Here is a 144,179-nt window from a genome sequence, read left to right as displayed (position 1 = left end):
ACTTTTCATTAGAAAACCGTAACTGGAAATAAAATGGTCAGATCGATCAACTCCACCCATCTTTGAAGTATAATCAATAATCACATTTGGTTTCTTTATTTCTTCCCTTTCCTTTCTGTTTCTCCTTTCTATAAGTGACACTGAGTTATTGGCTTTTGCAGAAAGCGTGAGAACTGTTCATTTATCTTGCCATGCCAGAACCATCATTTTGTTGTTGCGGAGGCATTTTATTTCATGCTTCCTTAGACACAGAGCTCCTTTCATGATTGCAGCTGGAAGGTTTTTGCGATTGGCCTGAATCGTTCCTGTGAGATGCCTGTTCTGTTTCAACAGCTCATCAGCTAATGCAACACTTGTATAAAAATGGCCAGTGTACAAATGATACCCTGATTGCCCTGTAGCATTTCTGATATTAGCTAGCAGGTGAAGAACTATTCTCTCAGAAAAATTCAAGTGTGGACAAATCAATGATTCAGTTATTACAGCGCCAAAATACGGTATCAAACTGCAGATATAACCATTTGATGAATCCAAAATTAGATAAACTCTGAGTCCCCATTTTGTTGGTTTTTGAGAATTGTACATTTTGAATAATACACGACCATTGAATGATACTGTAGATTCATCAGCAGCTAAATACTGATATGGTCGATAAATTTCGAGAAACATGCCAGACAAGTAATTCAGTACATTTTTCACTTTATTTAGACATGACTGAACCTGACTGTTGACATGTGTAGATGTGTAGCACTTGTTGGATTAGAAACATGAAGTGCCCAGAAAATTTGCATAAATCGTCGGTGACTAAAACAGTCTGTAAAGAAGTTGGATGATTGTAACCATTCTCTTTAAAAAAAGTCCTGCAAGTTCTTACACTTTTATAATGCCATATTCAGTAGCACACCATGGAAGTGTTTCATTTCTTCCATGGTAACATTTCTCCAGTCCCACCATGCAGAATGTTGTGGAAGTGGTGTCACTTTACGTATTTTTGATGTAGCATACCTATTCGTTTAATCTGTTATTTGTTGAAATAGGTTATCTGTAAAAATTAATTGAAAGAATCTGATGGGCAATGATGAAACAGCACATTGTCACTGTTTTCTTCGTTATTGTCACTCGAATTGTTTTGAAATGAATCACTGTCATAATCAAAATCGCTTTCACTCTCGTTTTCACTTAGAGACTGCTCTAAAAGATCTAAAATCTCTTCCTCAGAAAGGACTGTACGTGAAGAACTAGCCATTTCGAGCGCGTGGACTTGAACGTAATAATTACAAACTTTGACTTAACACAGCTGCTACTGTTCGACACCGAGTTAACACTAGTTCTCCTAGATGGCAGCACACTGCAGCAATAATGCCTAGTAGACTCAAAATACATCTGAGAGCTTCAAAAAGTTGTGTCGAATGAGGCTCAACATCAGAGCGGAAAACAAATTTCGCGATGTCGAGTGGCACTCGACATTGGAGTGGAAAGGGTTAGCAGAATGGGTGTAGGTAGTATTGGTGTGCTCTTCTCCACATTGAGAGCTGTCAGCTGTTCCATGTCAAAAAGTTGCTTCCTTAGAGACTCATCATCCATGATGACTCTGTCATAGAAAGCAGGAGTTGTGAAAATATGCTGATAACCTTACCAGAGCCTTAATTGACAGAAAGTATCCTGCCTAGCCCATCCATAAATAGACGGGTGCCTTCTCCTTCTCTGATACTACTAAACCTGTGAACCCCAGCCAACAACTGTCACTCCTCTAATCACCTGGTATCACCCTGGACTTGAAACGCTCACCCACATCCTTCACCAGGCCTCCTGTTACCTCTCATCATGCTCTGATATGAGTGATATCTTACAGAAAATCCTACCCACATCATCAGAAGCAGTGTTCTGCTACCAACCAAACCTACAAAATATCCCTGTCCTTTCCTGCACCACCCCTGCTCCCATTCCTGCACCCCATGTGTCATTTCCTTGTGGCCAGGCCTGTCCCATACACCTACCCACCACCTCTTACCACAGTCACCAACTGAAGTATCTCAATGGTTAGCACACAGTACTCAGATTGTGGAGGACAATGGTTCAAATCCCCATTCAGCAATCCAGATGTAGATTTCCTGTGATTTCCATAAATTACTCCAGGCAAATGCTGAGATGGTTCCTTTGGAGAGGGTATGGCCAATTTCATTCCTCAGCTTTCTTTTTTGTAATCTGAGCTTGGGCTCCATCTGCAATGATCACAGTGTCAATAGGATGATAAAATCTAGCCTTCATTCCTTCCTTCATTCCTTTCCTACCACAGTCCAATCATAGGCATTTTCTACTCAGTAAGTCTGCCTCCATAGCATAGCGGTAGCGTTACCACCTACCAAGCAGGGGCCCGGATTTGATTCAAAGCAGGGGACTGGGTGTTGTGTATCCTTCATCATCATTGACTCGCAAGTCATTGATGTGGTGTCACCTAAAAAGGACTTGCAATACAATGGCCAAACTCCCCCGAATGTGGCCTCCCGGCCAACAATGCCAAATGATGATCATCATCATAATCTACTCAGCAAAACATAGGGCCACACGTGAAAGCAGCAATGTTATATATCAGCTATGCTGTAATTAGTCCTTACCATTCAATGTGGGTATGACAAGCAAGCAACTGTCAACCTGCATGAATGGCCATCAACAAACTGGAGACTTGACCATCTAGCTGCCAAACATGCTGTGACACCACAACACAAAGGACTTCAATGGCTGCTTCACTATGTGGGCCATTTGGATCTCCCTTCCAGCATAATTTTCTCTGAATGTTATAGGTGGAAATTCCCTCTCCAGCATATACTGCACCCTCACATTCCCCTGACCTAAATCTCCCCCCTAATTCTCTCTCTCTCTCTCTCTCTCTCTCTCTCTCTCTCTCTCTCTCTCTCTGCCTCCTGCCTCCTCCAGCCTCCTGCCTCCTACCTCCTCCTGCACCCTGCTTCCTGCCTCCTACCCCTTTCTCTCTTTGTCTCCCAATTCATCTCCAACTTCCCCTTCTTTCTCCCTCCCTCCCTTTTACTCCCTCTCCATCACTATATACCTCTTATATGTTCTACTCTGTGAACTCCTTTTGTCTTGTCAAGCAGCTACTAATTCACCTGTCAAAAGAACTCTCTCACTCTATTCATCCCACTACCCCCTCTTTGTCCTGTGCATCGCATCCTTCTCTACTCTTCTCATCTCCATGAGCTCAGACAACTGCACTCAATAATCGATAATCAGTCCTGCCAAATGGCCATGGGAGTGTGCATTTGGGTGTCTGTATTGTTGTGGTTGTGAATGTGTGTACCTTTACTATAAAAACAGCAATAAATCAAAAGCTAGTCCGATTACTGTTTCCTGTTATGAGTTTCTATACTCCACACATCAGTACATTATAGATGACTGGTTGCCTTTCCATTATTTTACATGCTGCTCTATCCAGGAATTTCTATTGTTATATTATTAGTAGTATGACTATAATAGAGGAAAACATTCCACATGGGAAAAATATACCTAAAAACAAAGATGATCTAACTTACCAAACGAAAGCGTTGCTATGTTGATAGACACACAAACACACACACAAAATTCAAGCTTTCGAAACCCACGAATGCTTCATCAGGAAAGAGGGAAGGAGAGGGAAAGACAAAAGGATGTGGGTTTTAAGGGAGAGGGTAAGGAGTCATTCCAGTCCCAGGAGCGGAAAGACTTACCTTAGGGGAAAAAAAGGACAGGTATACACACGCACACACACACACACACACACACACACACACACACACACACACACACACACACACACACATATCCATCCGCACATATATGTATATATATTAATTATGTGCAGATGGATATGTGTGTGCGTGAGTGTATACCTGTCCTTTTTTTCCCCCTAAGGTAAGTCTTTCCGCTCCTGGGATTGGGATGACTCCTTACCCTCTCCCTTAAAACCCACATCCTTTCATCTTTCCCTCTCCTTCCCTCTTTCCTGATGAAACAACCGTGTGTTGCGAAACTTGAATTTTGTGTGTGAGTTTGTGTGCCTATCAACATACCAATGCTTTCGTTTGGTAAGTTACATCATCTTTGTTTTTAGATATATATTATTAGTAGTATACACACAAGTTGGCTGCACAGAAAATTCATCAATGAAGAAGGAGTTGGCTCTTCAACTGGACTTCATAATTAGATAAACTTTTTGTGGCTCCAGGAAAGTCACTTTAAATGTGTGTTCCTGAACAATGGATACCTTTCTTGACCAAAGTAAGTGACTTTAAAGATTTATGTGGATTTTTTTCAGTTCTAGTACTGACGAACTGAGCTGCTGGTTTGTAAAAGAAGTATTTTATTTGTGATACATTTTATTTAGCAATAAATATATTGTAAAATAGTAGATGGTAACTCCTAGTTCCTAGTGTGGTTTGGTCAGTTACTCCAAAAATTCATCCTACATTAAACTGATGAATGAAAGTGAAGAATTCTGGAGTTTTTATTTGTATATCACCTTGTCTGACAACATATGCATTGCAAATAAATATTTTTCAAGGGATGCGCCAGTTCTGTGTTGTGCTCCTTCCAATTGAAACTGTTGAGACATAGTTGTGATTGCTGAGGGCTATCTCTGAAAAACTGAAGTGTAGAATACCTTTGTTTTTTGAACTTATGCTTTCTTTGCTGTGTGTTTGCCCCCCCTCCCCCCTCCCCCAGTGCATAGGATGTTCCATTTAGTGGGTATCATCTGTTCTGGCATAACCACAATTACTGGAATGAAGATGTGAAATGAAAGACCAGAGAAGGCAGTGAAGAACTGGCAGCCAATGGTGTGCGGAATCAGACCATGCTGCACCAGGTGCGCCCCCAATGACTGCTGCTTATGAACACAGCTCCTGCTACCTTCAGCCACACATGATTGGCGCGAGTCTGCAACATGATTAGTGCTACACTGTCAGTATCAAGTGTTTCCTTGGACTGTGTGTATAGCAAGAAGTGTTCTGTTTTCACATCACCTCTCACTAGCAACATTTGCTGCAAAGGAAGTTAAGTACTGTCAGTTTGCTTTCTGGAAATAAAACTACTAATGTTATTTGTTTGAAATTGTTGTATAGCATTCTGAGAACACTGCATCCCGTGGGCACCCTATTAGCAACGAGTGGGCAAGACCGCACAACTGGCGATTAGTCTTCTCACTAAACTACATGCCTGCAGTCTATGGACTTGTGTTCTTTTTGATGTGCAGGCACCTTAATTCTCTCTTGTCTTTACTTTGCAGCGGCACTCTCTTTGTTTTACCTATTTTATGTCGTTTTTGCTGATCAATGTTTCCACATGGGCACTGCAGAACGTTTCTTTGATTTTGTCATAATTTTTGCCTTGTATATTTTTTACATTTGTGTCTTCCACAACATCACATAGCACAATTCAGGTGTTGTCTTTGATTTTTTGCCTAGAAGGTTTACCTGAAGTAATAGTGTCAGACAATCAGCCTCAGTTCACTTCACATGAGTTTCAAACATCCTTTGAATGCAATGGCATACTGGATCTAACTAGTGCACCATTCCATCCACAGTCAAACAGTGAAGCAGAACATTTTGTCAGAACATTCAAGCAGCAGATGGCCAAACTTCACTCTGCGCATACCAGGAATCAAGCCTTGCAACTGTTTTTTACCTCATATCATTCGCACCCATGAGATGGACCACTGCCAGCAGAATTGCTTCACAGCTGCCGCCATCGCACACTGCTCCACCTGATACGTGCTCCTTAGCATCTGATGATACTGGAAGGTCACAAGTATCACTTCATGCCACATGATATTGTCTTTTACAAAGTTTTTAGTGGCAGCAGACAGTGGGTGTGAGGTGAGATCGTCTGTCGAAGAGGCACTTGCATGTATCATGTTTCAGGTCCGGATGGTTTGCAGTGCTGCAATCAAACTCAACTTTGCCTCTGTCATGTATGTGATGATCTTTCAGTCTCTTTTTCCTGAGATTCACAGGTCCAGATGAAAGTACAGATGCAGCAGCTGCTGGAGGGTATCATCATGACACTGTAGGACAAGCAGATGGAGACAGAACCTTTGCCTCCTCCACCTCCTCTCATCCTACCCATGGAGCTGGACCTGCCTGCACTGCAGCAGTTGCTGCCATGTTCATCTGGTTCATGGCAGTAGGAGGTGGACATGTACCCTTCTGATCATTTTCTGGGGGATGTTTTCGCTAGAGCGCAGGCCAGATGGCGGGGTATGGCCGGAAGCTGGTCGTCCCCTGCAGCCACAGCTTCCTGCCCCTCAGAGAGTCCATCCTCCTGCATAACCACAAATGCTGGAATGAAGATGTGGAACAAAAGACCAGAGAAGGTATTGAAGAATCAGTGACCAACGGTGCACAGAATCAGACCGTGCCATGCCAGGCACACCCCCTACAACACTTGCATAAGAACGCAGCTCCTGCTAGTCTTGGCTGCACATGATCAGCACAAGTCTCGAATGTGTTTAGTGCAATGCTGTCAGTATCAAGTGTTTCCTTGGACTCCGTGCATAGCAAGAACTGTTCTGCTTTCACATGGCCTCTCTTTAGTGACATTAGCTGTAAAGAATGTTAAGTACTGTCAGTTTGCTTTCTATAAATAAAACTACTAATGTTATTTATTTGAAATTATTGTATAGCATTCTCAGAATGCTGCATCCCGGAGGCACCCTATTAGCGATGAGTGGGCAAGACCCACATCTTCTTTCTTGTGTGACATGTATTCAGTTGTGATTTAATACAGTGTGTGCCTTTAAGGTCACTCTTGCTTTATTATGGATGAAGTGGTGAGCTCCAAGAAGGTAATGAACAATCAAGAATGCATTAAACACGAGGATACACAGCTGGATACTTGGTATGATGCCTTGTTAGAAGAGTCATTGTGCAATTTGGAGGAAGTGACTTCCATTCCTCCAATAGCAACAAATGCTGGATAAGTACTCCACATAACGGAGATGTTGGGTCACAGGCAGGCACAACAACAAGACTACTAAATAAGTTAAGTGTTTGGCCAAAGGGCCATCTTCTGAATTAGACAACATACACAGACATATATTCATACAAACACAACTCATACAAGTAACAAGACAACTGTCTCTGGCTGCCAAGGCCAGACTGCACATAACAGAGCAGGCAGGGATGGGGGACAGTAACGTGCTACTTCTGGGAGCATACGGGGATGAGGTGGGGAAAGGGTAAGGCAGCTAGGTGCAGTAGGGAGGTTGGATGGAGGGTGGCAGGTGGGGGGGCGGGGGGGGGCGGGGGTGGGGGGGAGCAGAAAATGGAGAGAAGTAGAAAGACTGTGTGTGCATTAGTGGAGTAGGAGGCTGTGTAGCGCTGGAGTGAAGGGAAAGAAGTAGGTGTGTGAAGGACAGTGACTACCTAAGGTTGAGGTCAGGGGCTTACATGAACATTGGATATATTGTAAGGAGAGTTCCCATCTGCACAGTTCAAAATAGCTAGTGTTGTAGGGAAAGATCCAGATGGCACAGGCTGTGAAGCAGCCATTGAAATGAAGAACACTATTTGGGCAGTGTGCTCAGCAACTGAGTGGTCCAGCTGTTTCTTGGTCACAGTTTGTCTGTGGACATTCATGCGAAAACTCTGCTGGTTGTTTGTCACGCCCATGTAGAACGCAGCACAATGATTGCAGCTTAGTTCGTAGGCCACATGACTAATTTCACACATAGCCCTGCTTTCGATGGGATTGGTGATACTTGTGACCGAACTGGAATAGGTGGTGGTGGGAGGATGTTTGAGAGATGTATGAGACAGATCTTGCATCTCTGTCTATTACAGGGATGAAGCAAGGGGCTGGAAGTAGGGGTTGAGAAGGGATGGACAAGGATATTGAGTAGGTTCACTGGGTGGCAGAATACCACTGTGTCAGAAGGGGTGGGAAGGATAGTGGGTAGGACATGGCACAACAAGACATAGTGGAAACTCTGCCAGAGAATGTAATTCACTTGTTCCAGTTGTGGGTCATACTGAGTCATGAGAGGAGTGTTCCTCTGTGTCCAGACGGTGGGACTTTGGGAGATGGTGGGTGTCTGGAGAGATAATGCATGGGAGATATCTTTCTGTACAAATCTGGGAAGGTAATTACAGTCTGCGAAGGCCTCAGCAAGACCCTTGGTGTATTTTGAGAGGGACTGCTCATCGCTACAGATGTGACTGCTGTAGGTGGCTAGGCTGTATGAAATGGGCTTCGTGGTATGAAATAGGCAGCAGCTGTTGAAGTGGAGGTATTGCTGGTGGTTGGTAGATTGGATGTGGATGAAAGTATTGATGTAGCCATCTTTGAGGTGGAGGTCAACATCGGAGAAGGTGGCTTGATGGGTTGAGCAGGAACCAGGTGAAGTGATTGGGTAAAAGGTATTGAGGGTCTGGAGAAATGTGGATAGTGTGTCCTCAATCTTGTTCCAGCCTACAAAGATGTCATCAATAAATTTGAGCCAGGTGATGGTATGGGATTCTGGGTGGTTAGGAAGGATTCCTCTAGCTGGTCCATGAATAGGTTGGCATACTATGGTGCCACGTGGTTGCCCATTGTCATATCCTGGATTAATTTGTAGGAGACGTAATTGTGGGTGAGGATGTAGATTGTCATGGTGATCAGGAAAGAAATTATAGGGTTGGAATCTATCAAGCATTTAGAAAGGTAATGTTCAATAGCATCAAGGCCAGGGGCAGTGTAAATGGAGGTGGAATCTGTAGTGATGAGTAGGACAACATGTGGTAAAGATACAGGAAATGGAGGAAATGGTTGATGTCTTTTATGCAGAAAGGTAGGATGTGGTTAACAAGCTAAAGATGCTGATCTACAAGAGCAGAGATTCTCTCAGTGGGGGCACACTAACACTGGTTAGAATGGGACATCCTGGGTGGTTGGGTTTATGGACTTTAGTAAACATGTAGAAAATAGGAGTGCAGGGAGTGGTAGGGGTGAGGAGAGAGACAGACTGCAGGCAGAGGTTCTGGAATGAGTCAAAGGATTTGAGGAGAGATTGGATATCTGCTGGATTTCTGGAATGGGATCACTGTGGTTGGGTTTGTAGGTGGACAAATTTGACACCTGACAAGAGTCTTACCACCAGGTAATCCTTGTGGTTCAGAATAACAATAGTGGAGGCTTAGTCAGCATGTAGGATTATGAAGTCAGGATCAGTTTTTAGGTGGTGGATCATAGTTCTTTCTGTAGATGTAAGGTTAGCTTGCATATTGAGGGATTTGGGAAATGAAGCATGTTTTGAGGTTAAGAAATTCTGTAAAGTAAACAGAGGGTGATTTGGGAGCAGTGTGGGTGGATCACAGTTAGGTGGAGGGGAGAAGTCAAGCAGGGTTCAATATTGGTTGTGGCCTAAGTATTTTTGGCCAGGCTGGTGGTGAAAAAGTCCTTCTGAAACAAATACCAGGAGAAGGAGGCTTTAATAAGTCAAGCATGATTTAATTTGGGAATGGGGCACAATGTAAGGCCTTTGGAAAAGACTGATACTTCTGTGGCACTAAGGCTTCTGGAAGAAAGGTTCTCAACTGACTGTTTTTTGGGTCTGCTTTGGTTCTGAATTCTGTATTTTGGTGGAAGGGAGTTTTTGAGGGTGGGGTAAATGAAGTAGGTCTGTGAGTCATGGTTTGTTGGCTGTCAGGGGCTTTGGGGAAGGTTTGGAGGTTGTTGTAGAGGCGGTGGATAGTGGTAGTCCAAGGTGGGAGTAGGAGGAGAACGAATTGGAGAGTTTTAGTTCTTTGAGAGAGAGAGAGAGAGAGAGAGAGAGAGAGAGAGAGAGAGAGAGAGAGAGAGAGAGAGGTTTTTTTGTTTTCAATAGTCCCTAGAGGGCAAGAGTTTCAAAGTGTGAGTTGGGATTTAGGAATTTGAGACTGCAAAGAGGAGAATTTTACAGACGGGTAGGAGGTATTATTAGGAGGTATGGGCCTGATTGATGTGCTTTTGCAGGACTATGTTGGTGATGGTTAAGGGCTGGACGAATCTGAACAGATGGAGGTCGTTGTGAAATGAGGATTAACTTGATGTTAAGGCCATTTTGGGGGGATTCCATGAGCCAAACAACAATGCAGAAACAGTATGTAGGACTGGTTGTGTCTAGGGATAAAGGAAAGTTTATCCTTATCCCTACCCAACCCCTGCTCCCAACCCCTTGGCTCATGGCACATATCCCCATATAGGCCTAGATTCAATACCTGTCTCATACTTCCTCCCACCACCACCTTCTCCACGCTGGTCACAAGCTCCATCTGTCCCATCAAAGGCAGTCATGTGATAAACAAGCTAATCTGGAAACGTTGTGCTGCATTTTGTGTGGGATGACAACCAAAAACTGTCCACATGAATGGCCACCAACAAACTGTGGCCAAGAAACAACTGCGCATGCTACCCAATGCAACATTCTTCATGTTGATGACTGCTTTACAGGCTGTGCCATCTCAGTCTTTCCTACCAACACCAGCTTTTCTGAACTACACAGATGGGAACTGCAATATATCCTATGTTCCTGTAACCCTCTTGGCTGCAACATTCGTAGTCACTGTCCTTCACCAACCTATCACCTTTCTGGTCCCACTCCAGCACTATTCAGTCTTCTGTTCCACCAATGCGTCCACAGAATTTTTACTTCTCTCCTCTTCTGCTGCCCCCCCCCCCCCTCCCAACTTCTGTCTAGCCCCCTGACTTCACCTAGCTGCCTTATCCTTTCCCCACATTATCCCTGTATGCTCCCACAAGCCGCACTTTACTGGCCCCCACCCCTACCCTGCCATCCCTCCCCTCCCTTCCCCAGCGTCCTCCTTTCTCCAACCACCCAGATTGCTTCTTTTATGCTCTGTTGCTTACAGTCTGGTCTCTGTAACCATAGACAGTGATCATGTGTGTATGATTTCTGTTTGGAATGAATGTTTGTGTGTGTGTGTGTGCTGTGTGTGTGTGTGTGTGTGTGTGTGTGTGTGTGTGTGTGTGTATGTATGTGTGTGTGTGTGCGTGCGTGTTTGTAAGTTGACTAACTTAGGAGAAGGCCTTTTGGCTGAAAGCTTACTTCTCTAGCAGTCTTTTGTTATGCCCGTCTGTGATTCAATGTCTCTATTATATGATGAGAAGCAATCAATCTTTTTTGATAAACTTATTTAATTGGATAGATAAAAAATCTGATAGCCAAGCAGTGGCAGAATACACACATAAAGACAGTTGTAATTGACAAGCTTTCAGAGCCGGTGGCTCCTTTTCAGACAGAAGGGTTGAAGGGGAAGGAAGAAGGATGAAGGAAAAGGACCATAGAGAGCTAGGAAAAGGGATAGATTTTGGGAAACTCTCCCAGAACTGTGGGTCAAGGGAGACTTACCGTATGGGATGAGAAAGAAAGACTGAGTGTTGGGGACTGCATCAGACAAGATTTGAAAACCTGAGAGCTTAAAGGTGGAAGACAGGGTAATATGCAGACAGAGATTACTGCTTAAACGTCATGCATGAGTTAATAAGAGTTAAATGCTAAGTGCATTGTACATAAGAGAGGTGGGAGGGGGGTGGTGAAAAATAGATGGGAATGTGATGTAGAAGGTCAAACAGCGTTTATATAATGGCATTTACATATTTGAAATTGTGAATTATTTCTAGTTACTTATCTGTGTTGTCAGACATAAAAAATAATTATATATGAAAATAAATTAGTGCATTATAATTTTGATGTCAATGTCACAATTAATTGGAAACATTATTTGTTATAGGGTTTAAATTTTTTTTAAAATCATGTATAAATTGTACAATTTGATCACCACTATTTACATTTGTGGAAGTATCAACACTGTCAAGGCATATAGATAGTGAGAGATAGTAATCAGTTGGAACTGTTCTTTAGTAAGAGCAGAATGACTGGTGTGGTACTTGGATCCACAGCTACATGACACGTCATTTTACAGGCAGCTTCCTTTGATAGTATATGTTTTGCCAGTTACAGGGCTATTATAGGTAGTGGTAGAAGGGTGCACATGGCAAGCCTTGCTATGAGGATGTTCACAGGCGTAGGAGCCACAGGATATGTGTGATGAAGCAAGCTGGGATAATTTTTGCTTCCCCACTTGTTTTGCCATTTGCTGCTTTAAAATTCGTTTTTTCACTTTTAACTAATTGCCATTAACATGGGTGAATATAATATGTATTTTTGTAAAAGAGAAAGATTGGCACTCAGTTTTAAGGAATATAACACCAGATCTAATTTTGTGCTTAATTTTATGTATGTAATTGATTTTCAGATTTATTTCAACTATTCCCAGTTAGTTTCTTTTGTTATAGGGTGAAATCAGTTATTGTTTCTTAACTTAAATTCTATTCTTGATGTATAAACAAATATAAATTCTATAATAATTATAAACATTTGGAAGACGAAACTCTAGCATTCTTTAAGTATTTATTTGGCTCTATTTGCAAACATGTTAGCAAAGTCAGCCCTTAATTAATTCCAAAGTAATTAACAGTTTTGTCAAAAGTACTGTTTGCGTAACTATATTTGTTAATTTCATGATTTAAACAAATAAATCAGCCAAACTCTTGTAGCGGAAGAAACTGTTAAAAGGAACCAATATTTTGATGTATTCAGTTAATTTAATGAAGTAAGTTTTAATTGTAATTTGTATAAATTTCACTTTGAGCAATGTGTAGTTTCAGTGCCTATTATTGTGAGGATATATAAGGGCCTGATTTTTGGTCACAAGACAGTAAGTCCACAGTCGAGTTTCATATGAGGAACTTGTGTTGGTTAGAATGACAACAACGCATCAACTTAACAGTGAAATAAGTGTTAAACTAATAGGCCTTGTGTTAAAGCAATGGCAGTGTCTGTTCCATACATACCTGATTATTCTGAGAGAACTGTGAATTATATGGTTATGTTTTTATTGCTCGTTGATGTTCAGCAGGAAACTCTTGTAGCAGTATGTGGATGTTTGCCTGTAAACTATTAATGAGGCTTATGGGCATGCAGCTTTACTGTACGATTACATGATGATGGCGTCCTCTTGGGTAAAATATTCCGGAGGTAAAATAGTCCCCCATTCGGATCTCCGGGAGGGGACTACTCAAGAGGATGTCGTTATCAGCAGAAAGAAAACTGGCGTTCTACGGATCGGAGCGTGGAATGTCAGATCCCTTAATCGGGCAGGTAGGTTAGAAAATTTAAAAAGGGAAATGGATAGGTTGAAGTTAGATATAGTGGGAATTAGTGAAGTTCGGTGCCAGGAGGAACAAGACTTCTGGTCAGGTGACTACAGGGTTATAAACACAAAATCAAATACGGGTAATGCAGGAGTAGGTTTAATAATGAATAGGAAAATAGGAATGCGGGTAAGCTACTACAAACAGCATAGTGAACGCATTATTGTGGCCAAGATAGATACGAAGCCCACACCTACTACAGTAGTACAAGTTTATATGCCAACTAGCTCTGCAGATGACGAAGAAATTGAAGAAATGTATGATGAAATAAAAGAAATTATTCAGATTGTGAAGGGAGACAAAAATTTAATAGTCATGGGTGACTGGAATTCGAGTGTAGGAAAAGGGAGAGAAGGAAACATAGTAGGTGAATATGGATTGGGGGACAGAAATGAAAGAGGAAGCCGCCTGGTAGAATTTTGCACAGAGCACAACATAATCATAGCTAACACTTGGTTTAAGAATCATGAAAGAAGGTTGTATACATGGAAGAACCCTGGAGATACTAAAAGGTATCAGATAGATTATATAATGGTAAGACAGAGATTTAGGAACCAGGTTTTAAATTGTAAGACATTTCCAGGGGCAGATGTGGACTCTGACCACAATCTATTGGTTATGACCTGTAGATTAAAACTGAAGAAACTGCAAAAAGGTGGGAATTTAAGAAGATGGGACCTGGATAAACTAAAAGAACCAGAGGTTGTACAGAGATTCAGGGTGAGCATAAGGGAGCAATTGACAGGAATGGGGGAAATAAATACAGTAGAAGAAGAATGGGTAGCTTTGAGGGATGAAGTAGTGAAGGCAGCAGAGGATCAAGTAGGTAAAAAGACGAGGGCTAGTAGAAATCCTTGGGTAACAGAAGAAATATTGAATTTAATTGATGAAAGGAGAAAATATAAAAATGCAGTAAGTGAAACAGGCAAAAAGGAATACAAACGTCTCAAAAATGAGATCGACAGGAAGTGCAAAATGGCTAAGCAGGGATGGCTAGAGGACAAATGTAAGGATGTAGAGGCCTATCTCACTAGGGGTAAGATAGATACCGCCTACAGGAAAATTAAAGAGACCTTTGGAGATAAGAGAACGACTTGTATGAATATCAAGAGCTCAGATGGAAACCCAGTTCTAAGCAAAGAAGGGAAAGCAGAAAGGTGGAAGGAGTATATAGAGGGTCTATACAAGGGCGATGTACTTGAGGACAATATTATGGAAATGGAAGAGGATGTAGATGAAGATGAAATGGGAGATATGATACTGCGTGAAGAGTTTGACAGAGCACTGAAAGACCTGAGTCGAAACAAGGCCCCCGGAGTAGACAATATTCCATTGGAACTACTGACGGCCGTGGGAGAGCCAGTCCTGACAAAACTCTACCATCTGGTGAGCAAGATGTATGAAACAGGCGAAATACCCTCAGACTTCAAGAAGAATATAATAATTCCAATCCCAAAGAAAGCAGGTGTTGACAGATGTGAAAATTACCGAACTATCAGCTTAATAAGTCACAGCTGCAAAATACTAACACGAATTCTTTACAGACGAATGGAAAAACTAGTAGAAGCCAACCTCGGGGAAGATCAGTTTGGATTCCGTAGAAACACTGGAACACGTGAGGCAATACTGACCTTACGACTTATCTTAGAAGAAAGATTAAGGAAAGGCAAACCTACGTTTCTAGCATTTGTAGACTTAGAGAAAGCTTTTGACAATGTTTACTGGAATACTCTCTTTCAAATTCTAAAGGTGGCAGGGGTAAAATACAGGGAGCGAAAGGCTATTTACAATTTGTACAGAAACCAGATGGCAGTTATAAGAGTCGAGGGACATGAAAGGGAAGCAGTGGTTGGGAAGGGAGTAAGACAGAGTTGTAGCCTCTCCCCGATGTTGTTCAATCTGTATATTGAGCAAGCAGTAAAGGAAACAAAAGAAAAATTCGGAGTAGGTATTAAAATTCATGGAGAAGAAATAAAAACTTTGAGGTTCGCCGATGACATTGTAATTCTGTCAGAGACAGCAAAGGACTTGGAAGAGCAGTTGAATGGAATGGACAGTGTCTTGAAAGGAGGATATAAGATGAACATCAACAAAAGCAAAACAAGGATAATGGAATGTAGTCTAATTAAGTCGGGTGATGCTGAGGGAATTAGATTAGGAAATGAGGCACTTAAAGTAGTAAAGGAGTTTTGCTATTTGGGGAGCAAAATAACTGATGATGGTCGAAGTAGAGAGGATATAAAATGTAGGCTGGCAATGGCAAGGAAAGCGTTTCTGAAGAAGAGAAATTTGTTAACATCCAGTATTGATTTAAGTGTCAGGAAGTCATTTCTGAAAGTATTTGTATGGAGTGTAGCCATGTATGGAAGTGAAACATGGACGATAAATAGTTTGGACAAGAAGAGAATAGAAGCTTTTGAAATGTGGTGCTACAGAAGAATGCTGAAGATTAGATGGGTAGATCACATAACTAATGAGGAAGTATTGAATAGGATTGGGGAGAAGAGAAGCTTGTGGCACAACTTGACCAGAAGAAGGGATCAGTTGGTAGGACATGTTCTGAGGCATCAAGGGATCACCAATTTAGTATTGGAGGGCAGCGTGGAGGGTAAAAATCGTAGAGGGAGACCAAGAGATGAATACACTAAGCAGATTCAGAAGGATGTAGGTTGCAGTAGGTACTGGGAGATGAAAAAGCTTGCACAGGATAGAGTAGCATGGAGAGCTGCATCAAACCAGTCTCAGGACTGAAGACCACAACAACAACAACATGGGAAGTTAGAACAATAGTGCACTGGCCATATTAAATGTGTATATGGGGGGTTGTGAGAGGTGAAAGCAAACTGCTGTGAAATGCAACTGTGCCTCTTTTGGCTACATCATTTAAAGTAGTCCATGTTTGACCTCCACAACCCATTTTTCAACTAATATAGCAACACAGTACATCAACACTAAGGACTACAAATGAAGAAACAAAGTAGGAAAACCGTTACATAGGGAGATGGGTGCGGGAAGGAGCATAGGGTCTGACAAGAATATTGCAGAGATACGGAGGGTGACAGAAAGCTATTCTAGACACAATGGATCTCATTTCAGGCCATGATTTTAGGAACTCATGGCCCTGTCGAAGTAGCTGATTAACACATTCCATACCAGGATAATACTGAGTGGCCAACGGTCTGCTCTGAAGCTATATTTTAGAGGGATCAGCAGTACCAGGATTCGATGTGATGGCCCAGGAAATCTGCTTTTTAACTAGGCTGCTGGGGTAATTATGTAAAGACTGAGGTGAGAATTGTGGTGTATCACTGTGAAGAGTCTGCATCTGAACAAATATATTTGCCTCAGTTGCCAAGGCTGTATGGGAGGGACTGTTTGACATGGGAAGCATGGCAACTGTCAAAATGTAAGTACTGTTATTTGCTGGCAGGTTTAATGTGGACAGAAGCATGCAGCTGGCCTCCAGTGAGGATGAGATCAATATCAAGGAAAGTGGCTGGGATTCGGAATAGGACCATATGAAATTTAATTGGGAGAAGGTACTCAGAAATTCCAGGAATTTTAGCAGGCCAGACTCACCATGAGTCCATATGGTAAAGATGTCATCAATGTATCTAAACATAAGTTGGGGCTGAAGACTTATACATCCCAGGAACCCCTCTCCCAAGTGACCCTTGAAAAGGTTGGTATAGGAAGGAGCCATCCCGGTTCCCATGATCTTACCCCTGATCTGTTTGTATGTCTGCCCCTCAAAGGTGAAGTAGTTGTTGGTAAGTATAAAGTTGATTAAAGTGAGTAGAAAGGATGTCATAGGTTTGGAATCAGTAGCCATTGATTGAGAAAATGTTCAGCAGCAGACAGACCATGTACATGGAGGATGTTGGTATAGAGGGAGGTGGCATCAATATTGACACGCAAGCTGTGTGGTGGGAGTGGGATGGGCATGGATTTCAGATGATCCAGGAAATGGTTGGTATCTTTGATGTGGGAGGGGAGTTTTTGTACTGTGGGTTGCAAGTGTTTGTCAACTAAGGCAGATATATGTTTGGTGGGTGCCTTGAAACCAGCAACTACAGGGCAGCCAGGATGACTGGGTTTGTGGATCTTAGGAAGAAGGTAAAAGGTGAGGGTGTGTGGTTTGGGTGGGGTTAGAAGTTCTATGGACTGCAGTGTTAGTCTTTCTGGTCAAGTACTACAGTGGTAGATTCTTTGTCTGCTGGGAGGATAATGATGGAATCATCAGCTTTTAGTGAGTGTAGACCCTTGAGTTCTGCGGAGGACGGCTTAGGATCTTGTTGTAGAGACCTGAGGAGACGTTTTGAAGCAATGCTGGATCTGAGGAATTCTTGAAAGGCTTGGAAAGGATGATTTTGAGATGGTGGTGGTGGATCAAGTCAGGATTGTGGTATGAACTGTTCAAGGCAGGGTTCAATGTTAGGTCTGGTGTTGGAAAGGTTTTGGGATTGGGCAGCAAAGTGATATTGCCAATGGATATTACCTGAGAAGGAAAGTAGGTCCTTCACCAAAGCAGCATGGTAAAATGCAGGTTTAGGGCTGAAAGTGAGGCCCTTAGGTATACAGACAATTCAGGAGTGGAGAGGTTAAGGACACTGTACTTTTGTGACTGGTTCTTGGGATTATGGGTTGTTCTTGGTCTGGGAGGCAGTGGTGAAGGCTGTGGGATGTCAAGGAGGTTGGCCAAGCTCAGTTTGTAGGAGAGGAGTGGTTGCAGATGATGTGGCTAGTTAGGGAGCTGCAGAGGGACAGGAAGGGAAACACCATTGTTCAGGTACTTTAGGAGAAGGTTGGATAGCTTTTTGAGGTGAAGTCAGGCATGTTGCTGCAGTTTGAAGCTGGCTTCAAGGAAACATGAGTGGCAGATAACTGCTGGATTTTGTAGAAGGACAGAAGTCTGATAGAGTGGAAATTTGCTGACGAGGCATATAGCTCAGAGATTAGCCAAGTAGGAGCAAGAGATTGCTGTTGCAGTTTCAAATACAGCAATCTCTTGCTCTTACCTGGCTAATCTATCCTACCAATAAGCTGAAGTATGCCGTCACTTTACCCACAACTGGCTACTAGGTACTTGCCTAGGTAAGTCTTTCCGCTCCCGGGATTGGAATGACTCCTTACCCTCTCCCATAAAACCCACATCCTTTCGTCTTTCCCTCTCCTTCCCTCTTTCCTGATGAAGCAACCGTTTGTTGCGAAAGCTTGAATTTTGTGTGTATGTTTGTGTTTGTTTGTGTGTCTATCGACCGGCCAGCGCTTTTGTTTGGTAAGTCTCATCATCTTTGTTTTTAGATATAAATGTTATACACACACACACACACACACACACACACACACACTCACTCACTGGTCATACTGGACTCTTAGAGTCCATTACCGCAGCAACGTATTTTCGCCATCTGTCCCTGTCTTGGGATATTTCCTTTGATTCACCTTTAATACCTAGACTCCTCAAACCAGCCTTCACATTGTCCTCCCATCTATGCCTCGGTCTCCCCACAGGACCTTTTCCCTCTAAATGCCCTACCAGTACACTGCGCGCTGCCCTGCCCTCATTCATTCGAGCTACGTGACCCGCCCATTGCAGCCTACATGATTTAATAATACTGATTAAGTCAGGGCTTGAATAGAGTTCATGAACGTCTTCGTTATGCAGTTTTTGCCACTCTCCACTAATGTCATCCCTTTTTGCTCCGAAAATTTTCCTCAAAATTTTGTTTTCAAATACTCGAAATGGCTTTTCATTTTGCATAGTGAGAGACCAAGTCTCACACTCATACAGCATAACTGGTAGAATAATAGTTTTGTATATTCTAATCTTTAAATTCCTAGACAATATCCGTGATGAAAGTAATCTACTCAGTGAGAAGTAGCACACATTTCCCATAACATACTTCTTTGGTATTTCAAGTTCCAAAAGAATTTTGTACAATTTTGATTGCAATGCTGAATCATATGCTTTTGTAAAATCTATGAAAAGATTATCAGCTGGTTTACTGTATTCCCATTTCTTTTCCAAAATTTGATGCAGGGTGAATATTTGGTCTATAGTTGATCTGTTCCTCCAAAAGCCAGCTTGGTAATCCCCCACAATTTCATATGCATATGGAGTAAGTCTGCTTAGCAGAATATTCGAGAAAATTTTGGAACATACTGGTAACAGCGATATCCCTTTATAATCACTGCAATCCATTTTGTCGGCCTTCTTAAAAATTGGGATCAGAATCGACTCCTGCCACTCTTCAGGTATCATTTCTGAGTTCCATACTTTAGTTATCACTTTGTGAACTACTTCCATCAATTTCTGTCCCCCATTTTTAACTAATTCTGCAGTTATGCAATCTGAAACTGGTGTTTATGGTTTTTCAATTTGTCGATTGCATCTCTTACTTCCTTTAACGTTGGCTCAGGTATCTAGGGTTCTGCTGTATGTATTTCGTACGCCTGCTCATTTCCTGCTTCCCGGTGTACATTTAATAGATGCTCAAAATACGCCCTCCATTTACTTAATATAGCACTGGGGTCTGTCAGTATTCCCCCGGCATCCCCTTAAGTGCATTTGTCCTAGCCTTGAACCCCTTCCTATACCCATTTATGTCTAGGTGAAGTTCCCTAATGTTTTTTGTTTTACTGTTTGTTTCCATTTTTTAAAATTTGATTGTTCAAATAGTCTCTCTTCTTTGCCCGTAGCCTACGACCAACTTCCCTTCTCAAGTTCAAGAACTCCTCTCATTTTCTGACTCCCATTCTATCCCAATCTAGTCACATTTTTCTCCTTTCCTCTACCAATTTCTTGCATTCCTTATCAAACCACAGTTTCCTCCTGTTCTTCCTAATTGTACATATTGTGACCTTTGCTGCCTCTTTGATATTATTCCTCACAGTGATCCATTGTTTATTTACATCCTCGTCTTGATCTTCATATGTCCTGAGAGCATCTAACATATTTGAAATTTCTATCATATACCTTCTTCTAAAGTTTTCATCATTCAGCTTGTCAGTGTTGAACCTAACAAGTTCTGCATTGTGACACTTTGATGTTGTTGTAGATAGCCGTTGGTGAACTTTGACAACTACAAGAAAATGATCAGAATCACAGTCTGCTCCACTGAAAGTCCTAACATTTTCTATACTAGTGTGCCATCTTCAATCTACAAGAACATGATCAATTTGGTTTCGGGTGTGTCCATCTGGAGAGACCCAAGTTGCTTTATGAATGTCCTTCCTTTTGAAATATGTGCTCCCAACAATCATGTCTTTTGAAACAACAAAGTTAACCACCCTTGTGCCATTATCATTCGAAATGTTATGCAAACTTTCTTTCCTAGTTGTAGGCCGGAATGCTTCCTCCTTCCCTATCTTCACATTAAAATCACCTGTGATTAATTTTGTATCGTACGAGGAGAACTCATCCCACAGTTGATCTAGTTCTTCACAAAAGTTGTCTTTAACAACCTCTTCAGTGCCCTCAATTGGTGCATGTATGTTAATTACTACTAGTCTATTCCACCTGCTGGACAACACTATAACTGATAGTCGGTCACTAATGAACCTTATATCTCTGATTATGTGAAGCACTTTTCTCTGTACTGCCTTGTTGGCTGAAGGCTCACTTTCTGACAGTCTTTTGTTGTGCCTAACTGTGATTCAGCATCTCCACTATATGGTGAGTTGCAAATATCCTTTTCATAACTTTGTTATAAAACAGTTTTCCAGACTACTGAACATGGAGAGAGGAAGGAAAGTTTTGAAATGGTCTGTTTAGCTCTTAAAGTATCATCCTCCTTCCAGGCAAGCCTTTGTACTAGAGTGAAGAATTTTGATCCTTTGTTTACCCTGTTCAGAACCTCAAAATTGGTACTCCCAGCACTTGCCACAACACTACAAAGATATATAAAATTTTTCACATTCTTAATTTTCTTCCCTTCCAAACATAGGATACAAGTGAGTACTCAGTTCATTTGTACTGCCACTGTCTTGTTCTTACCAACAGTTAACCCAAACCCTTTGATCCAATTTCTCTGTACTGTCATGTTGGTTTTATCCCACATGGCAATATCGTTCTCAAACAAGAAAATTTATGTCTTCTTTTCCACTTTTTATGTTCTTTGTTATGGTATACATGAGTGAGAGAAGATTTGTTATGGTATACATGAGTGAGAGAAGAGTAATGGTGAAAGGGGACTTCACTGTTGCCCATTTCTCTTTGTTCTAAGCCATTTTGACTTTATGTGTACTATTTGTACAATTCTCTCATAACTATCATACAACGTAAGAATTTTTGTAATTAGATAGTTGAGAACTTTCCATGTTTCCAGGCAGTCTCATATTTTATGCCTTGACACGCTGTGTATGCCTTCTCTAAATCTATAAACACTATTATCAGGTCTTCTCATCTCTTCCAATATTTTTTCATTTTTTTGTCAGAGTGCAAAAATATAGTCAAATATTCCTCTTTTAGTTCTAAATCTACTCTGTTCTTCTAAGATAATTCTCAACAACAGCTCAAAAATCTATTCAAGATCTTTAGGCTGTGTGGCGATAAGGTGATTCCTCTATAGTTTGTACATCTATTCCCGTTACCTTCTTAAATTTTGGTGTTATAATTCCATTATTTCAGTCACTGGGTACCTCATTTTCTTCCCATATTACTCCCATAATTCCATGCAACTAAGGTGTTTCATTGATCCCCAAATCTCTTATCGCATCTACAGTTAACTGATCATCTCCAGGAGACTTAGAGCAATTTCTGTTTCTGTGCAGGTATTTGGTGATTTATCTTCCTTGAGTATATCAGTGACTTGGGGTTCATTGTCATTACTCATCCATTAAACAATTTTTCAAGTAAATCTTCATCTCTGTTGTTGTTTCTTTCACGATTCTGATCACTGTTTTCTATTTCTATTACCCTTATCTCTTCTCTTTCTGATTTCATACTTTTCAGTAAGCCATAAGGTATTTTTTGATTTCTCCTACTGTCTACTTTTTTCTGAGTGAAAGCATCCCATCCTTCTCTTTTTCTTCAGTCATGCCCCTTTTAACATGGAGTATCTTATCTCTGAATTCCTTCTTAAGTCTCAATATTTGTATTTCATTCTGTGGCACAAAGCCATTTATTTGACTTTGTTTGTCTATATCTCCTTTTTCTCTTTGCCATAATTTGGTTCTTACAACGTTTTTACTATTTTGTTCAACCAATTTGTTTCTTTTTCATTAATTTCCCTTTTTTGGCCACATATTGTGCTAGCACATCTGAATATTGACGCTTTTAATAAATTCCATTCTTCTTCGAAATTTTGTCTCATTTTTTTGTCACTTTTTGCCCCGTGAAATTCTAAAAGCTCTCCAATTTTCATCATCTTTCAACCACCACTCCTTTCTTACGGGCCTTATCCTTGTTAAAGTTGTATATTTCACCACACAATTTACATGTGGTATTAGAAGCCCGAGGTCAGTGTCCAAACATTCACTTTCTGAAGAATGTATTCTTTATGAAAAAGCAAACAATGGAAACTCCAGGTTCAAATTCAAAAATGTAAGGGAAAGATACATTGCTACTTACTGTGAAGCCGACACACTAAGTTGGAGATAGGCACAACTTTTCACACAAGCAAGCATGCCACATCACTTCAACCTCCAGCAGCTTGGTCCAGAATGCATTCCGGTATGAGCTGCCGGAGATGGCAGTGATGTGTGCTTGAGGTGTGCTTGCCTATGTGAATTCATGGGTATGTGTTTCTCTTTCTTTTCCTGGTGAAGGTTGTGGCCAAAACCTAATGTGTAAGTGTTTTAGTTGTGCCTGTCTGCAACTTAATGTGTCATCTTTACAGTAAGTAGCAATCAGTCTTTCCTTACATTGTTGATTGCCTTGTGAAAAGTTTATTTCTCAGGAAAAAATGATATAACATGCCCTAAGATATTTAGGTACTTTACCAGCAAGAGCAGAATTAATGGTAATTAATTTGACTTGGTTTGCTATAATTAACTACAGTTCTACACACTTATGATACTTCGGCAACTACTTTTAATTATGTCAGCAAAAATTATCTATCGCTGCATTATTACTGCTATACAATCTTGTGTTATTTGGCAAGTAATTCGACTTGTTTAGCTGTAATAAATTAACTATAGTTCTACACAATTATGCTAATCATGACAATGCATTTTACTTAAATTAGCAAAAACTATCTATGGCTACATTATTAGTGTTCTATGCACTTGCGTTATTTTGCTCAGTGGTGTTTGTGGTGCTTCTTTTGCACATTCCCTCTTCCTCATCACAGTAACTGTGTGCAGCATCCTAAGAAAAGTGTAAACATCGGATTTTTAATACAATATTAAAAAATCCTGCTTTCAAGATTAACAATATAAAAGTAAAAGTTAAGTCTGAGGCACAAGACCACAACCAGGCATTGGTATGATTATAGGCAGAGTACAGATTTTTGTTGCTGCGACTCTATGGAGGGGGAAGTGGTGATCCCATTGGTCAGCCACTTTTTACCCTAGGGAGGTCCCTAGTACCCATTTGACAAAAGGCTGTGTGGACTTGGAACTTTCCTAGAAGGATTTAAGTGAAGCAATATCACCAACCCTGTCTAGGATTGAACCCAAGACTTTCAAGTCAGGAGTCTAGTGCTCTACCTACTAGGCCATCATGGCCAAAAAGATTAACTATACACTATACTTAAATATATGTCTCATGACACTGCAACAAAATAATAAGAAAACATTTTAATGATTCATTAACATATTTCAGTATAAATTCTTTCACTAATATTATCTCTGATGGATACAAATATTTTTCCAGTATGTTTTGCCTGTATACTGAAACAAAATTTTCAATTCTTGATTGATGAATTATGCCTTTTAAAAGAGTTTTACTGTCAATAAATGTTCTACTAACCTACAGTTCAATAGATCCTGAGTGTCTCAGGAGGAATGGTCAGTATTCAGAGATATAACAGGAATGCCCATCTGAAGCAAAAACCTTCACTGGACATTTAGCCTATTCTGAATGATCCCAGAGATAGAACACATTTAATGTACATTTGTTTCTAGGCAAGTGGTGCACACTTATGTGTCATACCCACATAAACCTTGATATTTTACTCTAGCCCAATATACCTCATTGCCTTCAACTTCTTTGTTTACAATGGCTTCCTGTCATTAAACTCACCCTTTGAATATGTACTTGTCTGTGGTGTGTTGTGAGTGGTGTAATGTGTGGGATTTGGAGTGTATCAGCAAGAAGTGTCAGTTAACTGTGTTTATACAAGCACTGGTTGAAATGCCATCACCTACACTAATAAATATGTGCAAATATCATGTAGGTGTACAGTTTCAGTGATGTTGATGCACCTACTACTGTTAAATTCCTGTTCGTAGAGTACTCATCTAAGTTTTCAGCTCATTGCATGAACCAGGTATTCATCCAAGTCCCTGTTCTTCCTCTGAACATGTAGTACAATAGCTTGTGGGGAACAGCAACACATTGTTTATATGGTGCAAAGTCCAACTACCAGTACATGGTGACTTTCGGAATTTATTAATGTCCCATAAACATGTATATTTTGAACATTGCATGCAAAAACTTGTACCCATTTCATATATACACTCCTGGAAATTGAAATAAGAATGCCGTGAATTCATTGTCCCAGGAAGGGGAAACTTTATTGACACATTCCTGGGGTCAGATACATCACATGATCACACTGACAGAACCACAGGCACATAGACACAGGCAACAGAGCATGCACAATGTCGGCACTAGTACAGTGTATATCCACCTTTCGCGGCAATGCAGGCTGCTATTCTCCCATGAAGACGATCGTAGAGATGCTGGATGTAGTCCTGTGGAACGGCTTGCCATGCCATTTCCACCTGGCGCCTCGGTTGGACCAGCGTTCGTGCTGGACGTGCAGACCGCGTGAGACGACGCTTCATCCAGTCCCAAACGTGCTCAATGGGGGACAGATCCGGAGATCTTGCTGGCCAGGGTAGTTGACTTACACCTTCTAGAGCACGTTGGGTGGCACGGGATACATGCAGACGTGCATTGTCCTGTTGGAACAGCAAGTTCCCTTGCCGGTCTAGGAATGGTAGAACGATGGGTTCGATGACGGTTTGGATGTACCGTGCACTATTCAGTGACCCCTCGATGATCACCAGTGGTGTACGGCCAGTGTAGGAGATCGCTCCACACACCATGATGCCGGGTGTTGGCCCTGTGTGCCTCGGTCGTATGCAGTCCTGATTGTGGCGCTCACCTGCACGGCGCCAAACACGCATACGACCATCATTGGCACCAAGGCAGAAGCGACTCTCATTGCTGAAGACGACACATCTCCATTCGTCCCTCCATTCACGCCTGTCGCGACACCACTGGAGATGGGCTGCACGATGTTGGGCTGTGAGCGGAAGACGGCCTAACGGTGTGCGGGACCGTAGCCCAGCTTCATGGAGACGGTTGTGAATGGTCCTCGCCGATACCCCAGGAGCAACAGTGTCCCTAATTTGCTGGGAAGTGGCGGTGCGGTCCCCTACGGCACTGCGTAGGATCCTACGGTCTTGGCGTGCATCCGTGCGTCGCTGCGGTCCGGTCCCAGGTCGACGGGCACGTGCACCTTCCGCCGACCACTGGCGACAACATCGATGTACTGTGGAGACCTCACGCCCCACGTGTTGAGCAATTCGGCGGTACGTCCACCCGGCCTCCTGCATGCCCACTATACGCCCTCACTCAAAGTCCGTCAACTGCACATACGGTTCACGTCCACGCTGTCGCGGCATGCTACCAGTGTTAAAGACTGCGATGGAGCTCCGTATGCCACGGCAAACTGGCTGACACTGACGGCGGCAGTGCACAAATGCTGCGCAGCTAGCGCCATTCGACGGCCAACACCGCGGTTCCTGGTGTGTCCGCTGTGCCGTGCGTGTGATCATTGCTTGTACAGCCCTCTCGCAGTGTCCGGAGCAAGTATGGTGGGTCTGACACACCGGTGTCAATGTTTCTTTTTTCCATTTCCAGGAGTGTAGTTTATCCACAATCTTCATATTGGTGACAATGCCACATGACTTCAATTTTGTCACTGGTTCAATGACTCTTACCATTTGCTTCTGTTAACACTATTCACTGATGAAGCCCCTTTTACATGGCATGCAATTGACAACACATGTAATAATCTTTTTATAATCAATGCTTGGTCCAGCATGTTGGTAACATATTGATAGTCCCAGTCATTTTAGACGAGCAAATAACAGGATAGATTTACTACCATTTTTTGGAAAATTTGTTTGTTGAATACCTTGTTGAACACCTTTGACCACATGAACTGCAACGTAATTCCAACATGACAGAGCCCCTGCACATTTACCTGATGTGTGAGGAAACATCTCAACTGCACTTAGCCTAATTTCTTGATTGGTTATAGTAGTACAATTAAATAGCCACCAAGATCTCCACACCTCACACTATTAGACTATTATTAATAGTCTGAGTTGCACAGACAAAAGCTGATATGCAAGATGAACTGCTTGGACACATCATAGATGCTGTTGCCCTTGTTAGAGAATGTGCAGAAGTGCTCAGATAAGCAACACAACATGTTCTCCCGAGAGTGCACAAATGCACGGGAGTTGACAGTGAGATATTCAAACATTTATTGTGAACTGCACAACAGCTGTAATATGATATGTATGATAATGCTTAGAGATGAATATGTTAAAAATGTATTTCTCAGTTCATTCTTTGTAAAATGCATGTTATAACATTTACTAACTACTGCCCATGTGTAAATTTGATAATGTGTTGAATAACACAGAAAATAAAATAACAATGTACATTAAATGTGTTCTAACTCAGCAAGCATTCAGAATAAGAAATATGTCCATTCGAAGTTTTAGCTTCAAAATATTTCACAAATAAAAAGTTAAAGTACAGAAAGTTAACAATGGTGTAATAAAAATAAGGAAAGGTTAGATTGCTCTCACCAAATAGAGGGTGCAGTGAGTCACAGACAGGCACAATGAAAAAGACTGCTGAAATATTAAAGGTTTCAGACTAAGTCCTTCTTCTGCAGTAAAAAAATAAAAATAAAAATACACATTCACACACACACACACACACACACACACACACACACACACACACACACACACACACACACACACATGCCTGCTGTCATAGAGTGCTAGAGCCTGACTGTCTGTGATGGAACAGCAACCAATTAATGGGTGGTGCATGTAAGGAGATGACATGACGCAGTCAGGGGGGGAGGGATAGCAGGGTACAAATGGGGAATATGCTAGTGGTACCTGGCAGTGTGTTCACAGACTTGGTGTTGGCAGGATAAGGCTGTTAGCAGCAATGTTAGAAGGCTATGCTAGGGAGGAGGCAGGGAGGAGGAGGGAGAGGACAGAAGTTGAGAAAGTGAAAAGATTGTAGCTGTGTGGGGGGGTTTACAGGAATGGAGGACATGGAAAACCTATCCTGCCAAATTATTTACAAGTCCTTTTCCCTCCTCTCCTCTCTCTCCAACATATCCTTTGTTCCCACAACCTCCATGGCCTAAACCTTCACTAGTTCCTGTTCCTGTCTCCCACCTACCTATCCCCTTCCTGGCTCCCATTCAGATACTTCACATGTGATCTATCCTGCCAATGCTGCCACAATCGTTTCCCTCTTTTTACTTCTCTCTCTCTCTCTCTCTCTCTCTCTCTCTCCTTCTCCCTCCCTCCCCAGCACAGCTTTCTGACACTACTCCTCAGTGCTCATAACAGCCTCCATATCCTGTCACTCCACCAAGTCCATGCATGCTCCACAAGGCAGCATAAGCATCTTCCCCCATTCACCCATTCATACCCTGTTATCCCTCCCCTTCCCCAACCTCATGGTTCCTCCTTACCCCACCACTCATCCTGGATTGCTGATCTGTTAGACACAGTCAGGCTCTAGCATCCTGAGGTAGTGGCCACATGAGTGTGAGTTGTGTAAATGTGTGTGTATTTTCTACTGCAGAAGAAGGTCCCTGTCTGAAAGCTTTAATATCTTCCCAGTTTTTTTTTGTGATGCCTGTCTGATAGTCAATGACTGCTTTATAAGTTGAGTAGTAATTTATCCATTCTTTATTCTTGTTACGAATAAAAGTTTGGTAGCTTCACTAATTTTTCTTGTAAAACTGGATGAGGAAGCCTTTAGTGTCATAACAAGGTAATTAAAATACTGAAATACAGTGTACATTGTTAAAGAAACCTCAGCTTTATTATAAAGAAATTTCACATAAAAAAATGATAATTACATGTGATGGTGGGAAAATGATAAGTTTTATTGTTTCTAAAGTATTTGCAAACTTATGGTACAATTTATCACACAACTCTGAAAACTTAAATATGTCAGCATTTCCATATATGAAATTGTGAATTATTTCAAGTTACTTGTCTGAGTTGTCAGACATAATCAAAATAATTATATATGAAAATAAATTAGTGCACCATAAACTTGATGTCAATGTTACAATTAATTGGAAACATTATTTGCTATAAGCTTTAAGTCTTATGATAAGCAGATATAAATTTTTTAAAAATAATGTATAAATTGTACAATTTGGTCCCCACTATCTTAATTTCTGGAAGTATCAACACTGTCAAGGCACATACATAGTGAGAGATTGTAATCAGTTCACACTGTCCTGTGGTAAGAGCAGAATGACTGGTGTGGTAATTGGATCCTTCTGTCAAACATCACACTCACCTTCTGATGTAACCAAAAAATTAAGAAATAGAGAGTGATAGAGAGAGAGAGAGAGAGAGCGAGAGAGAGAGAGAGATACCAAGTAGAACAATTGCTTAATACCAATGAGTCACACAACTGGAAATGTTTAACTGATGCAAACACCTGAGTGTAACACTTTGTGGGGATATAAAATGAAATGATCACATAGGCTCAGTTGTGGGTAAAGCATGTGGTAAACTTCAGTTAAATGGTAGAACAGTGAGGAAATACAATCAGCACACACTGGAGACTGTCAACAAATCATTTGTGTGACCCATCTCAGAATATTGCTCAAGGGTGTGGGACCAATACCAAATAGAACTAATAGCAGGTATTGAATGTATACAATGAAGGGCAGCACCAATGGTCATAAGTTTGTTTGATCTGTGAGAGAGTGACACAGAGATGCTGAAGAAACTGAACTAGCAGACTGTTGAAGATGTAGATGGATGTAAGCTATCCTGAGAAAGCCTGATCGTAAGAACCAGCTTTAGATTATGATTCTAGGAATACACTACAACTCTGTACATATTGCTCCAGCAGGGATTGTGGGGACAAGATACGATTAATTATAGCACACATGGAAGCATTTAAACAATCGTTCTTCCTGTGTTTCGTATGTGAATGGAATGGAGAAAAACCCAATAACTGGTACAGTTGGACTTCTACCATACACTTCAGAGTGTTTTGCAGAATATGGATGCAGATTTAGCAAGTAACTACGATGTAGTCTTTTACAGTTCAGTCTGTGAATAAAATATTCTTTGATCTTTGAAGCCAGTAAAAAACTTTTTATTTCACTACTAATTGATGCTTGTAACAACTAGACATTCAACAAAAAGAAGAAACAACTGAGTGAGCTTTGACAATACCACTGTTACTTTTGAAACTAAGTCACCACTGTAATAAAATTTTACTTCTCATTAGAACATCACCGATGCATAAAATATGTTTCTCTATCAGTAGTATGCTCTTATGAAATTTATGCTTTGGGCTGAAAGTTGAACAGGGAGTTACAATCTAGGGGCTCTGATCAGCATTGTACATGCATTTTATAAGTACAGTACTTCTTTGGTTGTACAACCTTTCAGATTATCATTGACACAAAATTACTCAAAAGCATGTGAAATAAAATGTATTTTAAAGAGATAAATTTCATCAGAAAACAACTGAAGATACATTATTTGGACTTAATGTTGGGACTGCATTATGTGCCTGCTGATAATATTTTTAAAATGTAAGTACTAATTTTTTTAATCTTTGTGTGTATCATGAGAAGTGTATATTTAAAAAATTGGCATGTGCCAGCAGGTGGACCTTCAAACTTTTTTTCTCCATCAAAACAACTGTAGATGTTAAAACTGAATCAGATTTTGTGAGAGTGGAAGGTGCAGAAGGGGAAGGGTAAAGAGTCTGGATTAGATCAAAGTATGGACAGTTCAGGATCAGGAGCAAATTTTTTACTAGAACAAATCTTCTTCTTCTTCCTGAGATGTTTCTTCATTTGCAGGTTGTTCACAAAAGCCTCTTCCTATTCTCTTTTTTCCCATACTCTAGTGTTAAGTGTTTCTTCTCACTGTACTCCTGTCAGATTCACCTGATCTCTCCATCTTGATCCTCCAATTGACTTCCTTCCAGTTTTTGTTCATTTAAGAGCTCCTCTTGGGAGTTTTTCTTTTCATGTGTCTGAACCATTTCAGTCTATTTCTCTCTTTGGTTTCTTTTGGGATATTGATCTGAGGCATGTTTCATGTTGTTTCAGTTCTTATCCTGCCCCTTCTCATCCTACTCAGGATTCCTTGTAGAAAGATCATATCTGTCACTTGTATATTACTCAGAGTTTTCTTTATGCAGATACAACATTCTGATCTGTTGGTAAAAACTGGTAAATAATTTTATTTGAATATCATGATTTTTGGCAAGTGTTTTTGAATATGTGATTATGTCTGATGAAACAATAACAAAATTTTGAGCACTGTTCTGTCCTCTCCGAAACTTCTACCTTCATGTTCACTTTCTTATTTAGCTTAATTCCTAGATACTTGAAAGCATCTACTTCTTTTAATAATTTTTCTATTACAACTTACAACCTTCATTTTTCATTTTCCATGCTGATATTTATTTACATCAGTTTGTTTAAGCTTATTTCTGTGGCTGCTTCTTCAGTTACCCTCTACCGGGTATTTAGTCATTCTTCCAGTTTTTACTAATTCATTTCTCTTTTCATCACATCTGCATAACTATGATTTTCATATCATAGCTGTAGACCTTTGGCGTATTTTCCTTATGATCTCCATGACTATTATGCAGAGCACTATGAGAACACACTTCCTTGTTGAACCACTGTCTGTTCTAAACCATTATGATTTTTAACCACCTAATATAACACAATTCAAATATTTGACATACATGTTTCTGATTCTGAGCTGCATTACTTTTGAAAATTCAATTCTATTCAGACTTTGCCATATCTCTTTGCTTCTAACAGTGTTGTAAGCCTTTTGTATGTTCATCAGTGCAATTATGTCTTTCACATATTCCCATTTCTTTTCAGCTACCTGTCTAGCTGTAAATATGGTATCTGCTGTTGATCTTCCAGACCAGAATCCTCCTTTTCTTCATTTGTGATTCTATCTTGTCCCTGGTTTTCTGCAAAATACTCTTTTTGTGAGTCTTCATGCAGTGGTACAGTAATGCTGTTCCTCTGTAGTTCTCACATAGCACCTTGTTACCCTTATACTATCCGAAAATTACCTCGAGCAATTAAACAGAGAACCGACTCGTGGAGATAACATCTTGGACCTACTGATAACAAACAGACCTGAACTTTTCGACTCTGTAAGCGCAGAACAGGGAATCAGTGATCATAAGGCCATTGCCTTAATAGGAATATAAAAAAAGGGAGGAAGGTTTATCTGTTTAGCAAGAGTAATAGAAGGCAGATTTCAGACTACCTAACAGATCAAAATGAAAATTTCTGTTCCGACACTGACAATGTTGAATGTTAATGGAAAAAGTTCAAGGCAATCGTAAAATGCGTTTTAGACAGGTACGTGCCGAGTAAAACTGTGAGGGACGGGAAAAACCCACCGTGGTTCAACAACAAAGTTAGGAAACTACTGCGAATGCAAAGAGAGCTTCACTGCAAACTTAAACACAGCCAAAACCTCTCAGACAAACAGAAGCTAAACTATGTCAAAGTTAGCGTAAGGAGGGCTATGAGTGAAGCGTTCAGTGAATTCGAAAGTAAAATTCTATATACCGACTTACGTCTTACGTTAAATCAGTAAGTAGCTCGAAACAGCATATCTAGACACTCCGGGATGATGATGGCATTGAAACAGAGGATGACACGCATAAAGCTGAAATACTAAACACCTTTTTCTAAAGCTGTTTCACAGAGGAAGACCGCACTGCAGTTCCTTCTCTAAATCCTCGCACAAACGAAAAAATGGCTGACATCGAAATGGAATAGAAAAGCAACTGGAATCACTCAACAGAGGAAGGTCCACTGGGCCTGACGGCATACCAATTCGATTCTCCACAGAGTACGCAAAAGAACTTGCCCCCCTTCTAACAGCCATGTACCGCTAGTCTCTAGAGGAACAGAAGGTTCCAAATGATTGGAAAAGACCACAGGTAGTCCCAGTCTTCAAGAAGGGTTGTCGAGCAGATGCGTAAAATTATAGACCTATATCTCTGACGTCGATCTGTTGTAGAATTTTAGAATGTGTTTTTTGCTCACGTATCATGTCGTTTCTGGAAACCCAGAATCTACTCTGTAGGAATCAACATGGATTTTGGAAACAGCGATTGTGTGAGACCCAACTCGCTTTACTTGTTCATGAGACCCAGAAAATACACTCCTGGAAATTGAAATAAGAACACCGTGAATTCATTGTCCCAGGAAGGGGAAACTTTATTAACACATTCCTGGGGTCAGATACATCACATGATCACACTGACAGAACCACAGGCACATAGACACAGGCAACAGAGCATGCACAATGTCGGCCCTAGTACAGTGTATATCCACCTTTCGCAGCAATGCAGGCTGCTATTCTCCCATGGAGATGATCGTAGAGATGCTGGATGTAGTCCTGTGGAACGGCTTGCCATGCCATTTCCACCTGGCGCCTCAGTTGGACCAGCGTTCGTGCTGGACGTGCAGACCGCGTGAGACGACGCTTCATCCAGTCCCAAACATGCTCAATGGGGGACAGATCCGGAGATCTTGCTGGCCAGGGTAGTTGACTTACACCTTCTAGAGCACGTTGGGTGGCACGGGATACATGCGGACGTGCATTGTCCTGTTGGAACAGCAAGTTCCCTTGCCGGTCTAGGAATGGTAGAACGATGGGTTCGATGACGGTTTGGATGTACCGTGCACTATTCAGTGTCCCCTCGACGATCACCAGTGGTGTACGGCCAGTGTAGGAGATCGCTCCCCACACCATGATGCCGGGTGTTGGCCCTGTGTGCCTCGGTCGTATGCGGTCCTGATTGTGGCGCTCACCTGCACGGCGCCAAACACGCATACGACCATCATTGGCACCAAGGCAGAAGCGACTCTCATCGCTGAAGACGACACGTCTCCATTCGTCCCTCCATTCACGCCTGTCGCGACACCACTGGAGGCGGGCTGCACGATGTTGGGGCGTGAGCGGAAGATGGCCTAACGGTGTGCGGGACCGTAGCCCAGCTTCATGGAGACGGTTGCGAATGGTCCTCGCCGATACCCCAGGAGCAACAGTGTCCCTAATTTGCTGGGAAGTGGTGGTGTGGTCCCCTACGGCACTGCGTAGGATCCTGCGGTCTTGGCGTGCATCCGTGCGTCGCTGCGGTCCGGTCCCAGGTCGACGGGCACGTGCACCTTCCGCCGACCACTGGCGACAACATCAATGTACTGTGGAGACCTCACGCCCTACGTGTTGAGCAATTCGGCAGTACGTCCACCCGGCCTCCCGCATGCCCACTATACGCCCTCGCTCAAAGTCCGTTAACTGCACATACAGTTCACGTCCACGCTGTCGCAGCATGCTACCAGTGTTAGAGACTGCGATGGAGCTCCGTATGCCACGGCAAACTGGCTGACACTGACGGCGGCGGTGCACAAATGCTGCGCAGCTAGCGCCATTCGATGGCCAACACCGCGGTTCCTGGTGTGTCCGCTGTGCCGTGCGTGTGATCATTGCTTGTACAGCCCTCTCGCAGTGTCCGGAGCAAGTATGGTGGGTCCGACACACCGGTGTCAATGTGTTCTTTTTTCCATTTCCAGGAGTGTATTAGATACAGGCTCCCAGGTAGATGCTATTTTCCTTGACTTCCTGAAGGCGTTCGATATAGTTCTGCACTGTCGCCTGATAAACAAAGTAAGAACCTATGGAATATCAGACCAGCTGTGTGGCTGGACTGAAGAGTTTTTAGCAAACAGAACACAGCATGTTGTTCTCAATGGAGAGACGTCTACAGACGTTAAAGTAACCTCTGGCATACCACAGGGGAGTGTTATGGGACCATTGCTTTTCACAGTATATATAAATGACCTAGTACATAGTGTCGGAAGTTCCGTGCGGCTTTTCACGGATGATGCTGTAGTATACAGAGAAGTTTCAGCATTAGAAAACTGTAGCGAAATGCAGGAAGATCTGCAGCGGATAGGCACTTGGTGCAGGGTGTGGCAACTGACCCTCAACATAGACAAATGTAATGTATTGCAAATACATAGAAAGAAGGATCCTTTATTGTATGATTATATGATAGCGGAACAAACACTGGTAGCAGTTACGTCTGTAAAATATGTGGGAGTATGCGTGCGGAACGATTTGAAGTGGAATGATCATATAAAATTAATTGTTGGTAAGGCGGGTGCCAGGTTGAGATTCATTGCGAGAGTCCTTAGAAAATGTAGTCCATCAACAAAGGAGGTGGCTTACAAAACACTCGTTTGACCTATACTTGAGTATTGCTCATCAGTGTGGGATCCATACCAGATCGGGTTGACGGAGGAGATAGAGAAGATCCAAATAAGAGCGGTGCATTTCGTCGCAGGGTTATTTGGTAACTGTGATAGCATTACAGAGATGTTTAGCAAACTCAAGTGGCAGACTCTGCAAGAGAGGCGCTCTGCATCATGGTGTAGCTTGCTCACCAGGTTTCGAGAGGGTGCGTTTCTGGATGAGGTATCGAATATATTGCTTACCCCTACTTATACCTCTCAAGGAGATCACAAATGTAAAATTAGATAGATTCAAGTGTGGACGGAGGCTTTCCAACAGTCGTTCTTCCCGCAAACCATACACGACTGGAACAGAAAAGGGAGGTAATGACAGTGTCACGTAAAGTGCCCTCCACTACACACTGTTGGAGTATAAATGTAAATGTAGATGTAGATGTAGATACATAAAGGGGGCTTGTATGTGAATACCTGTTAAAAAATTCTCTCTAGTTTTCTGAACAAGAAAAATTTACTTCCAGCAAAATGAATGACAGAAAGTACCAAAATCAGAGGAATTTAAAAGTGGCTGCATGCACCACAATGTCCCCATGGCACACAGTCAGCTCTGTTAAAAATAAAGTTTTGCTCTCATTATTTTTGCTTTAGCCTCTTAAGTTGGCTATCCTGCAAAAGCTTTACAGTTGCTTATCTTTCTTTTATACAGAGAGTTTAGTCGTTGTTTGCTGCTGTTTTTATTCAAATATTTTGTTTACAGCAAAGTAACTGTATGTGCATGAGTTTCTTATTGTGTGCATGAATTTCTTATTGCACTTGAAAGCAATCGGAAGAATTAAGAAGTTTGGTGTTAAACAACGGAAATTTTATGGATATTGGTTCACCGAACGGATTAACTCTACTAATATGAAATACAACGTGATACAACACTTGAATAAGCTTCAACTACTCCAAGTGATTAGAAGCAAAAACTGCAATATTTGGACAATGGGCATGACAGTATTAAGCACACATGGTTAGCCGTGCAGTCTAGAGCACTGCTTTCTGGGCGGGAAGGCCTATCAGTTCCCGGCATGAATCCACCCAGTGGATTAGTGTCAAGGTCCAGTGTGCCGGCCAGTCTGTGGATGGCTTTTAAGACAGTTTTCCATTTACCTTGGCAAATGCGGGCTGGTTTCCCTTATTCTGCCTCACACTATATCTGCAATTGCTGCGCAAACACTTTCTCCACATATGCATACATCATAATTGCTCTACTGCGCAAACATTATGGCTACACTTGTCAGGTGTGAGATATTCCCAGGGGGTTCCACGGGGGCTGAACTGCACATAACCTTGGGTTCGGTGTGTGTGGCAGGAGTGTGGTGAGTGGACTGCCGTAGCCTGTTGTGGGGCTGTGAACCACTGAGGTCTATGATGGGGATGAGGCCTCTCTGTTGTTTCTAGGTCCCCAGTTCCATACAATACAATACAATGGCAATATTAATGCTGATAATATAGAGATGCCAACTATTGATTCAGGTTGTGTTATTGTTGAACTCTCTGCTCTGTCTGAACTAATAAATTAAGCTTTGCAGTGTAAGGAATGTGGCAATAGTGGTGTGAAGGTAGTTGAGGAGGTAAGTGCTAGAAGAGGTTGTGCATCAAAATTAAGAATTGCTTTTAATTTTTGTGATTTAAGCGAATGTGGTTATCCTTGTGGTGTAACTAAACAAAGAGTGTATAGCACCAATGACAAACTTGCTTATGCTATGACGTGTGTAGGCAAAGGGTACAGAAGTGCACAAATTTCCTGTGCCCTTATGGACTTACCTCCCCCTACTAGGTTTGACAGGTGCAATAAAAATTATTCTACAGACTTTAGAAGAAGTAGCAAATGATAGTATGAAAAATGCTGTTCAGGAAAGCGCAGACATGAATGACAGCACTACATGTCTGTCTGCAGCCCTGGATGCACCCTGGCAGTGAAGAGGCCATAGTTCCCTATATGGTGTAGTGACTGCTCTCTCCTTGGACAATGGTAAAGTCATTGATGTGGAGTGTGTTACCAAGTACTGTCATGGCTGTGCTAGTGGGACTGAAAATCACAAATTTTTGATTCATTTTACTGGTTATAGTGGAGGAATGGAATCTGAAGGTGTTGTGAAGAATTTCACAGATCAGTGGAGAAATATGGTGTGATGTATACATCTTACCTAGGAGATGGGAGACTCAAAAGAGTACCAAAAAGTTTGTGAATCCAAACCTTATGCTGACACAATAATTGAAAAATGGAATGTGTTGAACATGTCCAGAATACAAGATTGAGGAACTTGAAGTGGAATTTGAAGAGAAAGAAATCGGCTATTGGTAAGTGCATTAGTGGACATGGTTGGCTTAAGGACGAAGGAATAGACAGGTTTCAGTGTTATTATGGTCAAGCTAGAAGACAAAATAAAAATGACCTTGAGGGAATGAAAAAGGCTGTATGGGCTACCTTCTTTGATAAATCCTCCTCAGATGACAACCCATGTCATGCACTGTGTCGACCTGGCAGTGATTCATAGTTTGGCTACCAGAGGGCTGTTACTCAAGGTGAGACCTACAACCATAAACATTCCTTACCATTTGCTGTAATGGAAGTTATAAAACTTACATATAGGGATCTTAGTGGCACAAGGTTATTAGAGAAATGTTTACGTGTTATGACTCAAAATCCAAATGAAAGTTTCAGAAAGTGTATATAAGAATGGATACCAAAAACTCTTCTAGTTGGACTAAATACTTCAAAAATAGATTCACACTTAAAATGTTTTGTACCACAATTTATAACATCACCATCTTTTCAATAGTCTGCTTTAAAGATATTAGTGTAAAGAACTTACAGGAAAAAAATAAACCTTCAAGTTGGATTTTAAGTAATGTGTACCTATGATGTACATAAATAATTTGCATGGTTTATTTCACTTGCAACAAAAAAAAAAAAAAATACAATTAAAACAAGTGTGAGAACTAAAGCTGTGGTTCATGCATAAAAATATTCCCAAAAGATGTCTTAAAAGATGGTAAGCATTATATGGGCTTACAAATCTTATTCCTTGAGTTACACTATTTAGAATACTGACAATTTTTTCAAGATTTCCCCTGGTATTCATGGACCGGTCCCCTTAAGACCTCTCACCCTCTGTCGCATAAATGACAAATCCACAAGAGAAGACAGCATACCTAGGTAATATATATGTCATTTTCATCCAAGGAAAACAATTTGACATGGTTAGATAGTGCATTTCTGATCACAATGGACCACTGGCTCAGACAAACTCTTATCTGTAAAATAATTCAAACATGTATGGAATATAAAATTATAAGCTAATTAATGACTCAAATGTAAAAAAAAGTCAATAATGCAGTGTAACAGAAGTGGAGGGAGATATGGAAGTGTTCAGCTCATCACAGGAAGGGAAAGCAACGAAGTTAAGGACAACAGTTAGAATAACTTATAAGAATTTTTAGCCCATAAACAGTGAAGCAGATGAATTAGAGGCAGTACCACATGATTATAAGCAGATGGAGGTTTAAATTTGAAGCATTATGTAAATGTAATCAGTTTTTCCAGAAAAATGCATAAAGGTGGCAGGGCTTTGATTTTCTATAACTATGAATCAACTGAAGCAATCCAATATGTTGATAAGCAAGACATGAAGCTACAGCAGTGAAAGTAATAATTGCATGGAAAAGGTGTTCTGTATTAGGCTGTACCAGTCAGGAAATGATGAAATAAAAAATTATTTGGACAGTTAGAAGTTACGATCCAAGATCTTTCAAATCTGTTTATTTAACAATTAGTGTTGTTTTTCAGATACACACAACAAAAAAAGGCAGCATTATGACACTACTTGACTTGCTGGATATTTTACAGCCTAATGCTAAAAGCTGATAATCCTAGCACAGTAACAGAGCATAGTGAAACTACTCTTGACTGCATAATAACAAATATACCTTTTATGCTATTGCAACATCTGGTTACTACACTTAACATTACTAGAAAATTTTGCTGTCATGATAGACATTCATGATGTGGGAACAGAAAAGGTACATTAAGTCACAAAATACAATTCTGTTGAAAAATATGTTAATGGCAGAAATGTGAGATGTAGTGTACACAAATAGTGATGTAAATACCAAATGGTACCAGTCTTTACTTTATTTAGTTGTTATTATAGTGTTACATGTTCTGTCAACAATATGTTAATACACAAGTTCTAAAAGTACTAGGTGATTGGAGAGGTAAGCCTCCCAAGAAATGAATTTAAAATGTGTGATGTCCTTTCTAAGTTAAAAGAGATTGTGGTGTATAATACTTTGTACAAAATAAAAAGAAAGAGCATTGTATTTACAGCAGAGAAACAAAGCCTTTATTGCTTAAGAAGTTATAGACAAAGAAGTGAATTTCTCAAAAAACTTATTTATGATTCTTCATAAATCTAGAGAGAAAAAAGTGAAAGAATGGACAGAGGACATCTGCCTGCTGAAAGATGGTGAAAGTGATACCAGTCCTGTAGCAGCAGTGAACACATTGTACAGACATTTTGTAACTGTATCATATGAATTGATAAGCAAAAAAAAAAACAGATGAAATACTAGACAATGCCAAAACTTCCACGTACAAAGCATACCATTGCACACAGGAGTTGCACACCTAATAATGCAATCAACACTCAAAGAAATGCAGGAAGTTTATTAAAATCCTTACACATCTGTTGGATGCTGCAACAGACAACTGTCTTTTCCAGATGCACTAAGCCAAATGAAGGAAAATCAGTATTTAAGAAACAGAACAGAGATGAATTAGAAACCTACAGTCTAATGTCACTGATTTCAACTTTTCCAAAAAATGATGAGATGATAATATAGAATAGAATTATAAGTTTTATAACAAAATTTAAAAGACTACACTTGTCACAAGATGGTTTCAGAAATTGGAAGTCAATAATAATGCCATCAACAGATGTAGCTGAACATGTTCTGAACACACTTGACAGGAAATGGAAAAGACATGTGGGCCTTTGTGGACCTGTCTAAGGTATCTAACTCCATCAAGAAGTTAATGGAGAACTTTTTCTATCCTACTCTGTATAAGCAGAAACACAGTTTATGACACTTTGCACTGATGGTAACATTGAGACCAGTGGAACAAAACAGACAGTTTTGGAGATGAATGACAGCAGAAATTATGAGGCAAACTACAACCAACACAGGTCCAGAGTGCAGCCACATCATCTAAAGCATATACACCCATTCAGGGAAAAAAACCAATCACAGATGTGTGTCAGGAAAGAGCAAGACTCCACTATTCAGTGACACATACCTAAAGCTTCAGTGACTAGTGAGAGACTAGGTGCAATCACCAGGCTGTCCTATATTAGTACACACTCACCGCTTCACATGCTTACCATGGCAGCTACAGGCTGTGACTGTCATCTGGAGCCTGAGTACCTCTGACATGTTCTCTCTATTGATACTTGGGTTAGATGGGGAATCCAAATCACCCTTGGATACTAAATAAATTGTATAAGTATGGAATTTGAGGGAAATGGTATGACATAATATAATGCTTATTATCACTAGGAAACAGTACACAGAAATAAGTCATACTAATGGCAAAAATATAATCAATTATGGATCTGAACTATAAACTGTCTAACACAGAGCACCACAGGTTTCTATACTCAGGCCAATACTGTTTATTTTCTATGTAAATGATTTCCCAGACAATATAAATCAGAAACTTACATTGCATGACAATGACATGGTTCATGTTTCCACAACACATTTATTGAGTTCATATTTTGAGGAGGTGGGGGAGACAAAATTGCCATTTTTGATCAGTTTCAAGACTTTGGGAAGTATACTAGCTGGCATGTTAAAAAGAAAATTTGAAACTCAGAAAAAATGCTGTGATGTATATAGCATAAATATCACACAGACATTCCTGTGGACAAGTTTTTATACAACATAATATTTTGAAAGTGAACTCATTGTATACATATCACAATATTGTGGCAGTGAGAATGACAAATCACCTTCTTAATTAAGACATACTTGGCCATGTAGCAAGGGGAAAGGAATATTATTGTGCAAGACAGCAAAATTTCAAACTGGCAATGAGTGCTCCAAGTGAAGTAGATGAAAGGTTTTTCAACGAGCTGTCTAACACAATTAAAGAAACAAAATAAATTAAAATATTTAAAAATAGCTTAAAAATGTATCTCACAGAGAAAATATATATACTAAGAGTCATTATGTAAAATGAAACTAAATTCCAGATGTTAATTTATACAAGAAAATAACCTTTTACATGCCTGTAAAATTTTACTGTTTCTTTAATTGTACATTAATTTTCTATTCATTGCACCTAAGGGTAAATGTACTGTAAACTGGGGTGAATAGGGACAGAATTTCAGGTTTTTAAATAATAAATCCAGAAATACAATCTGAATATGAGTTTTTAATCATTAAAGTGGAAGATGGTATAGTCATTCAACCTCAAAACTAGGTATATTTGGTATTGCCTAATATTATTTGTAGTAATTAGCAATTATAAAGCGTCCTTATTTACCCCTTGGTAGGGGTCAATAGGGACAGTGATAAATATAACTCACAGAACCCTATTGCAAGAGGCACAGGGGTCTAAAGGGACACAAAAATGGCTTTTAAAAATACAAATCAACCTTTAATAGTTTGGAATATTAAAACATCATTTAAACATATGTTTGCCTTGTCTTATTAATGGTTCTTTCATGACTTGAATCACTTGAATAGAATCAAATTCAGATACATCTTCTACAACTGGGAAAACATAAACACTATTGTCTTTGGAGTTTATCTCAAAAATAATGCCACATATGTTTTTCCTTCAAGCAAAACTTCAGTAATTCTACCAACAAAATATTTTGGAGCCCCCTTTACGCTCTCAATTTTCACTTTCACCCAATCCCTAATGTGTAACACCCTATCAGTAGACAGTTCTTCCGGTTTCTGAGTAGATGTGGAGTCTTCTCTCTCTTCATAACTGTGATCACTGTCGTCACCATCACTATCTTTTGATTCAATCACTGACTTTGACAAGTCATGTGCATGAACACTCCTGCCGGGTGGTACATTCAGTTTCCTTTTTATACCCAGTTTTGGCAAATAATCATGAGGCCACCTTTGATGCTTTAAGAATTCAACCAGGCTGTTGTTAACAGTACCAGTACTGCCTTCTCCACTTTCTTCAGCTGGCAACATTCCAAGAATTTGGTCTTCATTGAAAGGATAAATGCCATCTTCTTGAAACATGAACAAATGTTTCTTTCCATGGTTGGTGATAACACATTAAGGGTTTCTTTCAAAATTCAAGGAAACTACTTCTTATCAATTCCTAAACACTTGTTGTTAGTTCTGCTTTTCCAATTTTCCAGAACCTTTCGCCAAGACTGTTTCAATGGCCTAAATATTGCAACATCTAGAAGTTGTGTAAGATGAGTTGAGTTTGGTGGTAAGAAAACACACTCAGTGTCATGTTTTTTGCACGAATCAATGACTGCTGCAGACAGATGAGAGCTAAAGTTGTCACCAATAATGACTTTTCTTCCCCCAAAACAACAAAAATAAGGTATCACTATAGACTTAAACCAATCTAAGAAACAGCTCCCATCCATCCAGCCTGATTTACATCTGTCAAACCTTGCCCCAGCAGGACCACCTTCACTCCACAGATCGTATAGGTGTTTAGCTTTATATATCACATAAGGTGGCAATAGTGTGCCATTGCCTGAAGCAGCAAACATCATGCTTACATTGGATTTTGTTTGATTCATAACCCCGTCAGGATATTTGCAGCCTCTTTTGTACAGAAGTTTTTCCTTCCAGGGTTGCCTGCTAAGTTTGCCTCATCATAATTTAATATTTGCCCTGGGGGGAACACCATTAAGAGTTATTTTCAACGCTTCAAAATAACGAACAATATCCTGTGAGGTAACTTTAGCCCTGCATTGGGATATATTTTGACATATTCTTGCAGAAATAACTTTGTATCTCTCGATAAAAGATTGTGGCCAATCTGGACCAAGAAGATTGTTTTTAAATTGCTTTATTATTCTTCCTTCTCTGTCCAAATAGTACTTCACAAAACATCATATGTCAAACATGCTTAGTGGATATCCCCATCTTCCACAAGTAACAACACTTTCCACAATCTTCACTTCAGTTGGCACACGTCCTCCCTTCTTATTTCTGTTTTCAATTACCTGCTTAGATATTTTGCTGTACCTTTGCAATGCAGATTTCGCAATTTTAAAATTTTCTGAAGGTTTTCAGAGTGACATCCCTTTCCTTGTAACTCATAGATAATAAGGCTCATGCTAGACTTCATTATTTTCTACAAACAGAAGGACTTGGAGAGGCTAAGTACCTCTGTAAAGTGGCCCCGTAACAGAACATTCTTAGTTGAGGCAGGTAACTTTTCAAAACCAAGCTATGTTAATGGCTTCTATAGCCCTTTCCAGGTCCTCTTGTGTAACGTGTTTGTGGTGTGGTGATGACCTCTAAGATCACGCTGATATTTCCTAAACATGCTGTCCCTATTCACCCCTAAAAGTTAAAAAAAGTTACAGCATAAGAGAAAATATATTACAGTTTCTACAAAAACATGATTGTATCATAAATCTCTGAGCATGTCTCTTGTGTATAGTGATAATATTTACAGGGAAACTTTTTAAAAGCTTCCTCAAAAGTATGTAGCATATACAGCTGAAGTTTTACTGGGGGCGGGGAAAAAAAAAAAGGAAGCAAGAAAACAGATGACGGGTTTGAACAAGGCTGCCAACTTCTGAAATAAGTCAAATATGAGGGCTATCCACAAAGTACATTACGTTTCGTTTGTGTCCGTTAGGGGTGGGGCTAGTGTGGCCATCTTGGTGTCATGGCATTCCGCCGCTCAGTCGGCATCCTGCTGTGCTAGTGAGAGGTTCGTGCTGTACTCTGTTGAGTTACTGTGACAGTTTGAAATGTCAGCGTTAATTGAAAATGACGTGAAGTGTGAAGTGCGTGCTGTAAAAAGGTTTCTGACTGCAAAAAACTGTACACCGATAGAAATCTATTGGCAGCTTTGTGAAGTGTATGGGAACAACATAATCACTGAAGGTGGAGTGCATCAATGGGTCATAAAATTTAAAAATGGCCGAATTAACGTTCATGACAAAGAGCGAAGTGGAAGACCCCGCATAGTGACTGCCGAACTTCTCGAAAAAGTTGATGCCGCGGTCCGTGAAAACTGTAATTTCACAATAACGGAACTCTCTATGAGTTTTCCACAAATTTCACGAAGTTTGTTGCACGAAATCATTACCGAAAAGCTTGGTTACCACAAGTTTTGTGCAAGATGGATACCAAAAATCTTGACAGAGATTCACGAAAATCAGCGAATGGCTGCAGTGTTAATGTTTTTGGATGCTTACGAGAAAGATGACGACTCATTACTCGATCGCATCGTTACTGGTGATGAAACATGGGTTAAACATGTGAACTGCAAGACAAAATTGCAGCCAATGCAGTGGGGGCACACAAATTCCCCCAAAAACTCAAGAAATGCATGCAGACAATGTCGGCAAGGAAGGTGATGGCGACTGTCTTTTGGGACAGAAAAGGTGTGATTTTTGTGGATTTCCTGGAAAGAGACACTACAATAAACTCTCAAAGGTATTGCCAAACTCTGCACAACCTCAGAAGAGCAATACAAAACTAGCGCAGGGGAAAGTTGGGCTCAAAGATCTTGCTGATTCACGACAACGCCCGGGCCCACATGGCAAATGCCACTCGTGAAGTTCTCGAATGTTTTAAGTGGGAGCTGTTTCCTCATCCGCCGTACAGTCCCGACCTGGCACCGAGCAACTTCCACTTATTCCCAGCAATGAAGAAGTGGTTGGCTATGCAGCGTTTTGATGACAACGCACAGCTTCAAGAAGAAGTAACCATGTGGTTGAACGTGCAGGTGGACGAATGTTACGACGAAGGAATTCCCAAGCTCATCCATCGCTACGATAAGTGCCTTGATTTAAATGGAAACTATGTAGAAAAGTAGTATTTAAGTGTGGCATCCGTCTGTATATAATAAAAAAATTTTCCAATACTTTATTTATTTTTAATTCCAAAACGTAATGCACTTTGTGGATAGTCCTCATATGATAGTATTTCAGAGAAACAAACCCATAAGGTGTTTCAGACATCAGATCTCACTACAGACAAATAATTTTTCATTGCATTAGTAACACATAAAACTTTTTCCTGAACTGCTGTCCCTATTCATACCTGAATCCCTATTAACCCCAGTTTACGGTACTGTAAAATATTAAATACATTTAGACTACAGATGTTACAACTATCTTAGCCTGTCTGCACTTAAAATTATATGATACAGCTAATAATCTGAGATAGACGTTATCATTTAGTGTCCACAAGCAAAGAATAAATAAATAAATGTAATCCCAGTCATGATATGTACTGCCAAAAATAATTGATGGTTTTGTGCTTATTGTTGACTTTTTAATACCATTTTGCATATTTCAGATGCATTCACTCTTTGATACTGCTTTTAGACCCACAGTGTCAATATTTATGACCTTTTCCCCCATCTACAATGTCACTTAGGATTGTAAAGAATATTATGTAACTCTAACATAGCTTGGTTTTGAAAAGTTACCTGCCTCAACTAAGAATGTTCTGTTACATGGCCACTTTACAGAGGTACTTAGCCTCTCCAAGTCCTTCAGTTTGTAGAAAATAATGAAGTCTAACATGAGCCTTATTATCTATGAGTTACAAGGAAAATGCTTCAATGCATACGAGGTATCCTGATGCATTTATTTATTTTGGTGCTAACATATGCATTCTCAGAATATTTAGAAACATGAACTCTTCAGTTTTTAAGTGATAATATCAGCCACTAGTCCAGACAACTATTTGGAGTATATTGTTAGATTCACTAGGCTCCATTTATAATACACACAAACATAAGGAAACAGAAATTGAATCAGATGATTAAGAGTGTTTAAAACAGTTGAGGTATAGCAGGTGTCAATAGATACTATGTATATTCAGGGACTGTGACTAATAAATATGGGAACCAAATGCTAAAGTATAAAGGCTGATACCAAAACAGTGCTTGAAAATCTAGACTGTTTACAGAGAGTAGAAAAATAATAATAAGGAGAGATCAAAAAGGTTCCATTTGAGGGGGTTGCTGCAGTGTATATGTAATGAAGCATGTTTCTGATGTGGATATACAAGCACTGACATATAATCAAGAGATTAGTGTGGCATTTGTACCTTTCTGACACACACATGGTACTTACGGGAATGTGAAATATGCCAATGTTATTACCAAATACATCCAAACAAGAACAACATGCTGTTATTATTTTCTTGGCTGCCAAAGGACAAACAGTGGTAAACATTCATTGGAGAATGAAGAATGTGTATGAAGCAGCATGTCTGTCATGAACTATCATTGTGGAGTGGTGCATCAGGTTCCACACTGGTTGCTATTCGGCACAAGACAATGGTTGATCTGGGAGGCCAGCCTCATCCATCACATACAACACCACTTGAGTGGTGTCTGTTGGGCAAGAATGTGAAGCAGGTAGTTATGGGTGTCTTCACATGACAGAATACAGTGTTCGACAAAATGGATATCTTCAATCTGGTGCAGTGGTGAGATGATTGCCTCAGTGCTCATGGCAGTTTTAGCTGATTAGCATGCTGATTATGGGCTATATGTCATACAAATGGAAACCTTTTAATCACCCCTCATATTTTCTATGCTACCTAGGAACTGCTGGACATCTCATTATTAAATTAATATTATTAATTATCTTTTATCTTTCAGAACTTTGTAATGGTAGCACTAGGATTTAGAGAGTAGCATCTAGAGCCTTATAAATGAGTATGTTATCTATTTTTTACAAATCTATTTTGGGAGTATTTGGTCTGCATCAAGTGGTTAGAATTACATATGGTCTCCCAAATTAGATATTACTACATTCTGATCAGCACAGTGCAGTATTCTGTATAAAAAATATAGTGAATTCTATTGACTGACTGCCCCGTATTGTTTACTCGAAGGAAACCAAAATTTATGAATAATAAAGTAAGCTGTATCAATCCTAAATTTCAAACAAGTGAGCACCTTATTTTTTCAGTGGCTGTAAATGTTCACTAGCAAAATAAACAGAGAATTTATGCAAATGTGCTTCTGTAGCTGAGGTCATCAGATAACAACAGTGCAGTACACTAGCTAGAGGTATCCAGTAGGAAATGTAAATTTGAAAGAAACTTTCACTGTCAATAATTCACTGGCATTGGGAAGAAAATATGTGTCATCCAAAACCAGACAGTTCCATGAGAACACTGTTGATTTTGGCATGCCTCTGTAAAATCTGGAAATTAAGCTTAATTCCTGGTGTTGGTTAGGACGAGTAGATTACATACCAAAATTTCCATCCTTATGTACAGCAAAATAAATATTATGCCACACTTTACTAGCAACCACTATGGTCAACTGTGAACTATGTGAAAAAAGCTGCACAGCTGACATATTGTTCATAAGTCAAACACTGCCAATGAATCCCACATCCAGTAAGACAAAGTCATGACAAAAATCTTGGATCATATATTCAATCCATGATCAGTAATGAGTACAAAGACTGAATCAGTCAGTCTATTTATTCAAAAAGTTTGCTCTCTTTTTCTCAATTAAATGGGATTTATTGTGGCATTTCCACTTAGAATACTAGAGTGTAGCATCATGCCAGTAAAATATATTAAGATAAAGATATAATCACTTGCCTTTTCCTTACAGTTCACATATCCCAGAACTTTTTTAGAGAAAGGATGGCAGATAGTCAACATTTCCTCATCTGTGCAGAATGGGGCCTTGGCTCCTCTACAAGATTCTGATTCTTTTGGCAGTGTAAGAGTCCATGCCTTAGCAAGTTTCTGATTTACACCATGTCCTTTCTCCAGTGCACATTCCTGTATACATAACAGTTTTACAGTCAGATACTTAAAATGAAATGCACATGACATCATCAAGATGGCAGACACAGCCATGTTACCTTTATCCAAGAATATGATCATGGCATCACATATTCAATGAAGTCAAGCAGATGAAAACAATCCCACAACACAAAGTTTGATCAAAATAATGTGAATAAGGGGATGTAACTAATGTGACATGCATGGGAATTTCAGAGTTTGGGGAGGGTAGGAACAAAACTGACATTCCTACTCTTAACACACAAACACCCAGCAAAAAACTTCACAAAGATAAATTGTGCCATCATTACATAAAGCCCACTAAAACCCCACAAATTTGATCTCATCACCTCCAATTAACCTAAATAGGAGGCAGAACCAAAAAATAATGATATTGTTTTACAAAAAATTGTGTGATTACAATAACTGGTATGAAAACCATTTATTAATCACAGATTTTGGACTGTTTGCCCATTATAAAATCAGCCTGAGGGATAAAATGTGGGAGATGTTACAGTATCTAGCAATAAGGTTTACAAAATCACATTACAGTGGCAACACAGGCTCTACAGCACTAATACTGAACCAACGTAGATGATATATAATAAATATGTCTTGCATTAAGCCAATAATAGAAGTGGATCATTGGCCATAAGATCAGTATATGTGATAGTTGATAACATGGCCTCAGCATGTGCTCATTGCCATCTTTCAGACTGAAAACTGTCTCAACAAGAGGCCTAGGGTGTCCATGTGACCTAAGAAGTCATTAGTGGTAGCATGGATCCAACAATTGGGACATTTTATTATAACACAAAAAAGGTTTACAAAATCATGCACGAAATAGATTCCTGACAAGCTGTTCATGAAATAAATGAATAAACATATAAAACATGAAGAAGATACAGTATCAGGTACAGTGATGCCACATGTAACATATTTTGAAACATCAGGCAGTAGCACTGTGTGATTGGATTTGTAAATAGCAAATAATAAAATGATTTAAGTGCTGTTAGAAGGTACAGGACTAAACTTTGTAAATATAATATAAAATGTAAGTGCATCCATTACCAGTGGCGCCACATGTGGCATCTTCTAAAATCATTGGGTAGTAACATTATGTCAAAAGCTTAAGGTATTTTATTGAAAGTAATTTGCAAATAATCGATAAGATGCTGTTATGGAAAATAATTTACAGTTTTTATGGCCAATAATCCACTTCTATGACTGGTGTAACAACACACTTACACTTATGGTGGGTCATCTATTTTTGAACAGTATTTTATTGCTATATACTGAAACATCTCCTGCATTGTATCTCTCAGGCTATTTTGATAATGGACAGGCAGTCTAAAGCCAGTATTAATAAATAAATGTTCTTCCTGTGCAACTTAAAATGGTTTTCATAACAGTTATTGTAACCACAAAAAAGTTGTGTGCCTACTCCAGCCCCAGCATGCTGGAGATACAGAAGAAAATTGTGTATTTGACGGGACACTTTCAAAACCTAAACACCTTCAAAAAATAACACATCTGTTCCAACATCTTTCTCAATATTATTAACAGCTTTTAAACACACCTGAAGTTATGCTGTTTAGTGTCTCCAGCAATTCTTTTTCCACTCTTGTACAACTTGATAGTGTTTCCTTTTCAAGTGTCTTTTCCATTCTTGGGAATAAAAAAGTCACAGGAGGCCAGTTCAAGTGAGTAGTTTGGTTGAGAAATCATCGTCATTTGGTTTCTGTCCAAAAACTGACAAACACTCAATGCTATCTTCACAAGGGTGTTGTTGTGGTTCAAAACCCGGCCTCCTCATTGCCACAATGTGGTTCTTTTTTCTCACTGCTTCTTGTAATCATTTTAGCTCTTCATGGTAGTAATGTTGGTTATCTGTGGTACTGTGGTTAACAAATTCATGGTAGACAATCATCTTGATGTTGAAAAAAACAAACCAACATCATCTTGACATGGGATCTCACCTGTCTTGCTATCTTTGATCTTGGTGATGAAGGTTACTTCCACTGGCTGGATTAATGCTTGGTTTCTGAGTCATATAAATAACACCACAATTTGTCACCCAAGATGACTTTTGTATCAAAATCTGGGTCAGTTTGTGACTGTTCTTTCAATTCTCTGCATATGCACAAATAACTGTATCTATCATTCTCAGAAGAAACATTTGGAGCAAATTAGGCAGCAACAAGTTCCACATTTACACTTTCAGTCAGAATTCTTTGGCATGAACATATAATGCAACAGCTTCCCCCAAGATCATTACAAACTGTCCGATACTACCTTTTTCTATATGCACCCATGTATTTATTGCGTGATTCCGTGCTTCCTAGGGCCTTTAATGCGTATTTTTATAGGTATCGTTCAGTTCAGTTTGCCCAAAAATCTGTTCTTCTTTGTAAATACATATAGAATATTCTGGAATGATGTACATCCTTGTGATTGTTAACAGATTGTTGTCATTAACAAAAATATGTACATATGCCAAATTAAATATTGGATCATTAAATTGAGGTAATAAATGTTTAGCAATAAATATTAAGAGGCTGTGGAAATGTTAGAATAAATAACTAACACCTCTAATTGCCACAGTTGCAAATGGTAAATTTGCTAACACAAAAAACCTCATTACGATTCAAATGAAAATAATGATCATTATCCAGTGATGTAATTTCATTCATCATTCATTTTATGTAATTCATTGTAACTAATGGCGCTTGTAAATTCCACAGATATTTACCTTTTGTCAGTTACAACACGCAAATTTATGAAATTCCAGTATTTGAGAAAACATGTGTGTCTATGTTATTTGACATTATATTTTATAACCTATACAAATGTAACAGCAGTTAGTTTAGATGAAATTGTTTTTAATTGTAAGCTACATTTTGCAATAAATTAACAATGGTAGCAATTGTTAAAATTGTATTCAAAGCAACGCAGTGATGCTGTGTGAGTAGTAGTCAGTCAAGTTTTGTTTTACTTCAGGAGAGTGCAGTTTCATCAGTTGTTTTGAACCAATGTCAGTTCTGTTGATCAGCTGATGTCAATAAATAATTTGTCAGGCTTGAAATTTTCATGATGTTCTCATTATTCACAGCGTCCACAACATCAATGAACCACAGCCCAATGAAAGTTAACTAGTAATGTTTCAAAGATTGTTAAAAACTTCAGGATATTTCAGCCACTTCCACTAATTCACCAGTTGTTCAACGACTATGAAACATGACCATAACAGGGATTTTCAAAATGATAAAAATGCTTGTAAACCATTGGCTGGCTTGAAGCTTCCTTCTCTAACCTGCCCAAAGAAATACAACAGTTTCTGATGTTGATTTCACTAATATGAAGCAGAACCTGAAGTTTGAACATTGATAAAAAAAAAGTTTCCACATCAATGCTGCTGGTTCAACTGCTACAAAATGCTACAATTTACATAGAAGCACTGTGAGGCAAAGCAGCCATTGGTGCACTTATCATTTAAGACATCTCAATCACAATTTTATTATTCCAGTATGCCTTACGCATAATGACATTAAGTCATTATCAAACGCTAAGACGTATTAGTATCAGTAGAAATACAAGACATGTTATATTTTCTCCCCTTAAGTGATTCCATAATACAGAAATAACAGATATTGTCTGAAGCTTACCAAATGCCTGTTGTCATTACCAATGACTCAGTAGAAACTTGTACAAATGTGTATACAGTATCTAGTCAACATTCCTTCACAACAGGCGAGTGCAAAGTGACTTCAATGATACAGGTTGATACAAAGTGAAATAATCTGATAGGTGGTGTTAAGGCCATGATGTAATGAAAGAACTGTTTGTTAACAAGAATAATGATTAACCAATTGTATCCTATAAATAACTGTGTCAGAAAAGCAAAAATAAAATTTACAATATAGTTTATACACTGAAGCACCAAATAAATTGGTATAGGCACATGTATTCAAATACAGAGATAAGTGAAGAGACAGAATATGGCACTGTGATCAGCTACACTTATATAAGACAAAAAATGTCTGGCACAGGTCTTAGACTGACTACTGCTGTTACAATGGCAGGTTATCAAGATTTAAGCAAGTTTGAACACGGTGTTATAGTTGATGTAAGAACAGAAGAGCAGTGGGACACAGTATCTCAAAGGTAGCGATGAAGCAGGGATTTTCCCATAGAACCATTTCATGAGTGTACCATGAATATGAGGAATCCAGTAAAACATCAGATTTCCAACATTGCTGTAGCCGGAAAAAGATACTGCAAGAACGGTACCAACAATGACTAAAGAGAGTTGTTCAGCATGACAGAAGTGCAACCCTACTGCAAATTGCTCCGTATTTCAATGCTGGGCCATCAACAAATGTCAGTGTGTGAACATTCAACAAAACATCATCAATGTGGGCTTTCGGAGCAGAAGGCCCACTCGTGTAGCCTTGATGACTGCACAACACAAAGCTGTATGCCTTGCCTAGGACCATCAACACTAACATTGCACTGTTGATGATTGGAAACATGTTGCCTGGTCAAACAAGTCCCATTTCAAATTGTATTGAGCAGGTGGACGTGTACGAGTATGGAGATGACCTCATGAATCCATGGACCCTGCATGTTAGTAGGGGACTGTTCAAGCTGGTGGAGGCTCTGTAATGGTATGGATCATGTGCAGTTGGAGTGATATGGGCCCCTGATATGTCTCGATATGACTTTGGCAGATGACACATACTAAGCATCCTGTCTGATCACTTGATCACTGTGCATTCCAATGACCTTGGGCGATCCCAGCAGGGCAATGTGACACTCCAAATGTCCAGAATTGCTACAGAGTGGCTCCAGGAACCGTCTTCTGAGTTAAAATACTTCTGCTGGCCATAAAACTCCCCAGATTGTAACACTGTTTAGCATATCTGGGATGCCTTGCAATGTGCTGTTCAAAAGAGATCTCCACCTCCTCATACTCTTATGGATTTATAGAGAGCCATGCTGGATTCATGAAGTAAATTCACTCCAGCACTACTTCAGATGTTAGTCGAGTCGATGCCACATTGTTTTGCAGCAGTTCTGCATGCTCGTGGGGGCCCTACACAATATTAGGCAGGTGTACCAGTTTTTTTTTGGCTCTTCAGTGTAAAACGTATTTTTAAAATAAATATTGTGAAATGCAGTAATTATATTGAAGAACAGATGGTAGGTGTTCATGTTTTGCTATGACTGCTACTAAAAGTATAATTTCATAACAGAAAACAAATGGGTAAGCATTAGACAGCAAAGGAATGTCTCAAACCAAAATCGTTCCCCAAGATACCGACTTTAAAAATGCCATACATCAGTTACCAACAGTAAAATAGCAACCATCAAGATAACCTTATACACAACTAGTGTCAAATTAACAAACTACGGTAATGGCCCAGTGACATTTGTGTAACCTATTTTACCTCAGTTTACATTTCCGTGTTATGTACTTTGAAATTCGTGGAATCTGATCTAATTCTTAAAGTTTAAAAACAAATGTATAATGAAACTTCTGTTTGAATTATATGTATCATATGGTGAGTTATTGAGCAACATAATAAAAGGAGTGGGGGGAGTGGTTGCACATGACGGTGGGCAGAGGGGAGAAAAAGAAGTGTAAAGGAAAATGTAGGAACTGGATTAAAATAATTGACATATATTTAAAATAACATTTTTAAATTGCCTGTAATTCTTTGTCTACAAAAGTGTTTATTTGCATTATGAAAACAACACTGCTTATCATGATTACAATCTAGTATCTTGAAAGTGTTGTGAAGTGTGTATAACAATAATATTAAGAGGAGCTTGTGGGAGTTTGGGACCTTATCATTATAAATAACCCATTGATCCACTTGTTAAAACAATGAGCACATTTATTGTCACACTTCAGATATACGTCATTATACATCAAAAGTATCACATAGACAGAATATAATGGCCGCCTTGGCCCAAGAGGTTTTTTTTTTTTTTTTTTTTTTTTTTTTTTTTTTTTTTTTTTTTTTTTTTTTTTTTTTTTTTTTTGCGCCAGAGATGTTATGGCACGTCATTGTTTCCACAGAGCCCCTCCCCCCCCTTCACTGCGGAGCATGAGGCTCTGGCTGTTGCTCTTGGGGTGGGAGGGTGCAAGTGTCGCACCGTCTTCATCCGGAAAGGGAACTGGGCGGGGCGGGGCCGGGGTTCGAGCCCTTTTGGATGGAAAAATGTAATCACGATGTCACACCGGTGGGAGTATGCGGCAACTGGCTAGTGAGGTGACAGAGGGGGTGGGGGAAATAGACGGAAACATGGGGTACAACACGTACAGTGTCCCCGTGGCATCAATGAAAGATTGAATGAGGGAAGGATCTGGGGAATTGGGGATCGGTGAGGAGTGGAGAACAGAAAGTTGGATGGTGTCATTGTCGACAGAGCGTGGCAGGGGGGAGGGGGGTGGGGGGGTGGGGGTGGGGTGGGGGGTGGAGTGTGGATGAGTAAGAGAGAATCATTTGTGTATACAGATGTCAGACGGTGAAAAGTGTGAGATGTCGGTGGAGATGGTAGTGGGTTGTTGAATATTGGGTGAGAAGTGTGTCAGGCGTAGCAGGAGAGGGTGGGGTGAAGGGCGTGGAGCCCAGACTGTGCCCAGTGAGGGTTCCCAGCGTTGGGGAAGGGGGCATGGCTGGTGTGTCGTCCCTTGAGGAGGCGGCGGTGTGGAGGTCGTCGTCCGTCGTGGTCGGTGGTATCGGGTCGCTGGAGATGTTGTTGTCTGCCTTGATGCATGCTGGCTTGAGTTGAGACACTGACACTGTTGAGGGTTTGCTTTGATACAGATGTCGAATCTATTCGACGAGTGGCTAAGTGCCCTGTAAGGGCCTGTGTATGGGGGATGCAGGTCGACGCCCACTGTATCGTCCCTAAGCATCACAGCTTCACACGTGTCTAACTGCTGGTGCATGAATGTTTTAGGCAGAGTGTGTGCTTTCAGAGCAGGTGCTCTCAGCGCCCATATTGTCTGTCGTATGTTCTCGAATAGCACGGGGTATTCGACGGTATCTTGGAGTGGTGAAGGCTCGACAAACTCGGCTGGTAGGGTCAATGGCTCGCCATAGAGCAGTTCGGCCACCGAGCACTGCAGGTCATCTTTATATACATAACAGAGGCCTAGCAGTACTCATGGGAGGGCGTGTAACCACCGTTCCTCATGGCACATTAGCGCTGTCTTTAATGGGCGGTGCCATCGTTCCACTAAGCCGTTTGATTGGGGGTGGTAGGCTGTCATGCGAATGTGGCAGGCTTAGGTAACTTAGTCAGTTTGGAATCCACGACCACTGGGTGTGTAAGAGCCACAGGCCACAGGTGTGGGAGCAGTCAATATGGCATCTGCCTTCGGGGAGGGGGGGTTAGGCCTGGGAGCCCGTAAACTGTTACACCCCTCGGATCAGTCGTTATTACTGTCTGATGTCTAGCAAAAGTGGGCGAGGCACAAGGAGAGGTCACACTCACTATACACTGTTCAGTTTGATCAGAAAATTGAGGCTGTGTGCAGCCAGGCGCAGAACCGATTCGTGGCACGGTTGACGTAGCAGCCGTATAGTGGCACTGCTCCGAAAGCTGGTGCTAAGTTCTGAGGGGGTTGCACACACGTGAGTGTGTGACATAAGTGGTAGAATGTCTGGATCTCTTTTCACACTTCGTCCTGTATATTATTCAAAAGAACGATCATGAGGCAAGATGGCGGGCGGTATGTACGCGTTGTCTGTGAGTGTTGTGGTACTGCAATCCACTTTCAGGTTGGAGGGCCTCGAAATGTTTGATGTATAGAGTCCATGCATAGTGCAGGTGGGTGGCATGGTCGGATTCTGACCATAGTAATTGTACAGTGGTACACCTCGTTGTGTAGGTCACATGACGATACAGGCGGTTCACTCGTACACACACGATTGTTATTGTTATGGAACTCAGGTAGAGCATGGGAAGAGCGTCACAAACTGTCATCAGGATCACCAATGTGGGAGTTTGGGTCCTTATCGTTATAAATAACAACCCGTTGATCCACTTGTTAAAACAATGAGCACATTTATTGTCACACTTCAGATATACGTCATTACACATCGAAAGTATCACATAGACAGAATATAATGGCCGCTTTGGCCACAAGCTTTTAGTTTATGCCATATAGCATCAAGTGTTAGGTAGTAGCTTACAAAGATTTATAGGTCAGAGATCAAGATGAGTGTGTGGCTCAATACATATTTACCCCATATAAAAACCAAACCACAGGGGAAAGCTACAAAAAGAAGCATAACATTTAAGATAAAATATGAAATGGTGTGATGTTAAACATATGTGAGTGCTGTGTACTGGCAAAGCGTATTGAGTTGCTATCTATCAGGAGACAGGCTAGTGGTAGAAATGTAAACTATAAAACTAAGTTTTAAAAAATCGCTTTGTTCATTAACGTACATTTTTAAAATCTGTCATGAAATGCAGTAATTACATGGCCCAGTTGCATGAATATGACCACTGTCTATGTTAGATACCAATCTGAAATAACCATTCACAGATGTCAGGTGGCAGCATCAGCAGTGGAGGGTAAACACAGTGTGTTGGGGAATTGTGGAAAATGATAGAGCCATTATCACAATGCAGAAACAGAGCTATTTATCAAATGTCCAAAGTGCATCATCATTACATTTTGGACCAAGGGCAGAAGCATTTGTGAAAGGGCTAAGTTTGTAAACTGATTGTGCACCACCTTGGTTATAGTATAGCGTGTTTGGCAAAATGCAATATCCAAAACTGGCACTGATCCAACTGTGGTGCATTACAGGCCATGTATGACATCAAGAACAATGGATGCAGAGATGTGTGTGTGGGCAAATATATGTGTGACTGCTGAACAACTGTCCACCCCAATGAACCAAGGGGCTACCAAAATGTCTTCCCAATGACCATTCAGCAAACATTGTTGCGTTATGGGACTCTGCAGCAGGTACCTGGTTCATGCAAGCATCCTGAGTGCTGTTCATCAGCAATGAAGATGGGAATTTGCATGTTATACAGCAACTGGATATCCACTGAGTAGCAACAGGTGGTCTTTGCAGATAAACAAAGGTGGCCATTGGCAATTCTGGTGTGAAACATCTGAAAGCAAATACCCTGCAACAACCATCAAAAGGGTCCAATCTGAAGGAGGGAGTGTTATAGTCTGGGTAGTGTTTTTGTGCCATTCCCTGGGTGATCTCATCATTCTGGAAGGCACAGTGTATCAACATAAGTATGGATCTATACTTTGGTCTCACTTCCACTGCTAAATGCAGCTTGTTTTTTCTTGACACAATAGTGTCTATCAGCAGGGCAATGCAACATGTCACACAGCAACTTGTCACACACCACATATGTGGTTCTAAGAGTACCAGGATGAAATTCCCGTACTCCTCTAGCCACCAAACTCCCCAGATTTAAACCCACTTGAGAATCTGTGAAACCATTTGATCAGACTGTTCACTGCATGGATGCTCATTTGACATGTATGGCATTTTAAAAGCCTGTGTTTTGGGGAGAAATTTTGATTTAAGAAATTCCTTATCAGTATAACACTTATTCATTGTTCCCTGATTAAATTTACTCTTAAAAACAGGCATAGCAATATATAAGGCCACCTGTTTTCCAGTATAATTACTGCATTGCATGACACAAATTTTAAAACTATATGTTAATGAAGAAAATGATGTTTTCAAAATTGATTTTTTAGTTTATTCACAGTGTGCTTGTAAATATATTTCTACTGCCAGCCTGAGTCCTGATGGCTAAGTGACACAACATTTCACCAGCACACAACATTCACTTACACACTTTAGCTGACGAGAGTGTTTCACAATCTCCAATTCCTTCAGCAAATTCTTATTCAATAACTTTCAAACATATAAATACCATCTAGTGGAACATCCATCCACTTTCTCAGCAGTGTCTTGCCTGCCAGTCTCACACAGTGTGCCCACATGTGCTCCTGTTTTCATGGCCACTACTATTTGTACGGTGCCCCATTCATGGTTCTGCTACCAATTTGCAATTTGGATCTTCATTGCAAGTCTAAGACAATATTTTTTTTCAAAAATCTTTTACTTTTGTGTCTTAAAAGCACTCCGTCTTCAGGCCACAAGTGGCCCATCGGCACCATCCGACCCCAGTGTCATCCTTAGCTGAGGATGCGTATAGAAGGGCACGTGGTCAGCACATCGCTCTCCCAGTTGTTATGATGGTTTTCTTTGACAGGAGCCACTACTATTTGGTCGAGTAGCTCCTCAATTGGCATCAGGCTGAGTGCACCCCAAAAAATGGTAATAGTGCATGGCAGCCCGGATGGTCACCCATCGAAGTGCCAGTCACACCTGACAGCGTGGAACTTCGGTGATCTGACGGGAACCAGTGTATCCACTGCGGCAAGGTTGTTGCCCTTTGTGTCTTAGGTCCACACCGAAATTTCGACTATGATTAATGTGTTATTCACAGTTGCTATATGTAAGTCCCTCTTTGCAGTGATGTTTTCATAGTACTTAAAAAAAGGATTACAGACAGTTTAAAAATGTTATTTTAAATAATGCCAATTTTAATCCTGTACCTACATTTTCCCTTATCCTAGTTTGTTTGTTAATTTCACGTTAATATTATTGTTGTTTGTTAATTTCACATTAGGTAATCTAACCTATTATTAAAGTCAGTTTACACTTGCCTGTTGTGGAAGCCTGTTATGGAGGAATGTTGACTAGATGCCAAATATACATTTTTACAAGTTTCTATGGAATCATAGTAATGACAATAAGCATTTGGTAATGTTGAAACACATAAGGCATATTCGAACAATAAAACTGTAGTCTAAACATTTCAAAATACATACAAACTGGTGTCTGGTGAAGGTGCCTGGAACAAAATTTTGAAACTAGTATACTACCAACTGGCAGACAAAATTCTCATTACTTATGGGTCTCCCTGCATAGATAAACTGAGCCCTGTAATAGCAATGAACAAATGAATCTGCATAATCTTATATCAAATAAATAAATTGTACCAAGAAACCAAAAACTGATGCAAACCAGGTATGAAAGACATCACTTGAACTATATCATTAGAATGATGTCCATGACAGCCACCAAACATAATAAAAAACCATTAACTAACAAAAGCAACCCACAAATTCATGTACTGTTTCAATGAAACTGTTCTATATGTACAACTAAATTTTATTTATTCATCATTTGGAATAAACATATGGACATACATGGTATGGTACATTGGGCATTGAAAACAATAAAAATTAGCTACAAAAAGAGTTTATTGCTGAATTATACTTTGCAACATTTTGTGGCCATTGCCTGCAGTGTCATTCAACAAATGACTGTTGAATTTCTTGGTCATAGCTCTAACAACTACTGAAATTCCAAACCTCAAAACACTTACTACTATGTACCTTCATGAACAGCTGCATTTTTTTCCATAAATGTGCTGATTTTTACTCAAAATGGTCCTAACAGCCTTTTTTGTAAAATAAGGGAAAGGTAATTCAACTACAGTAGGTCAATGTGTAGAGCACAGCTACACATAACAAAAAACACCATTCACTCTAGCTTTTGAGCACTTGCTCTTTTACAGCAGTAGTACACACGTTCACACACAACCACACAGACACCCAAATTCATGCTCCCACGACCACATCAAGACTAATTGCTGATACTTGATTATTGAAAACAGTTAGAGGGGGAAGGGGAGGGTGAGAGGACAGCAGAGGGGGAGGGTGAAGGGGAATGGAGGGGGAGGGGAGGGGAAGATGGAGAGGGAGAATGCCCACTTGGGAAAGGGGAGAGGAAGAGTGATGGAAGGGGGCAGTGCATGATATGCACAGAGAAGGTGTGAAATGGACAGAAGAGAGAAGGGAAAAAGGTGAGGTTGAGGCAGTGGAAACAGGTTAGTTGAGGTTTGGGTCAGGGGAACTGTCAGAGTGCAGGATGTGTTGGAGAGGCAATTCCCACCTGTGTACTTCAGAGAAACTTGAGCTGGAAGGGAGTATCCAAATGACCCACATAATGAACCACCTGTTGTGTTGCGGTGTTCATCATGTGCACCAACTGGTTGTTGAAGTCTGCAGTTTGCCACAACTCAGTGGTGGCCATTCATGCGAGTAGAGAGTTGGTTACCTGCCATGCCCACATAAGAATGCTGTGCAGTAATTGCAGCATAGCTGATATATAACTTGGTTGCTTTCACAAGTGGCTCTGCCTTTTTTTGGGTAAGAAATGCCTGTGACTGTATTGTGGTAGGAGGTGGTGGGTGGGACAGATCTTGCACCTGGGCCAACCACAATGGAGCAACCCCTGCAGTGCAGGGTTGGGGATATGATTGAAATATGGATAAACAAGGATATTCTGCAGGTTTTTTGGCTGGCACAACACTACTTTTGGGGATAAGATTAGTATACACCTCATCTCAGTGCACTACGTGATGCAGCTGACCCCTGTCATGGTATATAGTTAAACTTCTTAAGGCCAGAGTGACACGGGCTGATCAGAGAAGAGCTGGCCTGTGGCTGGTTAATGGATTTACTGGTGTCAGTGGAGAAGGTGTCACAGGAGACTTGTTTGTGGATGCGCCGGATAGGATACTGTCTGTCAGTAAAGTCTGTGGTAATGTTATCAGTATATTTTGACAACTCCTGCTTTCCAATGCAGATATGACATCCATGAATGGTAAGGCTGTAAGGAAGAGACTTTCTGACATGGAATGGATGACAGCTGTCAAAGTGGAGGTACTATTGGAGGTTGGTGACCTTGATATAAATGGATGTATTTATGGAGCAATCTGGGAGGTGGAGATCAACATCTAGGAAGGTGATTTAATGAATTGAGAATGGCCAGATGAAATGGATTTGGGAATAGGTGTTGAAGTTATGGAGAAAAGTGCAAAAGTTATCCTTGCTGTAAGTCCAGGTCAAGAAAATATCTTCAATGAATCTTAACCAGACAAGAGGTTTAGCTGTTGAGCAGATAGATAGGATTCCTCCAGACATCCCATAAGTAAGTTGGCACAGGATAGTGGCATGCAAGTACCCATGGCAGCACCATGGATTTGTCTGTAGATTTGTTCTTCAAAAGTGAAATAATTGTGGGTCAGAATGTGCCTGGCTAGGAGGATTAGGAGAGAAATGATGAGTTTTTTTATCAGGAGGAGATTGGGAAATTTAGTGTTTTGTGGCCACTAGGCCATGGGCATGGGGGATGCTGGTGTATAAGGACATCAAATCCAAGTGAACAACATGGAGTTAGGAAGTAATGGGATGGGACCTGTGGAGAGGTGGAAGAGAAAATGAGCAGTGTCTTAAATATAGGATGGGAGGTTACAGACAGTAGTTTGGAGGTGTTGGTCAACAAAAGCAAAAGTTCTTTCTGTGGGAGAATTGTACCCAGAAACAATGAGATGACCAGTAGTGACACTTTTGGGGTTGGGTTTGTGTAGTTTTGGGGAACAGATAAGAGATAGGAGCGCTTGGGGTTGCTGGTGTGAGCAAGAAGATGGATTTAATTTTTGAATGGACCTGTGTGTGTGTGTGTGCGTGTGTGTGTGTGTGTGTGTGTGTGTTTGTGTGTGTGTGTGTGTGTGTGCATACGTGCATGCACACGCTCGCGTGAGCGAAGGGAGGAGGGACCGGGGTGGGTGTGGGGGGGGGGGGGGGGGGGGGGGGAGGAGGCAGGCTTGATTTCCTGTCTCTCTTGGTTAATAATTTGTTTGCTATACTGTTTATAGTAATTTAACTGCATTCCTATTTTCTTATTCATTTTAGACCCACTCTTCAATTACTCATATTTGATTATGTATTTATAATTACTCCTATTTGATTATGTATTTATAATCCTTTATTCACCTGACCAGCCTTTTATTCCCACCACTCCATTTCACTAATTCACACTCTATCAGTCTTCAACCTGCATGTTTCCCTTCCTAAATTCTCTAACCTACCTACCTGATTAAGGGATCAAACATTCCCCAGACCAATTTGTAGAAAGCCAGTTCAGAGATAAGCACCTCATTTTGTATTATTGGAAAAGAGAGGAGAGAGCATCGCAGATGTGATGCATGAGTTGGGGTGGCAATCATTGAGACAAAGGTGTTCTTCATTGCAGCGAGATCTTTTCACAAAATTTCAGTTTACAACTTTCTCCACCAAATGCAAAAATATTTTGCTGACACCTACCCACACAAGGGGAAATGATAACTGTTTAAAAAAAAGAGAATTCAGAGCTCATATGGAAAGATTTAAGTGTTCATTTTACCCATGCCCTATTTGAGAGTGGAAAATGGTGTGAAAGTGGTTTGATGAACCCTCTGCCAGGTACTTAACTATGGTTTGTAGAGCAGTCATGCAGATGTAAATATAGCAAGTTTATGTTGGCTAATGTTATAAGGCTATATTAGTCAATCATCTAGACTACTCTTCAGCTACTGAGAAGTTGCTAAACAATAGGTTATCCTGAGTTCTCCACAGATAACACTCTGAGATGGTTAGATCTTCATTGTAGCTTTCTGTATCACTGAGTCAGGCAAGCCGTCCCAACTCAACAACATCCATATAAAAGAAATACGCATATAATACCTGCAGTCCTGTCTCTATTTTTTAATTCTAAATGTATTATTTTTATGTACATGAATGAAGTTTTTTAATATTTCTATTTAAAGAAAGGAGAGAAATTCATGTATATAATGAACCCACAATGCCTACCAAATACAAGTTTCTATACACCAATAAATCATCTCAAAACCATGTCAAGTGATACTTACTTGTTTGAAGTCATAACATGTCATCATAAAGTGGTTGAAATTCAAACCATATGGGCAAGAAAGTAGGTACTCCTTAAACTGAGAGCCTTGTGTTTTAGATTTTAGGCAAAGAATTAAGAGACGACAATGATCAGATCGTGGGAAAAGACCTTCCTCAGTGCATAATGAGACTTCCCTGTAACACAAATTAAGATATGTGAATGTAGGTCACAAAATAGGGAGTAGATTGATGGGAAGTAAGATAACAGATCTTAATATTTGAATATATTGTAAACATTTTAATTTTTATAGGTTGATTAACAGATTAGCTATCATTATTGTCATGCCCAATAATCATGTCCACAATATCTTACAATATATTAAATATTATCTTGATTTGTCTAGATCACCACCGTATAAAATGTTATGACTGATTTCAGTTGTGCTAGCAATCATCTTTAGGTCTATAACAAACTGAAGAAATAATGTTCATAACATTTTATGAACAATATTTCTCTTGCCCATTTCAGATCATTACTTGAACAATCAAAACTGGTCATATCATTTAATAAACTATATTTCTTCATTCCATTTAGGTCTGAAGATGATTGATAGTTCAATCAAAACTGGTTGTATAGTTTTATAAACCCCTGATTTAAACAAATATGGGTTACACTGAAAATTAGGATCCATGTTCAAGCTTTATAAACATATGTTAAAAGGCTTACAGAGGACCATCCATAGTTGCTTCACAAATAAAAATAACACACTGTGTATCATAACTTATAATATAAGGAAATTTTGTTTTTCCTGTGAATGTGTATTAACAGGATCGGGTACCAGTGTCGGTAATTCTTTCTTGACAAGAGCCATTATTGTCAATTTTAAAGTTCTGACATGTATACCGTTGTGGGCTTCACTTATATAGTAATGTAATTTTTTATATTTTGGCTGTATATGCCACTGGGCATAAGTTTCTCGGCGTAAGTGCCACATGCCTTTTTGATGTATAACTACATTATTTGTACCAATGTGCCCATACTGTTATAACAGGAGTGTTAATTTCCTTCCTTTACTCTGTTACTCTAACTAAGGACGTTATTAATACTGATAATTTACATGTTGCCTTTGTACGCCAATTGGCACATGTTTCTTGGCACGAGCGCCACCTGCCCTGTTTTCAGAGTAACTACACTCGCCGATTATACTCAGTCACTTGTGAGCTCTGCAAGATCCATGAGCTATTTTATATTAACGTGACAAACCCTAATTCTAGGGCTATATTTTATTTTTGACACATGGATCTATGCCGACAATTGAAAAAACGGCGATGGTACATTAGTCCTTACTAATGTAAAATTGTAAGTACCAGTCATCGTTATCATACAATGCAAGAGTTCTCTAATTTGTCTTAAAATTTATTCTTGGATTATAAGTTTCATACTTTTCCAATGTAAGCTATGATGTTCATTGTCCTTAGGTTACCTTCTGAAGAAGACAAATTTATATTTGTCGAAACCTAGGTAAAGAATATTTTTATCCATTGCAACTGGTCAGCTGTTTATAATTTTATTATCTAAAGAAAGGTTAAAAAACAAAACACAGACAACAGATATAAATCTCTAAAGATCACTTCTAATTGAATATATGTAACAAAGAAAACAATAAAAGGAAATGGCATACACTACTAGGGAAAAAAAATTTGAGCACTTGTAAGGACGAAGTCTGTTTTGATCTGCTGACAGCAGATAGAGTAGTGGCATAGCTACCAGAGCATCATCTGTGTCTACCCTTTAATAGGGAACACTCACAGCCAGAAGGCTCAGTGTGGTGCAAATGTGTGAAACAAGTAGGCAAGAATGCCACAGAGACAAATTCATGCTTTCTACAGCCAACTGAGCAAATCTGAAAGGGGTCAAGTTCTGGCCTTCTGAGTGGCAGGATGGTCCGTCTGTGAACTGCAACCCAAGCTGGATGTGGTGCATCAGATGTGTAGTGATGCTAGTATCTGTGGTCATGTTAACACTCCATAGATCTGAAGATGATTGCTAGCACAAGGTGAGATTTGGGGTGACTACTCAGCATGGAGACTCGCTGGGATCATCTATTGTAAGGGCAGCAGTGGCGGTCATACAGCTACCACAGCACAGATAAGAGGACTTGTGAGCCCAGACGTGTCGACATGAACTGTTGTGAACTGGTTATTAGCATGTGACTATGGGTACACACACCTCTAGCCTGTCTTTCACTGCTGCCACAGCATTGATGTGCATGGGTTGATACCTGGTACCTCTGAACCACTTGTACTATTGATCTGTAATTTTAAGCATTTCATGTACTCCATTTGCACTGTTGCAACAATAAATCTTGAATGAATTGGAAACCTCTAAAAGAATGCACTTTTTTCCTGGCAGTATATTTCTGCCTCTTAATCATGTCAAGCACAATAATATGTCAAAAAATTGCAGCATGCTTAAGTATAGAAACGCTGATCATCATCAACTACAAAGCAATGATTCTATTAACGAAGGCGAGAACCAACTTGATTAGTATTTGTATTCAACAGTTTCAAAGTGTTTTCCTCATATGGTATGTGAGCAATGTATGAGGTCAAATGAACAGCAACCAAAACAGTTCCACAGGTCCTAAATGGCAATATTCTTTGGAAGACGTGCTGGTAATTATATACTTTGTAGCTTTGGCACCTTCTGGCAGTGGATGACTAAACATGATCCCTACAGATTATCCTTATAGATCTGGTAAATTATTTCAACTTATTGGTCTTTTATAAAATATAGACAAACATCATGTAATAAAACGTTTGATAAGATTATATGCCAACAAACAACAAATAACCATTCTGTTTTTACCATACCACAAATTAACACAAATGTGTTTGTAGTTATGTGTACATTAATGAAAATGTGGACATATTTGTGAATAGGTCATAGTCTGTCATATTTGTCTGTCATATTAGTTCACACCAAAAGATTATCTTCTCCGTTATTGTGTCAGTGGTAAACCTGTCTTGTGGTATGAGTTTGTAGTGACCTGATTTTCATAGTGTCTTCCTTTGGCAGCACCACTCTTAGTTACCTCAAAGATGGAAATTAGTGTGGGATGGTCTCTGCTCAAAGATTTATGTTGTTGTTGTTGTGGTCTTCAGTCCTGAGACTGGTTTCATGCAGCTCTTCATGCTACTCTATCCTGTGCAAGCTTCTTCATCTCCCAGTACCTAGTGCAGCCTACATCCATCTGCATGTGCTTAGCGTATTCATCTCTTGGTCTCCCTCTACGATTTCTACCCTCCACGCTGCTCTCCAATACTAAATTGGTGATCCCTTGATGTCTCAGAACATGTCCTACCAACCGATCCCTTCTTCTAGTCAAGTTGTGTCACAAGCTCCTCTTCTCCCCAAATCTATTCAATACCTCCTCATTAGTTATGTGATCAACCCATCTAATCTTCAGCATTCTTCTGTAGCACCACATTTCGAAAGCTTCTATTCTCTTCTTGTCTAAGCTATTTATCGTCCACGTTTCACTTCCATACATGGCTACACTCCATACAAATACTTTCAGAAACGACTTCCTGACATTTAAATCTATACTCGATGTTAACAAATTTTTCTTCTTCAAAAACACTTTCCTTGCCATTGCCATTCTACATTTTATATCCTCTCTACTTTGACCATCATCAGTTATTTTGCTCCCCAAACAGCAAAACTCCTTTACTACTTTAAGTGTCTCATTTCCTAATCTAATTCCCTCAGCAGCACCCGACTTAATTCGACTACATTCCATTATCCTCATTTTGATTTTGTTGATGTTCATCTTATACCCTCCTTTCAAGACACTGTCCAGTCCGTTCAACTGCTCTTCCAAGTCCTTTGCTGTCTCTGACAGAATTACAATGTCATCGGCTAACCTCAACGTTATTATTTCTTCTCCATGGATTTTAATATCTACTCCGAACTTTTCTTTTGTTTCCTTTATTGCTTGCTCAATATACAGATTGAATAACATCGGGGATAGGCTACAACCCTGTCTCACTCCCTTCCCAACTGCTGCTTCCCTTTCATGCCCCTCGACTCTTATAACTGCCATCTGCTTTCTGTACAAATTGTAAATAGCCTTTCGCTCTCTGTATTTTACCCCTGCCACCTTCAGAGTTTGAAAGAGAGTATTCCAATCAACATTGTCAAAAGCTTTCTCTAAGTCTACAAATGCTAGAAACGTAGGTTTGCCTCACGTGTTCCAACATTTCTACGGAATCCAAACTGATCTTCCCCTAGGTCGGCTTCTATCAGTTTTTCCATTCGTCTGTAAAGAATTTGCATTAGTATTTTGCAGCTGTGACTTATTAAACTGATAGTTCTGTAATTTTCACATCTGTCAACACCTGCTTTCTTTGGGATTGGAATTATTATACTCTTCTTGAAGTCTGAGGGTATTTCGCCTGTCTCATACATCTTGCTCACCAGATGGTAGAGTTTTGTCAGGACTGGCTCTCCCAAGGTTGTCAGTAGTTCTAATGGAATGTTGTCTTCTTCGGGGGCCTTGTTTCGACTCAGGTCTTTCAGTGCTCTGTCAAACTCTTCACGCAATATCATATCTCCCATTTCATCTTCATCTACATCCTCTTCCATTTCCATAATATTGTCCTCAAGTACATCGCCCTTGTACAGGCCCTCTATATACTCCTCCCACCTTTCTGCTTTCCCTTCTTTGCTTAGAACTGGGTTTCCATCAAAGTTCTTTATATTCATGCAAGTGGTTCTCCTTTCTCCAAAGGTCTCTTTAATTTTCCTATAGGCAGTATCTATCTTACCCCTAGTGAGATAAGCCTCCACAGCCTTACATTTGTCCTCTAGCCATCCCTGCTTACCCATTTTGCACTTCCTGTCGATATCATTTTTGAGACGTTTGTATTCCTTTTTGCCTGCTTCATTTACTGCATTTTTATATTTTCTCCTTTCATCAATTAAATTCAATATTTCTTCTGTTACCCAAGATTTATATGACACCATAATATAGACTGCACTAACATACACATATATTCTTCACTTAGTTCAGTTATTAAGAATGGAGACCAGTTTGTCAACTATGAAAATGTATTAGCATACTAAACCAGTCCAGAACCCACAGTTTTTAACAGTCACAGTGCAATGGTGAAGTGAATTATTCAGTTGTAAAAACACAGCTCACATATTCACAATAACATTGGTGCACATATTTCTGCATAAGAAATGTGCATAACTGTGATGTGAGCCAACACTGAGAGTGCACCTGAGGGGCTTTTGATCTGCGAATTTTGGGTGATCTCTGACTACTTGTAAGTGACCATAAGAATAAATTTCTAATTTGTAAACTTCATTATGCTTTCAAAATTGGTGAGACTGGATTTACTGTTTTGGATGAAATACATCCCCCTGTTTACCTGCATGAGTGCTACATTGCAAATTATTGTAAATTACATGAAATTATTAAATAGTGAATTAGTTAATCAATCTTGTATGTCATCTTGTACAGAAAAAGTAGCATCCATAGGCAGTCCAAAGTCAGAATCTAACAGTGGTTAGTGCAAAGTGAGTGATGAAAACTCTTAGTGGCTCTGAAATTTAAGTTTAATTACTTCAGAAGATAATTAGTTCCACTTAATTTAAAATATGTTATTGGAAGGCCAGAATGCTTAGCTTTCTCTTGATCTGGATAACTTTTCTCAAGGAAATTGATTAACTTTTAAGTTTTTGCATGTTGTGATCTGTAGTACTAAAATCAATTAATTGTATCTTAAAATTATCAGTGCCCTAATGGACACTAATTACTACAATGTAAATAGAACAACTAAAATTATAGCCTGAATAATAAATTCCAGTGATATTTCACCTAAATAAGATTTTGAAATTGTCATGTAAGTGTTACATGCCAATAAATAAATGCATTGAAAACAAGATAAAATTAGCAAAAATAAGTAAATTAATAAAAATTTGATTTTTTATGGGAGTAGAAAAATCACACATTGGGGCAAATAGACAGACAATGCTAAACAGTTGCCTACATAATCCAATGTCCAGGCAGTTATCTACAAACAGCTTAACATAAATCACAAATAAAAGAATGTAAAATGCTCATAAACTATGAATTCACAGAATAAAAAATGTAAATGAAGCATATTCTAAAAATGGTCACTGATAAATTATAAAAATACACACTTTTTACTCATTATTTTAATGCAAGTATGTACACTAAATTCTTCAGGCAAGAAACAAAATTTTACAATCCTTTGCCAAAATGTGCAACAATATTCTTTTCAAACTTCTGGATCTGTTGTTTTCTTAAGAAAATGGTTGAATTACAGTCACACTTTTCTGTTCATAGCCTTCTACTGTGGACACATTGAATTCATTTCCAATGTCCATGTTCATTGAAGTCACATAGAAAAAATATGTACAAAATAGCCTGCACCAGAAAAAAGAGTATGTTTTGTTTTAACTAAAGTTACTGAAAACGAAATTAGATTTACGGTTCTTTTTATGTGTCAGAATGTCCAAGTTTACCCATGCACACAACAATGTGCCATTCAAAAATTTATCTCTGCTCCCCCTTTTCAATAAAAGCAGAGCATGTAAGATGCTTCAAGAGCAGTAACTGTAAGAAATTAATAAACTTAAGAAATTAAGCGATAATCCTATTTGGGGATAAAACTTAGTTACTGAAGAGATGTAACCAAAACTGGGATAGGAGACACTTAGAGCACAGTTGGACAGAATCCGTGACAGAAAAGGGGTAGATAAGAGGGTACCAGAAATGAAATATGGAAACACCCAGCTACAGTAAAGCACCACTTACCATGGAGTGTGCTCACCAAAGAGCAGTGGACCTTCTACCTAATTACCTTATTCATGTCCTAAAATGTTTTTCATCCCGTCAGCAAAATTTATATTTCCCAAATTTAGAAATAAGTCAGACTGGTGTGGATACTCTTTAAACATCTTACAGACTGTACATAATGTTTCAAATCAATTATATTTTTTAATCCAAATGCTCTGTTAAACTTTGTGTTAGGTAATTCATAAGCACAATTACATGCATCTCCAATAATTTTTAGCAAACAATGGTATACATGCAAGAAATCCTTCATTTCTTCATTTGTCCTACCAGATTTCTTTCTTTTCACTAAGACTAAATTTCTTGTCCTGAAGCTTATCGGTTTTACATTTCACTTATGTCTCTATTTATAAAGCCTTCTTTCTCATCATTTCTTTTGCTGTTCTCATCTCCTCATCCTGAGCCATCTCAGTTCCAGTTGGAAATTCCATCTCTTTCCCACTGACATTATACAATCTTTCCCCAAACATTAATTCACAAAGTGTAAATGCTGTGGTTTCATTCCATAAATTACTAATTGTGATCTGAAAATTCTGTATGTGGCTGGCCCATGCAGAATGATTGTTACAATACATTCTACACAACCTATTGATTTCCTTCATGACTTAGGTTCCCCTACTGAAAATATTTCCACATTTTTATTTGGTTAATTTCGTGCATTCGCATGCATTACCTAAGTCTTTCTGAATTAAACTGGGGCCTATTGTCTGATGAGTGCTATTGGCATTCTAACACTGTAAAAGTAATTAGTTTATAATTTTTCAATTATGGTTTTGGTGTTGGAAGAGGGCCTAGTAAATCCATGGAAATTAACTCTCTTGGCTCATTATGAAGAACTAAATGTATCAAGCCTTGAGCTGGTACCCCAGTGGGTTTCATTCTTTGACATTTATCACATCCATCCAATATCTGTTCCATCCTTTGTCACAAGTTGTTAAAAGTTAGTGGTTCCCGAATCTTGGTTACATTTTTCTTAGTGGTAAAGGGCCATAACTTTCATGAAGATAGTAAATTAACTAGTTAACATGTTCTGGAAAGCACAACTTCCACTTCTGTTTTTCTGAAGTTTCTGTTCTAAAGAGTAATGCTGAATGTACTGTGTAGTATTGTTTTACTTTTGAGTCTTAAACTTGTATCCTCATTCTGTCTGCTTCTCATCTGTCTGCAATTTTGCCTTATAAATTTCTCATATTTTATACCCCACAAATAAAATAAAGTAATCTGAGCCCCACTGCCATCTTCACAGGTATCATCCCTTCTTCCTGCTGGCATCCTGGAAAGCATCATCATCTACTATATTATCTTTTCCCTTAACATAAGGAAGCTATATGTCAAAATGCTGGAGATACAAAGCTCATCTGTTCAGTCTAGTTGTTTCAACCAGTCCTGTTGTAAAATCCTTACTGCTTTATGGTCCACATAAGCTACTATCTTGTGGCCCTAGAAGTAACATATCAACTTTTAAAATTATTGCTAAAGCCTCTAATTCTGAAATCTAATAATTTTTTTCTTGGAACATGCAAGGTTCTGTTTGCAAATGCAACAGTCTTGCGCCCATCCCTGTATGATTTTGTGCCAATTGAAAAATTTCCACATGAAAACCACAAAAACTTGGGTCTGTGCTCATATAAAATGGGACTGCAACGAAAAATCCAAATGATAAAGTAACTTACTGTTAACTGATTCTCTCTTAAATTTTTAAAAACACCCTCATATTCTACAGTCCAATCCACATTGCATTCTTCTTCAATAAACTGCAAAAACAAGGATATTTGAAAGACTGATCTGTTACAAAATTTTTAGTAATATCTAATTAGACCAAATAGAGCTCAGGTTATTTATTGTTTAGAGATACTGGAAAATCTGCAATAGCTCTTAATTCTTCTGCATCTGGATGCCTTTTTTGTCACTTTAATTATGCAAAAATTAAATTTCCCTTTTTATAAATCCAGACTTACTCAATATTAATTTCATCCCTTCCTCTGTAAATAGCTTTTAGTGCCTCATCGAAAATTCTGCAATTCTTGAACTATTCAGAACTAGTAACCAAAATATCTTCAGCTTAAACAGTTCCTTTATTAATCAACTTATCACCCAAAGCTTTACCAAGAGCCCTAATGAAAATACAAAAAGATAAATTTAAACCAACAGGCACCACACAGTACTGATAACACTTATGTTTATGTTGAAAAGTTGAAGATCTAGACCTCTTTGCCAAGCTAATATTCCAATGAGGACAAATAAAATCAAAAGAAAACAAAAATCTATATCCATGGAATTTATCTAAAATTTCATCAATATTGACTGGCCAGTCACATTCTCTCAAAACCATTAAATTTAATTGTCTAGCACCTGGAATAATTCTGATACCTCCATTCTTGTTTTTAAAAGTTACCAACAGATTATTATATCTGCTGCCAGATCATTTAATTGTTCCCCATTGAAGTATCTTCTCTTCTTCTTTTTAAGTAGCTTCTTTCTTGGAATATGGAATAAGAAAAATGATTCAAGAACAAATGGTTCATGCTCTTTAAACTATAGTCTGCACTCAACATCATTTATCAGTGCAGGTTTGTTTGCTTCTGCATCAACAGTTCATTTAAGTCATTCTTTTAGTCAGACATTATGCCTTCAATATTTTTTGCTCTCTCATTTATCTGTATCTGTACTTTTCCTTCTTCAGTCTTACCTGTGTAAGTTCTAGAGGCTACGTATCTCAATAGTAAGTCTAATGATATTATGAAAAGGGTATTTGCTACTCACCATGTAGTGGAGATGCTGAGCCTATCGACAATTCATCATCTCCACTATATGGTGAGTAGCAAGCAACTATCCTTTTCAATATTGTTAATTCTATCCTGGATTTTCCATTTTTCAATAGTAAGTCTTATCTCCTGCGTCTCAGAAACCAGTTCTTTAAATATACCACATTTTGCACACAGGGCTAAATGTTCCATTGGTGAAATCTATGTTGACATTCCACTTACAGAAGAACTCTGTATCCATGATCATGTCTATACAGAGATCAGGTGCCACTAAAAATTTACACTCCACTAACTGATCCCCCCCAATTTTACAATTAATAGTTCTTCCTGTTTGATGCTCTTAAAAACTTTTCCAGTGGCATCTGCAGTTCTTGTCCCTGACAGCTGCATATCAGTCCCATTACTACCCTTAATATATTCAAAAACACTTCTGATATTCCATTTAATTCACTTCCACTATCCAGCAGACTACCCATATTTCTACCACTGGATTTCTCTTATCAGTTCCATTCCCATTTGGACCATTTTCCATGCAGTTATCCCTACAATCTGCTGTATTCCTTTCAAAACGTGCTTTACTCATTCTGTTCACATGGTAATCCCCTCTGAATTGGTTTCTGGGTTCAAAAGTCCTCCCACTGTCCTTGGACATTGGTTTTATTCACTCTACCTTACCCACATAGCTCAAACAGTGATTAATATTACTTCTAATGGCAGGAAAAAGCAATTCCTGAATGCACTGGGCAAGTTTGTTTCTGATACCCGCAATTATAGATTCACCTCCCAGATTTTTGTCCAAATATTTAAGCAATTCCCGAATGTGACAGGGAAGTTGTTTTCTAACCCATAATTATGGAGTCACTTCCCAGTTCTTTGTCCAAATAGTTAATTTTGTTAAGCCAATATTGACAAAATCCTTTAATAATACCCCTCCTTAAATCATATCTCTCATTATCCAAAAATCCACTCAGAATCCTCCTCCACTGCATATCTTTACACCAATACACACCCAAAAATAATTTATTCCCATAAATTACATGATTCTGCATCTTCAGCTACCCACCCATAGGCAGCAGGCATCAAACAACACCTCACAAAAGACATTTTCTCTTTATCAGTCTAATTTTCAGGTAAATCATTAAATTCTCTAATAAAATCGTGAAGATGTACATGATTTGAAATTTTAAAAGCCATATTGTTCGAAATTTTAAATATTCTTCTAACAACAAAAGAAGCTCCATAACATACAATGCAAACACTGCACTTGACATTTTGAACCTTAATGACTTCTTTTTTAATTTAGAATCTACTTTTCCCATTTTCTTTTCAATCTCTTTTTATCTCTTTTTCAACTGTTTCTATTTAACTACCAGAATCTGTTTCAGTTTGTTCATTTTGATTCTTAAGCACATCCCTATTGTTAGAACAAAATTTGTATGATGGTAGATATATATTCTCACAGGAATCATCAATAGCCTACATTCCCTTTGCAGATATTTTTCTACCTCTGCATTTTTTAACTTCACAAGTGCTGCTAGTGGTATTTAATTTTATATCTGTTCCCTGTATTTCTTTCTCTAGATTATTTTCAAAACAAATTTGACAGACTGTATCCTTTTGTCCATGTTCATCAGATTAATATTAATTAAACCAATTTCTCTATTATTTTCATCCATTTCTAATTGAAACTACATATCAATATGTCTTTTTTAAATTGCTTTTTGATGTCATTACCATTTTTATTCATTTCTATCCATAAATTGTCAATGTTACTATTCTGTTTGTCCAGTTTTATACTTATACTGTCCATCAATGAACCTAACATTGACTTCGTATCATTGAACCCATATTTTTCTTGCACATCTTGCTTTTCACATTTCACATTCTGCCACACACCTTGCTCAGTTTGTGACAAAGGGGGCTGCGATATTTTTACATCCCATCTTGTTTTGTCATCCGCCTCCTTGACATTCATTTTTTTCTCACTTCTCTCTAATTAACTTTAACGTACATGAGCATAATCTGCATTTTCATGAAAGAGAAAGTCTGGCCCTAGGTTTTAAAGAATATAACACAAGATCTATTTTTTTGTTTAGTTTTAGGTATGTAATTGATTTTCTGATTTATTTTGACTGATCCTAGTTAGTAAATTTTTTTATAGGCTGAAATCAGTAATTGTTTCGTAACTTAAATTCTGTTGTTGACTTATATCCAAATATAAATTCTGTACCAATTATAAACATTTGGAGGAACAACTAATAGTATTCTTAAAGGATCTGTTTGACTCTATTCGAAATCATGTTAGCAAAGGCAGCCCTTAATTTATTCCAAGGTAATAAACAATTTTGTCAAAAGTATTGTTTGCTCAATGATAGTTGTTATTTTCATGATTTAAAAAAATAATTCTGCCTAACTTTTGTAGTAGAAGAAACTGTTAAAAAGAACCAATTTTTCAATGTATTCAGTTAATCAAATGAGTTAAGTTTCAATTGTAATTTCTGTAAATTAAACATCAAACAATGTATAGTTTCAGTGCCTGTTACTGTGAGGATATGTAAGGGCCCAATTTTTGGTCCCAAGACAATTAGTCCACGGCCAGGTTTCAGATGACAAACACATATTGGTTAGATAAACAACAATGCATCAACTTAACTGTGAAATAAGTGTAATACAAATAGGTTGTGTGTTAAAACAATAACCATGTATTACTGAGGGGGGGGCGATGAACAGTGAACGTAAAGAACTATGAAAAGCAACTGTGCACCTGCCAGCTGTCAGCTACATCATATACAGTGGTCAGTACTACACTTCCACCCCCTATTATTTCAGCCAGTATCACAACACAGTCGCCGAGGACCATCAGCAAAGAAATAAAGCAGGTGAACTTTGCGAATGGTACCCTGTGGGTGAGGAACATTGTACATAGTCACAATAAACCAGGACTCATGAACTTTGAACAGTGAACTCATGAATCTGCAACAGCCAATCATTATTTGGGCTCTATGGAAGCAGCCATTGAGTACAGGAGCAGCCAAAAGCACAGCCGACTGGGATAAAGGAGATGCCTTGCTGAGAAACTTACAAACTGCCGAGGCCCTGCAGATGACAAATTAGGACAATAACTGCAGCAGCAGCAACAGCACCAGCAGAAGAAGAATGAATAAAGATAAGGTAATTCATAGCAAAAGCCATTTTATATTAAGTGATACATAATGAGTAGCCTTAATGAACAAGACAGTGTGACTGAGAACAACGCTATACAGTTTTTAAATTAACAGAAAGACTTAAGTGGGACTGGTTCTGTACACAATAGTAGTTATAAATCAGGCATAAATGTGACTTTGAATGATGGGGATGAAAGTCTTACTGTAGGTAAAACGATATAAGCGTCATATACATTGTATGGTGGTGTGAGCGAAATGGACGAAAACAGTACTGAGATGGATAAAATCATTAAGGTTAAGGAGTAGGAATCTAGTAGCAAAAATCAGCAAGGGCAAAAGTTAATGGCAGACAGAAAAGTGTAAGTGATGTTAATGCAAATTATGAGTAGTTTGAATAGTATATGTACAAAAGAAGACAGCAGTAGTATGATATAAGACACTAGTAGGGTGGAAAGTAGTATGAAAAAAGGCATTAGCAGGGTGGAAAAGAAAACTGATAGCACTGCAACTGACATGTAAACTTAAAGGATGAAATAAAGAAAGAAATTAAAAAGGTGATTAAGGTAGTCAGCTCTAATCCTTTACAATTAAATAAGATGGTTGAAGTGGTAGTTAAAAATTGTGATGAAAAGATAAAGAAATAAAGAATACTAATGAGAAATTAACATTAATGAGTAGTAAATGTGCAGAAGAGAGAAAGAAGCTTTGTGATGACTGTAGTAGGAGCGTGAAGACTTCTGGAAAACAGTGTAAAGATGAAGTCAAAGCTGCCAGGACATTTTGAGCTGAAAACAGGTTTTAACTTGAGAACCAAATTGATCAGATTAAAAATGATTCAGTAACTGAGGTACAAACAAAGCGTGCAGTAGTGGTAGAGGAAAAACTGGCAAAAGTAAATGAAAATGTACATTCAAAATTGACTGAAATGGAGAAAAGGTGGAAGAGGTACGAAATCTAAAGCATAGAGAAAGTGAAGGTGGGTCTGATTCTGACAGCTGTTGCAATGATGATAGCAATGACAAATCCAGTAGTGATGAGGATGAGGTGTTTGAATTTATAATTGATAATAATGGCAATATGTTGAGTAAAGGAAGAATAAAGGAGGATAATGTTAGGCCTAATGAAGAGGTAGAGTGGTACTGAGGAAGAAGATCCTGCTATATGTTATTTGACTGTGTCTGATGATTAGATTAGATTAGATTAGTTTTTAATTCCATAGATCCATGCCAATGATCATATTGGTAAGCAGGACGATAGTTTTTCCAGGGAAAAGATTAATGAAGATTTGTTGTATGAAGAAGATCACATGGTAAGTAAAAAGGAAGTGTGGCACCCTGTAATAACAGGAAGTGTACAATGTATAGTGATCTGAATGGCATTTCACAGGCATTTTTTGAATCTGTTAAGAACACAGAGGCTATAGTGGTGATGCATGTTTCTGGAATAAAGAGGTGGAATCGGCAGGACAGCTGTTGAAGTGCAATTTCTTGGGGATTCAAAATCTCAGCCTTGATGGAATATTTGGAACTAATTTTATGTGCAAATAGCAAGTAGGGGATTCAACATTCTGTGTTGCATTCATTATGTGGTGATAATGCTCACCCCAGCTGTCTGTCTCATTTTTCCTGTTTCCTGAGGCAGTCAATCTCTTCTCCTACCCTATATGAAGTTTGTAAGTGAATCAGAAACGTTCTATCTTCGACTTTCTGTAATTTGGTACAGCAGCATACTTCAGTATAGAAATATTTTAGAAAAGGTTTCTCCAATTTTATCAATGTATACATTATATTATCTTGTGTTACTTATAAGTAATGCAATCATAAGAGGATGGAAGAAAGTAATTTGGTACCATGATTAAAGAATTTCTGTCAAACAAGGAGGTAAGGTAAACAGAAAATGAAAGGTGTCATCATATGTGGAGGATAATTAACATCTGAAGTAATCAGCTCATTGGTGTAGCAGCAGTAAAAATCATCTTGAATACAAGATCTTAATATTAATTGTGATATAATAGAAGTGTTTGTGTTCAGTGCAATTAGTACATGGAGATAGCTATCTACCCATAGATCTGTGTCATGGTACAGCCTTTTTTAACATTCAGGAATTACAACTTTAAACATAGTTGCCTGGAGTAAAATGTGTGTAAAGAATAAGCAAGGTTTGTACGTATATTGCCCTTCAGGCCAGAATCTCAAGTGATTTGATGGAATACAGTGAAATAATAGTTTTTCTGAGTGGTAATTTTGCCTGATCAGTAATGAGAGTTAAGTTTGCTTTAGCATAAGGATCTGTTACAGGGGAGTGTTTTTCTGTAGAATGAATTTTGCATTAGATAAGTAGAGCAGATTATTATTAGATAATGAAACAATAATGAAATAATAAAATAATGAATAATGTTAGGGTCTTAGTGGTTAGGGAGCCTGTCTCTGCAGTAGGAATATTTTTTGGGAATGGACTCCATTAGCTAACACGGTAAGAAAGGTAAGTAAATAATAGAGCTGACAGAGAGGATTGAGTAATGAAAAAGATGACTGCTACAAACAAATGTGGTGTAACTGTACTGATGACCTATTTTTAAATTGGGCAACAGCGGGTATTGTGTATACTGTGCAATTCATGACACTGCAGCTGGGAATGAGAGCTTAACAGAAAGAGCAATATTTTAGTGGGGTACAAGTCATATAATGCTGCATCATCAGAACTATAGGTTATCTGAAAACTTCTACTGGTCTTCTGAGGAATTATGAGCTTAAAGTGGTAATACTGGTCTAACAACTTTGGACGACGGTTTAAGTGTGAAGTAGATACCAAAATTTCACTTCTTTTATGAGAAGACTTACTTGCGGCTGACCTTCCTTACTGGCTAGCCTGCTGCTGCAAACTCTCTTTCACTTCTTCTCCAAAGTTGCTGCTCAGTACAAGAATCTCTTAAGACTCTTTCTACTCATAAAAATAAGTAGACATACAAAGTTTCATTTGCTTCAACTAACGACGTATATTTGAACATCAGACATTTTACAAATCCCACTCTTTACATAAATGTGTACTGATTAGTAAGTCGCTCATGTCTACAAATGTCAGAAACAAACTAATTTACATATAAGCGATAGGTGACTTAAACACTCTGTTCATTCTCAACATGAATCAGGATACACGGCTTCCCTTCAACAAGGCTAAGACAAGGGTTTTTCTCAAGAGTACCTTCTCAACTTTTCTTGTTATTATAACAATGGTCACTGACACAATTAGCACAGAATAACATAGAAGCTCCATGGTTCTTCCGTACACTTTCAATCAAACTTCCATGGTTTGCCCGACAAGTACTTGTCAATGCCGTTCGACTGCTGCGTCTACATTCATCTCATGACTGAATTTCAAACCTGCACACACAAACATGTGACATGCAGTAGGAAGGATTCTATCATCCCACACTCACATCTAAAATATCATGTGTTCGAGATGGTAGAAGGTTGAGTGGTTTTAGAATTTACACAGAAATTCTCCCAGCACTACACTGGGATGAAGAACGATAATTTTGCTGATTAACTGATAATTGTGGTGCAAGACTGATGTGAATATTCTGACAGGTCAACTATTTGGTAACATTTAATGATTTTATGAGGCTCTGATTTTCTGGTTGAATGAGAGTAGTGCTCAGAGCTGAGTAGAGAAGTGGGACAATGACTTGGTACAAGTTCCATCCCCTTAAATTTGATTTGAAAAGTAATTAAGTTATGTGATGGTGACTCTATTCTTTTTTCATAATTTAATGATTAGTAAATATATGCTACAACACATATTGAGTTTTTACTAGAGGTAATGTACATATTTTAGACACTAAGGTAATATTTTTGTAATGTTTTGTAGTGTAATGTGTACGTGATTTTAAAATTTTTTATAGTCACCACCTTTGGTACTTCTTTCAGACTAGGGGTCACTAAACATCCATGTTCAAAGGTCTTGTCCTCTATACTAAAAGTTAAAAGTACCTAAGATTTTACCAATTTGCTTTGCTTACCTGTAGCTCCTCTTATCTTTACACCTACAATGGTCATTTCCACAAAATTCTTACTATACTTGATCTTGTCTCTAAATTTTCCAGATATACGACAAATCAGAATACCTGTATCAATCAAACAAATACTTTCCCACTACAGTTTGCCTTGAAAATGGTGAGGTGTTCTCCTGCCGAAATATCATCGGTCGCTGAAAGTGTTACCTGGCTGAATTCCCAGAAGTCTTAGTTTTAATGTAAGGACACCCAAAATATGAATCATCCATTCTGTTGTCAGACACTTCATGAAAAAGATCAGTTTCAATTTCATCAAATGGAAATGGAAATGCCATGTGGGTAGGGCCTCCCGGCAGGTAGACCGTTCGTCTGGAGCAAGTCTTTCGAGTTGACGCCACTTCAGCAACTTTTATGTCAATGGGGATGAAATGATGATGATAAGGACAACACAACACCCAGTCTCTGAGTGGAGAACACCTCCGACCCAGCCAAGAATCGAACCCGGGCCATTAGGTATGACTTTCCATCGCACTGACAACTCAGTTACCAGGGGCAACATTTCATCAAATGCTATCAACCAACTGTATGTTGGGTGATTGATGATAATTCTGAGTTGACACCTAAGTCTACTGCCATTTTGCCTGATGCAGGAAACACTTCCAACAAGATCGGTCATATTTTATGGAAATATGATGTAAAATGCGTTTTCCAAACTCCATCTAAAATTAGAGTGCTTTTGAGTTCTGTTATGGATGATCTTAGTCTGTGTAAGCTGGGTGTATGTCATATTCCTTGTAGCTGCAGCATGGCATATATTGGTCAAACGATCAGGACTGTGGAGGACCGACGTACTGAGCATAAATGGCACACACGATTACAGCAACCAAGTATATCTGATATTGCCGAACATTGCTTGGATACTGGTCACCCCATGTTATATAATAACACCGAGATATAAGCATGCATGTCCAGCTATTGGGACAATGTTATTAAGGAGGCAATTGAGATTAAATTAGCGAGCAACCTCGTTAACAGGGATGGAGGTTTTTGATTAAACTCTGTTTGGAATCCAGCTCTCTCCCTTGTCAGAAAACAGAGGGACAGAGTCAATGCTACCTCATCTGCGAGTTCATAGTCTTATAATCAATATCTCTGACTTTGGTCATCTTTGGTGGCACTAGTGTTCAATGTGTGTGTTATCTTTCCTGCGTCAGTCCAAAAACCAAGGTTTTAAATTTTCATGTATGTCACCTGTCCATTGCAGTTTGCCTTGAAAATGGCTGGGTGTTTTTCCACCGAAATATCAGCCATTGCGGAAAGTGTTACCTGGCTGAATTCCCAGAGGGTCAGTCCCCACATTGTAAGCATAGACCTTTATATTTTTTTCGTTATTTTCTCTTTTCATGAGTCAAAATATCCTTACATACTTTGGTTTATGTGGCTGATTGATTTTGTGCTATACTCCTACTTGTGGTTGAATATATCTTCTAGTTAGTATCTGTTGTTATGAGATTTTCAAGCCAACTCACTCTGATTTTTTCTTCTATTTTGATGATTTTGAAGAAGTGACTTTATAGATATGAACTTGCAATTTGTTATTCTAGTACTTTACATTGCCTCTGCACTTATTTCTATAGTTTAGTGTTGCATTGTTGTAGTTTTGAGTTGGTTTCATTTCTATGGAGACAGAATGTTTCACAGATATGAAAATTTGAATGCCATGTCCTCATATATGTATAGATTATGACTTGTATAGCAGACATTTTTCTTGTGTTTTGTGCAATATGTTAAGATTTTGGTTTTGGGATCATTGTAATTATTTTCTGTAACACATTATTCTAAACCCATATTGCACTAAAATTGTGCTAGCTTCTTAAGTTGCTGATTTGAAGCAGTGTTGGTGGCATAACTTGATTCTTAATTAACAGCCTGTTACTCACACTTATAGAGATCATTCAGTCTTAATGGGGCCTACAAACTGATGTAATCAATATTCTTGTAGTTAATATGTTATGTATGAGATACATCTGTACATTTGAATTCTACTTTGGGATGGTTAATATGCTTACACTTTTGGTATTTACTGTCTTTGTAGGATGAATGTTTCACTTTTGTATTATTTTCATTTTAATTATATTATTATGTTAACATTTTTCTATAATATTTTATTATTCATTTATATGTAATATTAGCAGACACTTAAACCTCATTCATTGCAATCCTGAAAGAGACTTAAAGATAACACTAGATTAGACCATTCTGTATGAAGCTAGATATGTCAGAGCAACTTTGTGTGAATGTTGTTCATAATTTTGTAAATGTTAATTTCACCATTTCACTACTCAGGTTTCACACTTACTTGGACTATTAACAAACTGTGTTTGTTGTAATCAGAAATTTGTCAGATGCCATGTATTTCCTTCTGTACCTTTTGCAGTTTTTGTAAGCTAACCTATACTTATATTCATAGAGAACTGATGATCATACAACCTAAAATTTTCTTGTAATTTTGGAATTTAACTTTGACAATCTGTACTCTATCTTTTGGCAGCATTTTGTACACCATTTGGCAAACCTTACAGTATATCACAAAATATTATAAACACATTGATTCCGTATTATGTGAGGGGGATTTTCTAAAGTGACATCCTCCTCTAGCATTACTTTTTCTCGTCAGTAGTTGTTGATACTAGTATCTTTTTTTTTTATTATTCAAATTCTGGACAGTTCAATATTATATCAGTTGCTTTCTGAAAACTTTCATATAATTCTATGCACACTATGTTATCTTCAAAGCTAAAGTTTATGATAAGGAATTATGGTACTTTATAAAATATTTTAGTTTCAATTTTATAATCGACAAGTACTAGTTCTGAATGTACAGTTAAAATTATTTTTTTAGAAACATTTGAAATTACAAATTATTTGCACACTTAAAATTTCTATTGTTAATTACACAATCCCGTATTGTTTACTATGTTTATTTCTGGATTCATTTATCAAATAATAATCGAAATTAATAATGTAATGAAAACTAGTGGGAATTCATTTGTTAAGAAGAATTGTAAACCCTTTGTAATATGGTTATTTACAGAGAGTGTGGGAGTTGTAAGCTCACCTCTGATGTGATCAGATGTATTTTTGTGGGAACAATGTAATTTTAACTTTGTTGATGTGAAAAATCAAAATACTATGTGATTTACTAAAAGGTGAGAAAATCAGTGGAAAATATATATATATAAAGAAATTCTGCAACTACATTCTTCAAATTTATTTTGTTCAAACCAACTGTGAGTACCAGATGTCAGATTGTCAGCTTTAAGAATGAGACCCCTGTACAAGAAGAACTGAAGCCATCTCAGCATGACAAGCTAAGTAAACTTGAAAATTTATTGTAATCTTCATTCCTCTGAAATCTTCATAAATCACTTTGCTTATTAATTATTTGGACTGGGCAATGTTTAATGTGGACCACAGATGGAAGAAGGAAGGAGGGTGGAGATTGCAGGCATCTATGTGCAAATGATATGAGTTGGCAGTTGCTGTTACACAGACAGCACAAGAAAACCTTCAATTTATAATAAAATGAGATGTCTGTGAATCATTAGACAGTACATCACCTATAATTTAATACTTCTTGACCAGTCACATCATGCAAGAGAACTTTTTTGAAGTGGAACTAATAAACAATTGCCTTTGTTCTATGATGAAGCAAGGACAAATAGCCTATCTGCCCATCTAATAAACTGAAAGAAAAGTTTCAAATAATATAAATTCAAATGACATTATTGAGACTTTCAGAAAAATAAAGCCACCAGAAACACACTACAATGACGTTAATAATAACTATTATCTCACACTAAGGTTATGAAAGTCACTGATATTGTACTTGTACAAGCTTTTTTTCCAGGCACATAAAAAGATTTTCTTATTCTATTCTTCATTATTTCTTTGCACTCTATCTGATGTTGCATTAATGCTGAGCTTTATTCTATGTTTCAAACCTATATCTTTAAGTATATTACAGGTACAATTACTAGAGCATTGAGTACACACATTATAAATACTTAACTTTTTTGTCAGCCATTACACCTATGTAATTCATTTTTTTCATAAAGTACACAACAAATACATCAGTTTCTAAGCAGAACAGGGGCCTCATTTAGTTTTGCTGCCATAGGCCTCTGATGGGCTTAGTCCATAACTGTTACTAACAAGTAATGGAAGAAAATGAAAGAACATTAATTATTATGTATTTATTTATTTTTAATAGTAGTCCATTGCTAGTAGAATATGAACTTTATCACAGAGTATAACACACTTGGGTGACATCTGTGCATACACATCAAAGAAATCTCCAAGGATATCGCATTTCGGTGAGCCGACATTAATGTGCACGTGCTTTCTCAGACAAGTTGATACTTATTAACATCTAGACATGCACATTCAGGGTTTACAATTTGATTGGGTCTACATTTTGAATTTTTGCTGTAACAGTGATGATGTATGGGGCAATTTCTTATGACTTTGCTGTAACATGACGATGTGTTAGGGCAGTTTCATGTCTTTGCTGTAACAGTTCCAATTTGTTACTTTTTGTTGTAACATGAGGAAATTTGTCAGATTTTTTGTGTTACATCATGATGTGACTTGTTGGACCCAGTTGAAGCAAATGGTAACTAGTCATAACTATTCGAAACTGGCTGAATGATGTAAGGAAGGCCGTACTATGGAAGGGTATGTTTGCTTATGCAGGGTAATGGCAATCACCCTGTAAACTGACCATCATTACTCCCATGCCATTAACTGACAATTATTGTCCCACAATATCATCAAGCAAGCGGTTCGGATAATGGCAGTCACTGTCAGCTAATGGTGTCACAATATAGGCTTAAGAACCAATCAATAGCTGTTCCCCCCCTCCCAATAGCTGAAACTCCAGAATCTAACACCCTCAGCAGCTGGCAACAGAAATAACTGACATCCCCTGCTCCCCCCCCCCCCCCCCACCAACATCTACCCTCCCCCCCAACCCCCCACCAGTAGCAGACGTCCCAGCAGCTGATACCCATTGCATGTACATACTCTCAGCTATTATTGTTACAGTACTATTTAAAATCAAGTATCTGATATCCACTACACTTATACACTGTCAGCTATAGCTGTTAGAATACTGTTGGGGGTAGCCCATTCTTAAGGGCCAGAGGAGCTTGGCCCCTCTAGAAATTTTGTGATAAACTTTTATTGTGTGTATTTTTTGAGTATTGCAACAAACAGTTAGAGTATGACATTATTTTAGCATAGTACACATGACAGAGACCAAGTGTAATCAGGCCCAATTTTCACCACCCCAAGCAGCCTCTGCTCTTCTCTCATGCTTCCCCTCATTGCACTTTCCATAGTGATGGGGCTGTTTTCCTTTCCCCACCCAGTACCAAGGGCCAGCTTCAATGGTCTGTAGTCTCTCCTTACCCCCAGCTTCTAAAAATGCAGGCACAGTGATATGACCAAGCTGTTTCTCCTTCTCTATCTCACCCTTCTTTATAGCATACCGCATTTATTCGAATCTAAGCCGCACTCGAATCTAAGACGCATCTGAAAAATGAGACTCGAAATCAAGGAAAAAATATTTTCCCGAATCTAAGCCGCACCTGAAATTTTAGACTCGAAATTCAAGGGGAGAGAAAAATTATAGGCCGCATCTCCAAATCGAAACAAAGTTGGTCAATTGTAATATGGGACAAAATTTAGGTCGAATGAATGACGATACAGCGACTGTAGTTTGGTTCGAGTCGTAAGCTCAGCAATTAAAGCTTTACCAGGTAGCCATTGCTATGCGTCAGGCGCTCCGTCCGTATTTATACGGGTACCCTTCCTTTTCCACGTGCTTCGTCTGGTTTGAATTGATAGCTTATTTTTCTTTGATCTCATAAGTGCAGTTTTCTTTGTTAAAGGTGTTTACGTCACTCTACGCTGAAAATGCGTTACTGTACTGTGTCATGCATTGTTTGCCGCATTCTGATAGTGCGTGTTTACGGCCTGTCGCCGCTCGCGGCATGGCTTGCTTTTAGGCGCACTAACGCCGCTTTTTTTCTTTTTTTTCCTTTTTTTTTTAAAAAAAAAAAAAAAAGAGGAATCGTCTCATTAGCAAAACAATGGCAAGAAACTGCTATTTGTTGTTACTTACACTGCTGCTTTCTTTGATAATGATCAACAAGAACCAAATAATAGACTGCGTATGATAGAAGATGTTCTGAACGAGAGTTTAGCGAAAATTTTTCTCCGTTTGAAAATCTTTGCAGGCGCCTCTTTAGTACACAGAAATTAGAGTCATCTTAGATTTAAAGATATAGTCAATTGCCGTGCTTCATTTCTGGCTGTATCACTATTAAGCATAAGAATAATACGAATATAAACATGACATGATATTTATATTCTTCCGCGTTTGCTGTTGTCTCACTCTAGTTTCGTAGTTTATTAGGCAGACCGGATTTAAATGAGACAGCAGCAAACATGAAACAATACATGGCAAAACGTTTATATGCGTACTATTCTTATGGTGACAAGAATACTGCATGTGATGCACAATTTATAAAAGTTCCTATTATAGCAACCATCTCTTCTCACATATAGGAAAAAAATTCAGAACGTAGAGTTGGCCATATTGACAAACATCCCAAACAGTCTTGCCAGTCGGATTTTCGTAGTACATTGAAAATAGCTCGTCTTCCACCTTTTTTTTTTTTTTTTAATTTATTTACTGACGCAGAGGTTTTGGCGCCAGTATTTATCTTTGTGCCTACAAAGCATGCCTGTGTAGCGCTACATATATTCGATGGCAGAAGTAAGTTGTGGCGGCACCCACCAACTTTTTTCAGAATTTCCGCTGGCTTTGCACTCGATTCTAAGCCGCAGGTGGTTTTTTTGGATTACAAAAACCGGAAAAAAAGTGCGGCTTAGATTCGAGTAAATACGGTAGCTCTGTTCGACCTTGGGCAGAAGTAGTGGACAGATTAGCTCACAAACACCCCTCTTTCCCTGCACCTGAGTGATACCATGGGCTAGTGTCAGATGGCCTTCAGTCCCTCTATTCCCGAGTCTTGAAACTGCAGGCTTGGTAACATGGCAAATCTGCTTCCCTTCCTCCATTTTGCCCCTCACCATAGTATTGTTCTGGACTACCTTGGGCAGACTTTTGCAGGGACCAGCTCACGCACAGCCATCTTTCCCTGCACCCCTGTGAACCTCCCTGTCTCTGTTATGCTCCCATTCTCCTGCCCTTGTCCACCTGCCCACAAGTCTACACAGTGTTTGAGGCCAGTCTGCTTGGGCCTGTGGTACCTACCTGTAGCTGCTGTCACATACTTTACAGCATTCCTTTCCCTCACTACTGCCATTCATTGACTGTAAATATCTCACATGGATAACAGGCTCACCTCTCAGTAGTGTTCCATATTCTGGAGTTGTGTGGTTGAAACTTGAATGACTTATAGTAATTTTAAAATGAATAGAGTAGATTGTTTGCTAAAATGCCCTTTAATTACTTAAGTATGGAAGAAAAGCTATAATTCAAGTGGTTAGATTTTGTGATGTCTCAACATAATGGAAAGAAGAACAGATGTTTCTGCAATACATTGTTCTGCAAAAAGCCATGCTTAACAGTTGTGAAGAGAAGAAAACGTTATTTTTTTGGAACTCATCACTTAGCTCTAATGGCTTGCAATGAAAATTGGGAGTCAGCAAACCATGATAATTTCTTAGACTTGTTATCTCTTCTAAGAAATGTTGACAGTGTGTTAGATGACCACTTAAACAGTTCTAGTACTTCCACCTGTAAATTTGCATCACATATTATACAAAATGAACTTTTACACTACTTATATCATGTTTACATTGAAGAACTAATTAAAGACACTAATGCTGCCTCGTTCATTTCCATGGAGGCAGAAAAACAATATATATATGTATGCAAAAGTCAATTTGTCACAACATTATGATATATCAAGGAAAAGAAACCAATTGAAAGATTCCTTTCCTTTGAAAATTTCAGCAATAGGGCAGTACAGGGGCTTGGTTAGTCTAAAACCTTCCAATATTCAAGAAAAATTCATTTCTGTGGGCCAAATGAGTTTGGTTTTTCAAAATGCTTGTAGTAAAAATATGAATCTGTTCAGCTGTTCTTTGCAGATATTGATGGATTTAAAATGTTGTTGTCTTCATCACCCAAGCATAAGAATTTCTTACAGACACACTTTAATAAGAGAATTCCTTCAGTTTCTACAACTACATCAAACTTCCAGTCTTGCATTGTAAATAGTGTTTGAGAAAACCAACTCTAATTATCTGAATGTTTTGATAAGATTGAGGAAGAGGATCTTGGGATGATATTAGAGAATCACTTGCTTTGAGGAATTTACTTTACAATCTAGACTTTGGTTCCTTATGAATTTTTTCTGTGATATAATGAAACATGTTGATATTTTGTACCATACAGTCCATATGCAGAGTGCAAATGTCATTATTATATTCAATGCATTACATCATTTTCAGTCAGCTGTTTTGGAAATATGAGAGAACATTGCAAGGATGAAGTTTCTGAAGATGACTGTTTTGCTTCATCAAGAAAACATTCTAAATGAAACACTGAACTTAATCTGACAGTGGATGCTGAAGAAGTGTGTGACATTGTAACCAACCATCTGAAAGGGATATTCCAAAACTCTGACATATTTAGTAGCTTCAAAATTATTGACCCTAAAATATTCACTTTATTCAGAGACCGTTTCCCAGTCACTTTAGTAAATACATTTTCATTAAGTTACATTCCATGTAGTTTCCTCAATAAATTATCACAAAGATATGTTTAAAGATATTGTATCATTTTGTGATCTGTTCACTATCCCTGTGGACCATTCCCTTGAAGTATCATTCACTGAAGTGTATGAAACATCACAAATTGCAGTAAATACAAGTGCTTCAACAGCAGAAGCTGAGTGCAGTTTCAGCACTTAAAAAAAAAAAAAAAAAAAAAAAAAAAAAAATTGTATGGGTCAAGAACGACTGAACTTAATGTCTGTCTGTTCCATTTACAAAGGGGAAATCAGTGAAATTCCAAACTTTAACAACAGTGTGGTTGACATGTTCATCACTCACAAGAATATGCTGCACAACTACTGTATAAGTAAACTCTAGGACAGACACCTCAGTGGTTAAGTTTGTTATGTAAAACACACATGAAACCACTCCTAGCCAATGATTTTCACATAGTTTTCCCTTTGCCATAAGGCAAAAGCCAGGAGAGTCCCCATATTTGCTCTTTGGTGCATTCCAGTGGGAAAAAGTCACATGCTTCCTCACACAGTGACACCATTTTTGTTTCTACATCACAAATGACGCCACAGAAACACACCTACAATAAGTATGAACATCAACTAAAGAAAAGCTGTTGAACTTCAATTCAAACCCAAACAGCACCAAACTCCTAAAAAAGTCACACAAGTACAAGGAAAAGCAGTGATATTGGTGAACCTGAGCAACTACAATATTATTCGCACTCACTCTTTTTGGATTAACTGTATGTTATATGATATGGCTGACACCACTCCTTTATATGGTCTTTGCATTTTTATAAAATGTGATGTAATTACTAAGTTCATAAAATATCATTATACACAGTTTTACATACCCCACTTGACTCCAAATCCTCAGCCCATAAATATCAAACACCAAAGAAACATGTCTACATGAGTTTGTATAGTCATTTCAGTCCCAAAATGTTTGTGGCTAAGGTCTACATGAGTAACATCTTCATATCATCATTCACTATTGTGTATAAAAGTCTACAAATTGTAAATAGTTAGATATCTAAGTGTAAGATTTCTTTATTGTGTTGTGCAATTTAGTGAACATTTATTTGAGGAAACTTTTATGCAGTGGCAGTTGCTGTGCAAGAGAACAAGAGCATGTGAAAACCCAAACTTTCAATGCCTTGTGGATTTATTGGTTAATTTTCTTTGAATGCTGTTTAAACATATCAGAGATGCTGCAATCTGAAAGATACAGCACATAAATCTACCACGTTACTGCTCCTTTACAGTATGTGAAACTTGGTATCAGGGTCGCAAGCATACCTTCAGTTGTGCATGTTTCAAGAAGCTTTTGCGCATGCACATTTCACATAACATAATTGCCTTATGAGCCAAATGCATACATATTTGATCAACAGTGTGTATGTTTCAACAATGTGCACAGCTAGCCCTTGCCACTTAACTAGAAGTTTATGTCAGTGAAGAAGAAGGCAACATTCTGTGGCAGACATTTTATCCCTATTCGCTTGGCATAAATCCTGCTATGTAACAGCACACTTCAGACATGCTAATTCACTCACTATATACTGTAGAAAAATTTTTATCAGACATCAGTATATGTTAAATGTGTACTGATAGTAACCCTATTTTGTGGGTTTCTGAATGAGTTATAGTATATTAAGTTATGAATTTCATCATACATTAACCCAAAAATGGAAAATCCAGGATGGAATGTAACAATACCAGAGAAGGAAAGTTGCTACTCACCATATAGCGGAGATGCTGAGTTGCGATAGGCACAATAAAAAGATTCAAACAAATATAGCTTTTGGCCATTAAGGCCTTTGTCGGCAGTAGACACACACACACACACACACACACACACACACACACACACACACACACACAAACAATCATGCAAATGCAACTTGCAGATATGTGTGGAAGCTGTGTTTGTGTGAGTGTGTGTGTGCGTGTGTGTGTGTGTATGTGTGGCTATGGTTGACAAAGGCCTTAATGGCCGAAAGCTATATTTGTGTGGCTCTTTTTATTGTGCCTATTGCGACTGAGCATCTCCACTATATGGTGAGTAGCAACTTCCCTTCTCTAATTATACAGTAATCCATTTGAGGTGCTGACAATGCGAACTCCCTATCATGTCCTCCTCAGATTTTGTGGTAAGAGGGCCCAGTGGACAACCCCTCAAAACCTGAACACAGATGAAGCATGGAAACATGAAGAAGGTGTACTGAACTGTGAAAAAAAGCAAAATAGAAACAGTGAATGGTCCAAGGACAAAGAGTGCAATACAGAGCAGCTTCATACAGCAATGGCATCATGGTTAGGTTAGCCCAGTGTTCGACTGCCAAGCAGGTGAGCCACATTCAAACTATGATTAATTAAATAATTAATTAATCACAAAATTGAATAATACAATTGTTAAAATGGTTCCATTAAAACTGAGCTTGGCTTCCTCAACACTGTTACATCCAACACTGGTCTCCATGCATAAAGTGCTCTTCACTGATGGGACATTAAACCTTAAACTTCCTTCTTTCACGGACATTGAATTTGCTTCATTCCCTGCCTCTTTAAATATATTTTGAGATAAATTTATTTTATTTGCAAAATTGATCATCTTAGCCTCTACAATAACTATGCTTAAGTTCAAGGATCAATGACGGGAAGAGAAGTCTTTTTATGGAACACAGGGCCAAACACTGCTGTGAGTCTACTGCTGTATTTCACTTCTGCCCTAAGAGAACTATTGCCAATGTATAGCCAATAGAGATACAAATAAGAAAGATTACAAAATCAATTTGACAACTGAGCAGCACAAAATTAAGACACATTCCAGATCTACCTAATCTTCAAATTTAAAAACTTTGAACTTAAAAGCTTATCTATTATGTGTAAACTGGATATTTTCTACTGGCTATTTCCTGTTACATTGAAAAATGACACTAATCACCCCTCTACACAGAAAAGATGATTAATCATGTCCAAAGAATCACTACCTCATTTCCTTAATACTGATCCTGTCAAAAGCTGTAGTGTTGTATAAGTGCCTTCAAATTCATTTAATTTATCAGTAAACAACATTCTATGACTCTTCATATGGATTTAGATTTGACTTAACTGTGGTAATAGATAAAAACATTGTTTCCTTCACATTTTCTACATTTGACTCAAAACTGTGTAAACATTAATCTTTGGATAGTGGTATATATTTGACTTCATCAGCCACAAATTTTATTAAAAATACTGTAATTAAATCCCATTAAGTAAGTAGATTTTATAATAAAAGTTCAAACACCCTAAATGTCAAACAAGATGTTCCATAAGATTCCTTGCTTGGACATTTGTTTCCATAATTTATATAAACAATATGTCTTTTAAGTCAATTCTTTATGTCTTACTGCTCAAGTAGACTCTGATACACCAAACTAACAAAGTTGTGGGTTCCTCAGGGTGTCTAGCATATGGTTTGGAGCAAATGAAATGCAAAATAATCATGCTTGAATTGTAAATATTCGTTTTAGTCTAATGCATAATGACAATGATGATACAAAACCTAGGACTACCGATTTTCACTTTGATGCAGCAATAACATGAAAAAGTGTTGGGACTCGCCAATCTTTCAAAGTGCCACTGCACAGTTATGTGCATCCTCTACATGCAGAGCTGTCTGCCAGCCATGCAGCAACAGCACTTGGTTGGGATGTTCGCATGCAGGTGGATACTGGTTCTGCTGCCACTATCATTAATTCTCAGACATATCTTCAGTTGCGTTCTCCACTCCTATCACCTGTCACTCGGCAATTACGGACGTACAATAAACAGAAGATTTCTCTCTTGGGACAATTTAATGCTGAAGTCTCTTACAAATCTGTCATTTGCACTGTGCCCATATTTGTGGTTGACCAGAGTAATGCAGAAAATCTTTTTGGTTTCGATGCCTTCTGGGTTTTTGGGCTCTCCATAGATGAATCTGTCAATATTGTCTCTGATGCTATTCCTTATGCTCAGTTGGATTCCTTGTTGACGACATTTTCGTCCCTTTTTTCTCCTGGGTTAGGCCATGCAAACGACTTTGAAGCTCATATCACGCTCAAACCCACTGCTCAGCCAAAGTTTTTTCGGGCTTGGCCCATTCCTGTGGCCCTTCGTGATCAGGTCAAATGGGAGCTGGATCGTCTCACTACTTCAGGGGTCTTGCTTCCTGTCACTTCCAGTGAGTGGTCCTCTCCTGTCATTGTTGTTGCTAAGCCAAATGGTGATACTCATCTCTGCGGCGATTTCAAAGCCACTGTAAATGCTCAATGCCTTATCGACACTTACCTTATGCCTCGACCTGAAGAGTTGTTCACTAAACTTGCTGGAGGCCAGTATTTGTCTAAATTTGACCTGGCAGAAGCTTATCATCAACTTCCTCTCGACGCTGCTTCCTGGCAGTTTCTGGCCCTTAACACACCTCTCAGCCTCTATCAATACAAACGATTACTATTCGGGGTTGCCAGTGCCCCTGCTCTCTTTCAGCGATTCTTGTACCAATTATTGCTCACTATCCCTGGGTGTATAAATTACTAGGATGACATTGTTGTCACTGGCTCCACCACTGAAGAACATCTTCAGAATCTCTGCTCACTTTTTCATGTCTTACAGACTGTCGGTCTTAAATTTAATCTTCAGAAATGAAAATTTCTTGAGGCATCTTTCACATTCTTGGGGTTTCAACTCTCTCAGAATGATATTCGTCCACTTCAGCAAACTGTCGCTGCGATCAATGCCCTTCCTCACCCTACATCTGTTAAGGAACTGCAGGTCTTCTTAGAGAAAATAGCATACTATCACAAGTTTTTACCATCTGCTGCTTCGGTGGCTCAGCTGTTGCATCGCCTGTTGCATAAAAACGTGCCTTTTCACTGGTCTGCATCATGTGATGCGGCTTTCCAGAAATTGAAGACCATTCTGAAACATGCCCCGGGCCTGGCTACTTATCGACCTGGCCAACATCTTGCTCTTGCCACGGACGCCTCTCAATACGGGGTCGGTGCAGTCCTTGCGCACCGTTTTTCTGACGGTTCTGAATAACCCATTGCAGCAAACTGTCGCTGCGATCAATGCCCTTCCTCACCCTACATCTGTTAAGGAACTGCAGGTCTTCTGCAGAGGGTTGTATATACAAGGTTACTGCAGCATTTAAATTCACATAATTTGGTGTCAAATGTACAGTTTGGTTTTAGAAATGGCTTAACAACTGAAAATGCTATAGTCTCTTTTCTCTGTGAGGTTTTGGACAGATTAAATAAAAGGTTGCGAACGTTAGGTGTTTTCTTTGATTTAACGAAGGCTTTTGACTGTGTTGACCACAAAATATTACTGCAGAAGTTGGAACATTATGGAGTAAGGGGAGTAGCTTACAATTGGTTCGCCTCCTACTTTAAGAACAGAAGGCAGAAGGTAATCCTCCGCAATATTGAGAGTGGTAATGATGTTCAGTCCCAATGGGGCACTGTTAAATGGGGCGTTCCCCAAGGGTCGGTGCTGGGGCCACTGCTGTTTCTTATTTATGTAAATGATATGCCTTCTAGTATTACAGGTGATTCAAAAATATTTCTGTTTGCTGATGACAACACCTTGGTAGGGAAGGATCTTGTGTGTAATATTGAAACATTATCAAATAATGTATTTCATGATATAAGTTCGTGGCTTGTGGAAAATAATTTGATGCTAAATCACAGTAAGACTCAGTTTTTACAGTTTCTAACCCGCAATTCAACAAGAACTGACATTTTAATCAGACAGAATGGGCATGTTATAAGCGAGACGGAACAGTTCAAGTTCCTAGGCATACGGATAGATAGTAAGCTGTTGTGGAAAGCCCATGTTCAGGATCTTGTTCAGAAACTAAATTCCGCTTTATTTACCATTAGAACAGTATCTGAAATAAGTGACATTTCAACACGAAAAGTAGTATACTTCGCATATTTTCATACGCTTATGTCATATGGTATTATTTTTTGGGGTAATTCTTCTGATTCAAAAAGGGTATTTTTGGCTCAAAAACGGGCTGTTCGAGCTATGTATGGTGTAAGTTCGAAAACCTCTTGTCGACCCCTATTCAATAGTCTGGGAATTTTGACATTGCCCTCACAGTATGTATTTTCTTTAATGTCGTTTGTTGTTAGCAATATTAGCTTATTCCCAAGAGTTAGCAGCTTTCACTCAGTTAATACTAGGCAGAAATCAAATCTGCATGTGGAATGCACTTCCTTGACTCTTGTGCAGAAAGGAGTGCAGTATTCTGCTACATCCATTTTCAATAAGCTACCACAAGAACTCAAAAATCTTAGCAGTAGCCCAAACACTTTTAAGTCTAAACTGAAGAGTTTCCTCATGGCTCACTCCTTCTATTCTGTCGAGGAGCTCCTGGAAGAGCTAAAAAATTAAGCAAATTCCAGTGTTACATTCTTGATTTTCTTTATTTAAACAAACGACTTGTCGCCTGAATATGTTTCTTATATTTCATTTTATCTGTTTCTACAATCGTGTTATAATTTCATGTATTGACTCGTTCCATGACCATGGAGACTTCTCCTAAATGTGGTCCCACGGAACAATAAATAAATAAATAAATAAATAATGCCTCCAAAACGCTCACAGATGCCCAAATTGAGAAAGAAGCTTTGGCCATTATTTATGCTCTTCATAAGTTTGGTGTTTTTCTCTATGGATCCAAATTTCATCTTGTTACAGATCACAAACCAATTGTTTCCTTGTTTCATCCATAAACATCACTTCCCAACAAGGCTGCACACCACCTCCAGCATTGGGCTGTCTCAACATGCGAATACTGATGCACTGTCTCACCTTCCCATGGGTCCTGATCTGGCATTCGATAGGGACGAACTTTTGTGTTTTCACCTGGGTGCTGCCGAGCAGCAGGTAGTGGACGGACTCCCCATCACCGGGGACTGGCTGGAGGCTGTTACGGGTTCTGACCCTACCCTCTCCCGGGTTTTATGCTGTATTCAGAAGGGTTGGCCAGATCGTCCGTCTGCTAAGACTTCTGATCCGTTTCGGAACTACTACACTTTGCGTTACCACCTCACAGCTAGGGGTGGTGTTATCCTCCTTTCCACCGAAAATGCTTCGCCGTGTGTTGTGGTACCTGCGTCTTTGCGTGCTTCGGTTTTGCGCCTCCTTCACCAAGGGCACTGGTGCGTCTCTCGCACAAAATCTCTGGCACGTTGTCATGTGTAATGGCCCGGTATCGACTCTGAAATCGCACACATGGTCGCTGCCTGCGGCCCTTGTGCATCACAGGCCGCTGCCCTGAAGTCATCTTTGTCACTGTGGCCTTTGCCTGAGAAGCCCTGGGAGCACATTCATGCTGACTTCGCGGGACCTTATTTAGGTACTTATTGGATTCTCATTATTGACACCTACTCTAACTTTCCTCTCATTGCCCGTTGCACATCGCCTACCACCACGGCATCCACCAATGCTCTAGCTCGCATTTTCTCTTTGGAAGACCTTCCCTCTACTCTTGTTACTGATAATGGTCTGCAATTTGCCTCTCCCGATTTTGTGGATTTTTGTACCCGTCATGGTGTCATGCATGTCACAGCCCCTCCGTTCCATCCACAGCCAAACGGTGAGGCTGAATGACTGGTCCGCACATTTAAGGCTCAGATGAGGAAACTCCTGACTTCTTCTGCTGCTGATGATGCACTTCTCCAATTTCTGGCTTCTTACCATTTCACCCCCATGGACGACCACAGCCCGGCTGAGCTCTTACATGGCCGACAGCCCCACACGCTACTTCATCTTCTGCGGCCTTCCACCTCACGGCCGCGGGTGCCTTCGCTTGGCCGGTTCACCGCCGGCGACCTTGTATGGGTATGGGGATATGGCAGGCAGCCAAAATGGAGTCCTGGCCACATCTTATGACACCGTAGTCAATGCCTGTATGAAATCCAGATGGACACGGGTGTTGCAGTGCGTCATTCGGACCAGCTTCGGCCTCGTGTGCCAGCAACGCCTGTTCCGGATGACGCTACACCACCTTCGACTCTACCTGATGCCCGGGATACTGGAATCTCTCATTACTCACAACGCATTCCTCTCACCATCATATTGGGGCCAGCATAAGAACTGACGCCACCAGGAGATGTTCCCATGCAGGAACCAGATGACCGTCATCTGTCGTAGAAACTCTACTCGCCTCCTTCTCTTAGGAACGCGGACACATCGCCCATGTCTCCTGTTATAGCAACCGGACTTGCCGCAATGGGCAGATTGGTACACGGGGCCCCAGCAGATTTGACCCCCACATCTCCAGTTATCTCGACCTTGTATCATCGGGGCCACTTCCGCCCATACGGGAAGCCTCCTCCTCGAGACTTTATGGCCAGTCAAACAGCACCTATGGACATTAACAATCTACAGGCCAACTCTATCAAGACCTGTGCAAAAACTTCAAAGGGGGGAAAAGTGTTGTGACTCGCCGATCTTTCAAAGTGCCGCCGCGCAGTTACGCACATCCTCTACATGCTGCGCTGTCTACCAGCCATGCAGCAGCAGCGCCACATAAGCAGCCAGCCAGTTAGCGGCCGCTAGACTCAGACTCAGTTATGATTTGACTGTTAAAGTGTACACACATCTTACTCTGTTTACTTGATCTGTGACTTTCATGTATTGCGTCTTCCTTGAAATATATTTGTTCAACTTGAAGTTATAACAAAAAGGCACCCAAATTATATAGGTTGAACCTGAGGTCATAGACAAAATTTTGGAGGCAGTCCAGCAATATTTTTATGTAATTTGATACAAGTGGTTCATAGTCCCCATCTTAATATGGAGTAGCAGCATTTTTTTTCACACATTTGTTGTTTTATCTATATGCAACTGTTCAGTTGCTGGGGGTATGCACTGTGGGTCTCGATTCAGGTCAGTTATGTGGACACCAATGCCCACTTTATGCTTTATATTTGAGTTTGCACTCAGTTACTGTTTAGTTCTGACTTATACACATCAGTATGGATGGATTTACTAATGAAGACTTGGCTGGTATGCTCTTTGTGTATGGGTTCAATGAATGCAATAGAACAGCACCACAACAATGCTATGCTAAGTCGTCTCTGCTGTGATGGAAACCATATCACTGCACTTTGCATCTGCCTGAAAATTGTTGCATTACACTGTGTTCTGTGCTGTACATTTTGGTGATTGCATAGTACAGACTTTTCCACTGTTGTGATTGTACTGTCACAGAAACAAAAATAAACTGGATAATTAACTAAATAAATCAGAATTACATCATTACTCTGTAATGTGCCACCAAAGACCAAGGGTTGCTTATGACAAAATACTTAGAAAACATTTCTCAACCATCTCCAAAGTTTTGTTGGTGCAGTTCAGAATCACTCAAATGTATATAAAATTATCCTGTGTTACCTATTTGTAAGCAAGTTATTGCTGAAGTCTTATGAAGCCTTTTTTGCAGCTACCAAATCTATGGGCTACAGCTGTGCAACAATTTGGGAGGAGGGGGGGGAGGGAGGTTGATTTGGTAAAAAAAAAAAAAAAGAGAGAGGAATAGTGTGAGAAGAAAACAATTCCTGTTGACCATTCCTTCTTTTTAACTGAAAACTAGGACTGTTACATGCCTTTATAAACTCAGTTGTTTCATGTAAACCAAGGAAAATTTGAATAGACATAAACAATGACACAATATTCACAATCATAACACTTATCACAGGCAAATGATTGACATTCCATATATAATGCATAAAAGACTCAACAGAGCTGAACATACATAGGGATACAATGTTTTACATGATATCAGTGTAAGTCTGCACGAATGGTTTCAGGAACACCACACAAAGCTGATTCAAATAAAAAGTATTTTGCTGTGTAGAAGAGTTCAAACTTTGATACAAGTGATTTCATCTGTTAAAACTACAGTTTGCCAAATTTTTAATACTACCAATGAGTTTTCTTTCTCTGTGTACTTCTAGTATTATATTTTAACATTTACTTCATAACAATATTCATAGCAATATTGTGTATCATTGTCACTGTGCCTGTACTGTATATTACATATGTGATCTATAACTAATTTACTTTAATATAATTTTAACACAGCTGCTTTATATGCATATACACTTTAGCCATATGTTTTAAAATAATGACATCATCAATTGCATGACAACCACTATGATGAGCAAATAATTATAAAAATTAAAATCTAAAAATCATCAATAATGTAAAGGTATCTATCCTCATTTGATAATTATAAAAAATTTTGCAACATGACAGATATCTGCAAACTTTTTTAATACAATGTGTGACATCTTTCACTAATTTAACTCACGATTTTTAAGGTACTCACCCATCAGCAAGCAGCTCATGGACGAACAACTGCAAAAAAAAGAAAAAAGTTGTTTGCAATGTCTGCAAAAAAAAATTAAGAGACTACCTTACTCATGATAAAACAGTCCACAGGCATATTGTCAGTACCTGTAATAATCATGATGATCTCAAACTATGTAAGGCTGGCATATGCCAAATCCTCTACCAATAAGAAAATAAGTAAATGGATCAAAGGGAGCACTGTTGGAGCCCACTGCCATGAGTACCAGAGGTATAACCATTAGCTACAGCCAAACAATCAGTCACTGCAGACCACTGAAGGTCCAAATCACATGCTACAGAAAATGAACACACCAAGATCTTGGCACAACATCCAAATACTTGGACTGTGCCACTACAGAAGCTGTCCAGATACAAAACAAGGGCCAGTTACTAAGCTATGAATGAGGCTAAAATCTCAGAAAGGCCTGGAAATGTGTCCTCAGTATGATTAAAGAGAAGAATTAGAAATTCAACAACCAAAATGGGAGGACATCTGAGCTGGATGGACCACCAACAGCTACGCACCCAATACCAGCTCTGAATCCCCTGTCTTTAATACCACTAACCTAACTCAGTGGGCAGACATCTTCAGGCATGGATGGCATGCCGACCACCACTCTGGAGATATGAGGAGAGTAACCCTCACGCCCCATGTTTCTCAGTCTACCTGATGATGGTGAAAGGGTTATTGACTGAAATATTGTGCCTATTGAACAACAACTACTGCTAGTATATTTGCTGCATTGTAAAATGTTCAGAGGTATATTTGTGTTTATAAATAACATTGCATGAAAATTTGTATTTAATGGTTTGAAGCATAATACTTAAACTGGTATATTGTTGCCAGATTTTGTTTATAGTGTGAAATTTTTGATATATTTCACAGTGCACAATTGGCCACAAGAAGCACTATCTTCAAGTTTGACTTTGTCTCTTTGATTGTGGATTTGTATATGTTTGCCTTTGCACAGCTATTCTCTCAAAAGTTCACACTTTGTTTTTATGTATTACAGTTATTTAATAAAAGTATTTGTCAATGTACATGGTGTTGGTGACCGTTATTTCTTCATCATACAACTAAAGGAAGAGGATTACAACATTGGTGACCATGGACTCATTTTTGCCTTTTTGCCCATTACTTCAGTGAATGTGCATTGTGTTCATGGCATGAACAACAAGCTATAAACCATAAGACACAACAAACACCATGCTCTCTCATTTTGCTTCACCAGTGGACTGCAAATCTCAAGTCCAGCACCGACCTCATGTTGCTGTTAAAATGGAACAGGAACATATCCTTCCTTATGCAACCAAGTGGACCATGTAACCTATACAGGTTCACAATGGTGTTTGCACAAGGTCATGTCAACCTTGATCTTCACATCTTTCACAAACTGTTGAACTCACATGTTTTGGACCAGATATCACCATCCATAGTGTGTATAATTTGAGGAATATGTTGCCACCAGACTGGAAACTATTATGCTCAACCTGTCACTCAAGATATTGTCACCATCATGGAGGTCTTGGAAGATGCACCACATCACACTCCTCTGATGCATTCGATGACCATGGTCATCCCTGCCACATCAGTCAGGCACCCTCTCATGTCTACTGCATTGTGCACTGTGTATGGTCACCTTTTCAAACACCCCTCATGAAGATATTAGACAGGGATGCTTTTTGGATGCCACCTGTCACTCAATCAAGATTTTGCCCTCAGTGCCTCCTCCACCTCAAATCCTCAGGTTGCACTGATTCAACTTTTTCCAATGAAGAATGTTCTCACCGACAAGTTCCCAAAGACAACCCTTAGATCTGGTTCAACCTGGTCAACAACCTTTATGAACCAGCATGGCATTGTGGGTGAGGACTCATGCTTTATCTTCCTGGTGAGCTATCTACGTGAACACACAGACTTCATCAGTGACCTCGTTCTCTGCCTGTCTACTCTCTGGAAATAACTCAGGTGCCAGAGCATTGATAACAGAGCATCTATCATACCCTCCATCTGATGTTATTCATCACATTACCCTTGAAGAAAGCTTGGATTCACAAAGGCAAATCAAGGGTCTTTGATATGTTTGTTTTTGCACAGTTATTCTATCAAATTTTCATGCTTTGTGTATATGAGCTATATTTATTTAATGAAATTGTTCTTCAACATGCATTGTGTTGGTGATTTTATGCCTTCAACACACAACTATGAGAAGAGAATTAGCACAATCAATATCCCAAAATTCTGTTCTCATTTTAAAGTTTTGTTCCAACTTGTTGTATTCAATGCATTTATATTTTTCCATTATTTTTATCATTATTTAAAACTAATACTGATAATATCTAGTGTAACAAAAAGGCAAAGTCGAACTTTCAGGAAACGTTCTGCAATGATAGAGGAATAAATGTGTCATGCAGATATGGTCCAGAAATGATTTATTTCCATTTTAGAGCTCATTTTCAACTTCTGTTCATAATAACATTAATCATGGGAAGCATATAGAAACAGAACACATCAGAATTACATGAAAGGTTTTCTTGCTTGAAATGTTCTGCAGTCAACATCTGACACCCATAGAAATGATGGAAAGAAAAACGAGGGATAAGAGTTTAATATCCCATGAACAGTGAGGTCATTAGAAACGAAGCACAAGCTCTGCTTAGAAAAATATGAAGAATAAAATCAGCCATGCACTTTCCAAGGCATTTGTATGTGATGATTTAGGGAAATTGTGGAAAATCTAAAACTGAATGGCTGGACAGGGAACTGAACCATCATCCTCCTGATTTTTTGCCCTCCGTGCTCTCTGGACCTAAAGCCACCAGACTTCTATTTGTGGGGGCATCTGAAAGCTCTTGTTAATACAATGCCATTGCAAATTGTACAGAGTCTTCATGCTCATAGTGTGAAAGGCTGTTAAACAATATGTAAATCTCCAGGGAGCACATAAGGGATTCAATATAAATGCAAGTTGATTTGTGTATCCTTCCTAATGGAGGACATTTTGCACATTTTATTTAGGAAAGAGTTTCATACTGTACTGATACATTCTTTTCTTGTATGTTTCTCATGATTAATGCGTTAAAGGGTTGTATACACTGAGCTGTGACAGGGAAATAAGATGTTTTCAGACCCATGTCCATATAACGTATTTTCTTCCTAAAAGTTTAGCCATACCTTTTTGTTACCCCCTGTACAAGATAAAGTAATTATTGTTGACATGGCTTGACATAATGAAACTATAGAATAAGGTGAAATTTTCATTTGTGTTGCTCTCATCTTCAGTATCAGAATCGTATGAGTACCTACTAAAGTATATGATCCAGTTTTAATGACTATGAAACTGTTTTACAGCAAAAAAATTGTATGTTAAGCACTAAACGAGACCATATTTTACTGTGGAAAAGTTTGGAAAAGCTATTTTCATTCTTGATATAACATTTCATAGACACCTGTTCTATCTTCATATACAGTACTTACCAAAGCTGTCCAAGATGTGCATAGACACAGAGTTATTGCTTTCATATTCTGAATTTATGGTCAGGGTACTCATCAGAGTCAAATTTCCACCTCATTCTGTAACAAAAAAGATGTAATTGGATGAATATTCTTAAATACTGATGTTACAGTTGGATTTGTTACAGATTTATAATATACCAAGGGAATTAAATGGTGTGCCACTGGCAGACAACAATTATGCTTCTGAATTATCTTCCAGAGTTTATTATAATCATTATTTATCATAAAAAGTAGTTCACATCTGGCAATAGATACAAAATCTAATTTACCTTTGTTTAGTGATAATATCTTAACAACTGAATATTAAAATGAACAGTTGTTCTGATTTTCCTTTGGCACTTAAAATAATGAAAATGTGGATAAACTTTTTTTTATTTTGAGCAACACACACATTAAACAAAATAATGCACAACTTAGAGTAACTCCAGAGATAACCCTTGTACCAAAGGTAACAAAGACTATACCCCTGCCGGCGAAACATTGCACTTGACAGTTCGCTTTTTGTCTATTTAGGTTGGCTACACTGTAATAGCGATGTTGCAACAGCAGCCTCTATACACACAGCAGACGATACAGTTTTCCGTCCCGTCTCGTAAATGCAAGCGATTGAGCAATTACAGTGTATATAAAAACTCGTTTTTAGTTGTACTACAATGACAGGAAGTAAACAACCGTATAACAATACATGTAAAAGCATAACAATGCGCACCCTTTCGATAACGGAGCAAAGAAATACAAAAAACAAGCATATGACGACTGGTACTTTCAAATCAATAATGTACGTAGTTTACAAAATAAATAATAACCGAGATTGCAATAAAAAACCAATATTAGTAATTTTTCACTCACCAATTTACAGCGATAATGGCGCAATTCCATCCAGCTCGCCATCATCACTGTTGTCCGACTCATCGCCAAAACCGTCTTCATCGTCATCATCAGCAAGACAAATCATTAATTGTTCATGGCCACTGATAATTCCTTCTATTGTCTGTGCTGCTCATATAAGCTTCTCGACGTGCTCTACTTTTTTTCTCCATGAGGCTGCACCCACAGTCACAAGAGCTTCACGCAACAGCTTTTCCACCTCTGTTATTGTAAAGGACTTGTTGTTGTTCCTTACATACATTTTTACATCACTCCATGTTAACTCAATAGGGTTGAAATGGCAGTGATATGGTGGCAGCCTTAGTATGACCCTGCTCCTTGGCAATTTCGTCTACTACATATGTAGGTGTCGTAGGCTTATTTTCTTTAACAAGAGAATACAACAGAACCTTTGTCATACTCATATCTGCTGCAATATTTCGAGCCTGTAACCACTGCACCGTAACTTCTTTCTGATCATTTGTGGTTGGGGCTTTGTTCTGTATCACCGAATGATACGGAGCATTGTCCATTACAATTGTTGTAGGGACAGGAAATTGTTTTAAAAGGTTCCTGAACCACTCAACAAATCGTGTGTGATCCATACCTTCATGGTAATCACCAGTCTTTTTCGATCTAAAAACTAAAAGTGCGTCAGGGACAAAACCACTGGAGGAGCATGCATGAACCACAATTAATCTAGCTCCTCTTCCCGTCGGCTGATGGCCGCTACTGCTGGGTGTGTTATCCGTCCAACATTTACTGACAGCTTCCCTGGCATTAACCCACGTTTCGTCTAGCCAAATTATGGAATGAATGTCTCTGCCCACAAGTTTGTGCAAGAACATACTACGAGCGGTAACAATATGTGCCCTCTCTAACAGTACTTTGCGTCCATCTAGCGTTTTGTAACGGAAACCCATATTTTTTAGCACAATTTTTAGTGATGTTTTACCACCCCTGAAGGGTTCACTTTCTTTTAAAGAGATTAATAACTTAGCTACAGTCGGATACTCTTTTCTGCTGTAGTAAGCATAAACATGCCTACGAATTGCATCAGTCTGGAAAGAATCTGAATCTGTGATAGGACTAGGCCGCTTTTTCTTCTTTCCCGGGGTTGATAAAAATGTATTATTTGATCCAGACAGCTCGGAATCATTACGGCTCACTTCAGTATCTTCCAAGTTTTGTAGTAATATTCCCTTACTTACTACGGTTCTTGCACTAATACCAAGAGTTTTCGACGTACGTTCCACCGCTTTGTCGGCAGGAATTGATGGCTGTCCATGAATGCTTACGTAGTTTTTCTCCTGCTCGTAAGACTCACGAGTTCTGCGTAATAACTCCAGTGCCTGGCTGTTTAGTGGCACCCCTCGACGCAAAGGATTGTCACTAAGTGAACGAAGTCTTTTCGGTGGCATTTTCCAAGTATGTACACTCACAACGTAACAAAAGTCACAACGATATAGCACACAGTACAACGAAAACACGCGGTAAACAACATACAATTCACGTTGTATACACATACACTAAAGTAAGCCGGCAACGCGGGAACTTTGACGTCACAGCACGTGAGTAACAGCTGTGCTCACTGCGCTGTGATTGGCTGGCGCCCCACGCTGAACGTCTAGCGCCTATCGTTCTTCACTTGTTACTCTGTTACGCTGCCAACTTCATGCGCAAACGTCAAGTGCAATGTTTCAGAGGCCCGGGTATAGTGTCAGCTGCTGGATTATTGTTCCTGTACAGTTGCTACCCCCCACCCTCATCTTATAGTGTGGAGCACCAGGAATGTTAAGAAATTTTAACTCTGTTTGCCACCTCGTTCTTGTCTGGGTTGCTGGCTGTGGCTTTATTACAGCTGATGAATGTTTTGATGGTGTAGCCGCAGGCGTTAGGAGGGGCTAGTAATCACAGGTGAGGTTGGCACAGGTGTCTTTGAGGGTGGTGGGGCTTGTGACATAGGTGTGGTCTTTTTTACTTGTGAAGTAGGACCCACACTGATTGACTTGCTACCTAGGTACCTTCATGGTATTGCCATATTTTGCACATCTTCATGGTGTGGTATTCTCATCAAAACACTGGAAAGGAACCAGTGTATGGTGGTTCAAGTGATTTGCTATCTGTGAGGAATATGACACAAGTATCTAGAGTGAAATTTTCACTCTACAGCAGAGTGTGCGCTGTTATGAAACTTCCTGGAAGATTAAAACTGTGTGCCAGACCAAGACTCGAACTCGGGACCTTTGCCTTTCATGGGCAAGTGCTCTACCAACTGAGCTACCCAAGCATGACTCATGCCCCGTCCTCACTGGTGGAATTAAAGCTGTCCACATTTATATTTTATTTCTTCACTGTGGCAGGTCATCAGTTAAGCTGGTAAGGGTTATAGTCTACATGAAGTACACAGAACTGAAGTGTATAAAATTACTTTTTTTTTTTTTATCAAGCAACACACAAGCATCTTCATATGTGAAACACATATACTCTGACAACTGAGAGTAACTTCAAAGATAACATAGACTACAAACAATTTATGGGGTGTTTATTTCCATTAAAACAATGAAACATCTCAATACACTTACGTTAGTAGTATGTAAGATACCTACTATAGGTGATTTAAAAATGAAGAAACTTGTTTTTTCTACATACTTTCCTTTGCTCAAGAATTACAGAATCATTTTGTGGGAAAATGCAACTTGTAGAAATAACATTTTCTTCTGTGTGAGGGGTAATTGCAATCTTTGAGTTATCACCCACAAATTAATAAAGTTACATAATTAATTTTTTGTTTGTTTCCAAGGAAATGTCTGAAGTCCTGGTTAACATTGAAATCCCCATGCCATGGGACTGTAGCCTACTGTTAGGAGAGCCAAAACCAAATTGCACAGCCTATTGATACAGTAGACTGACAACCCTTAGCATCCCCATATCTAGGATAAGAGGTGGAAAACGAGGAATAAAGAGTTTCATTCAAAATTACATACATGTAACTTAACACGGAAATGCACCCTGGGGAAAAGATGTTCCTAGCTTCCCTAAGAATATGTTGAGAGTGGCAAGGTGTTACAAACAAAAATAATCCAAGAAAATCTGTACTAGTGTCAGTTCATAACTATTTTAGTAGTTATGCTGTTTGTCAAGGGTACCGGTGATATTTGATACTGACTGGATGTGGAAAAGTGGTGCCACAAAAAATAGTAAAGAATGGCTACTATTCATGTTAAGCCTTTGCTGTAAAAGATCTGTATACTGATTAGTGACAGTCCAGGTGACATTTAATGCCAAGTTTAATCAAACAGAATTCAGCAAAAATTGCTACATATACTTAAACAAAAATCCATGTACATTTATTTCCTATTCTCGTAGACATACACACATTCTCGCATTCAAGGTCTTTTCAAAAAATTCGAGAACTTAAATTTTTCTGCTCTGACTTTTTATGTATTGTGCATGGTCTCCTCTAAAATACTCTCCTCAACAATTGATACATTGCTCCCAACACCAGTTCCAGCCTTGGTACATGCCTCTTGCTGGATCATGTGAAGTGCCATCTGCGAATCTTCTTTCATTTTGTCTATCACTGCAAATGTTCATCCATTCTATGGGGTTTGAATGATTGAAAATTTAAAAAAGTCTACAGGATCCAGGTCTCATTTGCATAATCCAAAAGCTCATCACTGATTGTCAGGCAAAGGTCTTTCTGGTCTTGACTCATGAGGCATGGGACAAAATTGTCAGCAACATGATGCATTCTGAGATGCTGTTTCAGGATTTCATGATATGGTCCAACTGAAATGTTACATTCTTCAGCAATCTCTTAGACATTCAGTCTTCAATTGGCATGCACAATTTCATTTAAGTTTCTGACAAGAGCATTCTTGGTTGTCATCAAGGGACATCCTGAATGGGTCATCGTTAACTTCCATCCCGCCATTTTTAAACCAAATGAACCATTTGTAACACCAGTAATAGGTTAAGCACTCATGACTGTAGGCTTTCTGAATCATTTGGTATATCTCTGTAAAGGTTTTCTTGAGTTTCATGGAAAATTTAATGCAGACTCATTGCTCCTCTAACTCTGCCATCTCAAAACCTGCAAACTGTGCAACACGACAGTCTACTCAATACAGCCCTGAACCATAACCAACAGACATACAACAATGAAACTTCCGGCAGCTACACATTAAACAAAGGTGAGTGCAGAGATGCCAACCACTTTTTGCTTCAACACACCATTGGCATGATATTACAAATGTTCAGAATTTTTTGAACAGTCCTCTTATTTGCATATATAGTTTGCCTTGGATAGGGGTTATATTCAGGTGGCATATTTATTTTCTTCTATTGCTTCACAGGTATATTGGAATACACAAACATACATCCAGTACTGTTCCCCTAAGAATTTGTTTGTTCTTGCAGGCAGTCAGACAAGCCTTAACACCTAGTGTCAACAGTGGCCATGTGTCTGTGAGCTATACATGTGTGTGTGTGTGTGTGTGTGTGTGTGTGTGTGTGTGTGTGTGTGTGTGTGTGTAGTGTGTACATCCGATGAAGGACTTAGTCTGATAGCTCATCCACCAGTCTTACTTTTAAATGTGCCCATCCACTGCTCAGTGCCTCCTCTACATGGTGTGGAGTAATCTATCTTAATTAACATTGTTATTCCTCCCAGGACTTTCTGTTCTTTGATTAACTCTGGTCATTTGTTCCAGCTGACTCATTCCTATTACAAATATCAGCTAGTTATATATTTGAATTGATTCAAGAAGAGCAATATGGCTTTAGAAGAAACAGAATCGTGGTGGAGGTGATATTTTTTATAAGTATGAACATGGACAAACAATAGGAAAAATTAATACAAATCATATCATTTTCTTAGATGCTGAGAAGACTTCTAACAGTGTATGCCAACTTAAAACCTGTGAATACCTTGAGAATAGATATGTACCACATGCTTTGAACACTTACAGAGTTGTGTTCAGACAAGTAACAGCTAGTCAGAGTGGTCTGAGATTAAGCAGGTTGTTCAATGAGACAGTGTGCTTTTGCCTTTTTTATTCATCACTGAAATGGATGAAATAATAGAGAAAAGCAAAATCTCTGAGCTTAAAGCTCTTGACTTTCCAGATGCTGTTGTAATGTGGGGCAAAAATCAGTCCAAAACTTATCGGAAGTTGAATGCCTGGAACTCTATTTTCAAGCAATTTGATCTTGACATAAGCATGTCAAAAATGGTAGTTTTCCCAGACGATCAACATAATAGCTGTACTAAAACCACTTTTGGCAGAAAAGTGGAACAAGTACACCATTTCAGTTATCTCTGCAGTGTACTGACAGCAGATAGCCAACCATATGCAAAAATCATTACAAAATCCACAATAAAGCAGAGCTTTATAATCTTGTGGGAAAGCATCTTTGGGAGAAGAAAGTTCCCTGATGGTCAACATTAATAATCTGCAAGTTCTTCTTGGTGTCAGTTACCATGCACTGTCCAGAAATTTGTAGGCGAACCAACAGAGATATTAGGAAAGAAACTTTGACAAAACACAGTATATCCAGTTCCACACAGTAAATGGCATGACACCATTGATAAATATAGACTTCAATCTGAAATCGGTAGCGGAGGTAGAATATTCAAAATTTCTAGGTGTATGCATTGATGAAGGGTTGAACTGGAAAAAACACAATGAGGATCTGCTGAAACGTTTGAGTTCAGCTACTTATGCTATTAGGGTCATTGCAAATTTTGGTGATATACATCTGAGTAAATTAGCTTACCATGCCTATTTTCATTATCTGCTTCCCTATGACATCACATTCTGGGGTAACTCATCATTGAGTAAAGGAGTGTTCATTGCACAAAAGCATGTAATCAGAATAATTGCTGGAGCTCATCCAAGATCACCCTGCAGACACTTATTTAAAGAGCTAGAGATCTTCACTGTAGCCTCAATATATATATATATATATATATATATATATATATATATATATATATATATATATATATATATATATATATATATATATATTCACTTATGAAATTTGTTATCAACAATCCGAACGAATTCAAAAGTAATAGCAGTGTACATGGCTACAACACTAGGAGAAAGGATGATCTTCACTACTCAAGGTTAAATCTAACTTCGGCTCAGAAGGGGGTAAATTATGCTGCCACGAAAGTCTTTGGTCATTTACCTAATAACATAAAAAAAAAAAAAAAAATAAAAAAAATTAAGTGTCATGTAATATTTTTTGTAATGTAATATCTTGTATGGACACCTTTTATTAACCTGACACCATCCACATCATTACGAAGTGTCGTATTCATGATCTATGGAACAAGTACTAATTTAATCTAATCTAATGAAGTTCTCGGTAAGTGTGATTTAGAAAACAAGGAGGGAAAAACACATAATGAGGAAATTTGTCTTCTTGATCAAGTAAAACAACCACGTGATAAGATATGTGTTGGAAAGAGGCTGACATTGTTTTTCCATTTCAAAAGAATAGGCCCACAAAAGTAGCTAGAGTGTAATTTTGAGAAAGAATTAAAAAGGAAAGAGATTTATTGATCAACTTAGATATGATTTGCTATAATGAGATCTGGATTTGCAGTAAATTATGAATGGAGGAAGTATGGATAAGTATGGAGCATTTATTTACAATATCCATGAATACTGATCTGCTTTAAATAATTGTATTTTTAAATATTAATCAGATGATAAACTCAACTGAATCCATCAAAGTTATTCTATAGTCCTTTCATCATCAAATTTGTGTGTGCTGCTTTTTTCTTCTTGTTTGAATGAAAGGTATAAATAACAATCAAAACAACTTACTGATGCAAAGTAATGTGGTAATTCAGATTTTAAATTATCTGCATTGACAGGTTTCTTTAAAATATGCAGGTGACTTAGCTGGAGAACTAATTGTCTTGAGTGGATAAAATATACATTTATCACAGAAACAACAGGAATAATTATTATGCTACATATTTCACATCTAGTTAAACTCTTTGTAACCCTATCATCTTAATTATTAACTGTACGCTGCAATGTGCAATAAGTCATCTGGACCATGTATATTCTCAAATTTACAATCTTATTCTTTTTTCAATCTCATTTGAAATGTTTTCAACTGGAACTGTATAGTAGTATATGTTGTGCTAACACAATCAACCCCCGTGATAAAAAAGAAACAAATTTCATAAAATTACTGTACTACAAAAATATATATACTTTTTTTGTTTATGTCAATATATGTTATCAAAATTTGTTCTCTTGTGCTTTTTTTTTTTTTTTTTTTTTTTTTTTTTTTTTTTGTAAATTATTTTCAATTTAATGTTCTATGTTTCAATCTTAGTATGACTATATCTTTACTCATGTACTTTGGAACGATATTAACTGGGTGCAGTTTGACTGTATGTTGTGAGGTGGGAATGAAGGGAGGAGAAATGTACAGTTTTCTGTAGTTGTGTACAAATGGAATGTATTTCACTGAGTGAACATTGTAAATTTGTGGTAGAAAGGCATCTAGGACTATCAAATATGAAAATTATGTATGAATCTGTTTGTCATCTATGTTATTTCAAGTAACACATAAAGCTATAGGGCTCTCAGATCTACAAGAGAACCTGGTATCCATGCAGAAGAAATTCAAGCAACAAATTTAAGAAGATCCTCAGAAACCAAGATGAGTATTTATTCTTTAAAACTACCACTAGACCTGGTCAACAATATTTTACTCCATGAACATTTATTACAATTAATGGTCATCCAAAGTGTGTAACAAAGGAGGATGTTAAGGTGGTGTCATTGTGACCAGGATACTTGTACATCTGGGTTTTTGACAGTGTTTATATTCCATGTGATCAAAAAGCATAAAATTATCCTGCAGAGAAGAATGATTTGAAACCAAATGTAATTTTACATAGTACATGTGGAGAAGTTTTGGAATGACACAACACCATGGACATACATTGTTGTAAAAGGTTGAGGAATTGTTACCAAAGCTGATGCCGTACACCCAATCCAGAACAATAATAAGCTAAGTACCAATTAAAACATTCATTTTTGTATTCTCTCAGTGCAGTGTTGTGTGAACATTTTGACCGGTTTTTTCTTGCATTGATAATTTATGAACAAATTTACAAAAAATGGATCATGATCAGAACAATGAAATAAATATGCCAAACCTACCAGCTTCAACTAGTGACCTTAAATAGGACAGAGCTGATTAAGACATGTTTCACGACATATTAGACAATAGTCAACCAAAGTAGTTAACTGAAATTAGTGTAGACTCGGATTTTTAGACAGTAGTGTGTTAGATTTGAGTCCAGACCATAAGAAACAAATACAGTCACACATAGGTGAAACAATGTTGAGTGAAAACCCAAACAGTTTAATTTTGAAGACATGTTTACTGAATTAATGTCATCAATGGAAAAAATAGTGAAAAAGTGGAAAAATATTGAAAAACTTGGAAAAAACTGTCTTCAATTGAAAAAATTTGTGAAAAACTTCAAAAATCAATAGTCTCAGAATGTAATCTCATTAGAGCAGAGCCTGATGCACAAATTTCTAATGTTAAAAAAAGTTGGTGTGTTTTCTCAAGCGAATGCTAGAGATGAATGTGTGAAAAAATTAGAGGGGAAGGTAGAGGCTTCAGAGACAAAAATAGGGGAAGTAAACAAGGTTCTCAGATCTGAGATAGGTGCTGTTGAAGTTAAATGTAAAGATGCTGTTGGAGACACTAGTAAACAAGCTGTAACTTTTATAAATATTCTAAATGAAAAAATAGACAGTGTTGCCTCAGACGTTGATGAAAAAGTACAGAAGATAACTGAGATAACAAACTCAAATGTGTCAGACTTACATAGTGATGTCTCTATTATCAAAAAAATAGGTACAACAGATACAAGATGGAGCTTATCTAAAAACATTCTGTAATGTATGACACCCAAGCCATCCTACTATGCCACTAAAGTGTTACCCTGGTGACAAACATTTTCATGCAGTTGATTTTATACAACACTGCCATGATAGTTTTCTCCCTGGCATGAGTGATGAATTAAAAATTAAGTTTATGAAAAGATCATTAGAAGGGGAGCCTTGCCGTGGGCCAACCTACTTGACTGTAGCAGTTTATCTATAGATGAATTTGAAAAGTGTTTCTTGAAAAAGTTTTGGTCTGATACTGAAGAGGCAAGGATAAAGAGTGAGTTATTAAATGGTCCAATGTACAGGGAGCAGACAGGAGGTATGAAAGAGTTTTGCAAAGACCATATCATGAAATTTGCACACTTAGATCAATTCTTTGATGAATTAACTCAAATAGATGCATTTAAGAGAGGCCTACCAGAAAGAATTCAATTAGGGTTAGTTTATGGGCCAGAAAATTTTGTAGACCAGTTCCTGAGGGATAAAAAGAAGGAAAAAAGAAACCTTAGTTTTCTTAATTTGCAGAATACAAGTAGTGGTCTCAAGATCTGTCTGGGACACTCAGTGGTGATGTCACTTACTCTTCTTCATTTATTGTCTTAGAGTTCAAGAAATATATGGTTAACATTTTGAGAAAATTACACTTATATTTTAAGTAGAAACATTGGTGAACAGTCATTTTTAACAGTAAACATAAACGTAAAACCTACACAACTCTATGTAAAATTCAGAGTTAACATCTATTTTATTATTTTCTGTGTGTAATAGTAATCAGGGGGGTGTGTTTCTGTTTATAATGAAAAAAAGTTTTTCAATTGTACCAAAAATGTAAGGTACTGGTAATAGAATTTTACAAAATCTACAAGTACATCAAATTATTTTGAACACCCTGAGTAACCAGTAAATATGAAAGTGTAAGAGGCTGTATAATTGCAGGAGTAATGAGATTACAACACAGTGTGTACACAATTTTTGGTGAATATTGAGGAACTATATGGTGTATATAGCAATCAGTAGAAGAGTACACTTGGGAAACTTAGTGTCATGCACTAGCTTTCAAAGTGTTTGTAAAATGTAACAAGTGAAAGTACAGTTGCCTAGTGGAGCATATTTGAATGTAATGAAGTGATTGTAGGGAGTATTACCTTGCTGACCCTTAAGTTGAAGTAATTTGATTGTATACAGTAATGAGCTGTGCAAGAAGTGCATACAGAAAAGTAATAAAAAATGTAAATAGCATAATGTCTGTTTCTGTTGTTAGAAGAAAAGCTATACCAGTTATGAGATCTGCTGCTATGTGATGTTATTTTGTGAGGTTGATCTATTGTGTAAGATGAAGCAAGTGATTTTTCTTACGTGACTATTATTATAGAGTATTTAGTAGAGTAATGAAGTGATATTATGAGGATATGAGGAGAAGTTATTATGTTGATGCAGTGAGGAGGTATTTGATGTACTTAATGAACTATTGAAGAATTACTGATGGAATGGAGAGAATGATGTGGGGTCTCATTAGGGAACCTGTCTTTTCTTACTGTGGAGAGAGTTTATGAAAGACACACATAGTCAGCCAGGTTTGTAATGCAAGTTGTTTTTGATATGAAGTAACAGATGCAAGTAAATACTCAGTTATATTTATGCAAAAAGGTTGATTCTATGTGAAATGTGACATCTTTTGTAATTAGGCAACATGTCATGTCAGTAATTTGTACACTGAAAAGTGATTAAGCATCTTGTTGGCAATTAATATGAAGAACAGGAGACTTGAAATTAGGAAGTAAACTGGAGAATGTTTTTAATGAATTAACAACTATACCTATACAGCATTACATATTTGTACGTGGTTGAAAAGTAATGAGATATGAAAACTGTTTATTTCTGAACTTACGAATTTTTTTATACTTACATTGAATCATATACGGTAAGTCTAGATGACACATCTGAATACTTGATGGTTGATGTATTCAGTACTATAAAAGCTTTATAAAGTGAACAATTTATTGTATGGGACTACATACCTGCAACATATATTTGTTTCGTTACTGTTTCTGAAAATCTGATGAGAGGTGGGAGTTATTTTGTTACTTTTCTGAAAACATGATGAGGTATATACTACTCGTACGTTTTTGGACCTTTTGCCCCAGATAGGAGACTCTATAGTGAATTTGTCGTGTGTGTGACATGCACCAAGTGTTGCAGCCATATAGTGACTTATTGAAACATGTAATGATCAACATTTATCTGGACAGAAATTCTAGTTTTTAAGCATTTCAACACAACCATATCCCACACAATGACTTGTAAATATCTTAGTGCTACTGCATTTTTATTTGGTGTTTTGTTATTTGTGTAACCAACTAGGAGCATGGGCTTGATTCTTGAATGATACAATGACTACTTTGCCATTGAATACTATACCCACACCCCATAAAAACTGCATAACATTTTATCATTTTTACATTACATTTTTATGGGTCCTTTTGACCATTTGTTGTACAAGGTATACAATATGATATTGGACAAGCCATTGTGATTTACAATACATATAACAATATTTACATTGATTTAGACTTAATATTATCACAACTGAAGGTTCAGCTTCCATACATTATATTTAACCCAAGTAATTCACGTTTTTAGTTTTCTTTTTTTCTTTTTTTTTAGTATTTGGCAGTAAATTTTTGTGTTTCAAGACATTCATCTATACTATAATAACATTTTTCCAATAAATATTTATGGACAGCAGTATTAAATTTTGAAGTGTCTTTTATTGCTTTAATGTTTGTAGGTAGCTTATTGTATAGTCTGTTTCCTGTTTCCAGTGGTCCATTCTGTTTCAGTGTTTTGTGCACATGTTGAACATGTATGTCCTACTTTCTCCTTGTGTTATACAGGTGGATATGCTGGTTAGTTGACACAAGATTATTGCTATTTTCTAAGCTTTTCCTTACAAATATGATTAGTTGTTAAATGTACAGACATGGTACTGGAAGGATATGTAGTTTCTTGAATAAGGGCTTGGATGAGCTTCTTTATGCAGCATTTTCTCTCTTCTGGCATATAAAACAACTTTTGCTAGCAGATGCATTTCCCCAAAAGATTATGACGTATCGCAGCAAGGATTCTGCCTGGGCAAACTATACATCTTTTAGTGTCTCTTTCTATGTGCAATCAGAAAGAATTTTAATAGTATAGCAAATGGTATTTAATTTATTTGTAATGTATTTTGTATGTTTTACCCATCTTAGATCTTCTTGGATCCATATCCCAAGAAATTTTGTAGAGCTTGCATTTTTTAGGGTTCTAGTAAACAACTCTACATTTCGTGCTAGTGGACATTTATTTTTCACTTTGTGTATATGCGTTGTAACTATTTTTTCTGTGTTTATTACTAAGTTTTTTCCAGAAAACCAGTCTGTAATGTGGGTGGTACAATTTTTAATCTCATGTAGTAAGTCTTCTTTGGTCTTTCCTTTTATTATCATATTTGTGTCATCCACAAATTTTATGTAATTATGGCATGGGCTGGTCGGTTCCAAGTCATTTACAAAGAGTAGAAACAGAACTGGTCCTAGAATGGAGCCTTGTGGTACACCATACTTGATGCTCTCCTTTTCTGAGCAGTAGGACTGAATCTTGTTCCCTTCTTGGATAGTAATCTCAACTAATTGTTCTCTGTTTTGGAGATATGATATTATCGAATCATAGGCCGGGCCCCTAATACCTACAGATTCAAGTATCTGAAGCAGGATGTTGTGATTGATAACATCAAATGCTTTAGAGGGGTCTAGAAATATGGCTGAGATATGTTCTTTATTGTCTATTGCATTTAAGGCCTCATTTCAGAATGCAAAGATAGCTGTCTCAATAAAATTAGATTTTCGGAATCCATGTTGAGTATCTGAGAAATAATTATTTTTTCTATGAAACTGATTAGTCTTTTATAGTAGATTTTTCAATTATTTTGGAAAAATCAGATAATAGTGAGATTGGCCTGTAGTTTGATACTTCAGTTTTTATTCCTTTCTTGAACAGGTGTTTTACTTACACTATCTTCAATTCTTCTGGGAACACCCCTTCTGATAGAGACCAGTTACTGATGTTGGCAAGTGTTCTTTGATCATATTAAGTATTTCCTTTTCATTGGTGGGGTATAGAAAAATAGATTTGTTATTTATAGTACATCTGGACTGATTTATAGGAGTACACTGTAAATTTTGATTTGCAAGATGTTCAGCTATCTGTGTCAAGTAGGAATTAAATTTATTTGCAGTTTTTGCAGAATTAGTTATCACAGTTGAGTTCTCCATTAGGCAGTTAATGTTATGGAAGTCTATCTGTTCTGCTGCAGTTTCTTTCCTGACAATATTCCACATGGCTTTCGTCTTATTGGTGGAATTTTTTATGTATGTAACATTTGCCATTATGTTTGCTTGTTTTACAACATTTTTTAATATCTTTTTATAGGTTTTGTAATAAGAGTCAAATTCTGGTGATGTAAGTTGTTTGGACAATCTGTGCAGTAATCTTTTTTTGTTTGAAGATACTAGGATACCAGAAGTAATCTATTTATTTTTTGTTTTCCTTGTGTATGTTTCCCTCTGGGTTGGAGGGAAGCACAGTTCAAAATAGTAGGAAAAATTGTTAATAAATTTATTATATTTTCCATCTGTGTGTTCACAGTTATAAATCTCTTCCCAGCTTTCTTTGCTCAGGTAATGGAGAAAATGATTTACATTTTAATTACTGTAGTTTCTACTGGTGGTTGTTAGGCAGTGTTTAAGCTGTAGCTCAGTTTCCATACTCAGAGAGAGTTTTTGAGCTGTGTGATCCCCAAAGCCTGTGTTTAGTATTTCTATTGTATAGTTCATTTCTACATTTACAAAAATCTGATCAGTTGTGGTATGTGAAGTCTTTATGATACAAGTTGCTGTTTCTATGGTGGGTTTCACATTAAAACTTTGCAAGAGATTCAGTAATTCATTCTTTTCTTTGGGTCCTTTGCAAAGTCAATATTAAAATCACCACATAGAATAACTCTTCTGTTTCTTTGTGTTAGTCTGTTAAGTGAATATTCCAAACTTTTTAGGAGAGTATTTATGTCACCAGTTGGAGCTCTGTATAAACAAATAACAGCTAGTTTAATGTCTACTATTTCAACTCCTGATTGCTCTACATCTTTTTCCTTCACTATTTCAACAGGAAATTTTATATTTACAAAGTTTATATTATTTCTTATGAATATACAACTGCCATCATGTTCAAGAATTTTTTGTAAATACCCTGAAGGTATTGTCTGATAACTAGTAATATATGTACACTATTTCTTGTGTTTGAACAGCTTGTAAACAGTGGAGAACGCACCATGCAATTTTATGTAGATGTCTATGACACAGAACTCTAAAACAAACAAATCTTATCTTCAACAAAGTATGTAAAAGATGTTAGGACAGTTACTGAAATGTGTGGGCACTTATTTCCCAAAAAGTTGACATATAATATGATCTGTGTACAGTATATAATTTTGTGTATTATGTAAGTGGAGTTCTGCCAATTCTATCTAGTTTTAAGTGAATTTTCAAGCAGAAATGGTATGTAAATTTCAGACAACCCCATGATCTGGAGAGGATATTTTCATTTTTGAGCTTTAAGTGTTAGTTACATGACATGTTTTTATGGACACTCACCACAGTGTTTATAAATGTTTCTTTCTATCCTAATCCTTCACCTACACATCAACTCAGTCAATGAACACATCCATCAACTCCGATACTTAACAAATGTCCTCAATCTTACCTCTCCCACATCCACACCGGCTGTTCAGAGCATCCTCCTACAGGCCAACTGCCAATTAGAACAGCATGCCACCCTCCACCTTAAAAAACTATCCAATCTCCTGGTTTCCCACCACCGGAAAGGCAACTCACTCACCCTCCACAACCTTTCCAGCGAACCTCAACCTCCTCTCATTGCATGCAGACCCAGTCTCTCCCATTTACTCAATCTCCCACTTCCAGCTCCACTCCCCCCAAAACCTCAAAATTCTAATCAACACGATCTGGAACCACAACACTGTAATTCAGTAGTTAAACTTTCCTCCAAACCTCTCTCCCAATCCGAAACCTCTGTCCTATCCAAAGGCCTCACCTTCAGCCCCACTCCCAGATTCAACCAAACAGCCCTCGTCAAAGATTTACTGCCCTACACTCGTACTCTCTGCTGGAAACATCATTTTGCCACAAAGAAAAAAAATCCTAATCCTACTCCTAATGATCCAACTCCCCAAGTCACTATTCAAATTGAACCCTGCCTGGAACAGTTCCGTCCTTCGTCACAGTGGGACCCACCTCCTCTTCCTCAAAATCACCCTCTCCAAACCTTCCAGGATTTTCTCACTTCCAGCCTTGCCTTTCAATCCTTCTTGAAAAACCTTAATCCTACACCCAACATCACCACTGCTGAAGCCCAGGCTATCCGTGATCTGAAGGCTGACCGATCCATCGTCATTCTTCCGGCAGACAAGGGTCCCACGACCGTGGTACTTGATCGTCAGGAGTATGTGACTGAGGGACTGTGTCAGCTTTCAGACAACACCACATACAAAGTTTGCCAAGGTAATCCCATTCCTGATGTCCAGGCGAAGCTTCAAGAAATCCTCAGAACCTTAGGCCCCCTACAAAATCTTTCACCTGACTCCATCAACCTCCAGACCCCACCGACCCCGCACCCCTACCTTCTACCTACTTCCTAAAATTCACAAACCCAATCATCCCGGCCGTCCCATTGTAGCTGGTTACCAAGCCCCCACAGAATGTATCTCTGCCTACGTAGATCAACACCTTCAACCCATTACATGCAGTCTCCCATCCTTCATCAAAGACACCAACCACTTTCTCGAACGCCTGGAATCCTTACCCAATCTGTTACCCCTGGAAACCATCCTTGTAACCATTGATGCCACTTCCTTATACACAAATATTCCACACGTCCAGGGCCTCGCTGCAATGGAGTACTTCCTTTCACGCTGATCACCTGCCACCCTACCTAAAACCTCTTTCCTCATTACCTTAGCCAGCTTCATCCTGACTCACAACTTCTTCACTTTCGAAGGCCAGACATACCAGCAATTAAAGGGAACAGCCATGGGTACCAGGATGGCCCCCTCATACGCCAACCTATTTATGGGTTGCTTAGAGGAAGCCTTCTTGGTTACCCAGGCATGCCAACCCAAAGTTTGGTACAGATTTATTGATGACATCTTCATGATCTGGACTCACAGTGTAGAAGAACTCCAGAATTTCCTCTCCAACCTCAACTCCTTTGGTTCCATCAAATTCACCCGGTCCTACTCCAAATCCAATGCCACTTTCCTTGACGTTGACCTCCATCTTTCCAATGGCCAGCTTCACACATCCATCCACATCAAACCCACCAACAAGCAATAGTACCTCCATTATGACAGCTGCCACCCATTCCATATCAAACGGTCCCTTCCCTACAGCCTAGGTCTTCGTGGCAAATGAATCTGCTCCAGTCCGGAATCCTTGAACCATTACACCAACAACCTGAAAACAGCTTTCGCATCCCGCAACTACCCTCCCGACCTGGTACAGAAGCAAATAACCAGAGCCACTTCCTCATCCCCTCAAACCCAGAACCTCCCACAGAACAACCCCAAAAGTGCCCCACTTGTGACAGGATACTTTCCAGGACTAGATCTGACTCTGAATGTGGCTCTCCAGCAGGGATATGACTTCCTGAAATCCTGCCCTGAAATGAGATCAGTGATATTATTGTTCTGAGTCCACATACTCTTATATTCAATTTGGAGAAAAACAGCAGCTACAATATTATATCAATACAGTGCAACCATTGCTATTATGTTCCAGCATAGTCAGCACTAGGCAGAGTGTACTTAAAGCCACGTGAGCAAATCAGCTGCTCATGCTCTGCACATTTTAGATTCAGCACAAGCTCATGATGCCAAAATGACACTGTGCTATTGCTACAACTCATCATACTTCACAAGGATCATGCTGTATTCTTGGCAAAATTTATTGTTTAGTGATCTTCAGTTCCTCCTGGGGTATTTGTGGATCAAACGATCAACAAGTGTACTGCCAGTTCGATACACCTGTTGGACACTATTAACTGGCAGTACACCCATGACCTGGTCAATAAATTTACTGTTTACGTCATTGTTGCTCTGACTACAATAACCATGCCAACAGCCAGTGGACACTGGTGGACACTGGTAATCCAGACTGGCAGTTAGTTTTACACTGAAGGTCACTTCTCTGTACAAGTATTTGTCACTGTTATTTATTGTGTGATAGGTATTGTCTAGTGTGCAGTAGTACATGGAAGCAATATTTCATGATAACTGCAACTGCAATGCCCTACACCATTGTGTACCTAGTACAGACAACTGTTCACACTGTTATTTAACGAGTGACAGGATTTCTAAAATGAAAGTAGTTTCTATGAATACTTAATTGGTTGAAATCATAGTGCATCAATACTATATGATGATACTCTTTTACAAAGTTCAAGTCTGTACAAGTATTTTGTCATTGTTATTTATTGTGTGATAGGTATTGTCTAGTGTGCAGTAGTACATGGAAACAATATTTCATGATACTGCAACTATAATGCCCAACACCATTGTGTACCTAGTACAGACAACCATTCATACTGTTATTTTATGAGTGACAGGGTTTCTAAAATGAAAGCAGTTTCTATAAATACTTCATTGATTGAAATCATAGTACATCATCAATACTGTATGATGAGACTCTTTAACAATGTTCAAACATAATAGCCAAAGTCTATCTATTCAGGTTCTTTGCCATCACTAAATTGCAATTTATAACGAAAGACTGCATTTTCGATCCTACTCTAATAATACTAATGATATTTACTATTTCATTGTCTGTATCTTGGCATATTCACAAAATGCACTATTTGTGCTTGTACTTGTGTCTTCATAAATGGATTCCGTTTTGCAACTCAGTGACACTTCCCATAGCTATGCTTTCTGGGTCTGCATGGAGGACCATTCTCTTTAAAACATCACTTAATTCAATACTTGACAAAGCCAGCAGTCTATACATTTCTTCACAAACATATACTTGATAGATGACAATTCATGATAGATGACTGCATGTAACTCTTTCTACTAACCAAGTGTTGCTGTGCACATCCAAAAGTGTTTGACAATGCCATATTAAGAAAGTCTATTGTATGCAACAGCTTTTCAGGAAAACACATTCATCAAACAAGTCTATGCAAAAACGGTCTTGCACTGCCAGTCACTGCACTCTTATATCATTTAAATAATCACTTTTTTTTTTAAACTCCTTCTAAATTTTCAAAAGTGTAAAGGAAATCTCTAAACCTAAAATAATTAAAACTTTCATTTAGTCCCTCAGTTAAAGCAGCATAAATAGAGTTTTTATCATAGCATCCTATCATTCCTGCATCCCTACATTAAATAATCATAGTAACATCAAATCATTATTAAGACAGAGTGGATATCAGTTCAGACTTTCTATATTCAATATGTGTAATTGCTTAGATTATTTAAAAACAATGAATAACAAAAAACTAGTTAAAATAATATGTGTGTTTGTTGTTAGGCTGCCATAAAAGTTAGTTAATAAACAACTTTATCGTACCTATAGGGCACTAAAAGAAAATAATAAAAACTACCTTGAGTCTGAAACCATAATTAAAATATTACTGGCTATACTTCTCGTACTAAAGAGTCTTTTATTCCTTAATCTTCCTTTTGAAATTAAACACTTCAAGTCTTCTGTTTTCTAAAACAAAATATCATTAGAAACTACACTAAATATGTGTCACTGGATGGCCACATTGCCATTCAAAATGGGTTCTCTACTAAAGCATACACACATGCCAGTGCCCATGTATCCATATTCTGGATACCTGGTTTTCATGTGTGTTGAATGTTCTCACTGCTTACTGAGGCATAAGTGAGTGTCATACCTCTTGGATCAGCTGTTGTTGAGATGGTTATGGCTGCAGCTGCATCTTACCACACAAACTGTGACATCATTGTTTTGTCATGAACTTGATACAGTAGTTGTAAAGTAGAGTTAGCTGAATGCCAGATGTTCATGCATTCATTTACTTTCTCAATTACTTTTTATGTCCTGTAGATCCCATCAAGGAGGAGAACATTCACAGATGTGGAACAGGCCAAGATAATCATTAACAATAGGCAAATAACTCAAATTAACTTAATTTTTATACTGTATTATCCATAAATTATCTTTGCACTATTAATTACTACAGTATTTGTCAGCTAAATGTAACCTGTTAAATTAGGTGTAGTCATCAATTTGGAAAAAAATTAAGTAAAGCACCTGCTTTTCAGCTTTGATTGGTAGCTTAATATTTACTTGATTTAGAGGTATTTCTCAAAGAAAATAGTTACCTACATCTGTAACAACAGTAGCCTTTCTATCATATGTTATTACTTAATATGTCACTTAATAATCAACACTTCTACTTCCCATGTAGCCAACAGGAATTTTCAGTCCTAGAATCTAGATAATGAGATAATTAGTGCAGATAGTGGCTAGCAAGTAAGTTTAAATTTTATTTTGAATTGATTGTAAATTCCAGTGTCTTACTTTATGTGGCTGATCATTGTCTCAGATAGGAAGCATCAATTATGCCAAACTCACTGCTGCTCAACAGTCAGATCACAAACTACAAGGACTTTTATCAATAGAAATATTGGAGTTGGATCTCCAACTTATCCAGTTTCCACAGAGTGATGTCAAGCTGTATTGTGATAGGACCACATCAAAACTGTGGTCGTTTGTATCTATTGCCTTCAGAAGGTATGTCTTCAATATGCTACACAACTTGTGTCACCAAGGTATTTGATTGACAGCTTACCCAGTGATGAATCATTACATACGGCTGAGAATACATTAAGAGTGCCATGAGTGGGAGAGGTGTTGTCTTAAATGCTAATGCAGTAAGATACATTGCCGTGTGTGAGCACCGATAGGGAACTTTCCTATCATGACAACTCATTTAAATCACATACACATCACAACTGTTGGTCCATTTCCATTGTCTGCTGCCAACATTACATGCTTATGATGACAGATCATTGTCCCTGCTGGCCAGAAGCTATACTGGTGGACAAAGTTACAGCAGAAATTCTGTCTTTCACTTAATGTCATTTTTGGTGCCACATTTTGGATGTCCATTACACATAATGACAAGCAGAGGACGACATTTTGAATCCGACCTATTTGGCCAATTTGTGCAGTTTTGTATTACACCTCACCACAAAATGATGAGCTACCACTCGGCCAGTAACAGAATGATCGAGAGATGGCACCACTCACTTAAGGCAGCACTAACATGCCACACCATTGAATGGACACACGCCCTTTCCATGGTATTACTCTTCCTAAGAAACACTTTCAAAACAGATCTAGATAGGTCTTTGGTGGAACTGGTGTACAGACAGTCAATGAGGCTTCCAGGAGAATTAGTGGAAAGCAATGCTCTGTCACGATCAAGGAATGTTCAACTAAAATTCCTATCCTGATTGCAGGACCACATGGCCCATGTATGCACACATTAGCCTCACAGACATGGTACGACTACCACCTTCTTGCATCAAGACTTGAAAATCTGTTCATATGTCTTATTAGTATGGAAGGCATCAAACCAGGATTGCAGCAGCCATACTCAGGACCCTACCATGTTTCAGCAAGGAGAAACAAGACAATTGACATTTCAGTTAATGGAAAGGCTTATGTCTTCCAAAAAGTAATAATGCCAGACCTTCCAAGACTACAGGCTTGCTCAACAATCACCTCATCACCAACTCCACAGCTATTGGTGCATATTACATCAGCAGACCTGACAACATGTTCCTCAAGATCCAATTGTCTCATCCACTTTCCAGAGTTTTATTTGAAACAATGCTCTGCTTCCACCATGGGGGCTGATGTGGTGACATTGCACAATTACATAGAGTTGTGTCACACGTGTCACCACACTGTCAAACATTTCACAGCAGACACCAGAGGTGCCGTATTTTATCTATACGTGTTTTAGTTTTGTTATTCTTTAATTATGCTGCTATATTTTGTATCTTACATGCATGTAATTAGGTTGTGCATAGTTATGAGATAACTCTGTTGTTTTTGTTCCCCGTATGCTGTGTGATGTTGAATTGCAAGATCAGAATGACTGAACAAGCTGTTATATTTTTCGCTGTCTCCTATAGCTATGATCAATAAAGCTACTGTTAATTGTTTGAGCAAGTTTTTGTGTAGTCCTGTTATGTTTTATCAAGTACATACAGGTTCTAATAGGCGAATGACAGTCTGCACACCTAGTACTGACATCCTTGAGAATCTTGTCGCTCGGAATATGTGGAAGGAATATTAGCATTTTTTTGTACAAATGTATTACATATCCATGTTTTATGATATGTTCTGCATACTTGAGGGCCTCTTTGCTATGGATCTACAGAACAAAAAGTATATCTAATGAAACCTAATCTAAATCTCTACTTATCTCTGCTGCGACATTCCTATTACTAAGATAAGTGTCTTCCTTGACACTTGGGTTACCAGAACTGGTGCTGATTTTAATTAACTCTTGAGCTGCTGGATAGCAGTAAGTCACAAGCAGGTGACCACATGATTTACAACCTTTTTTTGCAGATGGTTTCAGGGGGTATGACATGTCAGCTATTTGAGGAATAAATGTTCGTTGTAATAAACTTTCTCTAGGAAAGACTGATGGTACATCACGATCAATGGCCATGGTAATTAATCAGTAGCATCTTAATGCTGTTTGGCTGCCTGATTTCATTAATCTTAGACACTGGATGCCCAGCTCCAAAATAAGAACAGAAATTACATTCAGTTACAATGTAATAAATAGTTACTATTGTATCATGTATTAAGATTTCTTCCCATTCCTTCTTCTGTAAACCCAGAGTTATGAAATCCTCAAGAATGTGAAACACTTTAGAAAAACAAAAATATGTAGTATGTACCATATTTTCAAAAGCTTTGTCATTTAATCCAGAGTGGCCTACATTGCTGAATAGTCAGCTAACCACAGCTGAACATCACCATCTCCCTTCCCACTGCTAGTCATACATTGGCTGGTAATGCCCCTTCTTCCATGACTAATGGCACTTTCATTCGCTGCATTTGCATTGGGCTGGCAGGTACAGTTATTGTAAATTGATTTCCCAACAGCACTTCTAATTGGTCATTTAAATCCTTAAATGCTAATTCTGAAAATTTGTTTTGAGATAATAGATTTCCTGTTCCATAATCAATATTCACTCTTGTCTAAATGCTCTACCATTTCAAACAAGTTAAGTTGTCAGATTCTTGGATTCAAAAAATGTGAGCTAATGTGGACAGAGTGAGTTTTTGTGGACTGAAGGAGAAAAAGAATTATTAGACTGGGCAAGAAGTTATCCTACATTCAACTGAACGAAAACAGCCATCATTCTGACTGAAGGTCAAGGTGTATTCACACTAGATGTAATACCAAGCAATTGTCACTTCATGCAGCTCAGTACTGAACACCAAAGGAGAGCTTTTGAAATATTGATCATGATATAAAATGTTGGGTTGTAGTATCAAATTTATGGGTTGTAGTATCAAATTTAAGGAACTATTACTATTACCATCTATTACAGGGATGAGTTATTCGCCAGCCTTCGATGGGCAGACTGCATTAGATGCATAACAAATTTCAATACAAATATGTGACATTATGACTAATTTTAGTGAATTACTTTAACGCAGGATATAAATTTTTGCCATCACATATTTCATTAACAGATTTACTATGTTTGGAAGTTCAGTAGATCCATTCACTGTCATCATAGTCAAACATTTCCTGTCGTGAGTATAGCAGGTGTAGTTTTAGAGCTTTTGTAATTTTCTTCTTGAACTTCTCCACCAGTGGTAATACCTGCACTTCCAAGGAAAGGGAACTGAAAATTTACAGGGCAAGTGACAGGAGATATCTTATTTTCAACAGTTGACATCTTGATATGTTTGTGGTCCTGTACTTTGTGGTTGTTTATATCACACCTCTTTGCTGCAGGTAATAAGGGGTTTCCTTGACATGGAAGAGGTACAACAATATATAATGGCTGTAAGCAGCAATTATTCCCAATTTTATGAATTATGGACTGTAGTTCTCGTACTTACAACTCAACAGGATAAGTCTTACTGTCCTCTTTTGCAGCATCAGCAAGTCCTTGGGGCCTGATGAACACTTGGCAGCTGTACTTCATAGGCAACATGTTTATGGAATAGCGTATCACATACAGTTACTAGACACTGGTCTGTAATTAACACTTTTCAACTTACTACATGCGACAGTTTTTGCAGATTTTCTCAGATTTCTGTTCCATGAAAATTTATGGTGTATTATAAATCCTACTCATTTCACACTTCAAAGTCTCTAGATGGCCTAGGTATGTGTTTCTTCATTTACTTTCGTCTTATTTGAGACAATATGCTCTGTGGCCTTTGTGAATACACGCTTTATTCCAAGACTGCCTAGCTAAAATTATTTCCTTTGGTTATAAAAGTAGTGTCAATGGCAATCTTGGATTAGATTATTCATGAAAATACAGAGATGGGCTGTGACAGAATCTTGTTGATCACTGTGCTCTAACTTCTGTTCCTGAAATATTGCTCATTGGATTGAAAGCACCACTATTTTCTAAGAAATGGTGAAGGGTGGCTAGTACAGCAGCTCTCACACCATAGTATTTTAACTTTTGTGTAGATCTTATAGGACATGCAGACAAATGCTTTGATATGATCAAAAAATGTGAACACCATGGACTCTCTCCCCTCAAATGCTAACTTTAGTTTTATTAATAAATCCAATACAGCAATAATTATATAATTTCCCTTTCAGAAACCATGTTGTGCATCATGGAAGCGATTGTTTTCCTCAAAGTAATAAAAAAAACCTGATCTTTCATTATGGATTCCATTACTTTGTTTAGGACCAGTATGATTAAAATTGGCCAATTACTTGGCATTAAAGATGAGTCTCCCTTTTTGTAAATTGCTGCTGTCAATGCTAGTTTCAAGAAGTATGGGAAAGCTCTTGTGTATAAGCAGTTGTTTATTACTGTAGCTAATGGATGAGCAACTTCAGTGATAGTTTTCTTAAGAACAGTAAAGTACATCCCATAAATATTGCACTCTTTGAAAGTTTGTATTCTTTCACTATTTCCACTATGCCTGTAGTCTGCATTTTCTCCCAGTTTTCCATTTTGCAGTGGATTTTATCTCTTAAGGTAACAACAGGATCCACATTCAGGTCTGGTATTTCAGCTGCTGTGTTTGCTATGACATTAAAAAAGCAGTCATTAAAAGAACTGGGAGAAGTTGGTAAGGAGGAAGCAGCATTTTTCCTGTTCTCTTTCATCATATTCCAAGCTGTTTTGCCAAGCTAGTTTTGAAATGTGTCATAAAAGAGGCAAAAATTAAGGAAAATGACAAATATATTATGAAGTCAACCAAAAAAACTAAGTCCATGTGGAAAGCTGTGCAGGATCTTACGGGGAAGAAGACAACTCACAAAAATATTGTGATATTACATGATGGCAAGAATATCACTGACCCTAGGGCAGTTGCAAACAGTTTCAATTCCTATTATGCAACTGTTGCTGGAAAATTAATGAAGGACAAATTTGGTAATCCACATAATACAATATGGAAAGAACTTTCATCTACTGAAATAAATAATATATCCATGTTTCTCAGCCCAATAGGCCCAACAGAGCTCCTAAATACCATTATTTCACTGAAGAGTAACTATTCAACTGGTATTGATGATATTCCACATTATATTATAAAAATAACAGCAAGACAAATACTTTCACATTTATTGGACGTATGCAATTCATCCTTATGATGTGGTGTCTTCCCACAACAACTGAAAATGGCAAAAGTAATACCCCTATGTAAAAAAGGTGTTCATCAATGTATGGGTAACTATAGGCCTGTGTTGCTACTATCAGGGTTTTCGAAAATTATTGAGAAAGTGTTCTTTCAAAACTAACTACAATCTTCGACAAGAACAATATTATTTCTGGATGTCAACATGGCTTCAGACCACAGCAATCACTTGAAACAGCCATTTGCAATCTGATAAACCATGTCTTAAATGCAGTGGACATCCACAGAAATATCTCAGGTTTATTCTTGGACCTAACAAAACTGTCGATGTGACTGATCATTCTGTGCAACCGAGGAAGCTTGAACAGTAGGAGAAAGTGTGGTAAGGCGGGGTAGCAGGGTAAGAAGGGGTACTTGGCTTTACGGCTCATTTAGTGCTGCAATCTAGCGGAAAACGTTCATACTGCTAGCAGGGATGGAGAAAAAGAATAAGTGTAAGCGGAGCCATTCCGAACTGTTAGTTTGCCTGGTTTAAGTCCGTTTCCCTCGACTGGCACGATATTTGCTGGAACGTTTCTTAGTGAAGTTGAAGTTGGTGTTGAATACAGGTAAAATACATTCATCAACTGAAGCACTGTATATATTGGTGGAAACTGTTATTTTTGGACGTTATGTTACGTATATTATAAATACTTTTAGTCGAAACCTAACCTAAAACTAGCGATAAATATTCCACAATTTATCAGTGGGGCAAGACGGGATTTTTTCCATGGGGTATGATGGGGAACTACCCCATCTTACCCCACAGATTTTACAATTTCGTCTTTTGGTTGTACAGGGTTTCTAAAATGGTAAGGACATACAAGAGGAAGACTTTTTGAAGTGGATGGTCTCCAGAAGCAATGAAAACAGCTATTGAAGCCGTTATCACCTGTGAAATGGGATATAAAAGAGCAGCTGACACTTTTCGTGTTCTGCAAACAACTCTAGAAAGAAGAGTTAAAGTACCTCGTGATCAAACAGAAAAATCGGAAAATACATTTACTGCCTCATCGAGTGGATGTGTGTATTCAAATACAGCAACTCCAATTTTGGCCAAGAGTCTAGGGCAAATTAAAACCGTTTTTACTCCACAGGAAGAGAATATGTTGGTGGAATATGCACTAATAATGGAGGAAAGGTTATTTGGTCTGACAGCATATGACCTCAGAAAACTTGCCTTTCAATGGGCAGATAAGTTGTGTAAAAAGCACACATTTTCTAGAGAAAAACAAGTAGCTGGAAAAGATTGGTTCATTGGTTTCAAAAGCAGGCATCGTCAGATACCCCTCGGAAAACCAGAGCACACAAGTGCAGCACGAGCTGCAGCAATCAACAAACCGAACGTAACTAAATTTTTTGGTTTGTTAACTCAACTTATTGATACACATCAATTTACCCCTGACAGAATCTATAACTGTGATGAGACTGGAGTAATTGTAGTACCAAAGCATAGGTCAAAAATTCTGTCTCTAAAAGGTAGAAAACAAGTTGGTGTGTTATCTTCTGCTGAAATCAAAGCATTCTAGTGGTTATGATAACATATCAACAAAGTTAATAAAAGAGTGTTCATGTGAGCTTAGTCATATCTTAAGTTGTTTGTGTAATCAAACACTTGTCACAGGAACATTCCCGGAGTGGCTTAAATATGCTGAAGTTGTACCTCTCCACAAGAAAGGGGATAAAAAAAATACCATCAAATTACCAACTGATCTCACTTTTGCCAGTTTTTTCAAAAATCTTTGAAAAGGTTATGTTCAAGCATCTACTTATGCACCTTAGTGAAAATAACATACTGTCAAAGTCACAGTTTGGATTTCTTAAGGGTTCTGATATTGAGAAAGCTATTTACACTTACAGCGAAAATGTCCTTAATTCATTGGACAACAAATTAGAGACAACTGTAGCATCAAATTTCCATCCAACTTCACTTTTGCCAGCATTCTCAAAAAATTTAGAATAACTAATGTACAATCGGCTTTATAACCATCTTATCTCAAATAACATACTGTCAAAGTCACAGTTCGGATTTCGAAAGTGTTCTGATACTGAGAAGGCTATCTACGTTATTTTACAGTGAAAATGTGCTTAATTCATTAGATAAAAAATTTCAGGCAACTGGTATATTTTGTGATCTGTCAAAGGCATTTGACTGTGTAAACCACAATATCCTTTTAAGCAAATTAGAATATTATAGTGTAACAATAAATGCTGCAAAATGGTTCAAATCTTATATCTCTGGCAGGAAACAAAGGGTGTTATTAGGAAAGAGACATGTATCAAGCTATCAGGCATCATCCAACTGGGAACTAATTACATGTAGGGTCCCTCAGGATTCCATTTTAGGGCCCTTACTTTTTCTTGTGTATATCAATGACCTTTCATCAGTAACATTACCAGATGCCAAGTTCATTTTGTTTGCTGATGATACAAACATTGCAATAAATAGCAAATCAAGTGTAGTCTTAGAAAGATCAGCTAATAAAATATTTGTGGACATTAATCACTGGTTCCTAGCCAATTTCTTATCACTAAACTTTGAAAAAACACACTACACGCAGTTCAGAACTTGTAAGGGGTGTCCCACAAGTATATGCCTAACATATGATGACAAACAGATAGAAGAAGTGGACGGTGTTAAATTCTTGGGATTACATCTTGATAATAAATTCAACTGGGAAAAGCACACCACAGAACTTCTGAAGCATCTTAACAAATCTCTAATTGCAATGCGAATTGTGCCAGACATAGGGGATGTAAAAATGAAAAAGCTGTCATACTATGCTTACTTTCATTCCATAATGTCATATAGGATTATTTTTTTGGGTAATTCATGAAGCCAAGCTAAAGTTTTCCAGGCACAAAAACGTGCAGTAAGAATTATATGTGGTGTGAACTAAAGAACATCCTGCAGAAGGCTGTTTAAGGAACTAGGGACACTAACTACTGCTTCCCAATACATTTATTCTTTAATGAAATTTGTCATTAAAAATATATCACTTATTCAAACCAACAGCTCAATTGATGGAATCAATACTAGAAATAAGAATAATCTTCACAAGGATTTAAAGTAACTTAGTCTTGTACAGAAAGGTGTGCATTATTCAGGAACACACACTTTCAATAACTTGCCAGCAGCCATAAAAAGCTTAACAATCAACGAAATTCAGTTTAAGAGAAGCCTAAAGGATTTATTGGTGGACAACTCCTTCTACTCCATTGATGAATGTCTCAGTAGAACCAACTGATTTGTGTGTGTGTGTGTGTGTGTGTGTGTGTGTGTGTATATATATATATATAACAGAGGGAAACATTCCACGTGGGAAAAATTTATCAAAAAACAAAGATGATGTGACTTACCAAACGAAAGCGCTGGCAGGTCGAAAGACACACAAACAAACACAAACATACACACAAAATTCAAGCTTTCGCAACAAACTGTTGCCTCAACAGGAAAGAGGGAAGGAGAGGGAAAGACAAAAGAATGTGGGTCCTTTCGTCTTTCCCTCTCCTTCCCTTTTTCCTGATGAGGCAACAGTTTGTTGCGAAAGCTTGAATTTTGTGTGTATGTTTGTGTGTCTTTCAACCTGCCAACGCTTTCTTTTGGTATGTCACATCATCTTTGTTTTTTATATATATATATATATATATATATATATATATATATATATATATATATATATATATATATATATATATATATATATATATACTTCTGCAACAATTTCAGTGCAGTAATGTGTTCATTGTAAATAAGTGTGTATGTGTATGTGTGCATGTGTGTGTATGTATGTGTGTGTGTAAGTACAATCTAAGTTCTGCACCATTTCGGTGCAGTAATGTGTTCATTGTAAATAAGTATTATAGTAGTTGTATTACACATTTATTACCTTATGAATAAATAAAAAACCTTTTTTTATTTTAAATTCAGTGCATTAGTAATTGTAAAATGATTCTTTCGTATAGAGTTCATTAAAAAATGATGATCATTTAGCTTATTTGTTTGAGTTGTAAATATTTGCCATGTATTGTTGTTTTTCTGACATTTTCTACATCCTGGAGGAACTCCTCACTATGGATCAATTGGAATGAAAGTAAATATAATCTAATATTCTGTAACCTGTCAAACGCATTTGACTGTGTGAATCACAGCATTCTTTTAAGTAAATTAAAATATTATGGCGTCACTGGTAGTGCTGCAAAGTGGTTTCAGTCATATCTTACTAATAGAAAACAAAAGGTGTCATTACGTAACACTTCAGCAGTAGGCAATCAGATATCATCTGACTGGGAAGAAATTACATGTGGAGTTCCCCAAGGTTCCATACTAGGTCCACTACTGTTTTTTGTGTATATAAATGACCCATTCTGTTACATTACCAGATGCCAAGTTTGTCTTACATGCAGATGATACAAACGTTTCAATAAATACTAAATCAAATATAAATTTAGAAAGGGCAGCTAATCAAATTTTTACTGACATTAATAAGTGGTTCATAGCCAATTCACTGTCATTAAACTTTGAAAAGACCCACAATATGCAGTTCAGAACTTCCAAGAGATTTCCTTCTGGTGTGTGTGTGTAAAATATGACGACATGGAAATAGGAGAAGTTGAGAGTGTAAAATTCTTTGGATTACAACTTGATAATAAATTCAGTTGGGAGCAACATACAAACGAACTGCTAAAGTGCCTAAACAAGTCTGTGTTTGCAATGTGAATGATGTCAGACATAGGAGAACATTTATAAACTGGCATATCTTGCTTATTTTCACTCCATTATATCATATGGCCTCATATTTTGGGGTAACTTCACAAAGAGAGAAAAAATGTTTAGAGTACAGAAGCGTATAATAAGAGTAATGAGTGGTGTAAATCCAAGAACATCATGTTGAAACCTGTTCAAAGAATTGGGCATATTAACCACAGCTTCTCAGTATATTTATTCCTTAATGAAGTTTGTTGTAAATAATACATCTCTTTTTCCAACTAACTACTTAGTACACAGTATCAATACTAGGAATAAGAACAATACACATAAAGATTTAAAATCACTTACTCTTGCCCAGAAAGGAATCCAGTATTCAGCAACACATATTTTCAATAAGTTACCAGCAACTATGACAACTATGAAGAGTTTAGTTTCAGACAAAGCACAATTTAAACATAATTTAAAAGAATTTTTGGTGGGCAACTTCTTCTATTCCATCCATGAGTTACTCAACAAGTGCAGTAGACCATTTTAATGAAAATTTATTATACTTTAATTTTTGACAATAGTTGGTTGTAATAGCCAAGTAACTACCTACTGTGTGAATGATGGATGTATGGAAAGCAAATGTAAGTCTGTAAATAGTGGAAGTTTAATTTTAAATCTTGTATATAATCTGACTGTTCTTAACTGAGGATCACTGAAATCAAGCCAAGAAACTAACAAATGTCCGAATGATGGATTTAATGAAAGCAGATGTAAGTATTAAACCTGTAAATATTAGAAGTTTAAATTTAATTAATGTACATAATTTTACTGTTTATTGATTGAGGATCATTAAAATTAACAAAACTCAAGTTTTTCTAATTACATTTTTGTAATGCGTTTATCTGACATGTTCCACACCCAGGAGGATTCCCTCTTTTATGGGTCTATGGAATGAATAATTAGTCTAATCTAATCTAAAACTGTAACAATAGAAGTATGTTGCAATGCAGCTGGTTCATATATGCCTCTTCTTTTTATTTTTCCAAGGGTTTCAGCTAACGATCAATTAATGAATGACTGCCCTCCTGGAGCCTGGGCAGCATATTACCCAAGTAGTTGGATGCAATCCGATATTTTTTTTCCATGGTAAAGAAATTTGTTGACTGGAGCCAAGCTACTAAGGAGAGCCCAGATCTCCCGATTCTCGATGGACATTTTACCTACACCAAAAACATGGATGTTATTGACTTTGCAAGGGAAAATGGCATAGTGTCGTTGTGCTTCCACCACATTGTACTCATTGCTTACAGCCTCTCGATGTAAGCTTCATGATGCCTTTGAGTGTTTTTTATGACCAGGAAGTTTCATTCTGGCTCAGGTCGAATCTAGGACGTGTTGTCACTTTGTTCCAAATTTCTAAGCTATATGGAAGGGATTTTGTAAAGGCAGCAACTATGCCCACAGTAATTAATTGATTTCACAAAACTGGAATTTGGCCTACCAACCAAGGCGTTTTCAGTGACCATCATTATGCCCCATCTGAGACTACAGATAGGCTTAGGCCAGATGTCACAGATAACGAACCCACAACCCACAGGACTAGAAACACCAACCAGTTTTCTGCTGCTTTCAACTCACCCCAGCCTGCTGCTTCTGCCTATTTAGGCCTACCTCAACCTTCTGGTGTCTCCAGCCCACATCACCCTGCTGCTACATCGGATATGTCAACTCCAGCTGTTCCCTCTGACATTGTCCAGGCTGATGCTGCATATGAAATACTTGAAGCTGCTGCTCCAATTGAAAATATTCAGCCTGTTTCAAGTCAAATTAACGTTACTACAACTGCTGGAAACGCTGTAACCATTCCAAAATGTCCAACACTAGAAGACATTTTACCGTTTTCCTATTGCAGTGGCCTCCATTCAAAAAAGAAGAGCCGAAAGCATGGTAAACCAGCAGTTTTCACTGAATCACCCTACAAAAGTGATTTACAACCAGAAATAAATTCGAAAAGAGAAAAAGAAATGAAGCAAATGGGACAAGCTAGGAAAAACTTAACAAAGAGATTTGCTCAAACTATCCCTAAACAAGTATTGCTAAAGAAGTCGAGTAGTAAGAAGAAAATACAAAGCAAGGCAAAGAAATTAACAAAACCAACTTAAAACGTAAGTAGATAAGTTCCTCTTCATCAGAATCTTCTGATGCTGAGTGTCTTTACTGTGGATACTTGTACTCACAGTCAACTGAAGGGTGGATTCAGTGTTTTATATGCAAAAGATGGGCTCATTGTTCCTGTGCAGGAGAAGAAGATGAAGATGATGAAGCAGTTCATGTTTGTGCACTGTGCAAAAACTGACCATATCATGCCCCACTAGTAACCCCATATTGCCCCATTAGATGGGAATTTGTCCTTCTATTACAAAGACAGTTTTATATTGTAATTGAAAAGTCAAAACAAATTTGTTTGTACTTCATTTTCAGCTACAATGATGTACAATTACACTTTAATTTTTTCATAATCTTCTGACTATGATTGTTGATGTTATGGCCCCAAATATAATAACTATCCCGTCTTACCCTACTCTCCCCTATGGTGTAAGAGGTGGGCCAAATCAATTCATTAAATCATATTTGGAATATCGCTCTCAGGTAACTGAAATTAAGTACATGGAAGGAAATGAACACCAGGTACACCTTTCATAACCATATGGACAAAATCATGATATTCCACAGGGATCCATTTTAGTTCCCTTTCTTTTTTGGTGTACATTAATGATTTCCTATCACACACTGGGCACTATGAACCAGTACTGATTGCAGATGACACCAGTCTGTTGATTGTAGTGAATAAAGAAGAAAATCATATTGCATCTGCAAAAGATATCACAAAAGGAGTGTCTGAATGGTTTGCCAGAAATAGGCTAGTAGTTAATCCCCCAAAACCGATATTCATGAATTTTCACACCAATCAAAATAAAAATGCAGCACAACCCGTAATATGTATTGATAACCAAAACGTTGGTGCTGTCAATGAAACTAAATTTCTTGGGATTTATATCAAGGAAAATCTTAAATGGAGCACTCATATCACATCCCTAATTCAAAACTAGCAAAAATGAGATACATAGCATGAATTCGTTGCAAAAATACTAGTGCAGAAACAGCTAGGGCTGTATACTTTGCTCATGTACATTCAGTACTGAAGTATGATATCATTTTCTGGGGAAATGTACACCAGGCAATAACAGTTTTCCGTAAACAAAAGGCAATTATAAGAATAATGAAACAAGTGAGCAGAAGAAAACCATGCAATCTTTTCTTTAAAGATCTAAAGATCCCACCCCTTCCCTGCATTTCTAGACTGGAAATAGTCATGCATGTTAAAAAAAAGTATACTGAGAAACAAAAACCTTTTTCCTCAAAGCTAAAGTGTCCATGATTACAGTACTAGGTCAGACAGTGACATAAATGTTAATCATTGTAACACCACATTATGCCAAAAAGGTGTGTATCATACAGGAACAAAACTATACAACAGATTACCAGGACATAAAAAGTCTCTTCCTGAACTACAGAGCTTTAAAAAAGTCTGCAGCAGCCTACCTTCTGAAAAACTGCTACTATTCAATTTCACAGTATCTTATGCACGGAAAAATGTAATTTGTATCTTTAATTGTAGAAATAAGTTATTAATGAACAATATTTTTAAAAATTTGTAATTACTAACTGTATAGGTCCAATTTGTTATAAAAATTTAAATAATGTATATTTAACATTTGAAAACCCAGTAGATAAAAGGGTTTTCTGTTCAATACCCTGTGAACAAAATATGTACTGAAAAAGGGATTAATATGGGCAAATAAACAAATGGATTATGTGCTTCCCTTATGAATCTGTTCTTGTACTTCTTCTTACTTTGCAAAGCTTTCAACCTTTAACTAACTACAGCAAAGCATTTGTTTGTTTTCTAAGTCTGTGCCTGCTGTGGAACTGTCACTCAAGATTACAACAATGCTTTTTAGATTAGTTATTACAGAAGTGTATTGTGCATTTTCTCTGACAATTTATTGCCATTCTTTTGATGTGACCATGTGACTTTTCTTAGGTATCAGTGGGACATATTGTCAAACTCGCTTTTCATTGTCTGGAACAGGCTATTTAATGCATTACTAGGTACAATTTCTGTAGTTTTCTATTGCCAGTCAATATAAGACAGTACAGGGATATTCAAGTTGGCGGTGCATATCGATGTAATGGTAAATCGCTCCATAAATATTGGTAAATTACTATCAGTAAACTGCTTCCTATGCGGAAAAAAGTGATAAAAGGTGTCAGAATATGTGTAGTGAAGCATAAATGATATTCATGTTCTTTTATGGAAGCAAAACTCAGAAAGTATTCTTGTGATTGTGGAACTGAGTGCATTGGTCAACAAGCTGCTCTAGAAATGTGTAGTGCTGGACTCGAAATAACTGTGAGAGAAGAACGACTTAAGCAAAGGTAGACGATATGCTGAAATGCTGAAAAGTTTGATTCAGTATATGAGCATTCCCATGGAGACGCACAACTGTGAACAAGAGAGTATATATATTAGGACTAAGAGATTCTCCCTCCCTGTGTTAAATACGAACGCTTTTCTAGTTACATTTATGAATAAATACGATGTTCTAAATGAAGATTGTCCAAAACCATGGAAAGAAAATTTCAGTGCTGCGGAAAACTTGCTCAGAAGCAACCACTGACCAAGAAAGTGCCAGAGAAAACTCATTATTGCCGCCCACCATTAAATATAAAAATCGTGTTAGTGCAACATATAAAAACACGGAAAACAAGACAGAAAAGCAAAGAGCGAAGAAAAAGGATGAAATATATATATTATCAATAAGTCTTGGAAGGGGACTACCTACAATCATGTCTGATATCTAGTCAGAATATAAAGTAACTGGAATTTCAAAGCCTGGATTTCATTTACGAGAACTGTTAAAGAACTGTGAAACAACAGTAAAAAACTGTGTGAACTGTGTCATAATCGGAGGAGGAAATGGTGTGAACAAGAACAGTAGTAGCCTTGCAGTGAAAGCACTGAAAGAATTGATAGGAAAAATTTACAAGCCAAGGTATTTGTCGCAAGCATGACTTAACTGAAAACCCTTGTGTAAATAAAGACATCATCATGACAAACAGAAAATTCAGGAAGATCTGTAGCATTTTTGCGCACCCAACTTTCATTGCAGACACCAGTTGTGTCAGAGAGCATTTTACCAGACATGGATACACAGAAATTAGCTAGGCAAGGAAGGGCTGGATGAAGAAGATCTCCAGATCATAAAAATTGTATAAGTGAACACCCACGATAAAACTGCACTAACTGCAATATGTTTGTTGCCAATGGCAAATGAAAAGAAGAATGGACTAACACCATATGAGGGAGTAACATCTCTGGCAACACATCAGGAAAAAGAAACGATGTCAGCACCCCATTTGAAGCATCATTGTCACCAGTGGCTTTATCAGAAGCAGCTGTAGCATCACGAGCCACAAAAAAAGTTTCACCATCAACAGTAGGCCTAACTGCAATACCAACAGGAGGAGGGAAGAGAACTACAGTTGAAGAAGCAGTGTCAAGTGTTATGGGTAAGTGGAAAACAGTGTGTCCTCTCTGTCTAAATGACTTTTTAGTGGAATGCAGCAAGATGAACAAGCCAATAAGATAAGTATTGTAAAAGATACTACAGCTTTTCACCAAAAGGGTCAGTCTGAAGGGAATAACAATTTTGAGATTACAATTTGTACCTGAACATTCAAGGAATAAAAGGTAAAGAATTTTTTGTGAATACATTTGGCCCAGACAGTAAATTTAATATTTTTTGTATGTGTGAACCTTGGGCTACTGAGGGTGAAGTTACAGTTGTGAAACTTTACAACTATAATATAGCAAATAGTTACTGTAGAAAATTCCATAGAAGAGGTGATGTGACATTATTTTCATTCTCGGACCATAATTCTATATCCTTAAATTCTGAAACTAGATTGTCCACTGATAAGCGTAATATTACAAGGCCTGTCGCAAAAGTTGTAATCACCAGATTTATCACAAATGATAAAATTATGAGGTTTTGTAAGTCCCTTGCCGACCGAAACTGGTTTGGACAGTGTTATGGTGACATAAAAAATGTTTGTAAACCACCGACTAATATACACATGTCTGTCTTTTCCAAATCTCATCCTAAGAATAGTAAAACAGCTAAAACCATCAGACAGTGTAGATGTATATGTCAGATCTTGCAACATACTAAATAAAGTAACAGATTATATTGTGTATCCCGTAACATATTGTATAATCAAGTGTACAGCTGAGGGATATTTTCGTGATGAGGTAAAAGTGTCTAGGGTAGTTTCAATAAATAAAAATGAAGATACTGATACATTTTCCAGTTACACACCAATTTCTATAGTCCAGCTTTTTCTAAAGAACTGGAATGTGTAATTTACCAACAATTATATGTTTCCTTTGAAAATCTAGGAATAATAAATGTATCACAGTATGCTGCTGGTAAACCTTTTGGGATGTGAGATTGTAGTCCAAGAAATTCTTCTGTTCCTTACGTTTCGTCCAGGACTGCATTGGACATCCTCCAAGTCGCTCATCCGCCGAGTCTTGCCAAGTGAAGGAGCGCCTCTGAGGATGTCCAGCGCAGTCCTGGACGAAAGGTCAGTAACAGAAGAGTTTCTTGGACCATAACCTCACATCCCAAAAGGTTTACCAGCAGCTATGTCATCAGGTCATGAAAGCCTTAATTCTGTAATCAAAGTATGGTTTTAGGAAAAATTTGTCAACCGTTGATGCTATGGGATTCCGGATATGGATCGTAATATACATAATAAACACTTCCCAAGTTTCCTATATACACATATATTTTACCATAAAGACTGATACACCTGAACACTTCATGAAGCACAAAGGCAGACTGAATAAAACATGGCAGCTCATCAGAACAGTTAATGTTCCAAAGATTGTAATTTGTGTGGTCAATGTGACCTACCGAGCCCTGAAGGGGGGGGTTGTGTGGGTGTCAGTGTCAGCGTGAATGGTGCAAGGTGGCAGGCGCACAACCAGAAGCTCCATCTCCATCGGGTCGGCATGCGAAGGTCAGGCGGGTGGCCGCTGGTCCAACTCGTAATCCGAAAAGCAGTAGGGAGGAATGATGGGTTGGCCAACTCGGGAGTAGCGGTATGGGAGAGGAGGCGGCATGTGAGCGTTCATTCTCCGAATGCATACTGAGCCGTCTGAAGAAATGAAAGCTTGAACACAAGATGGGTCGCACTCTTGTTGGAGGAACAAGCTGTGCACTATCTTGACGTTGAGTTCCTCGGTGAGGGTCGAGCCTGTGCTGTCGGTGAGCAGTACAAGCACACAATTATCTAACACCATGTTTGACACAGATGAATTCTTCTTGGGTTATCAGCTGAATGGTGCTGTCATCTTGTCGCAACGTTTCGATGAGTTTCGTACCCATCAGCTTCTGGCGAAGTGTCGGGATGCTGTGTTCTCCACATCTATATAGCTGCTTGGCCGTCGTCTGCTACTGTAGGTCGGCCAATCACGTTCCTCCGGAAGGGGGTACCGCCATCCGTGGTGGGCCTCAAGACCCAGTAGCTATCCAATCTGTCTGTGGACACTGCTGCCTGCAGATCAGAGCTTTCCTGACGTATTTTGTCAATTGTGGGATTACACGCTCCACTAAGCTGAAAACCGTTATCCCTGTTTACCAAATTGTTGTGCAGACATATCTCCACTGCCTCTTTGAAGATTGAGTACCAGAAACCATTGGCGCTGCACAATTTCTTCGTTTTTTTTCGAATTCGAAAGTGTGTTCCTCGATAACGCAAGTGGACAGTATTGGTTCTGCTAATGTTGGACTTGATTCTGCTGCTGTAGTGGATGGTTCTGCTGTTGTTAATGATGGTTCTGTTGCTCTTGATGTTGATTTTGCTGCTGGTATTAGGGCTGGCTCTGCAGTTGATAAAGCTGTTACTGTATTTGTTGTTGTTACTGTAACTGTTCTTGATGTTTTTACTAGTTTTGGTGGACATACTGCTGTTGATTCTGCTGCTGCTGCTGCTGGTATCAGAGGTTATATGTATAGACGCTACTGCCTTTGTTGTTGTTGTTGCTGTGATTGTTTCTGATGCTGTTAGTATTTTTGGTGGAAATACTTCTGCTGCTTGCCTTAAGACTAATGGCTCATCACAGTTTGCCCTTCGTCACATAGGATTTCTGGTTCTGCTTATTTTGTGTATTTAATGGAAGGAGTATTTGCTGCATGTTTATGCTTGGAAGAATGGGCTGTTGGAGCTGATGGTAATGATATGCTGTCATCATATTTGTTGAGTCTCTCCAACAATTCACTAATTTTCCCATACAAAAATTTGTTGTCCTTTTTGTTCAGATGCATCTCATGTTTCGTGAAGCAGTCCCCCTTAAGAAAATCTATACAAAGAAAGTTTGTATTTGGATACATTCTTCATATTTTCTGAAATAGTGAGTTGCCATGCCTAACTTCAGTGTTTACACACGAAGTGTGAAAGTAGCTAATAGAACATTTTTCAAACAATTCTATATCTACATCTACATGGTCACTCTACAAATCACATTTAAGTGCCTGGCAGAGGGTTTATGGGAATGGGATACAATTATTGATCGAATGCAATAACTATCCCCACTAAATTCCACATAGAGATATATTTTGTAGTTAGTCATAAACGTGTACACAGCTTGAGATGCAGAACAGAACTAAAAACTAACATGGAAGCTCGCCAGAGCAAATAAGAGTCCAAAGATGGTGTTAATCGTGGTCGATACGATGCCACAAGGCCCCCCCCCCCCCAATCACAGTACAGAGTACCATCTATGAGGTTTGAATGGAGGTCATGTGGGCGTCGGCGTCGGTAGTAGTCATGCGAGGTAGCAGATGCATGACAAGGATTTCCATCTTAGTCGAGGCAGAGTGCGGAGGTGGAGTGATTGGCGGTAGGTCCACCTCGTAGTCAGTCAACCCAGTGGGGGTGGACGATGAGTCGGCCAGCCCGAGAGCAGGCATGTGGAACAGCCTGCAGTGTGGTGCAGGCATCCGAGGAGATGAAGACGCAGATTTCTGATGAGTCGCACTAGCGAGGGTGTGACAGGCTCTGCACTACACTGACATTTAACTGCCCATCGGAGGGTGAGGCCATGGTGTCTGTTAGGAGCACTAGCACATGGTCATCGAAGGTGACAATCGACATGTCATCCACGTGGTGTGGTGGCACGTTGCAGCACAGGTTGAATGTGGGTGAGTGAGTCTCTGCGATCAGTGAAGTGGCAGCGAAACCCGCAAATGGGGTGGATGGCGACGTGCCTAGAAAACCTACAAATGGTGACGATGAATCATGGGTTGGAGATAACAGTACCGTGGGATGAGAAAAAGTATTTTCAGGCTCCAGGGCGGAAAAGTCGTCAGGAGGGTCTGACTGAGATGGCAGAGGGGCGTCGGAGTCCATGAAAGCAGGTTTGAGCCTGTGCAATGAAACAGTTTGAGGACAATCTTTAACCATAATGTTGAACGTTGTCTCACGCCACCCGTGTACTTTAAACGGGCTGAGCAGGGTGATTGCAGGGGCTGTCTAACAGAATCATCCCTGAGCAGAATGTGGGAGCAAGTGTTGAGTGCGGTTCAAAAAATGGTTCAAATGGCTCTGAGCACTATGGGACTTAACAGCTGTGGTCATCAGTCCCCTAGAACTTAGAACTACTTAAACCTAACTAACCTAAGGCAGGATTCGAACCTGCGACCGTAGCAGTCGCGCGGTTCCGGACTGCGCGCCTAGAACCGTGAGACCACTGCGGGCGGCTGAGTGCGGTTGGCACTTAAGTGTCCGGTGGGGAATGGTTGATAGGCAGGTGTAGCCCTGCATGTTTGAAGTGAGTGCCCAGGTGACTAATGAAGTCTGGGGAGTGGGGAAATCCTCAGGTGCTTGAGGCAGGATAAGTTCCCCTGGTAGGACTCGGTTCTCCCCGAAAACGAATTCAGAGATGGTTTCCTGTAAGTCTGGCTTAAAGGTTCCAAGTAACACCCATGGAAGCACCTCAGACCAGAGGCAGTCATGCCACCTCAGGGCAATTTTGAGGGTGCAGTGCCACCGTTCAAGTAACCTGTTGTGTTGCAGGTGGTAGGATGTTGTATGAATTTTTTTAATGCTGCAGATGTTACATAAAATGGTGAACAGGGCAGACTCAAACTTCTCACGTTGTTCAGTGGTGATGGTGGTTGGGCAACTGAACCTGGCAATCCATGAGGAAATGAACCCTTGGCCACGGTTCCAGGGATGGTGTTGGGTAAAGGAACAGCTTCCACCCAGCGAGACATGCAGTCGATTGTGGAGAGAATGTATCTGTGGCTCTCCGGCGGTGGTAGTGGGCCAATAAGGTCGATATGTACATGACGAAATCTTCCTTGTGGAATGTCGAACTTTCCTAGTGGTGGGGAGGTGTGGCGGCCGATTCTGTTGCGTTGACAAGAAACACAACTGTGTTCCCAGGTCTGACAGTCCCATTTAATATTTTTCCAAACGAAATGCTCTGGTACGAGCCTTGTGGTGGTGCCAGGGTGAGCGAGGTTATTCAAAGGCGTCAAATGCTTGCCAGCGCAATGTGGGCGATAGCAATGGCCGCAAGGTGTCAGTAGAAGAATCACACCAAGCTCGTCCAAAATGCTGGGGTACTTGGCTTTGGTAAACACCAGAGATGTTTGAGGATCTGCGAGAAGAGCTTGAGATTCCTCGTCACAGGCCTGGAGAATGGCCAGGTTGGGTAGGTTAATGATGAGTGAGACAGTACTGATCCGAGAAAAATAATCAGCGGGGATATTTTCTGTGCCTTTGATGTAGCAAACGTCTGTTGTGAATTGAGAGACTAAATCAAAGTGGCGGAAACGCCGAGGGGGTGGGTCCTCGGGAGGGTTGCAGAAAGCGTCCGTTAGTTGTTTGTGATCAGTAAGGATTTAGAAAGAATGGCCCTCGTTATCAGGGCGAAAGTGTTTGATGGCTTCATAGACTGTCAGAAGTTCCCTATCAAAAGCGGAATGTTTCTTCTGAGCTGTAGGCAGTTTTTTAGAGAAGAAACGAAGGGGAGAAACCATGTTGTATTGCGTTGCTGTAGTACTGCCCCCACCGCGATGTTGCTGGCGTCTGTAGTGATGAACAACTCGGCC

Source organism: Schistocerca americana, chromosome 2, assembly GCF_021461395.2.
Source record: "Schistocerca americana isolate TAMUIC-IGC-003095 chromosome 2, iqSchAmer2.1, whole genome shotgun sequence".
In the NCBI taxonomy this organism is placed as follows: Eukaryota; Metazoa; Arthropoda; class Insecta; order Orthoptera; family Acrididae; genus Schistocerca; species Schistocerca americana.
Note: the sequence above shows the minus strand (reverse complement) of the source record.